Raw genomic sequence first — 119,879 nt, 5'->3', positions numbered from 1 at the left:
TATGACCTGGCTCCTTGTGTCATGTCCTCTACTGAAATCAATCCCTCCGTATTCAGACGCAGACTAGCTGCTATTTTTAGATTATTTTTTATTTCCCTCCCCCGCCAAATCCGAGACCGAGGAACATTTATCACAGACACTCCCCCCCCCCCACTCAGACTAACAGCCCTGTTGTCATGGCAACCACCTCCAGCCTAGTTATGCAGGGCTCAGCTCTGATGAGGTAATTGACTGGGAGCCTCATCTCATCTCCCCTCCTCTGGCTCCTGTGAGGGGGGAGAGGGCATCTGGGGCCAGCTGTAATGAAACCTGGAGCTCACAAACCGGGAGTCAGGATAGTACTGGGGGAGGGTGCTCTTCTCAATTTATTCATGCTTTGTATGATTGGAATAAAGGTGTTGCATCTCCCATTGTCCAGAAGGTACGCTGGAATGTTTCTAAATTCAGCCTGAGACTGAATCACTGCACAGAACACATCACATTCAGCTCTGATGGGCTGAATGGCTCATTTTAGTCATAAAATTCTCATTCTCATTTCTACAGTAACATTTCTACAGAATCTGGCTACATCATTTCATTTACTATCTACACCTGCTGAACGTGGGTAGAGGGCGTTCTTTTAGTGCCGTGACCACCTGCCTGGGAGGAGAGGTTAACACACACACACACACACACACACACACACACACACACACACACACACACACACACACACACACACACACACACACCTTGAGGTGGGAGTCCTGCCCCTGCCTGCAGAAGAGTGTGTGTCTGCCCAGGGGAGTGATGGGAGTGGGCTCTGGACACCCGCCTGCCCGCTGCCGTACTTTTAGAATCAGACCGGCGCCCAGACCCGATGGGGCAGTACCAGCGCCACCTCGGCCACTCTGGACTCTCCCCACCCTCTCGTCAACTCTTTTTCCCTTCCCCATTTCACCACCTTACTGAAAATTTTATTCTTTTTTCCCCCCCAACAGTCCCATCAAAAATGAGTCAGGTGACGCCCTCCCAGAAGCAAAGTTAGCCAGCCTGCCTGCCCCTCTCCAAGACAGCAGGTTGTCTGGTAATCCAGCACTTGATTGCCTGCAGCTGGGAACTTCTCAGCAATGTCACCTGCAGCGCATGATTTCCTTCTCATCTAAGAAACACTTCTTCTGGAGAACACGGCCTCTAATTGGAGGTACAAAATGAAGATCATCACAATGGAAGCAGAATGTTAAGTAGACTGGTTTCTGATACTCGTGCATGACAACATGAAAGCTTCGTGCTAAGATTTCCCCAATAAGGTTTCCGCTCCTGATTTCACCGTTGCTATTTGTGTCTCCTAGACATGCATTCCAAAGCAAACGACTATGCACCCTACATAGATGTGGCATAATCTAAAATTAAATGGAGGTACAAATGCAGACTTATAATGCATTATAAGTTATAATCATTAAAAGTCAAGGAGAACTATGAGCAAAGAAAAATGCCCCTGCCCTCACCCCCCCCCACACACACACAAGAGTCCAGGTACAGGAGTAACAACTTTTATTTCTTTTTAAAATGGAAAGAACCCCTCCCCCCTCAAAAAAAAAACCCAAAACAATTTAAAAAAAGTTGAAAGCCCCTCCCCCCCCCCAAAATGAATTCATGAATGTACATTTGATGAAGATAATTATTTTAAAGCATTCCCAAATTCAGGACCAAGAAGAAGAAAAAAAAACAACCAAAGAAGAGATTTGATCTCTTGGAAAACCGATTTAAAACAAAAATCTTCACTTCATTTTCCAACGCACAGAGTTACTGAAAAAGGGAAAAAGAAACACGCACACCCACGGGTCATAAAAATTTAAAGGTGCAAGCAAAGAATCACAGCACAGTAATATACAAGACCAGCCCTGGCTCACTGGAGTGCCTCACTGGAGCTAAGGTGCTTGATGGGACACTCCCTCTTCCTCCCTAGCTGTTCCTCCTGTTGCTGTTCCTGCCCAGCTCTGCGCTCCAGCTGCCCAGGCAGAGGGAGAGCCTGGAATGAGGGCCTGTCCCAGTCCCAGCACAGGAGGAAGTGAATGGGATGAGGGAGCGATTGAGGAACGGCAGTCTCTGCTTCAAGATCTGTCTAGAACAGCTGCTATCAGTAGGCGTGCCAGCTGCGCGTCCACACTCGGAACGCCCAACTGCACAACGTCATCCCCAGCGGAACCCCACCTACGACCCCCTCAGATCTCTCCTGGAGAAGGAAATACTAATGAACACATGCTTATGGTTTTTTTTTTGTGCATGTTTGTTTGCACACTTATTCCAGAGAAAAAGATGTGCACAGAAGATTATTAAATAAAGGCTTTATATTCCCTCTCGTTTGCATCTGTTCTCTAGCCTACTAGAGCGCGAATGCAAAAGAAGTTATTTAGAGAGTCCAAGCTGAATTAGTAGAAATACAAAGGGAAGACAATCAGCATCGCACATAACACTATAGTTCAGTAACCTCCTTCCAGGGAGGAATTTTACGGGAGGGTTCATTTGATTTGAGAGGGGGTGTAGGCACAGAAAGACGTTGCTCTGTTTCCTTCATCATCAGTGGGAGAATGATACAACAGAAAGACAATACTGTAATATTGTAAGGTACGAGGACAGTCCTTTCGTTAAAAATGCACCAAGCAATGGTGAACAAGGCAGTGCAGAAGGAAGGGATCTATTGCCATCTGCTGGTGAGAAACAGAGACACACCAAGCTCGTACAGTAGGACTGGGCTCCCCAACCCTGGTCCAAAAGAACCACTTCTGGATTTCCTTTCCATACGGAATACTGTCAGTGCACCAATGGGGATGTGCTCTCTACCTGGCATACCCAGGGCAGTGAATATACATCTGGGGTCCTCTATCCCAGTCCTGGAAGGACAGTGAGCCTGCCAGTGAGGCCAGACTGAAATCAACTCATTGTGGGCTAAGCTACACCAGTTTTATCACTTTCTCCCAGCTTTCTGGATCCTGCTGATTTAAAGACACTTTAGAAATCTTGCAGACAAATCGGATCTCTGGGACCAGGATTGGAGACCCCAGGACAAGTCACTCCAGCCCAGCTCCCAGTAATTCATTACATTATGCTCTAAACCTCCAATCGTGTTCCAGTAATACTGAATGCATATAACTATTTTTTTTTTATTTACTTGAGCTGAATATTTTCATATAGAAAACCATTCAGCAGACCTGTCTGTTATAAGAAGACGAGGTTTAAAACTAATAGCCCCTGGCTAAGAAACATATCTGTGGTACGACTCGGTAATATACAAAGAAAAAAGCAGATCCCAGCCTTGATTTTTGAATTGTTACTGTTCACGGGCTATTTGAGACAGATCAACGGTGGCAGATCGATTTTAAAGGAACAGATACGTCGCATGTATTTTCCACCCAATCGTCTTTCATTGCTGTTGCCTCTCCCCTACTATGTGTTTGAGCAGTATTCTCTGCTGCCACTTCTGCCTTAACAGCGGCTCTCGCTGAGCCCAGGCAACATACCACAGCTTCTGAAATCAAGATTCTGGGAGCTGCATGGAAAGAAATGAAAAGGGAACATATGACATCTGTCAGTGATGCACAGGCCAGAGTGCAGAGCACACCCACACTACCTTCTTGCTTCTGATCAGTACAATTTCCAGCCATTGCATTCCAGAGGTCATTTCAGAAGCCATTTTAAGGAAGCCTTTTTTTTTAAACCAAGAAGTCAAATTTGGATTTTAATAGTTTCTTTCTACAGACGGAAGATGACTAGATGACTGGGATACGGATATCAAATACTTAAGTTTCGAAGTTTGTTGAAGTGAATCGAGCAAAGGCTGGAGACCTTATCTCTACCAGCGGACTGGTTTTGTGGTGACCCCTTTGAAACCAGCAGATAGCCTCACGTGCACATACACACACATAGCGACTGCAGTGCACTCCAGAAATACTAGGACATCTCTGTGTAGAGAAGGAACAAAGAGGCAAAGAAGAAAGTCAAAGCTGCTGTAAAACACAATTTATACAGGAAGGTACGGCCATGAAAAACTGGGAGGGTTGTGCAGTGAGGCATCCTTAGAGCAGACACACCGCATACATCAAAACACTAACAATTCCCTTGCAGGTTTAAAGTGCCAGTATGACTGAAACTGTCTCTCCACCTCCGTGGGGTAAACTAAACATTCAAACGCTGCTTCACCTACTTTCGTGCAGGAAAGGACAACCCAGTTTAGATCCCAGGCCCTGCGGGTGTCTGGCCAGACACAGGGAGGCACTGCTGAGTGATCGGGCAAGGGCTCTGTTCAAAAGCCCCGGGCAGAAGCAGGCTGCCCCCCTTGGCACTGTACTGCTCCACAGCGTGTGATTCACAGCTCTACGGCTGGACCAGGGTGAAAGGCAAAGGGGTAGAGGAGCTGCTTATACTGTTCTGGTGGTGGGGGTAATAAAGTAAAGTCCAGGCTAGAGGCTCATCACACTGGGGATCATCCTGCTAGTTCTGTCGCATCTGGAAGTGCTGTAGCATCTCCATGACCTCCAGGCAAAAGTTCTCACCCTGCCCCACACACACACACATGCATGCATACTGTATACATTCTGTCTTTATCAGGGATTCTACAGTTGTATGGCACAAGCAATGGAAACAAAGCATATATGCAACAAGCACAAAGAACCTAGCAACAAGTTCATAGAGGAGATTCATCTGGCAATGCAAAGCACAACATTTTTTTTCCCCCAAGTGCTCTCCATTTACATTTTTTACAATGTACGCTGAAAAGGTCCTAGATTAACATCTGATATTGTGGACACTGAAAGCTTTATGGCACAACAGTGAGGTGTCGTAGCTAACCTCAGCCTTCACAGCCGATAGAAGCTGATATCTGGCCCCTGTGGTCCTTTAAGAAAAGTCTGGGCAGGACAGCTGGATCGATTAGATGCACATGAGCAACTGCTTACCTACAGGAGCGAGGTGGGGGGATGGCCTCCCCTCGGTTTTAACCCTTCTTCTGTCCCCAGTCTTGAAGTTTCTGGTTTGATCTGCTCTGACTGTCCAGCACCAGTGCTCAGGCTGTGCTGCAGGTGCGTTTTGTTTCCCAGGTCTTGTATTTTGTTTTAGACAGTCGTGTCAAACAGCCAACATCTGCTAGGCTGCAAACAAGAGGAGGTCATTCACCCCATCAAGCTCATTTTGTTCCGTTTCTCTGTTGAGACGTAATGGTTGTACTAGAAAAATACAGCACTTTAAACCCCACAGAAATACTCAGAGTAGCCTAGGGAGCTTAACCTGCTGGGGGGTTGGGAGGAAACCAGAGTACCCCGAGAAAAGGCCACACAGACCTGCTGGTCAAGCTGGGAGTGAACTCAGGACTATGAGGCTGTAATGCAGGGGTGTTGACCCCCCATTTAGCCACGTCAGTGGCTCAGCTCACTCGGGAATCGGCAGACCTCAGCAGGAAGAAGCCGTTTCAGCAGGGGACATCCCCCTGGAGCATCTTTTCAACAAGGAGCTCTAATAATTGATACGCTTATCAGCAGCAGTGACGTCCATTCAGTTTCCATGTGGTAAACTCTGAACTGTCATCCACAGTGAACCCAGAGAAAATGTCCTAGGAATTCTGGAATGCACTTTTTAAAGTCCGTTTTTTCCAGGTTTCTAGTACCATGGAGTTCCTCTGCAAAACCTTCAAAGTACAAAGAAACTCTTAATAAGACGATGAAGCAGTAGGGGGATCATCAAGTCGTAGAACGCAAACAACAGGTACACTTATACACATTTTGGGAAGAATAATACTTCAGAAACCAAAGAACACACCCCTGGCATGGTAGAAAGCAATCCGAAATAAAAAATAAACCTGAAAACCCGCACATCTGTGTAACACTGGATCCAATGGCGAGTGCCCGAAATGGGAGAGGTGTGACTCTGAGTTTCCATGTGGCTCAGGAGACTTTCAGAATCTGAGAGCACTCAGGACAGAGGCTGAGAAACACAGGTTAGCAACAAGGATTTCAAATATACGCCATAAAAAACCTCTTATCTAAATGGCTTTGGATTATAAAACAGATTCAGAGAGCGTTTTAACGCAAGCTTGCAAAACACACAGCCATACTTGTTCTAAATTATTATTTTTCTAGCACACAAAGCGCAGTCAAGCATACGGTAAAGAGCCCATTCTAAGTATTTAAAATGTGTTCACAGGCCTGCAAGGTTAAATGCATAAGCTGGCTTAAATTTCGACACCACTGGGAATTTTAAAAAATAAGATTTTAGAAATTAATAAATAAATATTTGTCTTTTGCCTTTTAAAAAAATGTATTTCAATATAATTCTCACAGATTTGATGATAACGCATCGAATTCAATCAGAAAAAATAAATTATTTAAACCTCTGGGAGGGGGGAGTGTTACAACCAAGTTATTGCGAATTAAGTGTGCTTTTTCTGTTCTTTTCTTCCAAATGTTTTTTAAATTAACGACATGCAAAAAACGATAAAAAGTACAGCCACCATTTTTAAAATGGCAGCTGAGTATACCCACATACACGCACACATCAACAGCACAACAAATTCCATCCACTTCTCAGCAATTCAATATTGGCTATATAAACAAGCTGGCTTGGAACACTGTCTAGCATGGAGTTCTGTAATCCTGCTCAGAGATACTGCACAAGGCCCTCTTGACAATACAAAAACCCTTCTCCCCTTCAAGCTGTTACTGATTGCCTATGAAGCTATACAATTCTGCACTCTGTGGGTTTCTGACACATTCCGATATATACTGTATATATTTTTAGCATTCAAAGAAGCAATTTTTAAAAATGACTATTTTATGCGATTAAAATCCTCAGTCCCTCGTACAAGAGGGATACAAAGAAGAGGGATGATGATGACAAATGCCACTATCATCGGCCGCAAACTCCAGATCTGATGACGCATTTCCATCAGATTTGACAAAGTCAGTGCTGCGTCAGCTATCGCTCTGGAACATCACCAAACAGAGGGACACCCACAGCCCTGGTGACTGTGAAACGCTTTCCCTACTTTTCTCAGCAAACGCATGGCCTTGTGGGCAGTCATATCGAGCAGGCTTCTTCTCCTATCCTACAGAGGAAAGCTCTCCTGTGACTCCATTCAAACTATTACTCATTTATTTGGCTTATGTTTTTATTCAAAGTGACTTACATTCTGTACCCATAGCTTTGCTGTGTATTTTGCTGAAAGAAGCCAGGTGAAGCATCTCGCTCAATGGTATAAGAGCACTGTCTCACCAGGGATACAGACCCACAACCTGCCAGTTACAAGTCCTAAACCCAGACCACTGCTGCACAGATGACTGCTGAGCACTATATCCTGTAACATTAACTCCTGTATTTCCTTGTTAGCAATCTTATACCAGTTGTCTGCTGTGCCACCTTTTGCAGCTCAATTTTTTAAGATTAGGGAATATTAAAGGATAAAACTGGATAGGTTGCAATACATTTTGAATGCCATTACTCCCTTATAAGCCACCTAAGATAACAGTTTACGAATAGGCAACCAATCAGTAAAGTGCGACTGTAAAAAAAAATAATATAAATTGACACTAGCCATTATTAAAAAAGAATTTTAAAAAATAGAGGGGTGCACAAAATTAATAAATTACTTGCAGAATATGAAAGATAATCCAAATGATATTATTATAGGCGGGTAGAGACGCACAATAATGTTCACATGAGAGCTACACACTGTTCTATCTTGATCTACAAATACATCGACTGATACTGCAACCCAGAATAAGCAGAATAAGTGCTTACCGCAGCCATACTAATTTCAGGTTTCCTGGATGGGAATTTAAACAGGAATCACAACAGAGAATAACTCAGAGCAAATGTCATGGATTTGCAATGAATGATAAACAAAGGCAGAAATCCCTCCTATTGATTAATCATTTGTTCTGTGTTACCAGCGGGGGCAGCAAGGCAATTCAGACTTGTGTTTAAATGGAAAAATAAAACATTGAGCTAATAACGAGATTGCAAGAGACACTCTGATGTAGGTCATCTGGAATCTTGCAGGAACGATTAAAAATTCAAATTTATCCTGCAAGACTCAATACATACGATGCAATTATCGAGAAGACAGGAAGCACTATTTAGAAAAACAAGAAACGTTTGGAAAACCCATAATTTCCATAACCCTGCAAAAGCCACAGACCAGTTTTGCTGAGAAAAATAGCCGACATTGACCATATGTACATACTGTAGCATTTTGTTACAGGAATGTTTGCCAGCATTTAAATTCTTTTCCTCTTCAATGTGGAATGATTTCTCCTTTCATGCTTTTCTTCAAGCTGGGACTGTGTAACAGATGGCCATGTGGTTAAATAATTTTAAGGTGATGCTTAAACATGAGAGGAATTAATCAAAAACTTAGAAATAAGGACGGTTTTCACACGACTCTGGGTCCTATAAGGTCTCAATCACTACTCCTTTTGAAGCGTTCAGGTTCAGTTAATGAACAGAATACACTGCAGAAAGGAGACTTGTGAAACAATCTTGCACACATACTGCACAATTCCAAAGTCTTTTAAAGGTAGGATTCAGAAAAAACACAGGGCAGTCTAGTATGCACCTCAGTCAGTTCTCAGAAATGTAACATTCAACAATCTGATAAAATACTCAGCTGCGATCTTGTTCTTATTAAGGCTGATTCTGTCGAAGTTGCTAGTGTACAAGACGCCTGTCTGTCTTTCATGACACAGTCTGAGGAGGAAGCAAGGGAAATTAAGCCAAATCGGTACCAGCTATACTGATCTGGATTACAGGAGAAGCATCTATATGGGACACAAAATAATTGGAATTTTTTGACACCGATAACGGCAACTAATCAGCATGCCTGCCACCACAAAGGCACATAAGAATGAGGGACTCTCTGGGGAGTCTGGCATCCTGAATGTCACCTTTGTTCATTTCACATTATCGTGCTTTCTGGAGACAAGACGCACCCTTTATGTTGAGAGCCTTTCCATGTCACTCCTCCTCGTAGAAAGCTCTACGTGTTGCTCCTGTCCTGTGTTTTGCAGAAACCATACCATGCAGTCACCAGTCAGCCTCTGCTTTTACAAATAGGGCCCTTTTTTATCCCGCAACAGAACTACAAAGCTTCTGCCCCAGTGCTAAAATTAGTGCAACACAAAAACAGCCAAGCTCAGCGTATAGCATACTCAGTGGCAGGTCTGGCCATCAGCACAGGACTTGAGGACACTTTGGTTTAGGCGAATCAACTAGCTGAGTGACTTTATGTCATTCCTTTAGAAGGAAAATATTTTCTCTTCCACTTGCGACATTGCTGCAAGTGTGTTTCCAAGTCCAAATGACTTTGGGAGTTGTACTACTGAACTCCAAGTATTTTATCTTCACTGTACCTGCTCTGCAGGAAGAGATGCACACCTATAGCCTGTGATGTAAATGCTCTTTGGATAGAAAGATAATGCGTTCTTCTTTTGTTTTGCTGTACCTTTCCTGTGCAACCACAGCTCACAACAAAAGACTTTTCTTAAGACTTTTTTCTTAAGCAAAACAAAAAGTTCTGTTCATAGGCCGACTCGCTTATTCCTGTGTGCCCGCTAATAGAAAAACCATCACAGTGCAATTTCAGTTGTGGATCAGAACCCAGAATTTTGGTTTCAGTCTACAGAACCTGCCAGAGGCTCATCTATATCTTGGTTTAGATCAAAACAAAAACACTAAAAAGCTAAAAGCTCCGGATTTTTTCCTTGGGCAGAGAAGATGTCAAGGGAAGTGGGTCAGATAAGGAACATTATGAAAGCACCTGGCCGCTGTGTGTCATACTTCATAGTTGTGGGTTGTTAACACTGGGGCACAAGCTGAATTAAGATAGTGTGTCTGTTTGCTCTGTTGGAATGTGTAGAACCTGCAGGAGATTTGGAGTTTCTTCATTGGCTGAGAGACAGAGAAGGGGGTGTGGCCTTGGGCTTCGGAGTAGGTGTGGCCTGGAGATTTCAGGGCACAGGGCGTGGCTTAGGTGAGGGTGATGTAAGCTGATGCCTTCTCCTTCAGTTGTCTCAGACACAGGTGGCAACTCCAGCTCCCTGTAAAGACAGCCGAGGCATTTATTTTATTTTGTTCTTCAGCAATGCTCAAGAAGAAGCACTCAACAGAATCTTCAGAATTTCGGAATTCAGATTTGTTTTTAACATCAACCCTAGATCTCCTTGTGTCACAATGCAGCAAAAGAAGGGTTGACCACACTACTACACAGGTTAAAGCGACTTATTCATGTTTAGATAACACAATCCTTGTGGATTAGGTTCTGGACTCAACTGTTGTCCCTTGAGCAAAGTACTTTGTCCAGATTGCTTCAGGCTAAACAGGTGTGTAAGGAACACCAGCATCACTAGGGGTAACCCTGTAATAAACTCAAACAGATGGTAGGGAAGCATCACTCTTCCAGTACACTCCATTATATAACTTTGATCCAACGGGTGCTTCAATTGCACAATTGACATTTAATTTAGTGATTGAACCCTTCTGCCAGTAATTGCTAACACTTAAGGATCAGCAGGAGCGAAGATCTGCAATGACAGAGCTACGGTTGATGAACTCTGGAGCACTCAGGGGAGAGTCATAAACTGCAAGTCCCCCTGACATGACAGAAAGCGAGATGCACTCCAGCCACCAGGCTCTTCACTATGCTTGCGTTACTTACCCTCTGGGGGTTCTGCCATGGGGGGGCTCAGACAGTACATGTGGTATCCTCTGTCACAGTCATCGCAGAACAGCAGCTGATCCTGCCCAGAGTGGAAGGTAGAGACAGGGAGATTCTGAGAGCTGCAGGTCGTGTCCTACCACTACCGGAGCGAGCTTCTTCAATATCAAATCACAGCATCTGCTATGTTTGGATTTATGCCAGCATTATGACATCTACCGTGTTTGGATGATGCTGGCATACTTAACACTGCCTTATACAAGTGACTGTATACCAGAGTTCAGATGGATCAAACTGATGCACACAATTTCAAACACCAAACTCAGATGTCTGGTTAAAACAGTGCAACTGAAACCTGAGACTACAACAGTGGAAGACTACAACTTTGGCCAAGACAACAGGTTCCTCAATAGCAAGTTTACACAAGACAGCTACTGTTACCAGCTCTGAGCTATAGCTATTGCGCTGTTCTAAATTGATAAACCACTTCCTTGATGCACAGGTCCTAAGATGACCATGTGATCTAGTGAGAAATAGATTGGCTTTCAGGAGGTGAAAACTGTGCTTAACGTATTGTGTGCTATTACTGAATCATCTCGTGCCCCACCTTGTGCTCTGGATGAGACATCAGAGTCCTGATAGCACTGACTGGCCAAAATATTAGCCTCTCCGAGTCAAAATAACTCACTTTCTTCGGGGGCAGACAGTGTGCAGCTGGGCTTGTGAAGCACGAAATTGATTTCCATCACCTTCTCTGGACAGAACAATAACCGGAGCTCAATCTCAGCTCAGTCTCATACCCCATTATCCTTAATACAAGCTCAGACGAAGGCAATCCTATTGCAGGAATGCGATGGGACAGGGCTTCAGATATTTCAAAAATCAGGAAAAGAACGCATCCATTAGAAAATGTTTGTTTCAAACCTCTGTGGAACAAGTGCTCGCTCTTTTCAGAGACCGCAACATGTTATTTAATGTCGGTTCTTAATATTTTAGCCACTCAGAATGTAACAGCGCAGCAGCAGCTCATGATGTCTAGTTTAAAGCAATATGCTAAATGAAAAAAGTGATTATAATGGCGCGCACAAAACAGATTCAGAATCTTTTTTCCTACTATGCTAAGCTCATATGCTAAATACCAATCTGAGCAGAGCCTTCGGAGCAGAAAGATGCTTCTCATTATGGTTGTTACTGCTACTCACGTCGTTCTCTGAGGTTCCACACAGGCTGCAGGACTTGCACTCAATGCACTGCCAGCGGTAGGTCCGCACAGCGGCAGTCATGTTCACTGTGAACTGCAGGCAGGAGGGGTGACCTGGCAGAGAGAGAGGCACGGTCACTACAGCTGGCAGGTCCCTGCTTGTTCAGACATGTGTTGCTCGTGTTTCTGGGGGACATTCAGCCCTGTCGCTCCCGAACGGCGCAGTGCTCCCCTGAGCTGGAGACTCGGGATGTACCTGGCAGTTTTTTAAAACACGTTTCAGAAACAGAATACAGTTTTCTAATGGATGCTTTATTTCCTGATCCTTGCATTCCATTTCTTTTATGCTTAGGTTTATTCTGCATTCATGGTCTTGATATACCCTTCCAATGTACAAACCTTCGGGATACTTTGCATGAAGACCATTGTAATTACTGTTACAATCTTGATTATTAATAACTGTGTTTTTTTAGTTTGCTAACAAATTTCACAATCCCCCATTTATTCATATTCCATGATTTTCCTAGACACTGACTAGCAATTAGGTATCACCATGCTTTCCCTCTGCTTGACTCCACTATAACAGCACCATTACACATAATGAAGCTTTACAGGCCTGTTCTGCACGAGGAGCAATCCCCGTGATCTTTCCGGGCCAGGTTCACAGCCCTCTTCCTCAAAAGGCGACAACATGTCAACCAGCACTAAAAGACGTCTTTCATCTTCGGGATTATTTGAGTTCCAGCTTGCTGCAGGGGGGCGTTGCGATTTTGCTGCTGCTGTTTCTGCCTGATCTGGTGCTTGTGGCTTGCGAAGCAGCTCAAAAGCAAATGGTGAGAGAGGGATCCAGGGGCCCTTGGCTGAAAGGCATTGATTCAGCACTGGGCCACGACACACATTCACACACTCCTCTTGGCCCCTTCAGGACCTGCTGCAGCTGAGCGTGGTCGTATATGCAAAGCATGCGATTAGAAACGTGGCGATTAAAGAAATTCAATCACAGGCCGCAACACCCAAATGAAGTGTCGTCTCCTGGCTTATTCCCCTGTACTGAACACCTACTGCCAGCAGAGTGTTTCAGTCACGGCAGGGTTAATATTGCTTGTCAACAGGCATGATCTTGAAAGTGTACCTCTGTAATTAGCCACCTGTCTTCTACTCCTTTTATATAACGTGTTTAGAAAGACAGCTTGTCAGAAGAAGAGTTAAAAGAGCACAATTAACAACATACACCAGAAAGATGCGAATGTTAACAGGAGCACAACCCATTTTAGGACAGAACTGTGGAGTTCTCACACAGCCATAAAGAGTTCCCTTAGGAGTGCCACAGGATCTGCGTCTTGATAATTTGTTACTATTCAGACTTAGCTGGTGCCTTTATTTCAGACTTTACTGATGGAGTTTATTTTTTTCCTAACAGGAAGAGTCTTTGTTACTTCAATTTTTAAATATTTATCAGTGTTGACTCCACACTCTCTGCTATATCCACGAGGACGTCTTGGAAGGATGTTATACATATCAGTCTAGAGTGAAACAGATATATAACCGACACACAGCATTTTGTTATATTGGGTTCTGGGAAAGTCTCCACCTAAGAAGTACAGCACAGGCAACTGAAGCTCCATCTGTCGATCCACCCGCAGAGCAGGGAGAGAACAAGTGGCCACATTGTGCTCTTCCCTGCACCTCCTGCCTGCCAGCCTCCCTGGGTCTGTGCCACACTCACCTGTAGGCCTTAAATCTGTCCTAAAACATGCTAAGCTGTATATTGAAACAAAATGTAAATGGCTTTGATTCCTTGCCTCTCATTTCTAGCCTGGCCTCAAATGTGGGAGGCGCGCAGGTGGGTGAGGGTGTGTGTGGTTGATGGGATGGGTTTAGGCTTACCTGATCGCCCACAGTCAGCACAGGAAATCAGATCCTCCGGGCAGCCTGTCTTCTTAGAGCCGCCCAAGCAGAAATCACAATAGCCGTTGGGAATGACTGATCCATCAGGGGCTTTCTTGGCTGGAAAAGAATTTCGGGCAACTCTGAACAATCAAGAAGAGGAACGAGATCTCGTGAAAGAGGGACTTTTCAAGGGACCAAATCATAGATTTAAGCCTCCTACTGACAATGGCAAAAAGGGAAGAAATCACCTTCTGTACTTGTGATGCAATTGCAGATCTTTCATTTCCCATTTGAGCTCTATGAATTGTCATTCTAACAGATTGCTGCTGCAACCCAAGCTCCCCACCCAAGGAGAAAGAAAGCCGTGTTACATAAAGTCATTGTGTTCTACCCCTTTGGACCTCTCGTGATAGTGCAGGGTGGATGTAATGAATTCCACTGGATATTCTCTATCAGTGTAGCTTACCTATGGGACATCACGACTAGCTTTTTGCATACAGCAGATTATGTCAACCTGGTCCTGGAGACCCTGAAGGGTTTTCTGTTTCATATTCCAGCTGAGTTCATAATTACTTAATTGGACCACTTGTTATCTTAAATCGTACAAGTTAACAGGTATTGGCTGCTTAGTTGGAAATTTAGAGACAAAAAAAATGTGCAGTACTGTTTCTCTCTAAGACCGGGGTTACACCTGCTATACGGGAATATGACTGTACTACCTGATTCACTTCAGAGACAGCTGGTATAAAAACAGAGTGCAAAACTGAACTCTTTGACCTAGGATCTTCCAAACAGTGGGGAGAGAGATAATATCAGATTATCTCCAGCCAGATTCAAAACCAGATCACAGGACAAGTAAATCCCTTCCCGTGTTGGTGTTTTGGTAAAAATAAGAACATGTAATAAAAGAGAATCCTGCACTAAAAAAATAGCAGCAACAGAATCAATCAATCAATCCCTATACCAATACCAACTTCACCCAGTCATCTTGCTGCAGGATCCTGGCACTTCTGCCTAGTTAACTGGCCATTTACTGACAAATGACATTAATTATATAATTAAATGATTGGATATAATTAAGGGCTGTAAAAAAGGCTGGTATTTGACTTGCCTTGTGCTTGGCTATATTAGTACAGATTGCAGAGTTGACAGGCAGGGTGATAATGACCGTGATGGTTTAGCTATTGTATTTATAAAGCAAAATGAATCTATCTCAGATCTTCTGGGATAAATGTCTCTATGTACACATGAAAGACTATATACAGAACAGCATGGATTTAGATTTTGGCATGTGCCCAGGAGTTGCATAGTTTTGAGCTGTTTGCCACATGTTGTGTAAATGTATTTAACTCTTCCCAGGGATGTAGCTGCTGCTCTTTTTATAATAATAATAATAATAATAATAATAATAATAATAATAATAATAATAATAATAATAATAATAATAGGCATTTCGCGGAATATTTCTTAGTGCTCCTGCAACACAATTTCTGATTGCATATCTGTCATTTTTTCTTTTTAGACATTTTTCATACAATGAGTCAGCAGCCAAGCTGAATGCAGAGGTCTTTTCAAATCCTGGTGCCAGGTGGCGAGGAGGGAAAGAATTAAGCACTACACCAATCATTCATATTGATCTATTAATGATTTTTTTTTTGTAAATGGTGCCACAGAGTTTCTAAATTATTTATGACGTATTAGCTAAGGATGACCCTGTACTCTAAGTGCTTAGCAAGCTATTAACACTGAGGTAAAATGAACTGCTTATTTACACGCAATTAATCACTAGCATAGGTCAGCTTCTACCAGGCTATTAACACTCTATTAATGAGTGACAGGTCATAGAGAATTTGTAATTGGAACGTGCCACCCCTAATCTGGAGTATTACCCTTCCAGTACACAGACTGGAAAGACAGATGGTTACCACACAGTTGAGGGGCCCTGTCACCTGTACAAATGTAGTTGAATGCTCTGGTTATCAGTACGAAACGCAAGCCTGGACTCCACACCTACCTGGAGAAACATCAGGTGGCATGCTTTCATATTCTGTTTCTCTGTTTCTCCCAGTTAAACATCGCATTTGCCATGCAGCTGCCAACATTACTGACCGTCATTGATGTCTGTGAAGTTGTTTACGCATAACAGCAATTATGTTTTACAGAGCACAGTGCAAAAGTGCCAGGAAACACAGGGAACTATGAAAGACACAGCAAAATCAAACTTCAGCTACAACGCAGTCACTTTGTGGTTGATCACACACACACACACACACACACACACACACACACACACACCTTACATGTGTCAAGACAGTAACCCATCAGAAAACGCCACACTAATCCGTGGATATCCTGCTGCTCAGTAATCTGGTCTGTAATTTGTCATGGTGCGACGCTGCTCTAATGTCAGTTTCTAATCCCCAACTTGCTTTGTGGATTGCTGTGGGGTGCGTCTGTGGGTGAGAGTAGCAGTTCTCCAGATGCCCAGTTGATAATCCCTTGAAAAACCGAGCAGCCTTCTCCTTTTGTCCAGGGGTTTCAAAATCAGTTCCCGGAAGACATCAAGGTCCTTCCACTTTCTATGCCTCTTTAACCTTCGCCTGATAACAGGGCTTCACATTTTTTCTATTTTCCAACTCAATCCCTCTCTTTTAATGGTAATTAACAGCTAGTGAGATCCCATATTATTAGAAACTATTTATCTCTGTGTTCATCTTTCTTTAATTATTAACCATAATGACTTTGAACATATTGTATTTTTGTGCTGTTGAGAAGACCAGTTGCACTGTTAATCGACTGGCAAATAGAAATGCACGGCCATATACAGACATGAAAGAATTCAAGGGTGAACTGGAGAACTGCAGGTATGAAATGCAGGTGGCTTCTGGGATTAAAGATCAGCATCACCTGAGAATTGAGGGACTGAAAAGATAGACCACTCAGCTGCTGAGATGTTCAGAATGAGGAAACTGTTGTTTTTGCTTATTCGGCTTGTTTAAATATTAGTGGGGCTTTAGGGTTTTTAAGTGGGAAAAATTGCTTTTGGTATCTTTAAAAGGACACTGCACGGCCAAAAATAAATGAAAAACAGAGAATTATATTTACTTCGAACATTCCACTTTCAGAATAGACCTTGAACACGTATAATATTCCAGTTACTATAGACTCATAGTAGAGAATCATTTAGACCCTTCTTATTTTTTCTTCTTCTTATTGAATAGTTTCATTATCACCATTACCACCACAGATACTGTACTTGACAAGGTTAAAACGTTAGAAGAAAGCATCATAAAAACATATTTTTTATTAATGTTTTTATAACGCACAACCTAGGCCAGAAACACTCCAAGGGTGTGAGCTACACAATCCAAAAGCTGTTTTGCTTTTCTCTTTGTCGTGTTTATTATGTTGAGTGCGAGACTTGCACTTGCATGTTTTCTATAAGCATCTAGCCTGCCCCAGTGTGCCATACAAGAGAGCAAACTACCTTGAGAAATCACTCCCTATTTCTTATTTTTTCAATTTAGTCTGATCCCAGTGAGTTGCTGTGCTTTCGTTTATCCCTCTGGGGATAAAGCGCACACACACACACATTTTTAATCAGAAGCTCAAGGTGGAGAATTGTGTTTTGCGTTAATCTTTTTCCGTGCTGGCAGCACAACTGCTCAGAGCAGTTGATCACTTTTCATGCAAACACTTCAATAATAAAAATAATTGAAAAAGAGTTCTGGAGAAATGCCAAATTCAGACTACGTTTGTTGCTGTATGCAGGGGGAAACCTGCCATTGTGAGCTCTGAATTACTCCATTTAGCTGTTTGCTTAGCTGTTCATGAGGGGGAATAAGAAAGGGTTTCAAGGTAGTAAAATATGGCCACTGTCCATAGAAAGGGAGATCAGGTAGTGGACCCTTGGCAATAACAGGTACAATGACACCCCCCTGTTCAATGCTACCCTTTATCCTCGTCTCCCTCTCCCCCTCTTTCCACACATCCAATTACTGGGAGAATCCAGAGCCGAAATTCCACACCTCACTGCTTCCTAAGCCATCGGTGTTTGCAAAAGAGGCACACTTCACTTATCTTTCCCCTGAACGAGACTCCTTTCCCCCACTTTTAAGTTAACAACTTAAAATTAATCCACAAAACGATACATTCCACCATGGGGGGGCGGGGGCAATGTCCTATGATGGTTAATTATTTTTTGCAATCACGAGATGTAGACGACACGACATTCAAAACCAGGCTCTGCGGACCCAACACCACAGAGGTGGCTGGCTATGGGAATGGCAAATTCCTGAAGCTATTGTTGGTAGGTCTTTCTCAGCACAATGAACTGCACATTGTTGGGGTAATGAGTGGTTTATCGCTGGAATCTGCACTAGGGCCACTGCTAGTTTTTATCAATGACCTTCATTCTCGTATAGTTAGCAAACTAATCAAACCGGCAGATTATCTCAAATTAGGACAATTTAGAAACACTAAAGAGCAGCAAATGAATTTCAACCACATTCAGACAAAATTGAAGACTGGGTGAACAGTCAGATGTTCAATGTAGACGTGTGCGGGGTTCTGCATGCAAGTTGTGAAAAAACTAAATATAACTGGGGCTGTTTATAAAATAAGGTGTTTATGCTGACACATTATTTACACCTTCGAGATGTGTAGAATCAATAGAAACTGCTAAAAAATGTTAAGATCTACAGATAAAAATGTAGAATTCATTTATGTTGAAATTCTACAATTCAGAAGTATAAGAGAAAGTAGTAATTTTCATATAGAATATTGTTTAGCTTTTAAGAGCAAAAAACATTGCTGCTCTCAAATCGGTCTAGAGTTGAGCAACCAGATACATTCTGGGACTTGAAGGAATTTCCTACTCTGACAGGCAGAAAGAATCAAACCTTTTCAGCCTTGATCTTAGTCTTCATGAATCCTTGCATTTGCTGTTCAGAGAGTAACCGTGCCGCCTTCGCTAAGCACTCGGCTAATCTTGAGAATTCAAGAGCTGACCCAAAAATTATACAAATCTGCTGCAATCCGGGTTTATGTTGTGACTGAAAAAGCAGTTCAAAGGCGACGTGACCTCCATATTAAAAATAGTAGCCATGGCACTGATTTCAAGCCGTGATATTCCTGCTCTTAAAAAGTGAATCCACATTTCAGACCTTCTTCAGGTTTGCTTTTAATTTTCTGTTTGCAGCAACATGTTATATTACAAAAAGTTCATCAGCAAAATCAGATACCCCAAACCCTAGTCACAGTTCACACTAGGGACTGAAATGTCTGTGGCAGGAGTTATTAGAGTCTCTGGTTGAAGATACAATGCAACAGCATAATTATATTTGTGCTCAATTGCTGGTTGTCATTGGACAAAAAAAAAAGCACTGAAAAAATATGTCTTTTCTTCATGCACTGCCTTTGTCACTTGAATACAGGCAGAAACACAGAACTCTAGTAGTTTTCAGAGTTCGGGACAACATAGTGAAAGGTCACGGGTTGAAAACCAAGGTGGGACATTAGCTTGTACTGTTCTGCAGGGTCCTTCATTCAAATTGCTCCAGGAAAATGCCCTGCTATATAAACTGGTCACCAGATACTCATTGTAAACGAGAACTTGGTTTTAATTGACTTACCTAATTCAAAGAAAGGGATGTTCTAAAACAAGCCATTCGCAACACGCTAATCTAAATGGTGTTGTTTTACCTCCACTTACATTTAGAGCATGTGTCTTTTGGACATATGGTTCATTTTAAACAAGGTCTAAGATAAGATCATTCATCTCCTTTTATGACAAACCCGAATTACAAAACTAATGATGATCATATGAAGATCAGCCCCAATTCCCCGAATTTATTAAGATGAGGTGCAATGAAAACCGTGTGATCCTGCATCCTGGAAATAATATGCATTGTTCCATAGTACGACCGTAACGAAAACTATTGTGCCACATAAAGATTCTGAACTTATGGGTGTCAGACCACAGCAGGGATTCTGCTACTCTTCAACTGAGCAGAACAGCAGACAGAAAAACCGCATGCCAGGTGCGGCTTGTATATGACAGGTTAAGGTTACTGCCCACAGAACATCCGAAGAGTTACAGATGAGAGCCAGCTCATTAGGTTTATGATGTATTGACATTCCTACTGCCACAGCTCGTAAAAAAACACTGGAAGAAACAATATTTTATATAGGACCCCCTTCAAAACCCACCATCTCAGAGCACAAAGGTAAGACCTAGAGCAGCACATCAGTCCTAACCTGCGTAGCTTTAGGGGAAACCCGAATGCTCGACGGAAACCCACACTATTGGGTAAATAATCCATCTGAACCCCAAAACTGACAGGCGCCTTAAGTTAGAATCTGACTCGGAGCCCAGTTCCTCGAAGTCAACGTGCCCCATTCAAACTCGTTGTGCATTTCTGAAACAAACTGCAAGGGTGAAACACTCACACCTACAATTTCGACTTTCAAGAAACATAAAATGAATCCACACCGCAGGATTTCAAAAAATGTCTTTCTGCTATTCAATTAATGAAATTTAAGATTTTTGTATGTAAACAACGCTAAGGATTTAATCTCATTTCAGCTGAAATGAATTTCACTGTGGTAGTATTGATAAGATTGTTCTTATACTGGAAAATTAAGATATGCAATCTAATGCTTTAATAAAACCAATTCCCCAAAAGTATGATTCAAACTGAGGTGTTAATTGATAAAATTTAATAATTACTTGGCCACTGTGGTACCATTTTTCTTCCATCATATTCTTGCTGTCTTCAACTGTATTCGATTGCATTTGGATATTTAAGTAGGACCGTCAGGTGCACACCCCCATTTGAATAAAAATCATCTGTTTTAGTGAGCAAACTGCCTGGTCATGTTTACTTCACTGATTCACCAGGATCTTTCAAATAACACTTTGGGAAGGATGGAGTCCACAACTTAGTCGCCATCTGGCCAGTGAGACGAGACAACTGACATCCTTCTCTTTTGCTATCGGAGAGACAAGCTCTTCAAAATGAGGTCCCCAAGCTGTCCAAAGTCCTGTCTGACGTTGCTCTATACAGAACCTCTTTTGCCTCAAATGAGAGACGCAGATGTGCAGCAATGCTACAATGTCTGCCCTTTACAATACATAAATAGCTAAAAAAAATACATTACTAAATGAGAAAGTGTCTGGCAGTCTGTCAAAGCAGTAGAGTGTGAAAATATCCACTCGGCAATTCTGTCACCTTACTGTTTAATGAGCAGAGAAAGGCGCAAACAGGAAAGATTTATAGCCGAGAGAGCTTTGCATAATAACTTTTGCAGGCTGCCTAACACCACCCCCCCTCTACCAATTTCACCCTATCCCCTTACCTTGGCAAATGCACAGCACACAGCCCTGAGTCCTGCTATGGATATTGCAGCTTCAGTCCACTGGGACACACACACAGAAACACAGACGTACAGTACAAAGGGAAGCCCATGATACACACACACTAACACAGACAGGAAAAAGCAGGCGAAAACTCCGTTAATCAGGCAAAAGCTGGCACAGGCAAAGAAAGACAAGAAACGTAGACATGCAGACAGAAATACATGTTCTTTCTCATCACACACACACATAGATGTAAATAATGTAGAAATACTTTGTTCTAAAAAGCTTCTCATTTGATCATCTTCCACCAGAAAACAGCATGCGTTCTCTCATTTGGGTAATCACCTGCATCTGCACGGGGTCGCACATTGTACCTCACAAAGAACACGTATTTCTAGAACCAAGGTCATCTCATTCTCCATGCAGTATGTACTGTAAAACTGCATTCTGAACTGTCGCTTGTTTCATCTGATAAACACTGATGCAAAAAAAATGACCTCAAGCACTGAGCCGTGTGTAATTAAATCTGGACATTACATTAAGCACGGCATGCAGGTGAAGAGCATATACTTCTACACTAATACTCTTAGGGATATAACAACTACAGCTTTGCTGTAACTTAAGTGAGTTCATTCCCCAAAAAGGTGCGTTTTCCTGCAAGTAGGATTCTTTGAGGCTTTACTCTTCAATAAGTGAAGGATTAGCACCCAAAGCAAACCAGTGTGTGATTTTGTTTATAACTTAAATGAGGTGGATTAAGCGGTTAAGCAAGAGGAGAGGAGTTACCCATGCCCATGCCCATGGCAGAGCATCTCACCTGCCTCTCGTTGGGATTAATGAAGGTCCAAATTGGTAAGTGATGACCAAACCTGTAAGTGATGAGTGACTCTACTACTAAGTAAAAATCAACACAAAATACTCCTAACCTGAAATGGTATGGGACAGCAACACTTAAGATGGTAAAAAAATGGTATAGGGCACCAACACTTAAACTGAGTTCAATATATTTGATTTTGACTCATCTATGACTTCCCTTGCTTAGTATATAATGAATTTTGAAGATTTGCAGGATACTAATCCCATATCAGAATAATTCTTTTGTTCACTGTCTTGTGAAAAGCATACGAGAAAAAACACATTAACATAGAAAGAAGAGTCTATTAAATAGGCATTATATCTGTGTATTTGCACAGGATTTTTGGCAGACCTGTGCTTTATTATAATGCCTAGAGTGGGGGGATGGAAGTCTGCAATCTGTAGATGGCAAAATGACTTTCTGAAGCTGATCCTCGCTGGGCTTGCTGTTTTTAATACCAAATATCAAATGGTACAGACAGGGATATCACTCATCTGGTCCTCTCACTGACTGGGTAATTGAAATGGTAAATCAAACAGTGATTTTTTTTAACTCATTCTCTTTGCCTCTCTCTCCTGCCTGTAATGAACACTCCCCCACACACACATACTTTTTTTTTCCCCCCAGCCCCACTCAATGTACACAACAACATATTCTTTAGGATAAAGATGGCTTGTTGTCATGGCAACGACATTGCTAGGCAACAGAGGTCCTGCTTTGTTGCCGAGCAGCAGCAGTGTACTTAGCAGTATCTTAGCATGCCTGGAAGAGGCCTTGTGTTGGTACATTGGAAATGAACCACCAGCAGGCACAGTCTGGGTATTTGTGAATTGGGGAGCGCCAGGAGAAAGAAATTCTTAAAAGGCTCAAAGGAGAATCTGATATCATCTGGGAATTTAATTTATCATGTGCCGTGCATGCCATTATGAATCTTCTGTGATTCTCTCTGCTGCTGTTTATTAGACCAGGGATGGACAACTCCTGCCCTCACAGGACAGAATCCTGCAGAGTTTACTTTTCTACCAGAAAATGATTAAGATCTAAAATAAAAACTGGAGATATTTCTTCCTATTAAAATCACCTGTGCAATCCATGGCTGGAATGAAAACGGAGAACAAAGACTGCATCTGCCCATCTGTGGTCCAGATCCTGGTCATGCAATCTGACCAGGAAAGCATTACTTTCTTGTTGAGATTCAGATTTCACAACCACATTTTCTGGAGGTATGTGCCTCAGCTGTCTGAAGGCACGTTAAGTGCCTGGTGTCTAAAAAGAAACTATTTCAATCAGTTCGTGTGCTCAGGGGATTGTAGGACAGCAAAACTCTCAGAATCCTAACTTTCTCACTCCACGATTTGTGACTGGACTTAAGCTATGTCTGCTGAGAGAATCCATTAGTCCTCATTTAAGAACTGACAGGTGCAAATGAAGCCGAGAAACATGGCTAGACAAAAAAAAGATCCTATTTTTTTGGTGTCTCAGGGAGATACCAGCACCGCCTAATGAAAATGCAGGATGCCTCATTCGCCACCTGGCTCTGCAGTTACAGGGTGCTTGACTAGGTCCCTTGAGGCTTTATGGGTTTTGCTTCAACCATCACCAGCATCAGAGATCAGGAGTCAAGGTGAAATCTTCCAAACTTAACAAATAATTTGTTTTAGCAGGCTGGCAGGAAGATCCCCTGCAGACCCCTAGCACTCTCAGTGTCAGATACAGTGCCCCCCTAGCCTCGATCTGTCACACACACTCACTGAGCTCCTGCTCTGATCAGGCCATTTCCCAAATTCCAAATTTCAGACATAGGTGGTGGTGCAGGGAGGTGGGACCACACTGACCTTGGCTCGGACCCCCGTCTCATTTTCAAAGGCGCTGCGCAAAGCCAGTTTTTGTGCATGCGTGTGTGCATGCATTTCACATCAGTGACCTCAAAAAAAGCAAATACCCCGGCCTCTGGCTCCTACCCATCCCCTCCCCCTCGACCTTAAAAAAAAAAAAAAATGCAATGAATTTTAATAAGCTGCTCGTTTTAACCACCAGCTATTCCAGAAGAAAATAATAATAAAAAAAAATACAATACAAAGCCATCCGCTAGAAAACTCATCTTCAGGCAAAATAATCTGTGTCATTTACCAAACAGATTGGAAAAAAAAATGAGAGAGAAAAGCACATTAGAATTCCATCAAGCTCTTCTGCAATCCGGTGCCCTGCAATCAGAGATGTCGAGCTGCAGAGAAAGTCTGTCTAGACACAAGGAAACAGGGAACACAGCTTTATACATTCAGCTGTCAGTCTTGCTTTTTTAATAACTTATGAATTATGTATAGCTGTGTGTGATTTTTTTTATTATTTGCAGCATGAAATATATTCAACTGCCTCCACTGTGTTTTCAAGCAGGCTGTCTGCGCTTTGGTGATCAGAACATTAACAGTGCAGGGATATTGCTTTTTTCTGAGGCTCTGTTCTCATTTCAGGAGGCAGGATGAGTTCTGTGACACCCTTTGCCTTCCAGAAAGTCTGAAGAGAGGAACAAGCAGATGCACCCAAGAGGGCCACCTGACTATTTCTTGCCCTTCTCCTTTATTTATTTTCCAGGGCTGGTGAAAGGAGAGACTGCATGCCATATCACAGTCACAAGCCGTACCATATAATATATGCATGAAGCAGGGGTATCTAACACAGAGGTTATTTTATTTTTTAATTTCTCCTTAAACTACAGTTTTCAAGGTGTGAATATCACATATGTTACACAGCATTCGAGTGACACTCAGCTGCTTCCCTTCCCCAGATTTTTAGATGCCTCTTCTGGATTGCTAATTTGCTCATTTGGCTGGGATAGCCAAGCAATAGTAAATCCCCACTCCAGCAAAAACAGCAGCAGGGAGTCACACAGAACGCACAGAATGGCACGAGCAATGGGCGAGCAGGACATGACAATAGATTCATCCTCCTTTGATTCCAGCTCCTGATCTTAAACTAGAGCCTCTTTGTTAGGGGTCCTGATGCCCCCTGATATCCGTACAGATACTCTGAGGAGGGCATCCCCACACTGAATAAAGAAAAATTCCAGCTAGGATCCTGTAGGATTTAGCACAAAAATCCCAGCAACTACCTTACGGGACTCAGAGTGGGAATTCCAGGGGAAGAGTCCTGAAGGAAAATAAAATATTTTATGTGATTTTTCTTCTGGATGGGGGGCAGAAGAAGGTCCTGGACACCATTCCCCCCTCACATGGTGAGCACAGTATGAAAGCCTTAATGCGACTCACTAATCGGTGCAACTGTCTACAACGAAGGCGTACGGATGGAGGACCTGTTGGCTGTTGCTTTACTCCAGATCTAAAAACCGAAAGGAAGCACACAATCCTTTCTCTGAAGCTGACCGATCTGCGTTGGACACAGTTACTATGTTGAAGAAGGGCTTGAGGGCAATTGCGCCGTTCTCAACCTGATCACTCTTCACTCTGTTACTAATGTTGGGGTCACTCTCACGAAAGATCAGGACACCTCAAATAAAGCTCAATCTTCAAGGATCACCGTCCAGCTGAGACGCTCAATTACCACCCGCTCCACGCCCAGGGAACAGGGTTAAAGAGGTCTAATTAAGAATGAAGACAATGACAAGCTCAGCTGGAACTCGCTCCCAGCTGACCCGCGTCGGGGTACGGCAATGTGGGAGCAGCAGGCGTGAGCAGGGACTGCGCACGGCGGGGCCCGGGGGACTCACGTTTGTGGTTGTTCTTGCGCTGGAAGGGCAGAGTGTGGCGCTCCGAGTCCTCCTCCCCTTCCTCGTCGGCCAGGTGCGTGTGGGTGTAGTGGTAGCTGAGCCCGGGGCGGTTCTTGTAGCGCTTGCCGCAGACTGCACGGGGGCGAGGGGAGAGAGCAGCGTCACTCAGGAGGCGGGCAGAAAGAAGGCAGCAGAGCGGCGCAGCACCTATCTGCCTAGACTGCTCCCCAGGCTCACTTATTTGGGTCACAGAAAAGGCGGCACGAGACTCAACACTGAGGTGAAAATTAGAGCTTGACTTTCCAGAGCGCTTGTATAGTGGTGTCGCTGCACTTCTCAGTCCTCTGTGCCAGGGGTGCCCAGGCCTGCTCCTAGAGGAGCACGTGTGTCCTGGCTTTCATTTCAGCCCAGGTTCAACTGAACTAAAGAGTGGCCTGATTGGAACACCTGCAACTGGGATTTCATTTTACTTCTGAAATACATTCTTTAAAAGGTAACATCAAACTAGAGCTGAAGACAGTCAAACAGTTCCTATTATGCCTATCATTAAGTCAAATAATACTTCAGTTTTGGAACTGGACAAAAACACAGAAGTTAAAACGTTCCACTTAGCCACTGAGTTTTATTTGTATAGCCTGCAATACTGTAGGTTTCACTTAAGTTATCTACAGTTTTTTAGGCTTATTTTGCAACAGCTACAATATAGGAGTAGAACCAAACAGAGGACATTAGTAGGACATTAGTTTTGTGAAGTCTCAGACAAAGGCAATCTGAAACCATTTTTCCATAGATCAGTCTGGATGCGTATGCTAACGTCACGTCTCAGGGCATCCCATGTTAATATGGATGTGCACCTTGCCTGCCATGTATTTGAATTATTTGCAGAGACAATTGGTAAACATCTTGCCCCCCGATGAACAGTTTTTAAAACATGCAGATACAAGAGTTGAAGCTCCTCTAAGGGCACGACACCCAGTCAGCACACAGACTTGCTGAGACTTACTGTCACACACGTAGGGCTTGTCCCTGTCCTCCAGTGAGGCAGGCTCTTGCCTTTTCCTCATTCCTCCAATTCCATAGGCCTGCAGAGGAGACACATGCAATTGGCTCAGGACAAGGGAACATGCACCGGGGAAGCACTGAAACCAAACAGCAGCAACACCCAGACCCCATCTTGGAGAGCGATGCTCTTGCAGGATTAATATGCAAACTGAAAAGCCTGCACCTCTACAACCTCAAAGCATCAAAGATCCACAGAGCATTAAAATGGGAGGGAATGTACCAACAGCACAGTTTCCCCTGGTCACCATGTTAGGTCTGGATCTCTGTTCCTGAGGGAAAAATGTTTAGAAGCCAGAAGCTGCCTGATTTCCTTCGAATTCCTCCTCCAGCCAGCTACCAGGCCCAAGATCATATAGCTCCTGAAATCTGACAAGATAAAGCTTCAAGATGGCAAAGCTGCTGGCAAATGCACTCCTAACAGAAACTTGTTCTTTACATTTTCTTCTTATGGGTGGAGACAAGCCTTCTATCTGATCCCTGACTGCAGATTTGACTTTGATTGTGATGTGGGGCTGCTTCTGCGCACTGTGAGCAGAGGTAATCGAGGTGGGAGAGCGCACTGCGCCGGTGTTGGGTCAGTTTCACACACTCGGGGCTGCACTGGCCGACGGCAGGGAGCTGGCATGACAGCGACTCTTACCCGGCCCTTGGTGCGGTTCTTGCGTTTGGGCACATCGTCCTCCAGCTCCTCCACCTCCAGCTCATGAGGAAAGTCTCCCACCAGCAGCTTCTGCACAAGCCCAGAGAGCACGGAGTCAAGAGGGGCCGTGGCCCTGACGGGCGGCCGTCCACGTTACGCTTGACACAGCTAACCTGCCTCCCCCTCCACCCCTTCCATATGTTGCACGAACTGACAATCTGGCACAGCCATGTAGCCCATCTGAGCGCCGTTCTTCTGCTCTCGCTTGAGGGGCACCAAAAAAAATAGACCTGGAGCTTTCAATCTGTAAACAGGAAGCAGAATCAGCCCAGCTGTACTGCAAACTGGAGCCCTTGCTGGCACCCGACACCAGGCTGCCGGGCAGCAGGGTGAGAACCAAACGACAGAAATGAACACCACCAGCGTACCTGGCAGCCCTGAGGATTACCCAGTGTCAGTGAGCCAGTCAGTAATAATAATTGATAATAATTACTCTTATAAAGCGCCTTTGTGGATACTCCACTCAAAACGCTTTACAGGTAATGGGGATCCCCTCCACCCCCACCAGTGTGTACCCCCACCTGGATGATGAGACGGCAGCCATAGTGCGCCAGAATGCTCACCACACATCAGCTCTCAGTGGAGAGGAGAGCAGAGTGATGAAGCCAGTTCAGAGAGGGGGATTATTAGGAGGCCATGATTGGTAAGGGCCAATGTGAAATTTGGCCAGGACGCCGGGGTTACACCCCTACTCTTTTCGAGAAATACCCTGGGATGTTTAATGACCACAGAGAGTCAGGACCTCGGTTTTACATCTCGTCTGAAGGACGGCGCTTTTTTACAGTATAGTGTCCCCGTCACTACACTGGGGCATTAGGACCCAAACAGACCGCAGGAAGAGCACCCCCTGCTGGCCTCACTAACACCTCTTCCAGCAGCAACCTTAGTTTTTCCCCAGGAGTCTCCCATCCAGGTACTGGCCAGGCTCACATCTGCTGAGCTTCACTGGGGTGCCAGTTGTGAGTTGCAGGGCGACATGATTGCTGGATGTAAGTCTCACAGCCTGGATCGGAGAGATCCGTAGACTGCAGACATGCACAGGTCTTCAGCCGTACAAGCCTCGTGTGTGACCCCAGGCCACCCCTTCAGAGTGCGTGTTAAAAGTAAAGCAGCAAAGCAATTTACATCTTATATACATCTCTCTATTCTATTTTCCAGAGATGCTCCAGTTTCAAATTTAACTTCAAGATATGCATCTTTGTATTTCTTTGTTGGAGACGGTGAGCATGCATGCCTTGGTTCTCAAGGAAAAAGTATTTGAGTGTGGTTTAATTGCAAGTAGTGCCATCACATTGAGGCATTCAAATAGAAAAACACATGATGCACCCTCTCAAAGCCTGCCACCTCGTGATTAACTACTGTATATATGAAATTATTTAAGATTTCTTAAACGTACAACTTTTGTTTTTATTTGGTTCCTCTAAATCTTTTTTTTTTAAAGCGCCAAACAACTGTCCTCAAACAGCATTGCTTTGGAAGCACATAAACATGATTATGAATTCTGGTTTGCTAAATAAAATCTGCTTAATTAATAAACCCAAGCATCGCTGAATTAATTAAAATTGGGAGAAGAGGAACTTGCAGACCATTCAGTCCTGCAGTGCTGATGGGAGAAGAGAAGTGTGTACTGGGGTGGGGGGGGGAGAAAACTGGAGAAAAAAGGAGGCAGGGAGGTGATGACAAGCCTGTTTTACAGCACAGCTGTGCACAGGATTCCCACTTCATTTATGTTCAACTGTATAAGTGAGATTTGAAAAAAGAAGGAAGATAAAGCCACCCGTCCATTATCAGTAAGCGGCTTATCCAGGGTGCAGTCACGGCAAACTGGCTGCTTATCCCAGAAGCACAGGGAGCAGGGCGGGACTGAGAGCACGCGTCTTCCCACCCCTCTAGTCAGGATGCCACTTCAGTGAAGGGCCACAGAAAAGGGCAATGCAGAAGAGACGAGGAATCCCAGCCAGTATGGCACTGGGAGCTAGGAGGACTGTGCAAACTCCACAAGCAGAGTTAACTGGGGGCGAGGTGGAATGAAACCACTTGAGTCTGGGGTTATGAGGTAGAGTGGTATACTTGCGATCTCTCTTAAGGGTTGAAAATCTCTATATAATGTTGGCTATCTCTGTCTTTGATCTCAGACAGCCTCTCTCTGTTTTTGAGCCAGAGTTTCCAGTTTTCTGTGCCCTCCCCCCCCACCTCTCTCTGGTTGTGTATTGCTGTGCTGGAGTGTCACAATGTTCGCCTGCCTTCTCTGTGAGTGTGGTGTGCCTGTTATGACGCACAGCCTCACTGTGTGCAGGAAGCATCGCTCCCTGCTGGCGTGTCAGTGTCGTCTCCATGTCGGCACAGCTCTGTCAACACAGCGGCCTTCTCTGCGAGCGCAGCGCGAGTGCTTTGCGTGCTGCGCCCTCGATATCAAGACAGCAGCGGCATCTGTCCACGTCTGACCTGGCACTCGCTCATGGTCTCCTCATCCTTGGTCTCTACTTTCTTGTCGAGAGTCTCAGCGCTCAGCAGCGATTCAAGGACTGGGCCCTCCGGCACTCCGCCTTCCTTTTTCAGAGACGCCTCACAATCTGAAGGGCATGGACAGGAGGTGTGAGTTTAGCACTTGTTCTTAAACCATTCTTTTGGCCAAACAGCTACAAACAGCTGTCCAGGTGTCAGGGGGCAGTAGTTTTCAATTTTCCATGAACTTTCTGTGGTCCCCTGTGTGGGACGCTAGGCATTGTAGGGTCCATTAAGATAAGATCACTTAATTGGCCATATACAATTTCTTGCATCGGGAATTTGTCTTTTCGCAGACCCCAGCTTGCTCTCCATGAGACACACAGACAGGGAGAGAAGCTGGGGGGTCAGAGCGCAGGGTTCAGCCATTTATACAGCGCCCCTGGAGCAGCTGGGGTGAAGGGCCTTGCTTAGGGGCCCAGTGGAGTAGGATACGAACCGGCAACCTTCCAGCCACAGGCGCAGATCCTGAGCCACAGAGCCACCTATACTACCGCCCTTATACTACTGAAGCTAAACCCTCGTTTAAAGGGTAAGAAACGAGATGCTGAAAACTACAGCATTACACACAATGGTTCATAGTAAAAAAATAAGCACCGGACGTGATTCTTAAAGAGCTGTGGCTGCCCGTGGTGGGGAGCGAAACACAGTACTGACTGGGACCTTGGCTTGAAGCCTCGAGGTGGAGCATTCAGAGCCCGACTTGTTTTTCTGGGGCGGGGGGCTCGCAGGTCTCTTACCCATCTTGAACTCGCAGGGCCTGAGCCGCGGGTCCTCCAGGATGTTCAGCCGCCTCTTCTTGCGCCAGCAGCGGGCCGGGTAAGTGTAGATTTGCCCGGGGGCCAGCCCTGCGCCAAAGAGCAAAGCGCCGTCAGCACGGAGATGGTCCCCCGACGTGCAAAAACGCGCGCGGGCAGACAGGGAGAGGCCAGCTGCAGGCCCGCTAAAAGAAAAAGACCCCCGGCTTATGTCAGGCACGCTTTTCTTAACCTTCGCTTCAGAAACGCAGAGCCTCAGGCCGCCTGGCGTGACGGAAAGGCACTTTCTAAAGGCCGGTGAGCTTCGGTGCTACAGGACGGCCGGCTGGAGCAAGGGGGGGGGGGGGCTAAGTGCGAGCCCGTCCTAAGGAGCAAGAAAAGCAGCAGCCGAGAGAGCGGTCACCTGGCCCCCGGTGGGTCTTCTCCATCCAAATGTAGCAGTTGCTCTGGGCGACGCCGGTCTGCGAATCGAGGAAAGGCAGTCTCATAGAGCGCTCCGCACAGAGTCGGGCATTGTAGCTGCGGCAGTGCTCGATGGCCTCGCGGTAAAACTCCTCTCCCAGGCTGGGGGCATAGGTCAGTCAGTTCAGTCAGCCCGGGCAGTTTATTGTCATGCGCACAAGTGCAACGCAAGGCGCGTGTGCATGTATGCTCCAATGCAAAGAATACAAAGACATTAAGGAAACACCAAAAACATCAACAGCAGCAGAAACAACAACAACAACAAGTTAAATGACATACATCTTAGAAAAAAAAACCCCAACACATCAGTGTGAGCCAGTGGTTGGGGTGGAGTTCAGTAATCTGACAGCTTGTGGGAAGAAACTGTCTTTGAACCTGGACGTACGTGCCTTTATGCTCCTATAATGCTCACCACCTGAGGGAAGGGGGGAGACAAATGAGAAACCAGGATGACTGGTATCCCTTGCAATATTCCCAGCCTCCCTGAGACAGCGAGTTGCACAAATGTCTGAAATAGAGGGGAGCTGTACTCCAGTGGTGGACTGGGCTGACCTGATCACCCTGCTGTAATGCCTTCCAGTCAGACAACGATCCGCTGCCAAACCACACTGTAGTACAACACGTGAGCACACTTGCAATAGCGCACCTGTAAAATGCGCTATTGGGAGCATGCTCACATGTGGTATTACAGTGTGGTTTGGCAGCAGCTCGGTGTCTGACCAGAAGGCATTAGGTGCACAGAGGCATAAGGAATGGTTATAAATGTAAACACATCCTCGGAGCCCTTTCCCCATCCAGTATCTTCAAGTCATGCACTTTCGCCAGGCACTGGATATCTCCCACATGGTCTTGTTTAGGGTCGGTCTGCACGGATAATTTGTGGACTGCAACGCAAGTGCAGCGTTTGCTCCTTCCTTCTTTGTTTCCGTCTGTCAAAAACCCTGCCTCTCGTCATAGCTGAAATGAATGACACTTATACGCAACGCGAGTCCCATACCAAACAAAGCACATCAGACACACTAAAGTTCTTCCTTCTGTCAAACCAAATCAAGGATGAGCTGCGGCAGAACAAGTACTTTATCTGCACCCTAACTGTTAGGCTCCGGAGAAGATTATGACCAGCGGTAAGATAATATTTGGGGGTTGCCATCCAAAACAGATGCTTAATTGTAAAGATAAGCTCAGCTCAGACCCTTGTAAGCTTTGTACACCCCAGGATAAAAAAATAACGCATGTCTGTGCTGCTGTGGCCTGCAGGACCTCTCCAATGAGGAACATAAAAGCAAATTGCAATGTGAAAGCCCAATAAGTGGCACTTTTATCATCAGATATTGAAAGGGAACCACAGGTCAGCCCTCTCACAGTTAAGATTATTAGCAGCAGTTCTATTGATTAAAAGCACCATTCAACATCAAGAAGGACTGTAGGGCTTTTACCTACAGAGGAATTACGGAGAGGAAAAACACCAGACGCCCCCAAACAGCCTCTCAGAGGCCCGGCTTGTGAATGAGAACCGGCAGACTGGACGGCAGTGGTCCCCTATTCCCAAGCAGGGCGAAGCACCACCCAATAGCCCAAATCTCTTTTTCCCTGATGCTGCCAGATTACAAGAGAGAAGACAAGATCTGTTTGTTTGCTTCTGCGAAGAACTTGGCTGCCCCCTGCCAAACGGCTAACGCTCACCTCATCACCGGCCAGCGCACGTCAACACGTGCCAACAAGGCCAAACCGCAGCTCGTTTCCGGGGATGCTGGGTTTTTTTTTTTTTATTTCATTCACAGGGATTTTCCAAAGGACACTTACCTGTTTTTAATCACCGTTCCACTGGATTGCCTGAAAAACACAAAGAGAGATACAGATGATTAACCCTATAGACATCTGCAGAGTGGCAGATATACGTAAAACCCAACCTCTCCTTTTAGATGAAATAAGTCACTGAAGAAGAGCTACCATTACCCACAGGGGTGGAAAAGTGCCCTCGGCAGACTAGTACACCTTCTCAGAACAGCATTAGCCAGCCTCTTTGTGTTAGATACAGGCTGGATATGCCTGCAAGAGCATCTGCAAGAGCATCGCGTCCACTTGCTCCCTTCTCCACCAATTGGTATTTTATAGATCGGGACCTGACATCACCATCCGGACAAATAACAAACAATAACGATAATCTACTGTTGAGTTTCTCAAGCTTGTGGCGACTCTACTGACAGCCCATGATTTTGCTTTGCTCTTCAGCTCCCCCCCCCACCCCCACCATAAGATATGGTGAAGGATGTCAAGTGAAGCAGTTCAGGTGGAGCCGGGACCGAGAACAGGAGCTACTACCTAACACAAAGCCTTGCGGGGATCTGGAACATGCTAACCAGCCAATCCGTCAAACAGCTCACTCACTGGGGCCCCGCATGGCTGGGTGCCATTTTCTGCAGCCAAACAAGCAAGATGGTCTTAACAGGCTCCTCCATTTCCTCCCCATTTTAACTTCGAATATTTCCTAGCAAAACCTGCCGCCGCTGTCTCCTTAAAACCCTCGTCCACTCACTGAGCACAGACGGCAGAACCCTAGAGAATCCCTTCCTGCTTTCATCAGAAGAAAAAAATATCAAATCATTAAAATTTAGCCGTTGTGGAATCAAAAGGATATATTTTTAATATTTAATCTTTTCCTCATGAAAATGTGGTGGGAAGCTTTTGATACAGGGCAAAGGATCTAAGTGGGGCAGCCTTAGGCAATCTGGTCAGTGTCACTCGTCTGGAACAAGCGTTAAACTAGTAAAAGAGTCTTGCGTGAAAAGGCACACGGGATCATCCAAGTACCTCACACACAAAGGATGGTCTTCAAGGGGTTTGGAGAACCTTGGCTTTGGAGTCAAAGCGTCTTTTTTTTCTGTCAGCAAATAATTGGTTTAGGAAGCTACTCCAAGGCTGTTGTGAGCAGATGTGAAAATTGTTGCCGTTGTGAGAGGCACATGACACAATAGCTACAGCACGCCACTGATGAAAGACAGGAGAAGAAGCCTGAGAGACTCGCTACCTTCATTTTCAAAAAGCTCTTTAAATTCAAAATCTGTCAGAGTGCTTAAAGTGCAAATACATTTTTAAAATGGAATGGGTGGGCTCATTTTGCATCTTGAGAGACATTTTTGAAGTCATTAGATTTTTTTTAATACTCTACACATGTCAACATGCTTACCTAAAGAGACAACAGCTTAGTTATGATTTAAAAAAAAAAGACTTCATAGGTCCCCAAAACCCCAGCGATGTCCAGTGATATCATGGCATCTGGACAACCAGAGCAGCCCTTCCACTATCAGTCTATGAAGAGGGATGCACCTCAGTAGCAGAATAACACTGCCATCAATTCCCCCAAACAGGCGGACACGCACACACACAAACTCCACACACGTACACCGATACAATCAGCTTTTGAAATATTATGTGTACGCAATGTATTAATACACTACAGCTTAAAAGCCACAGAGGTCCTGCAAGCTGGAGGAGGGGTCCAGGCTGAGAGACAGCACTCACAATGGAGAGCAGACAATCCCTAATCTCACCCCCTCCCCCACACGCACAGTGAACTGAGCCATGGGGATGTAGCGGGTCCCTCAGTGGTAAGTAAATAAATAATAGCGAGAAGGCAGGAAAATGGGCTACTTTCAAGTTTAGTTACATCTCCACGCTGACAGCTCCCATCACCAGTGTCCTTGAAAAGATTAAATAAATAAACAGGGGCCAGTGTTTGAGGTTGGGTGTGCAAGAGATCTGTGCGTTGGTGACAACATCTGTCCGATGAAGCTACTTGAATAATATGTCTGATATTATTCAGCACACTGGTTGTGTTTACAGGGACAAGACTCCCACCTCACAGTAGTGAGGTGAACTGCTCTCAGCGGTCAGTCCCAAGTGCTGGATACTTCAATCTTCTGAGATTTGCAAAGGCAGATGTATGAATCTGAAATATTACGCACTGTTTTTCTGCTTGAAGCCTACTTTTTATAAAACCTGAAACAGGCGTTAAAAACGCCGCTCTGCACGCCCAGCTCTGGCTCTCCCCACTTGACTCCCTGCTCTTTGTGCTTCTGCTCGGTGCTGTTATCCGTCATTATAAATACAGCAGCTTCATCAATAAAATCCCAGAAGTAAGACGGTAAGGCACCGTGGTGGGGTTGGCAGCTTGGCGTCACACTCTCTGATCCAAGCAGCAGCAGCACGCTGGACGATCGGTCACAATGACTGGTGTTCCCCATATATGCTTCTTCACAGTCAGATTTTCGTTAAGGCCATGCTTTTCAGGAAAGGATAATCTGAGCTGGTTCTCAACTGGTAGGCAGTAAAAGCATTCTTTTCCACTGCAGAATGCGTTTGATGATCTGGACTCAGACTTCATGAGTCTCGTCCTGAGACGCATCCCTGGCAGACTGTGACTGCTGGCTTGGTGCCAGCAGGAATGGGCGTTAGTCGGCCGGGTTCCCTCAGCTTCCAACAAAACAGCAAGAGCCGAGATTTCCAGGGTCCTACAGGCTCGCAGCTCTGTCCGCAAAGCCTGCACCTCGCCTCCAGCTGGCACTGAAGTCACCATAAAGCTCAGAGGTCTGCATGTGCTCATTCCTCTAGGTTGTAAGAGGGCCGAGATGTAAAAGTACAACTGGTGTTACTCCAAACCGAGTGAAAGATATTTTGTGATTCTAAATTCATGAAAACAATCTGAGCCAGGAGTGGGCAACCCTGGTCTTGAAGAGAGAAAATTGATGGAACACCTCTAAAATTCACAATTCTTAAAGATTTAAAGATATCTTACGAATCAATTATAATAACAAAGTTATTTAGTCGAAACTTTTATCTGAAGCCATCCACAGAGACTAAGGTGTAAATGATGCACTTCTATGTTCTGCTGAAGAGCCATGGACCTGGCCTGATGTTTCATCTGAATTAGCATGAGCTGGTCCTTAAGTAACCAACACACGAGGACACTGAGTGAGAGCCCACTGCACTTACAATAGGAGACAAAACAGCAGGGGGAATGAACTGCAAGCTGTTGATCTGACAACAAGCAGACAGGCAGGAGCAGCTATTAGCTTTTCTCTAAAATCGACTCCATTGCAATTGCTATTTCAATCTTGTTTACACAAGGGAAGTGTTGGACACTCGCTCAAAAAAATGGTGTTAAAGCTGGAAGTGCCCAGTCTGTTCCTTCTGAGCCACCCGGAAAAGCAAACCCACTTTCAGATACACTGAAGCAGAATGTGGGCCGTTGAGGACCACCTGGCTCCAGGCTGTCTTTCATTGAGGAGCACCTACGTAAATCTCCCGAAATCTTGCCAGGGCACTCTCATTGACCGCCATTAATAACTTTCTTGCTTTATCCTGGCTAAGGACAAGGCCTGGCGTGTCTGCGTGGGCTGGTTTGCTTTGCGCGTTAGGGTTCCTGAGGTAATGGCAATTGGCTACTTATCGCAGAAAAGCAGAAACACTCCAGTGAAGACTTCAGATCTGTGTATTTAAATATTTACATGCACGTTGTAGTCAGGGGAGCACAATTAGCATTATGCAAGACTTCACCACGTCACCTGTTGGTAAAGCACTGAATTGTAACACCTGTGTAATTCTGCTTTGTCTCACTACCTTGTAACTCCTCATTCACTCCAACGAAGGAGGAGCACCCCGAGCCCACCCAAACACGGTGCCCCCCCCCATCTCTCTTAATCTCTACCAGTGTCCTGTGTAATTATTTCCTTTTTTTACTATAGAAGGATATGCATTTTTCAGAGCCAATCTTTACATATCTATTGAAATCTAAGCTGAAGGGGAAAGCACAGTAAATCGGTCAAAAACTGGGCTTGATGAACGAGCCATACAGAGCCTGATAGCCAATTTCAGATTTTTTTACTCAAAGACACAAGATCTTGTGTCTAGCTGTTATCTTTTTCTGGGTAACTGTGGCACAGTGATACAGAGCATTTGTACATACAGCACTGTGACTTCATACTCACATACAGCACATTAATGTAGACTACATTTCGACAGATGGACCTGCAATCCTGGACGCTTTAAAAGAATGGGACACACGCCGCTTCAGTGCTGCGAACAATGATTCAATCTGCTGCAGATCTACCCGTACTGCTGGTCCAACACGTTGTGTGTCCATGCACACATTTCAACACTGCACGATTTCCACAGATCCAGAATTTTGATATTAGAAGTTACTGGCTCTCCTATCAAAATCTGTAGGATAAAATGAATTAGCAAGGCGCTGTCCAACAGTGCAGTACTTCCTGCAGATTTCAACAGAACACTGGAGTTCAGATAGGTGTAGATTTCTACACTGCGATGTAACCTAACATTATGCAGAGAGATGCATGACATTCCTGCAGATTTTGAAAGCAAATATAAACGCCAATAGATTCGTATGAAATCCTATACATTTCTTGCACATGCCTGCAGAGGAAAATTCAAAGTGCTGTATGTTGCTTCACAGATGACAGAACATTCTCACTGTAATAATCCCAATTGGATATTCTGACAGCTTCCATTGTGCCTTTTTTACCTGCCTTATAAAAGCTATAATTTGAATTGTTAAACTCCTCAAATAACATCATTGTTATTTCACAATGGTGATCCTCGGTTTAATCTTTTTCTACAGTAGGTGTATACAGTATAAGCCCAGTGAAAACGTGATTGCATTACTCTTATTCCAAGGATGGCGAGATCACCACACAATATTCGTTTTAAGACTAGTGCTAATGTCTGGAGACACACCTTGTTAAGCTTAACAAGCTACATGAATGGAGAAACAGCTGGGAGGACTAATTAGCATATTCCACTTAAAAGGGATGCTATTGAAATTCCAACGCACCTGTCGGAGCAGTGAAGTAATCAGTTGGCGTGACGCTTCTTTTCCCCTCCACACAGAGCGGAAAGAGTCTCAATGAAGCCAGTATCCCTATTAATCAACGTGTTTAGCTGAGCCAAGAGACACTTGATGGCAAGCCGTTTGGACAGGAGAAAGCAGGCTGCCTTAACAACACGACTCTAAACAGTGCCGCTCGATATCTGTGCACCTGCCCCATGACCCCCGCTACACACGAAATAATCCACGATCTGGATTGAGGAGGAACCTCGGGAACGTTTAGGAGACAACGCTGACTACTTTGTCCTGAGGCCTGGAGGGTTTTAGGAATCATCGTTGTCTCTTTTGCCCTGGGTGGGGCCCAGATTCAGCCACAGTGGGGTGTGCGTCCCGAGTGCCTGCCGTTCTCCCAGCCTGCCCCTGCCTGCTCCTGCGCGGATTGTCCACTGTGCGTTTCTGCCCCTCTCCCTCACTGCCCGCCTCAGTGCGGCAGTCCCCCTCGCTGCTGCAATCGGATATTTAGCTGAGCCCGTCTCCTACAATACAAAGATATTCTCCATCTTACTCGCCTGCGAAACGTGTGCAGGGCTCACCTCCAGAGACGGATTGCTCCTGCAACTGAGCCACGAATGACAGGCTTAATCAAACCAGATGGATCGTCCACATTATGAAATGACCAACACGCCACTTCAAAGGCCATCTTGTCTGCACAACGCACAGCAAAACTGGCACCACCTTAAATTAGCCAAATGGCAGCATATCACTCATTGAGCACCCTCATATGCAGAATGAAATCTTCCCTAAGACCTGCTAGGGAGCTACAGCAAACAGGTATGGTGGCACTTGATTTCTAATTACAAGGTGCCTGATTTGCAATCACATTTAGAACAGGAGGTGCTCCTTCTCCTGCTCTGAAAGCATTATTGTTTGTCATCTAGGCTGTAGTTCTTTGGCACATCATTTTGTATTGGTTGCATATTCTTTAATACATCTGCAGTGCGATTCTGCGCACAGAATATCACTCCACACATGCTAAAAAAAATTTCACTTCTGAAAAAAAATACTGTAAGCGGGACCGCAGAGGATAAGTCGAATTGAATTGAACTACACCTGCTACATATCTGAACGACTCTTCCACATTCCCTGGATACTTACAATATAGGCCAAAATTAAGGGGAAAAAAATGAAGCTTCAATTAATTACCATCACTTTGGTGCACCTATTTGGAATTGCTCAGTAGCAAAGAGGGGTCCTTTTCAAATGTAACATTTTTTTTAATCAGGCTGAAATGACTGACCATAATTTTCATAATCTCAAATATGAAATCATACCATGCCTGCACTTGTTCTTACCTAGGTTCAGCATGCTGCTGGAAGTGCCTGGGATCTGTCTGTACCCCAGCTAAGAGCTCACCTGATCCGTGTCTGTACCCCCACCTAGCCAGCTATGAGCTCACCAGATCCATGTCTGTACCCCCACCTAGCCAGCTCAGAGCTCACCTGTCTCATGTCTGTACCCCACCTAGCCAGCTCAGAGCTCAGCTCTGAGGATCCATGGATCCATGTTTGTACCCGGACCTACCCAGCTAAGAGCTCACCTGTCTCATGTCTGTACCCCCACCTAGCCAGCTAAGAGCTCACCTGATTCATGTATGTACCCCCACCTATCCAGCTAAGAGCTCACCTGATCCATGTCTGTACCCCCACCTAGCCAGCTATGAGCTCACCTGTCCCATATCTGTACCCCACCTAGCCAGCTCAGAGCTCAGCTCCGAGGATCCATGGATCCATGTCTGTACCACCACCTAACCAGCTAAGAGCTCACCTGTCTCATGTCTGTACCCCCACCTAGCCAGCTCAGAGCTCACCTGATCCATGTCTGTACCCAGACCTAGCCAGCTAAGAGCTCACCTGATCCATGTCTGTACCCCACCTAGCCAGTTCAGAGCTCACCTGATCCATGTCTGTACCCCACCTAGCCAGTTCAGAGCTCACCTGATCCATGTCTGTACCCCACCTAGCCAGCTCAGAGCTCACCTGTCCCATGTCTGTACCCCCACCTAGCCAGCTAAGAGCTCACCTGATCCATGTCTGTACCCCACCTAGCCAGCTAAAAACCTACCCGGCCCATCTGTACTCCCTGCACTGTCCTTAAAGAACCAGAGACAGACAGGTACATCCTCTGAGACTTCTGTTCATGGAATACATTCTCAGTATGCAAAACCACCCAGGTGGATGTGTTTTTTGTGGGGGGGAACTCATGAAATTCAGCGATCGTGGAAACCACACGGCAGATGTGGCACACAGAGCATGATATAAACTAAATCCACTGCAAGAACTGTGCAGTCAAAGTGCTTTCAGCAGTCTTGACAGAAGAATAAAGTGACATTAGGAGGAAGGCAGTCACGTCCTGCTTGCGGGGTGTAAAATCTGACAGACACACTCAGAATGATTAAAAAACTTTTCACACTTTTGATCAAGACATTAAAAAAGCATGATAACATTCCCCTATGCAGAGCTTTGGTCTTATTACTATTAACAACTATCTCTACTATAAAGGCTCCTGAAGAGGAGTATCACCGCTGTGCAGTAATCATCCTCCTAGCTCTAACCCTGCCTCAGCCCAGGAGCCACAGGGCCAGAGCTGTATGACATTCTGGCCTTTAGAGAAGCCCGATCCTGGCAGATACACCATCACCCCAGAACAGCTAACAGAGTGAAAGAGAGGACACCCCTCTGGACGGAGCTGGTCAGCCCTGGACCATGAGGGAGACAGTCCAGCAGATCTTGAGAAATCACCACCCGATGTGCACCAGACAGAAACGTTCAACTGGCCACAGAAAGAAAATAATCAGTTTGAATACTTAAATAAGAGCTCAACGGCATGAAAACGGAAAGGTCCTATGGCATTGGGAGGGAGGGACACAGCTAGACACAGCCAGGAAAGGATGGACAGACGAGCTGCTTGAGAGAAACGAGACGCTTAGTTGTGCTGGAAGCACCTGTCAGTCAGGGAGAGCTGGGGAAGGGAAGTATGGTTTCACTTGCAGGTCGCACACCAAGTGTTTCTTTCTCCCAGAACTGCCTTCCTTCTTCAAAACCGAGCAGAAACCTACAGGAAAAAGAAAAATCTAGAACGCAGCCAGCAGACGCTACCGAGCACTGCAGCACTGCATAAACCGCGCTGAGCGAATGGAATTATAGAGAATTCATTTATTTCAAATCACTGAAGCAAGACAGAATAACTATCAGATCCGTCAGCACACAGCGCCCTGTTATAAATGGAGTGGCTGAGGGAGAGAGGAGAGAGGAGGGGGGGGGAGGGATTAGATGAGGGGAGGGGGGGAATCTTGTGGAAAAGGTTAAGGAATACTCCGTGGGATTTGGGGGGGGCTCGTCTCAAGAGGCTGACAGTGAGGCCCCTCGAAGTGTTGGCAAACAGCGCAGCACAACATCTTGGAGAAACGGGGTCCGTTTAGGTCTCCCCCACGTTATTTGGGTCCGAGGGGCAGGGGGGAGAGGGGGGAGGGGGGCTGGAATTGTACGGGGGAAAGAAATGAATTAAAAAGAGAAGGCGGGCCATTTCAGAGAGGGAGATCTGCCCTGCCTGTTTCTAGGGCCACCTCTGTGCTCGCGTTCACCTGCTTCCCCTAGCCTTGCCCCAGGACAGGCTGCGTTTCTCAGGCTCAGCTCCCTCCACAGACCGCCGGTGGGGTGTCAGGCTGCATCGCCCCTGCTGTTTCACCGGGTGCACAGACACAGGACAGGTCTGTCCCCCCAGTCCCCACCCATGCGCAGGCTTGGGTCTGGAGTAAACCCCACTGACACTCCATCAGCAGCAGTAGCTCGGCTGCCTTTGGGGACACGAGGTGCCTCATTCACTGCCACCATTAAAACATCACGAGGCTGGGAGGATAGCAGCGTCCAGAAACAGGCAGCGGCCGTGTCATTTGCAGGCGATACCTTCAATGAGAACAGTCTCAGCGATCGGCAGAAAAGCCATTCTCAAGTTCACAGCGAGTGTGCCTCTACCCATCACCAAAGGCGCCCGACTCCAGCTCACACTGCCGGCCCTGAGGTGGGGTTGTCGTGAACCCCCGCTCGTGTGGGACCCACGAGGACAGCGAGGGTCCCCCACTGTCCCGGGCGTTGCGCTAGAGGGGGTCGCCCGGAGGGCATCGCCCTCCTCCTCGCACCCCTTCCCGGGCATCACGGAACAAGCAGAAGATCCGTAACGTAAAACGTTTTACAAGTTCAAACCTTAAATTAGACTAAATAAAATTAATAGACCCCCGCAACCCCAGTTTCGGAACTCTACTGCTCATCTACTGCATTTCGTACCTCGGAGCAGTTCAGTTGCTCCCTGTTTAAATGTGATTAGTCCGTGATCCTTTCAGAGACCGTCTTTAAAAAAAAACACACACATCCCAGGCATCTGCCCTTACAGTCAGTCTGCCCCCGCGCTCCGAGACGCTGAGAGGAGTTAAACTGAGTTCGGCAGGCAGGTAATATCCGTCTCCTGCGTGGGCTGAGACCAGACTTCCTTTGTTACAGGTAGACAGACGTTCGGAGCAAGCACGCCGTTAAAACCGCAGCAGAGCACGGCCAAACCCAATGGTAAGAAATAAGAACGGTCCACTCCTCCGGCAGGTAGCGGTGGGCAACAGCGAAGCCACCTATAGGCTAGTCTGCGCGCGGCTGAGCTGTGCTCTCGTGCTGCTCTGCACAAAGGATTCGGACATGAACTTGACGGGATTCTCTCTGTCTGCGCCAGCCGGCACGCTATCGCCCAGGCACATCTGATTAACACCAAAGGGGAGACGATCTGGCCTCGGCAGAAATTTTCAGCAACCATTTTCGCACAGGGTTTAATTGCACATACTGTATATATATATTAATAGCCCCCTGGAAAAAAAAAGACGCGCGCGCGCATACACACACACACACGAATAACTCAGCGCTGACATTATAAGGACTTTTGCTTCAATGAAGACCGACAGAGCAAGATCATTCCGTGTGCATTACAAACGAGGAGGAATTCGTTAGTAGCACAGGCTTGTGGCTAATGGGATGTCGTGGTGCTGTACCTGAATCTTGTTCCCAATACGGTTCATTTTGCACAGGTGCTTAAGTGAAATGAAAAATTTCACTTTTTCTCCCCCCACCCCGCCCGCAATCCCCTGTGTAGGAAACACAAACACCTGAAAGAACATGACATTTCACAGGCATGCAAGTCCTGAAATCATTATTAATATAAAACGTCCGGTCTACCGGTCTGCTCTGCTAACATTCCACCATAGACAGCATCTGTGCACACAAGCGCAAAAAGCAGGATCGCACTTCAGCACCGCGTTTTCAGCACAAAATCAAGATCACGCAAAAGGACGAACTGTCACTTTCCACCCTTATTTGCTCAGAATGAATTAAATCACCCTGCCTATGTTGCTGGCACTTTTCAGACGAAGAAATAAAATTGTCGAGTGTTTCCTCACGAAATAGAAGAACTGACAGCGACCGCCAGGTTTAGAAATACTGCCAAGAAACGACCATAGAAAATGTCTTTACTTACGATTTCAGTGGGGTTTGCACGACTGTGGCCATTTTGATATAGTATAATACAATGTAACACTGCAGATCCCGGTATTGTACATGTAATATACCAGCAATTTTCAATTTCATTCATTCTCTGGGGCTGCGGCTGGGGAAAGCGACCAATCACCGTGGCCTTGCTTCTAGGTCATCCATGGGAATTGTAGTTTTGCGTGTCACCGGCGTAAAAAGGCGAAAAGGGGGAAGCGGACTACGATCCCCACAGTGCATTGCTCTTAACAGTATAACGGTCCCGCCTTGGAAATGTACGGATTAAGCCAAAAATCTACTGTAATGTCACGGTTGGACCACAGAGCTGTCGGTCAAAACAGACCTCCCTTTCTTCCAGCCACAATAATAGGCAAAATCATTTTTTTTCCTTTTCGTTCTGGTGTATATTATTTGGACTGTGTTTCAGGGCGAGGTTTTCAGCAATGTCTGCAACTCCATTTTAAATACGATTTTCTCCCGATCCGCTTACAATTGATAGGGGTAATAAATCACATTTCCCCTAATATTCCACAATTCTCGCACCTTAAGGATTCACGAACTGTTGATACATTAACAAAGCTACAGGTAATTCTTTAAAGCAACACGCATATGGTTGTACCTTCGGGTCGCTCCAGCATTATTGACTAAATACGACATGACAAACTCTTGCCTGCTGCCTCCAGAAAGCGTTAATGATGAAAGCTGTAGATGACAAATTTCAGTAAGCACCTCCTAATTCAGTTAGAGAGCATTGTGCCCAACTCCTGTCCTCGAAGGCTGCTGTCCAGAAGGTCTGTAGTCCCTTTAAAACTCCTGCCTCTCAAGAAGAAGGGGTTTCATCTCTTCCAATTAAGCTAATAATGAGATCAATTAAGTAATTAAGAAAACCAGAATCCCTCTAGTCCTTTAGGACCACAATTACAGTACGTGCCACTGAGTCAGAGCCTTGAAAATTTGCAAGCTAAGTTATTAAATTATTTCACTTAGCTGATATGAAAGAAAAAAATATTTTTCTTTTTGCCTGTTCTATAAAATATATTTTGCACAGAATCACTCACTTTGAACGGATTGCTGAAAAGGTGTACCCCAGTGCCTGCTACACTAAATGTATTAAAAATTATCAAGTGGAGAGAGTCATTGAGGTAACAACTGCTGGGTCATCTTTTCTGAATAACCATAATTGCAGAGCATTTCAACACTAAAGGTACAGCTGACCCAACAACCATACCGCATGTCCATCATCTGTAGGATGCAACTGCGATCCAACTCATACAATATAGGTTTGAGAAGCACTACTGCATGGGAACTGTGCCCACAGTGCATGAAGCTCGACCGAGGGAAGCACACCCACCACAATAGCTGCAAAACGGGAAGACTCTGAAAGTGGAATGGGTCATGCAGATCACCCAAATTAAACAAGGGGAAGGTTTGAGTTTCTTCATCTTTTCAAGTGTCCAATCGCAAGGAAACTCACAAGTTATCTTCAGGAAAGTGAGATGATCCATTTCAGGCATAACGCAAACAGCCACGATCTTGAGCTTCATACTGTATGTCAGGCCTGTTAACTCATCTCGAGACAGTCTGGATAGGCATCAGCTGGGGTGGAGTTAAACCTAATTTTCACTGTAGCTTCATCGGTACAAGTTCAGCAAGAACCGGGAGCTTGTAAAACCCGAACCGGATCGCAGTGCTGTGCAATGAGTATCTCATCCATTTCCCCGTCATCCAGGACTGACTGGCCGACAGAGCTGGCCTGGCCTTGCTTAGCTTCTGACAAAACATGGCTCCAGGAAACAATCCCACCCAGCTAAAAAAACAGAATCTTGCAAAAGCACAATGAACCACAATGAGACGCACTATTTTTTTGTTATGGTGCTAGAATCTCACTCACCCCCCTGATGCTATGCTACTATTACGGAGCCAGGCAGTGACAAAGGCTATTTATAGAACACTCCTTACAAATATTTCATGAACATGATATGGAATAATTTTTCAGAGCAAAGCAGCTCTGTGGACCAGTGAAAGAAAGAGCAGGGCCTGCAGTAGTTGACGTTTTTTCACTGTGTTTCATTTTTAAAAACCTATTTTCTTAATAACAATAACTCTAATGTTATAAAATCAAACAGAAAGATGGAATGCTGTGCAGAAGATAGAGAAATTAGTTGGCAGTGCTGTGCATTCAGCAATACTTAACCAAATTAATTAACCCTCTTTCTTTTAGCTTAAAATAAGGATTTGCAAAATATTATACCCAGGCTATTCAACCTAAATAACTACTGGTTCTCAATAAGGCACGCTCAGAGAAATTCAACGACATCTGCATTCCCTGTTTGATTTGGCTGCTCATAATTAAGTTCAGAGCTGGTCTGGCACCCTGCTTTGAAATATCTTATCTTGATAGGAGCATTTTGAATATCGTATTCAAATACGGTTTTATGATAATTTTTTTCAAATTGAATTGACCAATTAAAAGAGGCGCTTGACAAAGGTTACTTTCATAGCTACAAGAATATTTCACAGAGGGAATGGAAATAACTCTGACGCTTATTGAGCATATGCTGAAAGAAGAACTGGCATTCGATAGTAAGATCCTCATGCTATCACAGTAGTGCAGGTTTCTGTGCATTGCAGAACTCCACTTAGCAAATGACGAGATTTGCAAAATCAGCATTTTAATTATTGTGATCTGAAGTGACGGTGCCCAGGAACATTTTTAATCATGTCTTGTTAAGTTGTCATGACTGGTCCTTTTTAGTGCTGCTTGGCAGGTCTCCCAAACCTTCACTGTTCAGTGGCAGTTTTTTAGAGGATACAGCAGGCTATCAGACAGACATGTTGGGATGCAGAGTGGCTCCAGGCTTCAGAGTTCTGGGTTCATTTTTGGCCTTGTGTGCCTGTGTGGGAGGAGTTTACATGCTCTTCCTGTGTTTGCATGCAGTGTTTGCCAATTACACCAATTTCCTCCCTAACAACACTAACACCAACACTAACTCGTTGCCTGACCTTAGAAGCTCACAGATGGTAAGCATGGCTGGGCCAGGACAGTACTGGAAATGGGAGACCTCTAAGGAAAAGCAGGCTGCTGCTGTAAGTGGACAGATATATATGTATTTATTTGTATGTATTTATTTTATTTTATTTTATATTTATTTTGTATTATTGTACGTATTCTAATTTTTCGTCTATTCTGATGTCTGTTTTTTTTGTTTTTTGTTTTGTTTGTCTTGGGCTGGACTGCTGTAACATCAATTTCCCTTCGGGATCAATAAAGTCTTATCTTATCTTATATATGGTGACTTTGGACACTGTAGGAGGCTTCGCTGTTTGGAAGAGATGTTAACCTGAATCATGAATTTTCCTGGAAAGTAAGGTGACACACAGCTTGAGAAAACACACTTGCCGCTACCCAATTCATGATTCAACGACAAACAACAAACCCCATCGACCGTGGTTAGTCACAGGATGGACAAACCTGTGCTTCAGAATTGTTACACAAGCAGCATACAGCTGTTAACGGGGCGGAGCTGTGGCTCTGTGCCTGTGGCTGGAAGGTTGCCGGTTCGTATCCCGTGGCCGGCAGAGGAATCCTACTCTGTTGGGCCCCTGAGCGAGGCCCCTCAACTCCCACTGCTCCAGGGGCGCCGTATAAATGGCTGACCCTGCGCTCTGACCCCCAGCTTCTCGCTCCCTGTCTGTGTGTCTCATGGAGAGCAAGCTGGGGTCTGCGAAAAGACACATTCCTAATGCAAGAAATTGTATAGGGCCAGTAAAGTGATCTTATCTTAATGGACCCTACAATGCCTAGCGTCCCACACAGAGGACCACAGAAAGTAAATGGAAAATTGAAAACTACTGCCCCCTGACACCTGGACAGCTGTTTGTAACAGCGACTCCCTCACCTCAGTGCTGTCTGTGCTGTGCTGTTGACATAGGTGTGTACAGTATGTATTGATTAATTCTACAGTTGTCATTTTTCGCTCTTGCTCTTCACTTAATGTATTGAAGCTAATTTCAGCCCTCAAAAAACAATAAGGGATAGTTATCGGCGCATTTCAGAAATGGAAAGCAAGCTAGAATATCCTTAAACCATACTGGCAACATAACTTAGGGTACACCTGCAAAAAATGTTCAGAAAAATAGTCACGACTGGATCAGGAAATGTTAAGCGGGAAGAAAAACGATATTAAAACCAAATAAACTTATTTTACCAATAATGCTTTAATAAGTTAAAGCATTTTCCCACGTGCTCGGAGGAAGCCAAATGCAATTAAGACACAAAAACTGAAATTATGCGATACTGATATATTTCATTCAGAAAACGCGCTAATTCTCCTCACACTAACAAAAAAGTAAAAAGGACCATTGACTTCTTTAGAAATTGTGGAGTCGGATAACAAGGTGAAATTCACCTGGGACAACAGAAGACACGTACCTGAAGCACTAGTTGAACTCAAGCAGGGATGAATTAGTCGAGGTATCGACCTATACTTTTCCAGAAATTCCAGAAACCTCTCTTCTTTTGCCAAGTGGACTTCGGGCACATTTTGTGCAAGCAGAGTTGGGTTAAAAATAACCGTTTCGGAGAATTGTTTTCACGCTCCCCTCCGCAATACCCGCAATCCCTCCGGCTCGCCACACGGTGGCGACACGGCCCTCCCCCACGCTGAGTTTGTTTCTGTTTGGTCACGCCGAGGGGGCATTGTGGGAAATAAGCATGGAAGCTGGGGTCGGAAGCTATTGTTGTTGTTGTTATTGTTGATGGTGTCGTTATCGCCGTCGAGTGAAACGGCGGCCGCGTCAGAGCCGGAGCAGAGAAGATGAAGTGACGGTCGGGAGCCATGTCGAACCTGCTGCTGGTAGACATGGACGAGATGTCGCTCGACGGCCGGCCGAGCAAGGCAGAGGAGAGCTCGCCAGGCGGCAGGAGTTTCCTCTTGGTGGACGACCGAGAAAATCTGCAGGTAAAAGTTCGACTCTGACCTGAACTGCAGAAATGAAACTAAAACCACGAACGTTTAAAAATGTAAAACTAGAAGACGACACCGACTGTCACAGGGGTGCCAGGCGTGCCTTTCCTGTCAGTTCTGGATGCGCCTGTAAAAAGTGTATTTCGGGTTTGTTCTGAGGTTCCCTAATGAACACGATCGTGGTAGGAGCATGAAGAGGGGGCTACAGAGCTCAGCACATCGCAACGACGTTTTTGTTTTTTGTTCTTGAAATGTCTCGTTTTCAGTAACGTTATGCTGAAAGAGCGCGGCGAAACCAGTGAAACCGTGATTGAGTTTTCGCAACGAAAATGACATTAGCATGTTTATATGTTCGCGTGTTAAACGCTGATGGGGGAAATTCCACTCTTTCACACACGTAATTTGGGGCTGACACCGCCTTTGTGTGACAGGAGCACGTCAGGAGGCTGACAGCGACTAAATGCGTCATGTCGTACGTACAGTTTAGGTCAAATAGCGCGTCCTGTAACACCTTGGAAGTCAGAATCCTCAGGGGGAAACAACTTTTAAGGTTTACATACAGTAGTGTAGAAAGATGTTACATTTCTGGTTCATAGTGTTCATTAACGATTACTTCCCCTCTCCAGCAAAGAACTGTAACATTTGTAATCGCCATTGATGTAAAATATGAATGGGTGATATGTCTGTGGAAATTTCACTAGTCACAATGAAAATGCATTATGAATACAAACTAAAATAAGTCCAGGGTTGACAAAAATAAGTTTACTCAAAAATGTCCAGTTAATTTCTAATAATCTGTTGCAGCTACAGTGCCACGCAGAGGTGTTTTAAATGACGTTGTTTATTAAATAAATGAAATAATAATAAAAAAAAGTGTTAGTTGTTCACTCAGGTTCCCTTTATCTAATATAAGATTTTGTCTAAAGATTTGAAAACATCCAGTGTGACAAATATGCAGTAACAGGAAATCGGGAATACTTTTTCCCGGCACTGTTTTACGCTAAATGATTCTGTCTTTTTGTTCTGAAAAGCCCAGCGTGTCAAACCCGGGGAGATTGTGTGGAAGTATGATTTGGGCCAGCTGGTGGTTGTGTGTCCAGTTTCTCCAGTATGGCGGGCTCCAGTAGTTTCTCCAGTATGGCCGGCTTTGTACCGCGGAGAGTTCAGCCAGTGTTTGTCTGGAGCACTGCAGCAGCTTGTCGATGGGAGGGCCACGCATGAGGCTCCACAGTCCAGGCTGAGCCTGATGGTATCGAAAAGGCAGCCCTTCAGGCCGTAAGCTCCCTGTCTTCTTCTCCCTCCCTCCCGCCAGGTCCACAGTGAGGCAGAGTTCCTGGACAAGCTGGGCTGCCAGGGGGTGCAGAGTGTCAAGGTGGTCTCCATCTTTGGCAACACGGGTGACGGCAAGTCCCACACGCTGAACCACGTCCTCTTCGGGGGGGAGGAGGTCTTCCGCACCTCGGCCCTGCAGGACTCCTGCACCGTGGGGGTGTGGGCGGCCTTCGACCCCCAGCTGGGGCTGGTGGCGCTGGACACCGAGGGGCTGCTGGGCGCCGCCGCCAACCAGAACCAGAGGATGCGGCTGCTGCTGAAGGTGCTGGCCGTGTCCGACGTGGTGGTGTACCGCACGCGGGCCGAGAGGCTGCACAACGACATGTTCCAGTTCCTGGGCAGCGCCTCGGGGGCCTACCTGCGCCACTTCGCCCGCGAGCTGCGCGCCCTGTCCAGCCGCTGCGGCCTGGAGGTGCCCCTGTCCAGCCTGGGCCCCGCCGTCGTCGTCTTCCAGGAGACCTCGCGCACCAAGCTCCTGGGCTGCGGTACGGGCCCCCAGGTCATCCCCCTGAGGGGGATTCGGCAGAAGTCGACTTTCTGTTCCCTGAAGGACTGCAGCGATCACATACGCCAGCCAGTCAGCTTACTCCCCATAGTGGCCCAGAATTGTCGATCTGTGTGTTTTAGTAGTTTTCAGTGGTCATAAATATTTTTTTGACGTTATGACAATTACAATTTTGACATTAGACTGTCGGGTCGTTAAACTGAGATCCCGATTATTTGATCGTTAAAAGAGCCCATCACACTTCCTATCAAAGTGAGGGTGTTGACTATTCTTTGTGTAAAGATGCCTGGGATTGAAAGTATGATGTGAAATGCAAGGAATAATGATGAAACCGATGTAATATCAGCAGTTGTCCTGTCATTCCTGTCGTTGCTGCAGAGAGTAGTGTCTCTGGGCAGGCGGACACACTGCTGCAGAAGAGGTTCCACGATCTGGGGCTGACGACAGAGGCCTTCAGCTCGGTGCAGTACGTGGGCACGCAGACCGTCTGCCCCCCAACGGACTATTCCGGCCTGCAGGACACCATCAGACAGCAAGTAAAAAACACAGCGACGCGTTCCCCGAGACACCCTGCCATAGTCTACAGTGCTTTGCAGGTGAGCGAGTTTCTCTTTTCATCTCCTTTCTGCATAGAGCTTCTTCAGTGTCACTTTTGGGATGTAGTGTGGCACATTTTAGAGTGAATGTTAGATACAGTTATAAAGTAGGAGAGAAGCGGCAGAGAAGTTAAGCTTTAAGATGACGTCTGCTGTTTTGATGAGTAACTTCATTGTCTAAATCAGACCTGGAGAGAATTTAAATTGACCCAATTAAGGCAATTACTGAGTTAACCAAGTAATTAAGAGTCAAGGTTGGATAGGGTCGATACAGAGGATCACAGTCCCAGGATCACACCAAAAAAACCAAACTAAATTCCTCCTGATCCCCTGCGTTCCTCCCTCACTTTCAGGCCCTGAGCGAGAGGTTCTGTGGAGAGATCTCTGATGACAAGATCAGCCTGTACTCTTTCTTCCCTGATGAGTACTTCACCTGCCCCTCACTCTGCCTCAGCTGCAGGTAAGGCAGGAGTTGGTCTGCGGGCTCAGTGCCAAAGCTGCATGGTTCTGCCAGCAGGAAGTCGTGCAGGCGTTGCCTCTCGAATAAGAAAGGGCAGGGACTAACTTTTAGAGCTTCATTGAGCCAGGAAGCTCCTGTAGATTCAGGGTCTGGACATCTGCCATTTCTTTTGTAACAGCAAGCGATCGACCTTGCTGGTACTCTGTGACCTCGAATGATTTTTGCCTTTGAAAAAGAAAAGTGGCTTGGCTAGAAGTAAGTACTGCCTAGTTTCCGCTCACCACGAAATAGGAACACGCGTGCTCCCTGTCCGCAGTGTGCGCTGCAAGAACGGCATGAACCACCTCAAAGACAGCATTCCGCACATGGCCGATGGGTTGTGCCAGTACGCCCACCAGTTCAACAACAAGGTCCTCATCTGTAAGGTAAACTCCCTTTGCAAGGCTCACAGCAGGGCCATTAGGTGACGCCGCCGTGTCAGTTGTGTGATATATCCCAGTTACGTGTCAAGCCCTGCGTCCCTTATCCCATCGGTCTGGGCAGTCTGTCCCAAGGTTTCATCAGCCTCTGTGCACCAGAATATTTCTGCGTCTGATGTCACTACATTTTCATTCACGATAGACCATGAAACTGCCACGCTTTCTAATCTGGAGGGACACGCTGGGGAAAAAACATACCTTTCAGTACAGCAGTACTTGATAGCATCTGTTGGGGGGAAAGAAATATTGTTACAGTTAACAAAATGAAACTGCTGTGTTGAATAGTACAGGGCTTATTCAGCCCTGGTGTAATGTACCAATCACGTCAAATTGCTGCATCTCATTTAATGAAAAGGATTGGTCTCTGAACCTTAAGGCTGGAGGAGTCACCCCTCCTTCTGAGATCTGAACTTGAACAATTGTATGTCATCTTTCTCAGAAATGCTATGAGGGTGGCAGGGAGGTGATTGTTATCCCCAAGACGTCGGCCTCCTCTGATAACCCCTGGATCGGTCTGGCGAAGTACGCCTGGTCAGGGTGAGTGGTCCAGTGCTCTTGGCCAGGACGACCTTGCAGCTGTTGCCAACACTGCGGTGACAGCAGCGCTGGTCTGGCGTGCGGCCCCCGGGGTGCACTGCTGACCCGCTTGGTGGTCCCTGTCCCCCTGCAGGTATGTCCTGGAGTGCGCCAGCTGCGGAATCATCTACCGCAGCCGACAGTACTGGATGGGGAACCAGGACCCAGAGAGCAGCGTGGTGCGGCCGGAGATCAAGCACGTTTGGCCGGGGGTAAGTCCTCCTCACCCATCCTCCTCACCCATCCTCCTCACCCATCCTCCTCTTTCACGTCATTACATGCAGGCTCGCACACGTCGGCAGGTTCATGACAGTCCTCCCCAGCACAGCAAACATACACTCAAGATATTTAGAAGAACTAGCACAGACAGCACTTTCTGTCAGTACAAAAACATGGCGATCGATCAATGGTACACACTAGAAAAAAAATGGAAAATAGTCCTTTATTCTTTTATTATATGCACAAGGCTATTTGGGGATCTCCAGGTTTTTTATCTCTAGCGATATTTCCTGTACCGGCCTGGCAGCAAACAAGGGATGCGGCCACACATCTCGGATATATCCCAGTGTCGGAGACGTTCTTCGTTTCAGATACTGTAGGCCCCGACTGGAGAAAAAGAGTGTTTCACACAGATGTCAGAGGAGTTGAAGTGTGCTGGAAAGCTGGCATGAACCTTCGTCAGTCTAGCATCGTCTAGGCAGCTGTGCTGCAATCTTTAAACGTTTTGGAGAGCTCTACAGAAAACCAAGCCCAGTCAGTAAGATCATTCTCACCCTTGACTCTCTCCCTCTTTGTGTCCAGAATGAGGTGTTCCTGGCAGACCACCAGAATGCAGCACAGCGTGTGCTGGATGGGGTGAACTTCGTCATCCAGTCCGTATCGGAGTACAGCACTGGGCCAACCAAGGCCGTCACAGCCTGGCTGACAGATCAGGTGGCTCCACCCTACTGGAGACCGAATGCAGAAATCACTGTGAGCTTTACCCTCATTTCTTCTCATAGAAATCAGTGGAAAGGAAAATGAAAAGGGTTCCACTCCCATGCGATAGCAGATATGTTTTCCACCTTTCATGGTCTTCTGTTGATCACAAAGAAATGCGCTTTGAATTACATCTGTTTGAATATTTACCTGGATGAAGGTAACAGCAGCTGTTGATTTATGTACAAGCTTCTGTAACTCAGGCAAGACTTGGTTTACAGTGAGAATATTGCCTCCATCCCTGAATCTGATGTACCATCCAAGGTTTTCTGAGCCCTTTTTTTTGTACGGCCCATTATTTCGGTTCTTTGCAACTCTTTTTTGTTCCTTCACACTTTGTTGCTTGCCATGCTGATGTGCTTCAGATACAGAACAGGGCTGTCCTCATTATCATTTAACATGCAGTGAAAGCATGGTAAAACCATACAGAAATCTCTCAAGAAACAGGGTGAATGTTTTTATTTCTCAGTGGTTATTCAGTAGTATTTTAGTTCAAAGAACAAATGTCCTTAAAGCACAGTCAGGTTTGCTTTACTGTGGCTTTAGTCTATAAAAGCCCACCGTGGAGCGGCGGCTCTGTGGCTCAGGATCTGCGCCTGTGGCTGGAAGGCTGCCGGTTCAAATCCCGCAGCCGGCAGAGCAATCCTACTCTGTTGGGGCCCTGAGCGAGGCCCTTCACCCCAGCTGCTCCAGGGGTGCCGTATAAATGGCCGACCCTGCTCTCTGACCCCCAGCTTCTCTCCCTGTCTGTGCGTCTCATGGAGAGCAAGCTAGGGTCTGCGAAAAGACAAATTGCTCATACAAGTAATTGTATATGGCCAATAAAGGGATCTTGATCTTCATAAGGGCCCTTCATTATCTGGGCTAGGAAACATGCAGTATCTCTTCCCTCGGTCGTGCAGGCGTGCCACAGCTGTAAGAAGGCCTTCGAGGAGGCGGAGAGGAAGCACCACTGCCGCTCCTGCGGGGAGGGCTTCTGCCAGAGCTGCTCCACACACGCCATGCCCGTGCCGGAGAGGGGCTGGGGGTCAGCACCCGTGCGGGTCTGCGACACCTGCTACGGCCAGGGAGGGAGCGCCGCCTCTGGCCAGGGTGAGGGCTGCCTCGTTCCTCGCGCCCGGGGCGGAGACGAGGACGGACTGCCTGTCTGTCTTCGCGTTTTGGTGGAGGGCCGATCCGAGGTACTGTGAATGGGGGAAGTGCATAGACCGGATGCAATGTTGGCTTCCTCTCTGTCTGTCTCGCAGGGTCTGAGGCAGAGCCCAGGGGTCTGATCGCTCGGCGGGTGACAGAGGTTGCCCAGAGCACGCTGAATCTCGTGACAACAGCAGTGGACTACCCATTAGGTAAAGCAGAGAGTTTGTTTCTCATCATTCACGCTGCCTTGCTGAGTGAGACAGGAAGACGAGCAGATTTCATCTGGAGAAAATGCATTTTGGGAGACCCTTGACTTTACATTTATAGTTAATCCGACTACATCCTCAGGAGTTAATCCGTTTCCAAATCTGCTTTTTTTAGGTTAATCTTTCCAAATCGCTCATAAATGCTAATGTGCAATACAAAAGGAGAAGTGACACCAATAGCAATATAGTCTTCTGTTCATTTTTCCATCAAAAATTCACGAGATGAAAGTGTAAAGACTTTGAACCATTTGACATTTGACAGTGTTTGTACGTGTCATATTTGCTTTTTATTGCTTTACCACTAAAAATCTAAAATGCGTCCCGAAAAGAGAGGCAGCAGAAATATAATTCCAAATAAAAACAGATCGGTTGCGCGACGGGCAGAAGAAATGTTTCACAGTCATCTCTTACCTGGCAGGTTTTGTGAAGAATGTTGCGCGGCCGGACTACTGGGTTCCTGACCATGAGATCGTCCAGTGCCACCAGTGCAGCAAGGCCTTCACGCCCAGCATGTCCAAGCACCACTGCAGGGCCTGCGGCCAGGGGGTGTGTAGCTCCTGCTCCGAACAGCGCCGCCCCGTGCCCTGGCGTGGGTGGGACCACCCTGTGCGGGTCTGTAACGCCTGCGCCGACAAGACAGGCAGCCGCTAGGCACGGGAAGTGGGGCAGCGTGGGAAGGAAGACCTTGACACTTTCCTTGAGACTTCTGTGGTGTCCTTTGCGAAGGACTGTAAATATTCCTGTCAGAGCTGAACCTGCAGCAGTAAGGTTCGGGTTGGGCTCCTGCAGTTTTCGGCGGGTAGGCACTGATTCCTGAGTGCTGTCAAACCTCCAGTGTAAGAAGACCACACAGCCTGGAATGCAGCCACATAGGACTGAGTCTCCCATGTGCAAATCAACAGCACAAGAAAGAATTTCAGCTTTGGGTGTCACTAGTTGGTCATTGCTTTGAAGTCTTCATCACGGCCTCAAGTACTGTACCTGTGGGCAGGCTGGCTGCTGGGCTCAGAGGTCAGGACAGAGCATTATGGGGGGAATTCTTGGAAACAAAAGTCTACTGTCGGTACAGGCAGCCTCTAGAAATAACAATTGTTTAAACTTATTTTCTTAGAAAACAACTTACCTTTGTCCCACTTGCTTTAGCCATATGCATTGTCTGAGAAAAACATCTCTGCTCCCAAAGCTCCGTCATCTAAAAATGAGGCTTCATTTATCCATTTATTTAAAGCAGAAAATACTGCAGTACTTGTGTATAACTACTAATATACACTATCCTGTTTTAAAGTGCAACTTTAAAACCAATATTAATATTAAAGCTAGAAAGATCTGTATCTGTTTTTTAAAAGAAGTCCAGAGAATAAAAATCAATATGCAAGGCTAAAGCAATACAAAATGTCAGTAATGTGTCATTGAGCATATAATCAAATTCCATTATCCTGTTAAGTCATGTTAATGATCATTTAAATACTATATAATGTGACCTGTATATGCAGGGGAAAATAATTCCTTCATAAACAACATCATTTTCAGAAGCTTCCTGTTCTGTCTCCTGTAATGCATTATGAGGGCAAGTCATTCTAAACCAGATCCAGTCAAATACAGAGAAGACCGTAGTCTCACCAACTTCATCTCACTTAGGGGTTTTATTCTCAGTGGTACTGCCACCAGACTGAGCCGAGCAAACTCTCCGAAGCTCAGCTGAAGAAGGCCAGGGTCCCTGCAGGCTGGTTGATTGCTGGTCAGCCAGGCCCCAGCCAGGGAGAAGGGAACTAAACTGAACACTGATGTTGAGAAGTCAGATTCCCATCTGAAGGAGAAGGACATGCTGCCGGTTCTTTGGTGACAGTTTATCAAATGTTGTAACAACAGCTTATCCAGTAGTGCCGCTACTCATAATTTAGACAAGTAGTGTCTCATTTTGTAAGAGACAACTGCTGGTCAGCTAACCCTCGTTTGCAATGAATGTTCAGGGTGTGTCAAAAGGACTGTTAATGGGATTGTTTGCTGTTAAAATCAGTGTTTTTTGTTACTCCGTTGCATTTGTTGCTTTTTCTCCGAAGTTATTATTTCCCATGGAGTTTAGAACATATTGGTGCTGCATTATGTGCTCGAAGAGACCCCCCCTGGGTGTTGTTCCACGGGGAAAGCATCTTATGTTTTCAAACACTCGGAAAATTCAAGATTGTGCATTTCTGATGTCTTAATCGGGCGGCTCCCTTAAATGACCTTCTCAAGTTATAACGATTGAAAATCTTGTTTAATGGATCTAGATAACGTCTTTTAGATGTTATCTACAATACAAACACCGTCACTGGGGAATATGGGCCGTGCTGCTGTTTGGTGCGATTCTGCAGCAGGGGTCTGGGTATTCAGGTTTATGGTTTCTGCTCCTCTTGGCAGAAAATGAGATGATATAATGGGTGACTGTATCTGCAATGCACAGAGTGTGGCATCAATGGAGTTAGAAGGCGGGTGTGTTAATCATTTGAATCCTCAGCATTGACCTTTTAACCAACAATAGAAAATCACTTGTGTCAAACAAAAAATAGCAAAAATGGTTACGAATGGGAGAATGTGGGTAGGATATTCTATCCCATATCGGTATTCCACATCTTTATCTTCACGTAGGTAGCATGAATCGTAATTGTTTCCTAGTCTGCTGGACATTCCTGTTTTTCATGCAGTTAATTTGGTATATAGTATATTTTGCACATAATTATGGACTACTCTAAAAGGGAAGAAACCATTTCAATATCACTTTTAATTTGTGTTTAATTTTGATGGAGTAATGTTAGAATGAGAAAGATGTATGCTGAATCTGTGCATTTTTCCATCTTTATATGCACTTTATTACAAAGTGAATACAGAGTGTGTTTTCCAGTTTAGGGAATATTAAACTTGTTTGTCTTCTGTATGGCTTTAGCTTAATGATAAAGCAAATGTTTTAAATATGATTTTGGCATTTGACAATCGTGTCTTTTAAGGAGATGTTCTGATTAAACACTTGGAAATCATGTGTGCCTTGCTTCTTTCTGTCTGGGTTTTACAAGGAAGATTAAAATCCTGAAACAGTACAGCCGCAGATCAGCCCGAGGTCACATCTAAAATCCTTCTTCGTGGCATTTAGCTATCTGCAACATCTCACTAATTAGACAGTAATAGCTTATGAAATCTGCTAGCCAATAAAACAGCTTTATTTGTATTGATTACACAGTCTGCTTTCTTAACTACCACAGTCTAGCTGACGTAAGTGCGCGGATGTAGTTTATATGAGCAGGGGCTCCCTCCCCAGTAATACAGGATAACTCGGAACCAGGATAAAACTGGTCGAGGTTGTATGCTGCACAGTCGTTGAGGCTGGGGCAGGAATTGCAGCTGCAGTAGATCCCACAATGGCTCATCTGAAGGCCAGTGCTGAGTCAGGTTAAAGGCAGTGAGAAAGTGACTCTTTGGCATGCGCCCTCTTGGAGTCTGGCAGCTGGCTGCATGCCTGTCTGACCGGGTGATGCCAGCAGACAGCAGATTCTGTTCCCACTGGCAGCACAGCCAGATCGGACACTTGGACACAGAGGAAGCTAATTGTCTTTGATTCCTGCAAGTTGGCATGGGGGGGTCTTGCAGTGAGATCAGATGGCTCCCACCTCTTATTTCAGGTCAGTCAGTGGCTGTTTGAGGGAAATAACTGGCACTTTAAGATCTGCGTTGTCATGAAATCATTATTGAATGAGGAACAATACAGGGGGGAAGTCATCTCGCTCTCTTTCCTATTCTGTTCAGCAGATTCTAAGCCACCAGAAGTCCCCTGAACTACGGACCGGCAGCAGCGCGTCAGGGAAGTGGATGACCCTCTGCGAAACTCTCGCAGCGCAGGGAGTGACACTGCAGCTTCTGAGCTGACCTGAAACAGTCAAGGTGATTAATCTCACCTGCATTCAGAGGCACCGGTCTGTGCTGGGCCTTCTCAGGCAGCAGCGCGTGAGGGAATCTAAATAAAAGTGACTATACGCGTAAAATTTCTAATTATTATTGACACAGTCGTTACTACTGTGTACTACTCCTTTTATAATAACATCCCAGTATTTTCAGTCCTTTCACATGAATATATGACATGTATATGGTAAGCAGACCATATTATTATATGATTGAGGTTTAATATGAATTACGCTTGAGGATCTCACACATGGTCCTGATACTCTTTTCTTTTGGGGTTTTACTCCAATTTATTTCTAAAAAATTAGGGACAATTGCTAAGACTATCTGGATTCTTGCTCACAGGGCCCGGAAAATCACAGGAGCAAAGATCCAGGCCTGAGGTCTCTAGAGCTCTTTAAAAAGCATCAACAGCTGGAGGTCTTTCCAACACAGTAATATAGCGCTTTTCTGGACACTCCACTCAAAGCACTTTACAGGTAGTGGGGACTGCCCTCCACTACCACCAATGTGCAGCATCCACCTCAATTAATTAGGTGAATCACCTAATCGATTATCTGGAGTTAGGTAATTAAGATCAAAGGTGAAATGAACAACCTGTCCACATTGTGGCCCTCTTGTACTGTAGTTGTGCAGCACTGGAATAGGCCAGTGTCCAGGACCTGAACTTGATCTTCCCATCTACATCTAATTTTTCCAACAGTACCAAAAATACTGGGGTTTTACTGTCGTTTGAAATTACCTTTCTTACTGGGTAAAAATAAGGTCCTTGCCGATTAAGCAAGGTTTGGTTTGTGATACATTATATATTGTACAGGACTTGAAGGCACCCGGGAACTGAATTCCACATCCACTCTAGTTACGAGCCGATGGAGTAATTTTCCTCGACGAAGCCCAAGATATGCAGTTGCGGAGAAAGGGCACTAGAGGGAGACATGGGGCGATTTTTAAAAATAGTTTTTCTCTTCGTAGGTGAATTAGTCCGCAGACATCAGCAGATTATGCTGGTTAGAAAAAACAACGCATTTGTTTCTTTTTAAAGAAAATATCAGAACACTGTGTTACCCAGGTTTCTTTAAATACATTTGTAGGTCAGAAGATTTCAGTTCTCTACTTTCTTATGATTTGTAGAGATAACCTTCTTCTCAAGAGAAAGAAACTCTATGAATTAAACCTGATGTATTCATTTAAAGTATAACAGCCCTTTTAGCTAAAATAAGTGTATTCAAATGAAAATTTTCAACCATGTAATTATTTAAGAAAGGGTATTAAAATTATTATTAAAACATTTAATTATCATCAAATAATAATTTGTTATTAAAACATTCGATAAGCTATTTCTAATAGCATTTGAACTTATTTTGATGGTTTGAATTTGAAAAGTACAATTCACCTTAATATTTAAGTTCAATATTTTATGAACTGTCCATTTCTGGTCATTTATCTTTCAAGTGTTTTTCATATTCTTATTATCTTTATTCATGGCAACAAAATTGAGGCTGTTAAATTGGCACAGTGGTAAACACTGCCTCTGCACAGCTGTGGGGTCCTGGGGTCAATTCCAAACTTGGGGTGTTATCTGTGTGGCATTCTTTCTTCTCCCCATATTCATGTGGTTTTCCTCCAGGTGGTCCAGCTTTCAACAAAGACATACAAGTAGTTTCATTGATGCCTAGGAAAAACTGGCCCTGGCATTAGTGTGTGTGTCGGCCTGTGTGTGCCTGTGATAGTGTACCCTGGCTTGCGCCCCTTGCATGCTGGGATAGGCTCCTGCTCCCCCACAACCCTGTACTGGATAACGCAGTTAAAGGATGGATGGAAGGGGTCCGAAACTGCAATGTGCTGAATGTTGCCTGAAATCGGAATTGCAGTCAGCCTGATTTAGTTTTACTTTGCACATGAAGGCTGAGGGACTAAAGTGTTTGTTCTCCTGCAATGAAACTATTTGAAAGGGAGCCCTTGCTTCAACCTACAGGCGCATAAACAGGTCAGAATATATCCTGACATGCACAGCCTTAAGCAGAATGAGAGGGTGTGACCCTCCCCAATGCTAATTTATCTTGGGATTACCCCTGGCAATTCGTCGGTATCCCTACGTAGTTGGGTGGACCAGAGCGACTTGAATCCATAATTTTTTCTATTGCACTGTATTGCTCCCTATTGAAATGTTTTCTCAGAGGATTTAGCCAGGACACTGCAGATAACATTTCTACTCCTGCTAACTCCTTCTGTCATAGGATATTTAATCACCAAGTAACCAGGTGCTCAGTTTAATAAATAAATAATTCCTTACACTTATATAGTGCTTTTCTGGACACTCCACTCAAAAGCGCTTTACAGGTAATGGGGATCCCCTCCAACACCACCAGTGTGCAGCCCCCACCTGGATGATGCGATGGTAGCCATAGTGCACCAGTACGCTCCCCACACACCAGCTCTCAGTGGGGAGTGATGAAGCCAGTTCATAAATGGGGATTATTAGGAGGCCATTTTTATAGGATAGTGTCCTCATCACTATACTGGGGTTTAACATCTTATCCAAAAGTTGGCACCTCTTAAAGCACACCGTAAAGGGGCATTGCTTTGGAAGTCCAGAGGGAAGAGAGCCAACTACTGGTCACACAGCACCAAGTACAGCAGTAAACCAGACTTCCTTACATCTCTCCCACCCAACTCATTGTTATACTGACCAGGTACCAACAATGATTTGGTGAGCAATTAATATCCTTTTATTCATTTTCATCACTGCGTACAAATTGCACTTGTTAGGGTTTTTCCAGGTTTGTCTTAACTGGATCTTAAAAAAGTTATTCAGGGGGAATTTAGGATATAGAAATACGACGTCAAAGTCAAATATATCACACCCCGACCCTGCAGTGCGAATACCCAACATTTGAGCAGGAACACTTCGACGAAACACTTATATTTCTTTTAAGATCAGCCAAAAGTAAACTGATATCCATCTCTTTGGCAAGCTCTGGAAAGTTAAGGTACAAAAAGGGTAGAGAAGGGGTCCCTCGTGTGGCGTGTCGGGGGAAACTCGGGTGCTGGTGGAATTTGGTATACATGGCGTTCCCTGCGGACATCTGCGCCATGCAAGACTGCTAATTAGAGGCGGCTGGATAATTAATAGATCCCTGACTAAAAGGCTCCCACCTTTCTCTTACTTGTCTGGGAGCAGAGTCTCAGGTGTGTAAGCCAATCGAAGGGCGGGGTGTTACAACATTTAAGATCTCCTCTCCCAATGCTATATCTCGACATTGTGATGATCTCGAATAAAAAACGAATAAACTCTCTCTTCACACTGTTGTCGAAGAGGAAATTATTACACACCAGTCATGAGCATTCTTTGCAAGGAGACTTGAACTGCCACGGTGTCTTGATCATCAGTGTGTTTCGGACATGCTGGGCTGCCTCTTGAACTCGTCTGGAGAAGCCAGATATTCAACCAGACAGTGTGTGTGGAGCTCAGCCATTTGTAGACTTGAAACTGTGCATACAGGTGTTAACAGCTGTTTTTGCCTTTGTGGTGTTTTACGGTTAACATGCATTCTGTGAAACAAGCATTATTTAATTACTATTAACTCAGCCCAGAGGTAATGTAATAACGGAAATAAAGAATGACGGTCACATCCCGAGAACATCGCCATTTCAAAACTCTCTGTTAAGACTGTTTTGCACATCTTGTGCATCACGTACAGTACAAGTGCAGGGTAAACAATAGACAGTTTATGATCTTACTCGTTTAAAAAAGTGCCAACAGACACCGTATCAATATTCCAGCTTGATCTCATAAACCACGTCAATTCACGAACTCAAATGTTTTTAAAAAGTTTTAACGCGTTTTATTTTTAATTATCAGACGCGAGCTCGGTGGACCGAATGTTAGTTTCGAGAACAGACAAATAAAATCCAGTTTGACCTCCTGTCTGCGCGGCATTTAAACGATCCGGATTAGAATAGGTTGGTTTTTTTTAACCAGTTAACTTCCTGACATAATTTCTACGTACTGTTCAACTCCTCGCACAAGGAGCTATTCGGACGTATTTGAATTACCCACTCGATCCCGTTTCCTTGACGACCGAAGAAGCTCATCTTGCAGGCCAGACGCTGGCTCTTCTGATCGTGTGTTATATGTAAAAAAACAATAACGGAAACAGTCCGCTGTTAAACTAGCTTGGCTTCTGCTGAATGGGTCTGTTTTCGGAGGGAGTGGTGTCACAAGAAGACACGAATGAAAGAGCCGTTGTTGTAGCTCGTTTCCGACTACATTTATAAACTACGAATTCAGTTTTTTTTTCCCTTACGGGGGAAGCGGGAAATGTAAAAAAAAAAATAATTAAACCGTATTTTTATGAATAAGGTCACTACCGGTAAAAGAAGATAACGGTTAGATTTCACATGTATACATTTAAAATAAAATTAAATGTGGGAGAGGTGGCGGGACACTGTTTTATACAGTACTAGCTACACACAGGCCTGCATACAGACTCTGCTGGTCGGTCTTTCCTGTTGACAACTTCCTTGAGGCCCTGAGGACACTGTTGTCAGAGTACAATGCTGAGGAAGTTCAGACAACGGGGGGTGTAAGACTTGATATCTGTTTTCACAGGTTCTCAACAGGATTGAGTTCTGGGGATTGTGCTGGCCAGGGAATGGCGATGGAAGTCGGTCCCTTTTCCTGTAGCCTGCCATGTATTGCCTACCAGCTCGAGGGAGTTTCTTTGTTTCATTGGAGGGGAGGGTATCTAATATTTTGGCCAGTGAGTGCAGAATGGACAAATAGTCTGGCGGTCGCTTACGTAGAGACAGAAACAGATGATCCAGCACAGACCAATACGCCAGGAAAAAAAAAATCATAACACCATTTTTAACATTATATTATTTATTTATCTTTGTACAATGTAATTATAATACAAATATGTAGGTTTAGATACAAAAATCTGTAAATAAAGATTAAAAATAAGCTTCAACTGGCTTGTTACCACTACACTACAGTTTACAATCAAGTTTATGAGGTAATTTAGTTTTTTCTTCTTCTTTAACATAATGACCTACAAATCCAGAGGTGGTGGTGGATTGGGGGAGGTTTTCAATATGACATTAAATACTTTCTCGATTCGCAAAAGAGGAAGGAACTAGGGGCAAAGACGGCTTGTATGAGTAAACCGTTTACACACCCAACACCCGGCTCTTTATACAACGTACCTTGTACTCAAACAGATTAAATTGGGCCTTGGTTCATGATGCAGGACCACAAACAGAGGACAGCCTTTCTTGTATTGTGAGAGCTACATAATTATGGGTCAGCCTTGCCAATACATATGATCCTGATGCAAAGACAAATTAAAGGTTATTATAAATAAACTCTGAGAAAAGTATATGCAATATTAGACCAGAGGTGGATCACTGTTGGTAACCAATAATCAGTGTCAGTGGGTAGGTTTGACTTGGCACTTACTGCCAGCAGATGGTAACACAATAACATGTAAACACTCTTGGTACTGCAACCATTATTTAAAGCCATCGTCTTTTTCTGCCCAATCCATGAAATTGGGGGGGAAAAAAATCAGAAGATCCTATATTTTCAGTAAAAAAAAACTTGGACGGAAACTTGGACATGCGTTTAGCGATCAGAAATACTGGGATTAAACGGGCGAGGGGAGATGGCGGGTACTGCCGGCAGCAAATGTGAAGTGTGAACCCAGTGACCCCAATTAGCTTTTCTGCTTCACCACTTGCAGAATCAGAGACGGAGTGTGAGCGTGTCCCACGATTGCCTGGTTACAACAGTCTAATTCTACAGCAATTGATTTTCCTCTGATGCGTGTATTCTGGCAATGTTTACTGAGGAAAAGAAGAGCAACATGCACTAAGCGTGGATTGGAGCATGTGTCCAGCACAACACCCGATGGAAATGGGACATGGGATTTGGCGTGACTGGAATGTGGAGAGGAATGTAAAACCCGTGCACGGTGTTAAATTAAATTAAATTGCACTACTTCAAAAAAAAATCTAAGGGGGAAAAATGAGAAATCGTTATTTCAAATGCATCGTGCACGTGGGTCTGTCGAGGGTTTTAATGGTAAAACGCAGTTTCCAGCCACACTATAACAGTCAAAGATGCCTTGCTTGACCCCCTTTGAACAGCAAAGGCTGTTGAGCTAGAATGTTGGTATTCATGGATGTTTCTCCAGCAGAAAAAAACAAAAACAGCTGGTGTGAAAAGTTCCCTTTTTCCATTTTTATTTTGGGGAAAATTATGAGGATCAGAAGGATCATCAAGTTCTCATTCAACCTCTAAACTTGCAGTTTTAGATCTTAAATGGACATTAATTGAGAAGAACTTTACCTGTAAAACCTGCAGAACCCTAGGTCTTAAGGATAGCCATAAGTCAACACTTAAAGATGTTATCCCCTACACAGCTTCAGTCCTGTGTGCTTGTGTATGCTTAGAAAACAAATCTGAAAATGCATTTACTGCCCAGCATACGTTCTTGGACTGTACAACCAAAAACATAACTGATCCCCTTCTCCACACTGTTCAGAACGTAGACTAGGCCATTTTAATCTCTTCCTTCACAAAATACAGATTGGAGTCAGTTTCAGTTTCATTGCAGCTCTGTTGGCTTTTGTTACATCCAGCACCTCTGCGCTCACCCGTGAATCTGCTTTATCGTTAAGAGAAAACGAAAGCATTCATTCCCATGTTTTTGACTCCCAATTCCTTTAACTGATAAAAGCAACACCAAGGTCATGTTTGTCTGGACCAACTGCTATCCCTGTCAGCCTCCTTCCCATTAGATTAGACATCCCAATCCTGTGCATACTTGGGGTCTCCAGTGCTGGTCATGGAGATCCCCAATCCAGAATGTTCCAGAGGTTACAGATGACATGTTCCTAAAGACCAGGAACACTGAGCAAGTAACTGGATAATATATGTCTAGTTAAGGGAGGTCTGGTCCTTAATGGTGAACTGTTCTTGTTTCTGCAATTTCCCGTGAAAAATACCGTCTTTAAATTGGTCCGAACCTTTGGAAATTTGAGGATTGCATTGATTCGTCCTGTCTACGCTCTCATGAAAGATCCCTGGCACCATTCGGAAGTATTGGTCCGGTGTCCTGGCTAACTTCCCATCGGGGCCTGAGCAAGCTGGCCTCCGTACGGTTCCCCCTTCATTCCAGCTGCCATGCAGGGGTGGAGGAAATGGGTCCCCTCCTGTCTGTGGAGCGGCTTGGGATCCTTTGGGATGAGAAGCGCTATATAGATGCATGGAATTATTAAGAAGCTATAAAACGTACAGGACTGGGGCTCGGGTTCTCAACCGATGGGGCGCACCACCCCCTAGGGGGGCATGTAAGTATCCAAAGGGGGATGCAGGAGCTTTTTATATACAGCTAATCCAAAATCCGTACCACATTTTTCAGACTATAAGGCAAAGTTTTTTACAGCACTTTATAAGCAGAAAAGTAAGATTCGCCTTCTAATCAAGCTTCCATGTGTCTCCGACGTGTATTTGCTGCTAAACAGTAAATTCTCTGAAGCAAAATTTGAGTTGGCAAAACCACAGACAAAGTCTGATCCATCAACAGTCATTTTATAATACAAAATGTTAATTAAACCTTTGAATTGCCTGAGACATCTATCAGTTGACTTGGGAGAAGCTTTGGTTGAAATACTTTCCTGTCTACATAAAGTTATATACATCCTTGCCCCATTTTCAGCCACCGATCTGCGCAAGGATGGATTTTCTGCACCTTCCATGATCAAAACTAGGCGCTCGACCGACTAGGTGGTGAAAGTGCATAATGCTCCTTCTTCCACAGAGCCAAGAATTTCAAAATCTCTAGTAAATATTTAGCATGAAAGCTCACTTTCATCATTTTTCAGGCAAATTCTTAAATGAACAGAAGTTGAAGTGTGAATTCGGTTCATACTGCCTTCAATCTGTTTGACTACTTTTAAAGTTAAAACTATTTTTTTTCATTGAAACGAGATTAAACGCACAAATAGCAATTAAAATTAAATTATTTTCTAAGAAAAGTTTAAATAAAATAAATAAATAAAAACAATAGGGGCCCTGTGGTTTTGTGTTAACAGAAATGAGGGCATTCTGTTTCAAAGGTTTAGAACGATTGGTTTAAGGGATTAAAATCTCTTCAGTCTGGAACAGAAGACTGAATGAAGATGTGGCCCGGGTACATAAAATCCTTAGATACTGATGGCTCAACTCGGGGGAGAATTTCACACTCAATAGTGGAACTAAGACACAGACTCACAGTTGAAAGCTAAAACATAAAATAGGGAACACTTCTTTACACAAAGAGTTGTTGATGCCTTAAACAGGCTTCCCAGCCAGGAGGTTCGGGCCTAAACTCTGAGCTCTGTGAAGGGACTCCTGGTCAAATTTTAATAGTCACTTAGCTAGAACACTACCAAAAAGAGGCCAGATATGTCCTTTTTAAACTTTTTTTTTTTTTTTACAGTGCTATAAACGTGTAAGCAGTATTTTTTATTATTATTTCATTCCCTCATAGCCTCTGTGGATATAGAAGTCCACCTCTTGGGGTGGGGATGTCCAATGTTGTCCCTGTCTGTCCCTGGGCCTCCCCACCTGCCACTGCAGCAGCTGCTCTCCGCCTCCTGTCCTGATCGGAACTACCCACACACCAATCCTCCTGCTCTCCTCTCGCTTTGTGTGCTTTTCACAAAAATAGGCAAAAGTGAGATTTGTTTGGAGTCAACCTCCACGTCCCCCTTCCACAAGCCTTCCTCTGTGTAATTGATGAACACATTCCCGTTTCTCTCTGGCCGTCCTTTAACCAGCGTGGTTCCTCATCTGTGCCGAGTTCTCTGTATGGAAGCCACCTCTTGCTCAGAGTCTTCCAGCTTCTCCTAAGAGATTTGGTCACCTTTTCACAATGCCCAATTTTTAAAGTGCCCTGAAGTACCTGTATGTCCTGTACCCATAGCCCGACAGCCTTGTTTAACTTGCATTTATATTTTTAACGTTATTATTATTATTTTTTGGTTTAAGCTGAATTTCAATTGTACCTTCCCTAAATGTCTTCTTCACCACAGTCCTTGTTAGCAGGACTTTTTTTAAACTCGTATCTTAATGCTCAGTTGTATAAGGCAACAAGCAAATTGTTTTTCTTTAGTGAAGAAAGTTAGCCTGTTAACAGCAGAGCTTCGCAACATGAACGCCGGTCCAGCGACCTGCGTGACGTTAAGGAAGGATTATTAGGGAAGTTAAGGGAGAAAGAGGGGCAGGTACACAGAGAGACTGTGATTGTGCAGAATGGAAAAGTGCTCTGAGAAACAGGAAACAATATGTGTGCACGTTTCTACTCCTCTCTCTTTCACTTCCTTACTTTTCAGCCTTCTCTAAACTTGCCAGAAACAGTCCAGCCTCACATTCCTCACTTTGCTCCAGGTAACAGTTTGAAATCCACACCCAACACCAGCGTGCCCCATCATCCACCACTTCAAAATACCATCCAAAGAACACATCTGAGCTCCCCGCTATACCAAGCAGACATTGCCCGAGTTAAGCCCCACCTTTCTACATTCAAAAGTTCACTAGATCTTCAAACTTTATGACAAGGATGTACAGTAGAGGATCTAGGGAGAATATGATGTAAAAGGCTAGGGGTTGGAACATGCTTGAGTTAAAAATAAAAAGTGTTTTGGGGACTGAAATGAAATCTTTGTAAAGTGTAAGAACATACAGTATGTGCAGTTAAAGCAGAAGAGATATCCAAGACGAAGAGAAGAGTCAAGGGTTTTAAAAAATGAAATCTACTACAGAGCTAGATTTTAAGGCTGAAAAATGGAACCCCATCGTGGGTCTCGCAGAGTCCAAGAGTGTTTTTTTCTTCTTCTGAGTCGATGTTTAGCTGTAATTGCCATCCACATTGGTCAATAATTAATTCCCAGAGATCCTTCTAATCAGTAACAATCAATTTAATGGCAGCGATACTGGTGTACTTTTGTAATGATTCAAGACTTTGTTCTTATTTAACTGGTATAAGTCGCAGGTTAATCTGTTTCTCCACTTGGCCTTTAGCTGAATCGCCTAAGAGCAGAGAGCAGGCCTTTTAAACCAGAAGAAGATGATAGTGGTTGTAACATTGTGGAGGCCGGTGAAACCATCGACCACATTTGGTTGCTTATAACTAAATGATCCAAGGATTTCATCCAGCCACTCTTTTGAAGGATACCATTCAACAGTATGGCTGGTAGGCTTGCCACCAGACAGCCACAACCCTTTGTGTACAGAAGCAACTTCTATTCTTAGCATTAAATCCAAATCTTAGCATTAAATATAATAGGGTCCCCTTAGTTCCCTATTATTTCCTCTGGCTCAGGTTTCACTTTTGATCTGATGAGTTTATTGGGTTGACATAGTTAACACTTCTGATTCAGGTCTACTCAATGTCACCACTGTTCAAGATTGAAAAGCTATATTTTTTTAACCCTGACATTCCTTCAGCCTGGTCATGTACCTTTCAGAAAAATATAGATACCAATGGCCTGCTCAGCACTCTCTCCCAATATTACCGGCAGAATCACTCATTACGCCGAGAGTAAACCCACACACATGGGGTGCATTTTGAGTAGGGTGTGTAACAGTTTTTCCTAGTATCTTTCTGATAAGAGCTATGTGCATTAATTTTTATGTTTCCTTAACCAACCATTAAATAAAGACTGTACAGAAATAAATAAACAGAAGGGTTGATTCCCTTTGAGAGTGCTAGTTAGCTATGATGTGCATGGTCCCAGGACACACAGGATGCATTTTGCTTAATTGGTATGCAGTATGTCCGTTACTTATTTTAATCCTAGTTGTACTACACTTTTCTTTTAAAAAGAATTACATGTCTTCTTCCCCCTACATTGTCAACTACTGACACTGCTGTATTATACTCACACAGGACCTGCAGGATATTTCCATAATAAAGTGTTTAAAGTGTTTTGACACCGAGATGATTTTACTGTCCAAGTCACTGGACTTGACAGCGCAATTGTTAATATCTTTTGTCACTCCTCTCGTGTGGTAGGCTGTCTAACATTTGGTACCAAGAACTAAACATTCAATTCAATTCATAGCGCAACCGTGCATGTGCAGAAGAGGGGATTGGCCCGTCTGAGTCCTTCTTGTGACCGCTGATGGGCTAAAATGCAATAACAGGGTGAGAAGCACCTGCAGTAATCTGAGCCTCAAGTCCTCATCGTTTTTGTCCATCGGTAAACTTGTTAGGCTCAGCACCATTACTTCCAGTGCTGCAGTCCTCACTAGAGACACACCACTCGCTTACAGTGCCTTTGGCACCGAAACCATTGATGCACACTAGTAAGATCACCAGCAGGGGAAAAGACAACAAAGACTAGTCACCTAAAACACTGGACTAAACAACCAGCTAAGTGCATACCATCACTGGCTGACATGGGATCTATCCAGGGATGAAAGACTACGGTGTACCATTCCAAATTCTAGTCCCCAGGACACCCGGATGGATCACAGTGCCTGAGGGCAATCCCTGAATTCAAAGGTGTAAACGTTTCAAGTGATATACAGCAAATGGATGTAAAGTTTTCCAACGAATTCGATCTGATGTCAAATAAATAGTACTTAAATAAAGGACCGAGCGCATCTGACTTCATTCTTTCCCTGCGAAATGTTTCACAAAACTGGCCTTTGGCAATGTTCTAAATAAAGGAAATCGGGGAAAATGCGGGAGACCAGGGCCTTCAGTTCTGTATTTTCCCATTTCAAACCAGGGATCCAGCTACTACCGCTCTGGGTTTGAGGCACACCCAGCAACTGGGCATTTACTGTATATTAAAACTTGCATGCTTTTTCTCGCCGAATACACTAACTTGTCCCCATTTATTAGTGTATGAAGTAGGCATATTTTATATCTTGCACACAACAATGTAAGATGGAGAAAATAGTGATCAGAAGCTCTTTGGAAACGGAAGCCACAAATTAAAAAAGCCATTTTAAAAAGCATCATACGTGCACGCAGGGCACTGCCTTGCTCACAAAGCAGGATGGATCCTGTTTTTCAGCCTTCGAGCCCACAAGGTCTGAAGGGCTAAGCTGAGCTAACAGGTCAAACTCTAACTGTACAGCAGATTGAACACCTGACTTTGTTTTACAAGCCACAGGTACTGCTACAAATTGTCAGCTGAGGCAGAAAAGCAAACTGATTTATTAACTAACACTTCTGCCAGCGCACGTTTACCCCAGATTTAACTAACTTACTCCAGATGACACAGCTTGCAGCCAGTGGCTGGTAAAACATGAAAAGCAATCAAAGCTGATGAACAGTGGGAATCTGGTCCGGTTGACCCGGCAAAGCTCTCTGTACATCCGATTCAGACTGCAGTCTAGAAAGAGGCAATTGTGTCCTGGCAAGGGCATGTAAATTGAGTGACATTTCCAATTATCGTACAGATAGGGAAGGTTAAATGCTCATTTTAAATAAAAAAAAACAGAAAATTTATCTAGTCCTCTTTCATGCACATACACACATACTTACAATGATACAATACTGAGGAGTCCTTCAGCTGATGGGCTTGTGTCACTCATTAGGACACTGAAGTACATCATTACAGATGATCTGAACTGCCTGTACATCTCTTGACCTGTAGGGGTCAGTGTGGATACTTCTTTTCAGGCTTATGGAACAGGTGAAACTCTGGTTGTGATGTTGAGCTCTAGATGCTGCATACACAGTTAATGAGGCCTGGGCTGCTTGGGTATTTGTATACAACTACCAGCATCTATGCGGAAGAAAATGAATCAGAACGTGGAGCTTGAGTTCATAAAACACAACAGGCACCCACTCCTTCGGACATTGCGGGACAGCTTGTCCTGGACAGAACAGCAGATGAAACAGAGGTTACACTCGCTGGGTTTTCGTCTGAGAGGAAAAAAAGAAACCGTGCAGGAAGGTGGATTTTCAGCGGCAGGAGAGGTGGACATGTTTTTGAGACCCCCTTTAAACCCGCACACATCAGAGCCCTGGGCCAGCCTGCACAGAACTTCACCCTGCGACGAAGAGTGCTCTCGGTGTCCCAGATAATCCTGCCGGGCATCCTCTTCTGCCAACCAATATGAGCTGCAATGCGTGAAGAAAAGAACGTCACACGTTTCGACTCATGTCTTCTTCAGCCTAAGAAGTCAAGATTTCCATCATCTTCCTCCTCTCCTTGACTTGCGAAGAAAGAGAAAGCAAAAGACACAAAGAAAGGTCAACTTTGGACCGTATGTTTTGGAATTAAGTGTTTATACTTTCATTTTTCTGCATTCTAAGAGAGGAGTTAAATGAGTATATTTCAGTTTGGCCATGGACTTGGAAAAACAAATATTGGAGGTTTAACAGCTCTGCACTGCTCATCCACTGAAACGAGAGACGAAAAGTATTGAGAAAACAACGAGGAACCATCATGTGTTTGCATGGAGAGGACAGGGCAGGCCGACGGAGGTGGGGACGGGGGGGGGCGTGATTCTTCCAGATAAGAGAGAGGAAAAAAAAAACTCATTCGGAAATAAAGAAGAGTGGTTCAGGTTTGATTGTGGCATGTCTGCGTTACAGTTAATACCCCAGGGCTCAGTTAAAGCTCGATCTCGAAAGTCTTCTGCAGGTCGTTGGAGAAGGGGTTGGGCGCCTTCTGCTGAGACTTGGACTCCAGCGCCGCCCACTGGGCCTCGAACCGCTCGGCCTCTTGGGCATCCCCAGGCGCCGTCAGCCGGGCGTCTGTTGGCCAGCCTGTGCCGTTGGCGGTGCCATTCTGGCTGCCAACGCTAGTGGAGATGGGCGCTTGCGGGGCGGGTGGGATGCCATTCATTGCCGCGGGGCTGGAGAACGGCGCCACCGCGAAGCCGGTGGCGGCAAAGCTGTGCCCGCCGACACCCCCGGCCTTGCCCGCTGTAGTCGCTCCCGAGCTGGCCGCGGTGCAGAAGACGTTGGCCACCATCTGGGAGGGGGTGATGCCCACCACCGGGACGCTGGCGCTGGGGTAGGTCATGCTGTTGGCCAGGGTGGGCATGTAAGCCGGCATGGGCATGAAGGCGGGCTGAAGGGGCGGGGGAGCGTACATGCCCACGGCGGCGGGCGTGGCGTCGAAGGCCATCGGGAAGGGCTGCATGGCAGTGGGCAGAGAGACAGGTGCCCCCGCCATGGTGGGCACCGCCTGCTGCTGCTGCTGCTGCTGCTGCTGCTGGGCTTTGACAGCCTTGGCCACTTCCTCCAGCCAGCGCTCCGCCTCCGAAGGGGTCCGCTTGTGCCCACCCTGGAAGGGGGGCGACGACTGGGCAGGGGCCTCACCCTGCGTCCACACCGTCGTCCCTGTAGGGATGAAAGAGGGGGGGGGGGAACATCAGATGTTTGCTGGTTTCTAGGAAACCCCTTAGTTACCAACAGGAGTGTTTCAAGAACTCTTTCACACCTGTCTCGCTGAAACGTTGTGCCTCTTTTCTTTTCCTTTCAGCGTGGAATAAACCCGGACCTGTCCGTTTGCAGCCTACGCATGCTGACACAGCTCCCTGCTCAAAACTCTTTCCGGGGTAGAACATGTTCGCACCCCAATTTTCCTGTCGTTTTCCAGCTTCCACAGCCTACAATGTGATCTGATTCTCTGATTTTTATGTACATACAGTACACACATAGCTCACACATACACCCCATTCATATGAACAATCATTTTGTTGTATATTATGGTTAAAAGAAAAGCTAAATGTACATAATAATAATAATAATTGCTTACAGTTATATAGCGCTTTTCTGGACACTCCACTCAAAGCGCTTTACAGGTAATGGGGTCCCCTCCACCACCACCAATGTGCAGCACCACCTGGATGATGCGACGGCAGCCATAGAGCACCAGTACTCTCCCCACACATCAGCTCTCAGTGGGGAGGAGAGCAGAGTAATGTAGCCAATTCATAGCCAAATAATAGGATTATTAGGAGGCCATGATTGGTAAGGGCCAATGGGATAATAATGCTGAGCATAATGCTCAATTTAAGGATAAGACAGCTGACTGGTAGAATTGATTCGAAAATGTAAGCAAAAAAAAAAGAATGGACTTCTTCTAACAAACCATGAAGAAAACGTCCTTGAGCATGACAGAAGAGCTGCTGACTGGAGTGCAGGATCAGCACAGCCTCTCAATCTGTAGTTACACACTCAGGGTTGTAACACACTATAAACTGGTATTGTCACCCTCTCCGTTTGCAGAAGCTGAAATGATCCAAGCGTGCACAGATCTGCAGGAGGTGTAGAAAGTTGAGCGTTGTCCTTCTCCGGCCTACCTTGAGCTGGGGCGGGCGGCGGGGGGACGGCGGGGGGGACGGCAGGGGCGGGGAGGCCGTTAGCCGTCGCCGTGGCAAAGGGGTCCTCCGAGGGCTTGGCGAAGGAGGTGTTGATCTGGCTGCACAGCGCGGTGATGCCATCGCCCTCCCCCGGCGGCACGGACGCGGCCGACTCCATCTCGGCCACTGCGGCAGAGAGGAAAAGCAGGGGCGCACAAGTTTAGCGGGACCCCCAGGGTTTGCGGACAGCTCTTCCTCTTTTTCAGTTGTTTTTCAGCAACCCGTTTTATGTCCCATATTTACAACCACCATGGGTTATGCAAGATTCCCAGACATCGCTCTGAATATAACCTGATTCTGGGGTACTCCTCAAATGTGATTGCAAATCTACAGCGTCCCAGCACAAAGGAGAGTCCTTGCTTTTGGAAAAATATCGACATCTCCGCAGCATTACAAGAGCAGTAGAGACATGTTTGGCTTCAGCTGACTCATTAGTATGACAGTGGCTTAGATGCTAGAAGCCTGCTGTGGATTTTATTTAAATGGCTTATTTTAAGAATCATACTATTACAAAACAAATACATGTCTTTTTTGTTCCTGATATCTTGATTATATCATTGCATCTTCTACTACTCACAATCTTGTAATGGTGTGCGCAGTCATTTATTTATTTAAGTGTGTCTGCATGTAGGTGAGCTAATTTATCAATGAACCTGTACAAGGGGTGCACAGATGTGTGTTATCCAGGTGCTCCTGAGGTACCTAAGTTACCTACAGTAAGTATTTACTGAGCAACACCGAAGACAATCAAAACCAGTCTGGGCTTGTTTGAGTTTGGGATTGCTTTCTTTTTGGTGTCTCCTGCCAGTGGACAGCAACAATGTATTCACCAAAGCTGCAACCACAGCGGGGCAGGGGGGACGAAGAAACACCAGAACCCCTGCCAATGTGAGCTTCCATGGCAACAGACATCAGCAGGAACTAAACCGTTTCTTTTGAAAAAAGACTGGCAACTTGTGATGGTGTGTGGAAACCTTTGTCCTAAGATTTGATGAAAAAAATCATATTATCCACTAAGGTCTCATTTGAATGAATGCATAATCAAGAAAGGTCCTTTTCTTGTTTGCAATCTTCTCATTATTCTTGTTCATGATTTTTTTCTGATGCGTTCACTGAGCCACCTTAACACCAGTTTCCTAATGCAGCTATGAGCTAACATGGAGTTACATGGCAGACACCAGCGCTCTCTCACAGTTCCTTTGGACTGGGGCTGCCTCCTCTGTGTGGAGTTTGCATGTTCTCCCCCTGCTTGCACCAGGTACCTGGTACCCCGTATCCCTGTGTGTGTTTTTGTGTCTGCCGAAAGATGGGCTGGCATAGTGTTGATCTGGCCTTCTGGGCTAGGACCCAGTGGGGAGTGACTTTCTGAAAATGGATGGATAGACAATACAGCTGTGGTGTGGTTTAACTCTAAAGCACACAAGCACACAAATGGAGGAAAATTCCCAGAAGGGTTTCTCAGAGATCTATTGGCTCAGCTGTGGGTGTGGTATCCCCTCCCCCTGATATGAGAAAGCACATTGAGCTGTTTTCTGTCACTGGAGCTCTGCTGGGGTGGCAGGAGTAAGAGTCGCCCGTTCTCTGCAGCGCTCGACTCAGACAGCTGATCAGAGGGCCTTGCTCAATAAAGCCATTGTGTCGTCTGAGCTTTGGGAAGCTCAGCGCGAACAGTAAAAGAATGGCTGCACTGCGCCGCCGGCGCTGTGATGTCCTGTTGGATGGATGGCAGCCAGGACGCTGCGCCCCGCTGTACAGCACCTGTCACAGACGCCTACCCCAAAACCGGCCACCGATGAGTCAGGCCAGATCTTGTGGGAGCCACTTATAAATGATAAGGTGCAAACACATGCAGCCACAATATTGAAAATCAAAATACTTGCCTTCTACAACACATTTCTGTGTGAACCCTCTCCACTCCACACAAGGTCAAGCGGCACTCTGTTTCCCCACAGGCTACTGGGTGTGGTGCACCATCCCGTTCTTGTACAATAACTTTAATGCTGTTTTTTTTTCTCAGGTCTAACACAACGAAGGAAAACTCTTTTTCAGACATAGCTGTAAGTTCACCATTTGGGAGAGGTAGGCAGTTCTAAAATCAAACCACCATGGCCCCCTGCTCCAGAGAATTTCCATAGAGCGAAGCAAAAAGAGATCCCATCCGTTTGAGTCCAGCCACCTAGCTGCTACACTGCACTCGCTACCACTGGGAAGGAATCAGAATTCTCGGATTCTCAGAAACGTATGTCAGAAAACAAAAAGCTGGGCAAAAGTTTGCCCCTTTATTTTTCAGGCGAGTGTATAACTCTCCATGGACAGCCATCTCTTCGTTTGTATTAAAAAGTGCTTAATATGAGTGTGTGTGTGCTCAGGAGTGTAGCAGGAGTGTGTGTGTGTGTGCTCAGGAGTGTAGCAGGAGTGTGTGTGTGTGCTCAGGAGTGTAGCAGGAGGAGTGTGTGTGTGCTCAGGAGTGTAGCAGGAGGAGTGTGTGTGTGCTCAGGAGTGTAGCAGGAGGAGTGTGTCTGTGCTCAGGAGTGTAGCAGGAGGGGTGTGTGTGTGCTCAAGAGTGTAGCAGGAGGAGTGTGTCTGTGCTCAGGAGTGTAGCAGGAGGAGTGTGTGTGTGCTCAGGAGTGTAGCAGGAGGGGTGTGTCTGTGCTCAGGAGTGTAGCAGGAGGAGTGTGTGTGTGCTCAGGAGTGTAGCAAGAGGAGCGTGTGTGCTCAGGAGTGTAGCAGGAGGAGTGTGTATGTGCTCAGGAGTGTAGCAGGAGGAGTGTGTGTGTGCTCAGGAGTGAAGCAGGAGGAGTGTGTGTGTGCTCAGGAGTGTAGCAGGAGGAGTGTGTCTGCGCTCAGGAGTGTAGCAGGAGGAGTGTGTGTGTGCTCAGGAGTGTAGCAAGAGGAGCGTGTGTGCTCAGGAGTGAAGCAGGAGGAGCGTGTGTGCTCAGGAGTGTAGCGGGAGGGTGTGTGTTTGTGCTCAGGAGTATAGCAGGAGGCTGTGTGTGCTCAGGAGTGTAGCAGGAGGAGTGCGAGTCCTCACCTGGGTTCTTGCTCTGGAAGTCTGTCTTGCGCTGCAGGGTGGAAGGCAGGTCGTTGAGGCGCAGAGAGAGCTGCCGCTTGAAGGGGGAGTTCTTCTGGCTCAGAGCGGGGAAGCCGCGGAAGGAGCCCTGGCGCACCAGCTGCTCGATGGGTGCGTGGCGGCGAGGGATGGCATGCTGTCCCCCGGGCTCAGCCTTCTCCACGGGGGAGGCGGCCCCCTCAGGTGGAGAGGCAGCTCCAGGAGGCACTGCGGCAGGGGCAGCCGAGGCAGCCTCCGCTGTGAACAACCAGAGAGGCACACAGACGATGAAATACTAATTGCATTTTTGGTTGCAGGACAATTTAGTCATCCTGATTATAGAACAACTAATATGTAAATATTAGAAGAATCAACCTATGATCTTAAACGAGCCTCATTCAGCTTGCCAGAAATATAGATATATAACTTGATGTGGATGATCCACTAGAAGGAGCCCAGTTTCAGAAAAGGAAGTACAGCAATGCCTTGCTTATTGCCGAGGATGGGGTCCACAGAAAGGTGGTATATAAAATAGTTTATTATTATATTATAATTATTTTGCTATTAGAACAAACAGCAGCAGGAGCACCTCTACAGCCTGCGCTGACTGCGGTGACAACTGTCCTGCATCTGCCATCACAGATATACACGTGCTCTTATACAGTTGAGTTTAGTGCGATTAAAAAACAGCCAATTCAAACAAGAGCTAATGGAAGCAACAGGAATGGCGGTATGAGAAATCTCTGCAAGATACCGCACTGCATTATTCCAATATAAGAGTGAGAAAGTGGAAGCTGATATTCTAAGCACAATAGTCACGAGAAAATGCCAATAATCCAACCAGGGCACAGGGCTGCAGCTGCTCCTCCCGGCCCACAGGGGGCAGTACCTTTCTTCTTGTCCTGCGGCTGCTTGGCGGCCTCCTCGCGCTCGGCCTGCTGGCCGGCGGAGGTGACCCGGAAGGAGCCCTCGCGGACGAAGGAGGTGCGGCTGGCGTCGAAGGAGGCCGTCACCCCGCACTCCTTCTCCCGCCGCTGCTTCCTCTCCAGGCAGGCGGCGAAGGCGCAGCCCACAGCGTGGCTCAGCCGCTCCCCCTGGTGGACAGCACAGGCACAGCCCCGCGTCAGTCTGCAGCCTCGGGCGCACGGAGGGCGCGCAGCGAGCCTCCTCTCTCACGCGTGTTTGGACCGCTCACGCCAAGGGGCCAGCTTGTCTACAGGCAATACTCCCTAGCTCCCCTTTTAGTCTGTCAATTCTGTGTTTATGTGACCAACATCTGCTCTTAAACATCAGCACTTCTTTAATGAATCTATGAATCTAATCTCTGAACTGGTTTCATCACTCTGCTCTCCTCCCCACTGATAGCTGATGTGTGGTGAGCGTTCTGGCGCACTATGGCTGCCATCGCATCATCCAGGTGGGGCTGCACATTGGTGGTTGTGGAGGGGATCCCCATTACCTGTAAAGCTCTTTGAGTGGAGTGTCCAGAAAAGCGCTATATAAGTGTAAGGAATTATTGTTATTATTTAAAATTGCATGCAATCAATTTATTTGCTGAGGCACTTTTAAAAACGAGACCAAAGCTTCAAAGAGCACCACTGGTTCTACTGCAAACTTAATGTGGATGCATACTGGTTGTAAAGCATGAGGAAGGCTTGTCACATTCACAGTTCTTCAAAACTAGCGGAAAACCGCATTAAAAGAAAAAAAAAATACTGGGGTAAATTTACCACCCACTATCCACGCCCTCTCTAAAATCTGAGGCGCCACTGTGGACCCCCGGCGGACCGGACCCCACTCACCGAATCCTTGAGGGCCATGAAACAGTGGCAGATCCAGCGGCGCGTGGTGCCGTCCCGGCAGATGTAGGAGAAGGCCTTGTCGTAGTTGCGGTCGGGCGCGCAGAAGGACACCTTCTCGATGGTCTGGTCGACGATGAGGTCCTGCAGCGAGAGAGCCTGCGGTGAGCCGAGCGAAGAGGCGGTGGCTCTGTGGCTAAGGACCTGCGCCTGTGGCTGGAAGGTTGCTGGTTCAAATCCCGCAGGCGGCAGAGGAATCCTACTCTGTTGGGCCCCTGAGCAAGGCCCTTAACCCCAGCTGCTCCAGGGGTGCTGTACAATGGCTGACCCTGTGCTCTGACCCCAAGCTTCTCTCCCTGTCTGTGTGTCTGTGTCTCATGGAGAGCAAGCTGGGGTCTGTGAAAAGACAAATTCCTAATGCAACAAATTGTATAGGGCCAATAAAGTGATGTTATGTTCAGTTTTTTTGTTGTTGATCCTATATCAACAGGCAAAGCATGTACTGCTTGTTTGAAATCAGGAGCATATCAACATCTCCAGCAAAACTGGATTCATGTTCACAAATCCTACTCGAACGATGGAGTGTGTCAGGGCTAAGCTTTATTTTTGTGTGGCTGTATACACAGGCCCTGTCGCACTCAGCAGGCCTGGGCACAATCTATTGACTATTGTGGGGATCTGGTCATGTCAATTCCACAATAACACTACCTTCTTCAACGTCTTGCAATGACACCATAGAACCCGCTGCATGAAGGGCTTGTTCCTCTGCAGGACAAGGGGTGCTTAAGCACAAAATGAAAAACCTTTTTTGAAACCACTTCATTAGAGTGGGTCGGCCCACTAATCCCACTGAAAAGCTCTATTTGTAAAACACAAGGAAGGGTCAGTTCAACGAGAGGGCTATCAGACATTCTAGTGCCCTTGCTTTTTAATCAGATAATCTGGCTGATGCTGTTTAAGGCAGAGGAATGAGGAATATTCCATTAACATACTGTACCAAAAAATGTGAATGTACGAAAACAGGGGAAGTGCAAGAGGGACAACTTTACACTAAGGGCAGTAGGGGTCTGGAACATACTGCCCAGTCACGTTGTTAAAAATGACACTCTTCCTTCAAGAAACGGCTGGATGAGATCTTCTGTGCAGACTCCTCCTGCCCACACAACAGCCTGGCTGGACTGAAGAGGCATCTTCTCATCGGCAACCTGTCTTGTGTTCTTTATTCATACAGGTCCCAGAGCTGTGGCTGTTTCATTTCCCAGACATTCCAAAGGGCTGAAGGGATTCCAGGGAGCAGAAAGGAGGAATACCCTTCACCGTGAAGCCTCTGCACAATCACAATACGGCTGTATCCTCCACGCTACAGTACGTGCAATTCCTCCGCCTTCCGTTCTTTTTGTTTTTGGGCCCATTTTGTCACGGCGTTCAGGCAGCGGGGGGGCGATCATGTCTGCAAGCCAACGCGAAGCCATGTGGGCCGAGATCCGCCCACAGTGCAATTGTTCCCTTCCTTCCCGTAAAAAAAGGACAGAATACCCCCTTTCATTAAACCCAATTACCTCATTAAAAGAGTCGTTAGAAGGCGCAGGCGGCGGAGGAGGATGGAGGCAGGCCGTGGGCGACAAGTGTCAGACCGCACACCGAGTGTGAAAAGGCTGCCTCTTCAGCAGGCTGCGCTCGGCCTAGCGAGAGGGGGAGCGCAGACGCTGCTGCGCCCTGCGAATATTCCGGGAAGGCCGATCCTGAGGTCGGCGAGGCAGGGAGCAGAGAGGAGGCGGGCGGGGGCAGGCTGCTGGAGACTGCTGATTCAGTTCTGGTAGCGACAGAACGGAGGTGGGGGGGGGCTGGAACAGCAACGTTTGTGTGTAACTGCACACAAAAAGCCTGCTTGTGTCTGAAAAGAAACTCCAATAATTGCCTCATTATGTCTGCCTGATGGGAGGCCCACGGGTCTGCTGAATGGCCGCGTTTTGAAATACCGGCGGACTTTTTTCTTCCTTTCCCATTGTCCAGAGTGAAGACTCAGCACTCCCGGCTCCCGGGTGGACCGCGCGGCTGAGCCGAGAAAGCCTCCCTCCGGATGGCGGGGAGGGGTCTGTGCAGCCCCAAGAAGGGGGATCAGCTGCTGAGGTCAGGGATCCAGGTTTTGGGGTTTGAGTTCTGCAGTGCTGCAGGAGCCGGTGACCAAGGCGGGGAGGCTGTCTGCTGCAGTGCGTTGTCCCGCCAGTGCTGTCCCATCCTCGCGCACGCCAGCTGCTTCCTTTCCAATTCATGAATAGAAATAAGTGCAGCTTCCACGCCCACCCCACTTTGCCACCTTATTTCTACCCACATTACAAAATAAACTGCGCAGGAACACACTTTCAGCGGGATACAGTCCGCAGGGGTTGGTTTCCCCTTGTCTGTGTGCAGACCGGCTCTGCGGTATTGATAAAAAAGGTGCCGACTTCATCCTTCACTGCGCCGGTCTGGGCCCAGCTGGGCTGGCATGGGCACCGTCTTACCTTTGTCTTGTCGTCCACCACTCTCAGGCCGTCAGCGGACACCCACAGCACCGCCTTCACCGATTTCTTCCCGCTCTGAAAGACAACGGCAGCACTGATGGCCTGCAGGTCCCCGCGCTCAGCATTCACAGCCTGCCCTGCTGTGTGCGGTCCTCTCACGGCCCCCACCCGGCGACAGCTGTCCGTGTACTGTGTTCGTGTTAGTGCTACCCCTCGAGCACACTGTGTGGCCGCTCCTGGATGACGTGCCTTTACTGGCCAGCTTCACCCAGTGCTGAATCCCCATCCACGGCCGAGACGACCCCCAAAAACCCTAATCCTTGCTGGAAAAGCAGGGACAGGGAAGAGGTGATGGCCTGAGGCTATCACCTCTGCTTATCTCCCTCTAGCAAAAACAAAACTCTCCGAATGACGCATAAATGAACACAGAAAATTAAAAGTAAACTTGAAAACAACAAAAACAGCATAGAGGTGTCGGACACCACCTCAACGGAGTTTTATTTTTTGCTTATTATGGAAAAACATATTGGGGTGCATAGCAAAAGAAAAGAGCAGTTGGAAAGGTTTGAGTCTGTGTGTGTGATCTCGCTGCTCCTGGTTATTCCACTGCAGTTGTTGCAGCCAGCCCTCAAAAGGGGGGGAATCACTATTACACTGGAGGAGAGGCAGGGAGACGTTTTTCTACTTACAACTTTGAGCTTCTTGACAGCCTCTTCACAGACATGCATGCCCCTGGACTCATCCACCTCGACGTGGCCCAGATACTGGAAGAGAGAGCAGGTGGAGTCAGAGGACAGTGATTCCTGCATAGGCCTCTCACTGTGAAGCAGAGATCACCAAGAGTTGGACTGTTCACCCAGTCACGAAGAACGGGAGCTGGGTTTAGACCAGAGGGAGACGGGTAAGTTTTACCCTGCTGGTCATGTGCTGCAGCAGCAGTGATCCCGCCTGGCATGTGAGGAACTGCAGGCTCAGGCATTTGGTGCCTTTGCTCGGCAGAGGAGCCAGTGGTGCGAAGCTCCCTTTGTGTGGTACTTGCACAAAAGAAGGAAAACGACTTAACCCACTGTAAAAAAAAAAACTGGTAGATCACTGTGCTTTTCTCTGTTCTGCCTGGGGGCTGTACACCACAATCCCTGGATCCTAACAAAGAATTCCATGAGATATTTTGGCTTTCAGGGCCTTCAGTGAGCTCAGGGCTCACCCACCCTGGAGAGTGCTGATATAGTTTCTCAGCCACCCTGAATGAGCCACGCAGACCACAACTTCACCAAAGTTCATGCGATAAAAACATCTGGAACTTCTTCAGTGTTAACTAGATGAACCGGTCAGCTGTCCAGTTTGGTACCATTTGTACAAAGCCCCGTGGAACAAAATCCCTTCTCTAATGCGATTAACTTACATTGAAGCCATCTAATTTTCTTAATGCTGTGAATGCAGTGAGAGGTTTGAATAATGCCCTGCTCAGGCAAGTCCTGGAGTTGAAAGTTAATCTGAGTGGCAGTTCTTTCAGTTTTACTGTATTTAATGCAGCTGTTACCATGGTGAGCCATAGTAAACCTTTAGAAGCCCCATCTCATTGCTTGGGCAGTCGGAAACTTTAACAGTGTGATGCAAAACACAGAGGAAAACGAACATCTGACAGCCGGCGCACATAATGGAAATCAGCAGACCTCTGCAGGTTTATTCCTAATGCTTTCTCAGTCCCAGCACCAGCACTGGTGCTGTTGGTCAGACACTGTGCTGCCTTTCCTGGTTTTCTAGACATGTAAATTCCCTAATGTCTGAGGTGGAGACCAAAATGGGATAATATCATTTTAAAAGGGACATTTCCATTGGCCTTACTATAAACATGGAAATAGGACTAAAATCTGCACTCTGACATCAGTAACTTGTTAACGTCTCCTCTTTGCAAAATGACAGGTGCTCACTATTCTTACAAAATCATTGCAGCTTTATTGTTAGACATGCTGCCTGTCCACCCCTCTCTGCAAGACCTCAAACACAGTCACACCTTCAAGCCTGTGTGCATAAAAATTGATGTCTGCTCACACACACATTTGTTAAAGACTCACCCCCGAGGACACACATTCACAGACAATCAACCCTTCTGGACTGCTTTAGGCGCAAGTTACAATCTGTGCAGTGACAACCACAGAAAAGTCTTTTATAATTGGAAAATAATATAATAGGAGAAAAGATGTCAGAAGCTCAAGAACACACACAATAAACACAAAACAAATGATAAAACTGGAATCAGAAGGATGTGAAGGTGAGACCCATGACCTGTTTCACTTTCATGATGTTAAGTAAGAGTTAATAAAGGACAAAGACTCTCTGACAGCTTTAAATGTGTGGAATTCAAATTCAGCTCAGGAACTGAAAAACCAAAAGTCACAGACTGAGAAAGCTGGACAGGTCAGGGAGTCTCATTCTACTGTGAAGAGAAGACCAACATAATCATAATTCCTTATACTTACATAGCACTTTTCTTGACACTCCACTCATAGAGCTTTACAGTCAATGGGGAATCCCACTATCACCACCAGTGTGCAGCCCCACCTGGGTGATGTGACAGCAGCCACAGTGCACCAGTACACTCCCCACACACCAGCTCTCGGTGGGGAGGAGGGCAGAGTGATGAAGCCAGTTCAGAGAGGGGGATTATTAGGAGGCCGTGATTGGTAAAGGTGTCAGGAGATGGTCTTACCCGCACAGAGAAGTTACATTTGCCCTTGCGCACGGCCTCCTCATCCGCTTGCCACTGGTGCGGCCGGCTGGCCTCGGGCACGTAGGAGGGCTTCTTTTTCCGCAGGCTCTGACGCAGCTTGTTCATCTCGGGGTCCCTGTCACTGAGGAGGGGAGAGAGAGAGAGAGAGACAACTGGTTCAGACAGCCAGGCAGCCAGCCCCCCCTGCCCCCCGAGAGAGAGACGTGCATTTATCTACGGTCTCAGCTCGATGGGTTGCCCTTCCCCTGTCCTCCTCCGTTTAGCCCCCGCATCGTCTGTCGCGCTTGTACTGATGTGGCGCGCGGACGGGGGGGGGGGTCGACACCGATGCGTCGACTGTGGTGTTTTTACACGTCACCAGCTGGCGGATCTCTGGGCGGACGCGACTCAACTCCTGCCTTTCCTCGCCCCCGAGCCAGCGTCATCGCAAGCGCTGAGTGTTCGAGAATTCGTGGCGCGTCACGCTCTCCCCGAATTCCAATTCTGCAGCACCCGTCTCGCAAATTCCCACTCCAGCTGGATTTTCCTTGGCCACTTTAAACCCCCTACTGCTGTCCCGCTTTCCCAATTGTACTCGTGGTGCCACGCCACCCCTGCCTGGACCACCCACAAGGCCATGCTACCCACCTCCAGCAGGAGACCATCTAACCCCCTGCTCAGGATATTCTTGCTTTAGAAAAAAAGCTTCGGTTTTTGGAACATCAGAATTGCTTTACTCATTTTATGCCTTAGTCTGGCTTTTAAGGTTTTACAGTATAACTTGTTATCACACAGGGTCGCTCTTTAAAAAGCGACGTCTTGAAAAGATGGGGCCAATAAAAAAGAGTAATCATAACAGATGCTGATGCTCTGCCAGCACTTTGCTCATGCCCAAGCCATCTCTACGGTGACAGGAAAGGGCTGAGAATGCCAGGCTCTCATCTGACGGCTCTCACAGTTTCCCCTCTTCCCATCCGCTCTCCAGAGTCCAGGCACGACAGCAGCTCTCCCTATTCCAGCGGGCAATGAAATCCAGCTGGAATCCAGATTGGAGTTCGGGACACCAAAGTGCAAAAGTGCCCCCCCCCTCCCACCCATCTCAATTTCCCCTGCCTCACACATTCCCCGATTAGCACCCTCCTTCTCCCTCCCCCCACCCCTCGTCTTGCAGAAAAGTGCCTCTCCAAATATCTTTGTTTCAGAACATCTGGAACACATTGAAGAGAAGTGTGTGTGTGTGAGAGAGAGAGTTGGGAGAGTGGAGCGAGCAGGTTTATGTCTGCTTTTTTTTCTGGCAGCAGAAAACTTCTGCAAGCTCTGCCTAGTTTCCTGCCAGCCCCATCTCAGACAGCAGCCGTCTGCGCACACTGCATCTACAGGACCTCTGCAGGCAGCGGCGGCAGTGAGGCAGCAGAGCCAGCCCTCGAGGTCAGCCGCCTTTCTCCCTCGCTATCTCCTTTCTTCATTCACCTCCTACTGTGGGCTTTCCACGTCAAAACGGAAATAGGTCACAGACAAGAGGAGGCCGTTTGACCCATTTTTCTTGTTGGGTTGTTGGCAGGTTATTGATCTACGGATCAATATTAATTAGCTGTTTTCCAAAGGTTGCCACGGAATGGCACGGCTCGGCGGCATGTTCCAGACACCCACCATCCTTTGTGTAAAGAAGTGCCTCCTGTCCTCAGCACAAGCAACCCTCCTTCGTATTGTCCAGTTGTGCCCTTGTATTCTTATATTGCTGCTAGGTGATTCACTGGGTTGACGTTATCAATAACTTTGGGGATTTCGAACGTTTGCCTCATCCCCTTGCTGCTCTCCTCTGGTCAAGAGATTAAGTACCACTGAAATAACTGCGCATGGCATTTCCATGACCAGCAATGATCCTGGACACTCTTCTTCGATCTCTTTCAGGGGCAGAAGAGTCCTTTCTATAGTGTGGTGGCCAGAATGAATAATAGTTTCTAACATTTCTACAACAACACATCGAGTTCTGTGCTGACCAGGCCCAGGCTTGCTGAACCTGAGATCTGACAACATCAGGCTGGTGCCACATAGAATTGTGCATAGTATTCCAAGACCGGGCAAACCAGTCAATCGTATAACTTTAACTTTACTTCCTCGGGATTTTTAAAGCTTTGGTTTCTTAGCCCTCGTGACCTTGTACTAGATAAAGAGGTTTAGAAAATAATGGATGGGTGGTTTCTTAGCTTCTTGTGGCCAATGCTGATGAATTTGAAATTCTTTTTCATACTGCAATTGGCTATGCCAGAGCTCATCATCAAACATGCTGGCTTAAAGCATCACTTGTGCTCTCTTCTGCATTATCACTGAGGGTCCTTGCTCAACGTGGAGAATGATTCTCAGTGTCCCTCATTCTCAGCTGGAGCGCTGAAGAGAGCTCTACTGATGTCCCCTTGTTGCTTGTAGGTATGAAGCCAAAACACCATAAACATCTCTAGATCTTTTCCAAACAGCACACTAGAGCAGCATGTTGGAAAAGGAACATAAGGATCCTGCACCAAGGCCATCCCCTCGAGCAACAGTTTTTCCACTACAAAGAGGGTGTGGGGAGGAAGTGTCAGTGCTTATTTTCCCTGTCTGCTGTGCAGCTAGAGAAGGATGAAACTGTACCTTTAAGGATCCGCCTGAAAGCAGCGCTAATTCCCTTCCTGGATGAGAGAGCCTTTTGCTGGAAATCAGGCAAGCTGTGAGTCACTCTGCCTTTACTGTAAATCTGCAGAGCAAGGATCAGAGAACAAGTATCTGTGTGTGTTTGTGAATTTTAACCTAAACACCCCTCTCTGGGCATGCGCTGCTGTGTGCGCTACGCGATATTGTGCTCGGGTAAGAGCGTGTGGGGGTGTCGGGGCCTGACGACCCCTCTCCCCCCCACCTCCCACTTACAGTACTATCCCTCCCAGCCTCACCCTTACTGCCCCCTCTTTCAGCCAAACCCCCCTTCCTCTCTCTCCTTTCCCTGCCAGCAGAGAGCTGCGTTTACTAACAGTTTTATTGCAGTTTCATCCTTTTTTTCTCCGCTTTCTCAGAGCACAAATAACCCCCCAGGCTTATTTACAACAAAGGCAGGAGAGAGGATCTGTGAAGGCAGCCGAAAGAAAGAAAGAAGGAAGAGAAAAGCACAGACAGCCAAAGGAACCGAGAGAATAAAAGGTAAATCTGAACTTGGAAAGCTTACAAAACTGGGTAAATTCACCTGGACTGAGTCTGCTGTGAGACATGTCAGATCTTCAGAGGACTAATCTTTTGTTACTAAACTGGGTCTTTCGAATGCTATAACATCTTTCTTCGCCCGATGCCTTTCAAACAGGGCCTTGTGTGCAGCACAGGAGTGCTTTGTTCAGATAAATGACATTCCTACTTTGCACTGTGGTTTAAATGCATTATTTTTTCATCTGTATTAAGTTTGAGAACAAATCTTGTTCGTAAAGGAAAGGGGAACTCCAGGTATGCCAACTGCGGAGATTAGTTCAATTAATTTGACTACTTTTTTGGTTAGCCCTCACTCTCTCGGAAGCCCTGTACAGACGGACAAAAAGCAACTGGCACAGACCAGCACAGACCCAAACCCTTCAAGCTCAATGCTGAGAAACGCCAGAAGCTGCAACACATCGTTCAAGGTAAACGATTCCCTCCCACAACCAAAATGTATATGACGTCTTAGGGTTCATACTAGATAGATAAGCTAATTTTGCCCAGTGGCCAAACTACAAGAAGATCCCGACACAGCACCGCGCCTTCTGATAAAACAGGTTCACGGGGCCAACAAGACTGGGTACAGGGATGAGCAGGCTGGTGCGCTAGTTCCTACATGTGCAGAGACCTATGTGCAGTAGCAGCTGTGTGGACACAGGCCATGGCTGAGGGACTTACTTTCAGTGCAGGCAGCAGAGGGAACGCTGACCGATTGAGAACTACCACAGAGACAGAGAACACAAGTATGGAAGTGCTTCCAAGCAGGATGGTTCATAAACTGGAAAATGATCTTAAAGATCAGACTTCAGCTGTTCGAATTTGTAACAAGACTCGCCTACAATATCTACCTGGTAAAGAGCTCTTTCACAGAACAGCGCCAGCCCTTGAGATTTGACTCCAGATGTTGATCTAAAAGAGTCAAGTCATATCTCTACTGCAGAATGCTTGTTTAAAAAACGTATTTTATGCCCCGTCGTGCTCAGTGTGTTTCACTGTTGCTGTTCACTGCGGGGGGCGCTGCCGAGGAGACACTGTGTCGCAGCTTACTCATCTGTATAAACACAAGCCCTTCCAGGAGAAATGTGCTGTGTTTGACTGGAGCACAGGGAGCCAGCGTGTGCGTGCTACTGTTTAGCACAGGAACGTGCGCTCTCAGAACAGCGAAGGCCTCTCTGTTTCGTTTGAAAATAAGGATCAGGCTGCTGTCTGGGGCTCCACGTGTTTGTGTGTATATACATTGCCAGGAACACCCTGACCCACTTCCTTTCACACAAACATTCTCCCACTGTGTCAGGCGCGTCCGACTGATAACACGGGACCCAGCCATGTTTTGCTTGGAAAAAATTAACATGGAAAGGCCAGCTATTTTTTCTGGGTGTTTTCAACTCTCAGGAACAGAGGGACCACAGGTAGCTAGGCACGCTGGAAAAGACCACAGCCAACACTGAAGTCGAGAGCACGTGGAAGGTCACAAATGAGAGAAGAGCGTTACCGTTTTTCTGTCTCGGCAGGATGCAAGCCACTGATGCAAGGCTGAATTCGATCCACCCTTCTCAAGCCCTATCTGGAGGAAGTCCAGGTGCCACCTTGGGCAACATGGACGAAGAGCCTGCTCCAGACTCTCTCCCCCTATAGGTTATCCAGTCGTAGTAGTAGGAGCCCAGACTCACTCAATCATTTGTGCAGCTCAATAATTCACAGTCACGGTAGGTTGTAGCCCACTAACCATCTGCAACCTCTTTGTATTGCTGCTAATTAGACCATTTCGGTCTTTTGGCCATAAGCAAACCAAACTTGCCCATGGAAATGTCAAGTTGGTCAGCTCAGCCTGCCTTTCTCCTTCCCAACTTCCTTGTTAGTCATGAATAAATTCACAACCCCAGCCCCTAACTGGATTTAAAATATAACAATGGCATTTTTTATCCAGTCTTAAACCAATTCCTCAATGCACTGCACTATATCCCATTATATATTCAACTGGCCCACATACTCCATTCCCTAGCATTCACCATGCCCTGTGAAGAGAGCATTCGGGAAACCACAGGAGAAGGTCACCTGAAGGTTACCGAACGACAACTCGCTCGATTAATGTGTAAGTGCATTACTGAAACTGGCATCTCATTCAGATTTTTCCTGGAAGATCCCAGGAAATCTGATTTAAATGCCTTGCTCTGTGACGATGTTCCCCCCATTTCCAGGCTGGATACATGCTTCCCTAGTGGGATCCATCCCTGAGCCTAAAGTACCTGACTGGGCGGACCCTGTCAGTACCTTTTAATCATTTTAATTCTCATGTCAAGAGCTTTTATTATAGCAGGACGTCTGACCCCAGAGCTGTTTTAAAGTCCTGCTGAGCAGCTGCTCCAAGTCTAGCATGTGGCACAAGAACCCAGATCCTCTGCGCTTTGGTAAAAAAAAAAACCTGCTGCTTTGCCAAAACCTGCTTGCAGTGGGCTGCAGACAGGGGCTGTAGACAACGCTCATCACAAATCACTGCCTGGTTTTAATCCTCCAAGAGACTGTCTGTCCCCGACGCCTGGCCTTTTTAACCACACTGATGGACACAGGGATCAAAAGGCTTCAATATCTGACACTCACACGGCTCCCTTGCAAGCCACATCAGATCAAGAAAGGCAGAGTCCTGCAGGGGTAATGTCAGCCTCCAAAAAAAGCTTTAAAGAGCACATAGATGGATTCCGATGCTCCAGACACAATGTTATACATCCAGCAGGCACAGAAAACACCAGGAAGTCACCAATATAAACGTATGTCAGCGCAGGTTGGCTTTTACAGTATATGGCAGAATTCTCTGGCCTTCCCTGGTCAGATCAATTCTCAGGTCTCTACCTAGTTGAAAACTGGAGTAACTGGTGCAACATGCAGCTCACTCCCTCACACTGTTACCACTCAGCTGCTCTGGGATGCGGATACTGCCAAATCCTGTTTAGCACACACCCACACTGCGTTCCAGCTGGTCTTGCTGTTCACAGAGGATCAGCATGTGACGCGACTGTAAGGTTCCCAGTACTGTAGCCAGTGAGTGTACATCACCACTAAATTTCCTTTAGCAGTTTGAACTAACAGCTGGGGCTGTTTTAGTCCTCCACATCCTGAGAAGTTTCCAGGCCTCGAACACTTCAGGCCCATGCGCTCATTATTGCCGTCTCAGCTTTGTTGTACCGCCTGACGTCACGAGTCCGAGTCTTCCTCCAAACCCTCGATGCACCGGGACCACAGAGATATTTATTTCTTCAGCAGCTGCAAAGTGATGTCAGGCATGCAGTGGCCTCAAAAACGCACTCCCGCCGAGGCCAAGCACAAGCGGTTGTGTCAAAACTTCGGCAGTGTCCTGAAACCGGAGCGCAGAGTAATTCGCGAGTCAGTCTCTGGACTCGGGATCGGAAGATGACGGGTTCGGATCCCAAGTACAGACGCTGCTGCCGAACGTCGGCCAAGGTAGCTTACCCAGACTGCTCCTGCAAACCCAGGCCACTAAAATTCACATCCAAACTTCTCTGTAAGTCACGTGATGAAAGGGTCTGCCAAACACATTAGGAACTGTTTTGAGGCACATTACATAAACAGTTTTAGCAACCTCAGCAATAAGCTTTAGATGTACAATGCTATGTTTTCACAAGCACAGACTTGACTTTTTCTCCTTATAGGGGTCATCTTCTGGCGAAGTTCTTCAGAATGGAAAAGCTTCTACACTTTCAGCTTTGAGATCATCAAAATAGAAAATCCTTGTGTTCATTAAGCCTGGTGAATAAACCATCAGCACGTTGTTTCAGGAGTTTCTGCTCTTCACTAGCAGAGACCCTGCAGCCTCGTACGTAGAAAACCATCTTCGTTAAGCTGTCACACGCATACTTCCATATTTCTACTAAAGGTATGCAACATCGCACTTTTTGGAAACTGCTATATCAGGGAAGATTTGTAGTATGATACTAACACAACCTTTAAACAAACCCCCTTCCCTTAAAACAAATAAATAACCCACCCCTTCAGAAAGGGAGGACTGAGACTTAATTTGCATTTCTTGCAAGCCTAAGTTCCAACGAGACACACTAAACTTACCGTTCAATTTAATTGCTAAGGTGCAAACCCAGCCAGTCACACTGCACTTTTCTACCAATCGCCACTATTTCCAGAGTTTTTCTGCTGAATGTGAACAACTAACTTCTCGTGTTTGCTGTCAGAGAACCCAACTCTAATAAAAAAACAGATGTTTTGGGGTATAAACAAGCCATAACTATGTCACTGGGCATGACATGACTTTCTCTTACAGTTCATACCTTTGCTCAATGGCTTCCCCCATGTTGCTCTCAATGTATCTTCCGAAAAAAAAATATTTGCGAATTGAAAGCCAGGAGTCCCTCAGGAAAACACCAGACCTGTGATAAATCCCGTAGTAAAGCAAAAAAAAAATCCCAGAGACGCTGCTCCTTCTCTGCAACCCTTTTAAAAACCTCAGCGATTCCGAGCACTTCTTCCACGTGTGGCTTTGTCAGCAGGCCCGCTCCCCGCCTCCTCCTCCGAGAATCAGTCCCGGCTGTCCGGGAATCTCCGGAGGTGCGGGAATTCTGCACGCCCCGAGGAGCAGCCGCGCCCGGCTGCCGCCCTGCACCCGGACCCCCGATTTCCCCGAGGCAGCACTCTGCAGCTTGGCCCTGTTGTGTAACTGTGGCGGATTAGGCCGGTGCTTCACAGTGAGCGTGTGGCTCTGTGTACCCTCGTTAAGCCTATTAACAGCATCGCTAGAGCACAGGATGACCCCCCCTGCAGGCCAGGGGCTTAAGTAAACAAGACCCAAGTTATGTAATGAATACTACAAGCCAATAAACAGCTCCTATTTCTCAATCAGATCTGAAAGCATCCCCCGGATAGAACTGCACCCCTAATCTCTCTAACAAGGAACCCCTTCCAAGGCCAGGCTGTGTTTCAGGCACCAGCAGTCGCTGTGGCTTATGCATGTTGTGTATCTCTTCCAATTCCACCTCTCTGCATTGTGAAATGGCAAGAGCTGACGCATATTAATTCCCACAGTTCATATCGGCCTTTCCACCTACAGCAAACTGCACTGAGTGTGCAACAGTGCAAGGGTGCAACAGAGAGATCCCCATTTCAACAGATTGTCAACAAAGAGGCAAGTGTTCCTGTACTTGACTGGATTACAAGGCCTTGTGAAAACCCGATAAGGACAGGAAAGTGTATTGGCTTCTGAAGTTCTATCTTGCTCTTCAAAGTGGATACCTACTGTAGCCTGCTGTCCTATACCCAGGTCCCATTCGTGTATTTTCAGCAGCTGCTCAATCCAGAACAGGGTCGCAGTGAGCCACAGCAGACTGTGGGTACGAGGCAGGACACCAGTCCAGTTCAGGATGGGACAAGTAACCTGCACAGGGAGGAGCACCTGGAGAAAACCCACCCAAACATGGGACCAAGTGCTAACGTCCACACTTCACGCTGAGGCACAGAGACACTCAGCCCATGTCTGTCTGTATATTTAGACTCCCTGCTACAGGCCGGTCTGTTTACCTCCAGCAGGGCTGCTGAAAATGGACTGACTTCCTGTTGTGCCTTTCCTTGCGCCTCCCTGCCCTGTTTTCCCAGAATTCTGGCCATTCAGCCCAAGCCAACGCACGTGGGGAAAAAGCCACGGTACAGAGTCACAGCGGCAGCACCAGCACACGCGCTGACGCAAACAGCCGCACCGCACACAGACATACCACGACGCAGACCTGGCCCCATGCACGTGCCCCCACAGACAACCCCGCCAGCCCAACTGTTTTCACCGGCGTGCCCGAGCGCGCCCTCTAAAGAGTCTCCCGACCGAGAGGGCGATTAAGCATTCTGTGGCTCCCATTCGCAGCACACTCCCTGCGTGTCTGTCTCAGGCTCTGCCTCCTACCCTCTCTCACACTCCCTCACTCCCCTCCGCTCCCTCCTGCTGTTTCTCCTCGTTCTCTCACACTGCTCCCCGTCCATCCTTCCATCTCGTCTTCGTTGCATCTCTCCCCTCGGCCCCTTCTCACTGTGTCTCTCTCCACGCCGGTCTGGCACAGAGGAACAGTACCGGGCTGTGCCGGACACGCAACCGTGCTTGAAACAGACTGCCTTCAGAGTGGGCCTCTGTAACGGCTCTGTCAGCTCAGGAGCCTGCTCGGACTGCAGGTTGGGGCCCCATGGCCCTGATGTCGCCGGTTCGAGCCCAGGCCATGTTACTCGACCTGGATTCTCCCCGCGGGGATGCAGAGCTGACCGAGCACTGCCAGGGTGTGTCCGACGCAGGGCCAGGAGCTCCCCGGCTTGCCTCGCAATAGCGGCCCCTGGGAGTGCCCGGGGGCCCCGCGGCCCCGCAGCCCCGCAGTGAGGTCTCGCTGGCGCTAACATCCCACGAGGCCCCGAGGTGGAGCTGCTGTCAAAGGCCGACTGGCCCCAGCAGGCCAGACAGGTCGCAGGAGCTATAAAACAAGTCCGACTGGACACAGGTCCCAACCCCCCGTGTGAACAGGTGCTTGTGCTGTCTCAGTCCCCTTGAGGAAAGTCTGTGCTTTCTTTCAAAATCAAGCCCCAGTATTTCACTTTCCTCTCCTGCCTGTGTGGGTATGTCTAATTCAGCACCTTGAGATGCTGTACCATCAAAGGCAACACATGAAAGAAAGGTTATTTTATTATTAAACCAGCACGCTGACCTCCTTTGTGTCTGTACTTTCCCACTTCCTCATCCTTGTCTCCGTTAAAAAACCCTGTTCAAAAGTCAAATCTCACAAGCACCTTTTCACTTTTACACGATGGCTTCCTCTTATCTGCAAGATAACTTTGTTTTCTAAAATCTCATCACTCTTGCTTAAACACCAGTCCTCAAGCAGTGCACACACATTAAAAATGCAGTAAGTTTTTTTGCACCACTTATTAATTTTCTAATACGAATGTTAAAATATGCATGCCCTGCTGCTTTGAAGTTTCTACATCATTTATTGATCAGTGATTTTCTCGTCAGGCCCTACTTACTGGAGGGACTTTGAAGGCTGGGGTATTGACAACAGACAAGCAACCTGGAAAAAAATATTACTGAATTTGATGACATCTTCATCAGAAACTGAGCTGGCCAAAAACACTGATATATCTCATACACGCCCCAAATAACACCCTAACACAGGAAATAGTGATATACTTCAAACAGGGTGAGCGCTCAATAGCTTTTTGTACTTACACATGATGCAGTTTAATGAGGCTCATTACAGAGTTCATAAGAGCACTCTGAAATGCACAAAAGGACAGTATAGTATTTGCATGGAACACTAAGTATGGTGATTGATTATGTGCTTCATGTTAGCATGGGCTGTCCAGCATCTTCCAAAGTCTTGACACATCAGTCTAGAACTTTCTGAAATTCTAATAGATGACCTGCAGATATTTCCTGCTGGATTAGCGCTTGCAGACACAAGAGCTGCGTTCCAGCCAACACTGCCGGTGTGCCTCTGGGGTGCCTGCTGAGAGTAAAGGCCCAGTTTGGCTCTATCACCTACAGAACTAGCAATGAGATACCAGGCAACTGCACAGGCAATGCTGATGCCCCACGATTTGGTGCACCAAGGGCTTTGGAAGTACTTTTGCTGTACTCTGCTTATCATAACTTCACATTTTGGGCGATGATGTCATGGAGACACTAGAAGCGAAGCTGTAAAACACAGGCTAGGATCGGAGATCAGCCCCCCCCCCCCCCCCCCATCCCGCAGCAGTGTGGAACCCCCAAACAGAGGAACCCCCAGTCCTGTCTGTGTGGCTCGACTCTGCCCTGGCCTTCCTCAAACACGGCCGCAAGCCTCTGGCACTTCCTCAGGCGTCCCTCACCGTGCGTTCGCAGAGATGGCAGAGAAGGGAAGGCCTGTGGTTAGCTCATCAAACATTACTCTCACACTGCACGAGATACTTCCACTGCGGGGCTGGTTTTGGCAGGCAACCTCACGCGCTGTTAACTGGCTGCGAGCAGCTGGGGCACCGTTTTCTCTCCCCGCCTTGTACCGTGTCTCTGCATGCAAAACGACGAAAGTAACTAAATAGTGAACAGCAATCTCATCCACTCCAAATTCACCTGAGGAAGCAGATGAATTTATACTGCATGTTCTTGATCTGCCAATGCACAATACCTTAACAGAAGGGAACAAGCACAAAACAGGCAGCAACTCGGAATGGATTATAAACACTGCATGAAGGCTTGAGGTTTGTAAAATCTGAACTGGTTCAAACTTCTCCGACAGCCCCGGACAAAAATACGTCACTCTTCTGCTGTGTGAATTGTGTCACTGGCTTGATTGACTTCATTGTGGAAGCCAAAACTCAGACAGAGCCACACTAATCAATTGCTGGCTGGCCCAGTTCAGAGGCTCTGTCTCTCAAACCCAGGCAGTGCAGACTTCGTGCTCTGTGGGTGTGCACACAGAGATACAGACACATGAGACGGTACCTTGGTAAGTTTTAAAAACATATTACTTCACAAAATCAGCAAACAACCTTACTTAAAACACAGGATTCCAATTACTTTTGACTAGAACTGTAGTCAAGAACTGTAACTGTGCACCTTATTTGAATTCTGCGTTCTGGCTTTTAAACCTGCTTGCTTTTTTACCGATTCCCAGTATATATGATAACAGCCTGAACCGGATTCAACATTAATCACTGAAGCATAGTCTGTCAATGTACCACATATATGATCATGTATAACACCTCAAGAAAAAAAAGAGTCAATCATTTAGCTTTCAAACAGACCAAGTTTACAACGCCATGCCTTATATATTACCTTGTAAATATCCTTTACAAGCCAATATTCTTTGGTAGTTGTTTCTGCGCAGACGATTTTATTTTTGCCATTCATCCAAGCAAGAATCCCATCCAGAGAAGCTCCTCCAGGATTAATGCCTGGGAGTGATGGGTGTGTTGAGATTAGTGTTGCAATATGGGCTTCCGAGCATCACATGACATGAATTCCCCCCAGCCACAACACCAGCACATAATCACAAATGATGATAGTTCCTTACAGTTATATAGTGCCTTTCATTCCAAAGGGTGTTAAAATGCTTACTCCCTTTATCCAGCACCACAGCAGTCCCACTACAGTGCAGATCAGGGGAAGAAAGTCCTGTGAAATTCATGTCGACCTTTACTCTTATGAACAGTGCCATGGCATCTTTAATTAGCAGGCAGTTGGGACCTTGACTTAATGTCTCATTAGCAAGGCAGTACCTCCTGCAGCACAGTGTCGTGGTACTAATAGTGAGCACTGCTTTGAAAGTTCAGGAGAAAGAGCACCACTAACTAGTCAACAAACACCACTTACAGAAGCAGTCTAGTCTTTGCATTTCTCCCAGTATTCTCCCAGTATTGACCAGACCAAGCTTTCCTTAGTTTCTGATCCTACCAGGCTACGAGGCAGTAACGCTGCAGCCAAACCACCAGGAAGAAAAATAGTTTCCCAGACATGCCCGGAATGCCAAAAAATAATGTCTAGGAACAAGGAATATAGCAAACGCTAAAAACATTCCTGAAACATACAGTAGATTTAAGCTGTAGATGCAATCAACTTACTCGCTCACAGAACAAGAGTCACAGTGCCTCACGCTCGTTCCACTCCACTGAGCAATCCAGCGGGGGAGCGGGACCACTGAGCTCCGCGTGTCCTGGATCGCCGCAGCCTTCGGGATATGCCTCAGCCATGCAGAGCGGCTCACTCTCCCAGCTGACCCTGCAGGCCATGACACTGCCTCTGTCTCTGTCACACACCGGAGTCGCCCTTATTCCTGGGCCGCTCTCCCTCTGGTCACACTCACGCTAACTCAAAATGATCAGCACTTGCCAAACAGCACAGCCTAAGGGAACCCCAGTAACAGCCATCCTGCGTGAGACATGATGCCTGCAAGGTCGCAAGGTCGCAGAACTGACGGCTTGGACAGTGCCTGCTAAGAATCAGATTAAGAAAAAAAATACTTCTTACAGAACAACAGGAGTATCGGTGGCTCTGTGGCTGGAAGGTTGCCGGTTCAAATCCCGCAGCCGGCAGAGGAATCTGGCTCCTTAACCCCAACTGCTCCAGGGGCGCTGTACAATAGCTGACCCTGTGCTCTGATCCCAAGCTTCTCTCCCTGTCTGTGTGTCTCATGGAGAGCGAGCTGGGGTCTGTGAAAAGACACATTCCTAATGCAAGAAATTGCATAGGGCTAATAAAGTGATGTTATGTTGTTATGTTAATGTTAAAGAAATCGAGGTGCAAATCAAGCTCCCCAATCGGCACCCTCAGCTGAAATACTCGGAGGCAATGAACTTGAACAACGGAGAACTTATTCTCAATTCTACATGTTCCTGGACCTTCTGCATTCGACACTCAGAACCGAAGGGCGGTGCAACACGAGGCTGCCAGCACAGTGAGTGTGCTGTGCTGTGCTGTGCCTGACCACTCACTGCCAGCAGCCCACACGTGTGAAAAAACAGCGTGGCTAAGTTGAACAGAGACGTCGAGCACATTCAAATTAGCACCATAGTTAAGGAAAGGGGATCCATACATTTAACATATTTGATGTGTAACATATGTGAGGGTTGCTGAAGTGTGGAATAAGATTCTCAACCTCAAGGTGAAATTGATTACTTTTATGAACAGTGCCACGGCATCTTTAATTAGCAAGCTGTCAGGACCTTGACTTCACATCCCATTAGAAGGGCAGTACCTTCTGCAGTGCAGTGTCCCTGGTCCCGGTACTGGGGCATTGCTTTCAATTCTGGATCAGAGGCAAGTGCACCACTTACAGAAGCAGTCTAGATTTGTGCTTCAGTCTAGATTATCATTGAAGCCGATACCCTGGCTTCTTTCGGCACACTCTCCTCCTTTTTCATTTATTTTTTAGAGCAAGTAAGAGGGGAAATCCTAAAAGTAGTATAGGATGGACATAAATAGCAGATAAGCTATGGATATGGAGATAGAGGAAGACTGAAATGAGGGTCTATCATTAGTTATGATACAGATGACAGAACCCATTAGTTCCGAAACCCATCTGTGAGTTCAGCTGAACAAAGCCTCAAACTCCCAGGAATCACCTCATTGACAATACCATCCTGTGCTGTGAGGCCTCCAGCTCAGAGCTTTTTGCTTGGCTTTTAGGGGTCCACTGAACGGAGGGGGAGGCATGTCTCTTGTTGTTGTTTCTGCCAAGTTCCAGGATGGAATCGGCAAGGCAGAGGCTTGGTCATGCAAAAAGACTTCTTGCTTCCTGCCATCACTGGAGCTGATCCGCCTCCACGGCTGCCTAGCAACCGGCTCCCATAGCAACCGCTGCCAAGGATATAGTTGGGAGAGCAGCAGTGGTGGACGAGTGAGGTGAAGGGGGGGTGGATGCAAGCTGTGCACTGTAAAAAGTGCTTCACTGGCACATTGGATCACAGGAGTAGATCAGACCTACATTTTCTTGGTGATTCTTACATGCAACGTTCAGCCTTTGTACTCCATTTGATTGCACTCTCCTGTTTAAACGTTCGGTTTCTAAAAACTGAAGCTTCTGACAGGACTGGAAGTGCCTGGATCACAGGTGTATTCCCTCGTCGTTTGGCACATAGAGACTTTTGAAGTGAGCAGCTTTTGCAAATAGGGTGCCCATAAAGAACATGATGCAGATGCCGATTCCCAGGGATCCATCAGAAAATACTGCTGGGACTTAGGGATGTCAGAGATCTGGGCAAAACATGTGGACCAAATAGACATCTCTTAGTGTCTCTTAACCTTAAACCTTAATAATGAGCTTGTCGTTGATACTATCACTGTTGCCAATCCAGATTTGCCTCATAATCACCCTAGATTCCAATTGTCGCCTCAATATCATATTTAAAAAGACAAACAGATTGTAAGCAGTGATTTTCCCCTATTCTCTGGTCTGCTACAGCCAATGTCTGGTCACGCTGACAAGATCCTGTACTGTCTGTAGAGGGGGGATAAAAGACACAAACAGACACAAAGGTGCACCCCTTCTTTTCACTTCGATTTAACCCACGGAGAAGTGAAATTACTCATTTCATTTACTGGATAATGATAAAGGTTCAACAACCTGCGGATTTAAAATGGGACTCAAGATCAAAGTTACACATTTTGTAAATCAAGAGGATTTGCACTATTTGCTGGAGCCTTGCGTGTGAGGACGAACTGCACAAAGAAAAAGCGCAGTAAACACGAAAGACTGCGAAAAGGCTCTGGTGAGACACCATGTCCGGGGTTTAACTGCTAAACCAGATGTACAATCAGTTTAGAAGCAGCGCTGTGTTTACTTTTTGGAGAAAAAAAAATACACCCACGCTGCTCCAGAGGACCGCCCTTCTAGCAATCCTGTTGCCTGGAAGGAATCACAGCCGCTGATGGTGAGGTTCCATGACTGCTCTCCCCTTGGATACAGGCAGGGTATCCAACAAGCTTTCCTGCGAGCTTTCTTCAGCAAATGCACAGCTTTTAGACAGCAGTGTGGGGCAGGCGTGAGGTCTCTAGACTTGTAATCAGATGGCTGCGGCTTCAAATTCTGCACTGGGGCCCAGACGTAGTTCTCCTATTTCTGGCACTTCACTGTTTCAGTAAAATATCCAGCTGTTTAAATGCATGCAAATGTCAGTCACGTCGGACAAAAGCGTCAACCCATTTAATTTTAGGCCTAGTTTACTTAGAAGTTGGGAGAGCAGACTCTGGACAATGAAGGCTGTTTAAAAATCACAAGAGATACTGCATTTCTACTGCTGTGGTCCCCCTCCTGACATCTGTCCCTCCCTGTGGATGTCTCATGTTGGCGCGGGTTCAAGTTGGAGGCAGGGGGCGGCGCCAACAGAAAAGCACAGAATCGGCTTTTGGAAAAGCACAGCATCAAGCTGGTACTGTGCTGCACCGCCGCAGGTGAACAGAAGAGACTAGCTTGACTGGAAAATGGTAAGAGACTGGCTCTCCCTTCTGGGTTCGTCTTTATTTTCACATTTTGAAGCTAGTGGAAACAAATGAAACCTGCTTAAGTGCTCCTCTGCACCCGGGGCTTAAACCCAAATATTTGTCATGTTACAGATGGCTCTAGCTTTGTCATGCTAATTGTAGACAGTTGTTGGAGGTGGAACAAGGGTGAATGGAAGTGAAAATAATAATAATAATAAGAAGAAGAATACAGGTGGGTAGCTGCATCAGCATGCGTAGGCTGCAAAGGAACAAGTAATAGAAGGCTCTTCTTCCTGAAGAAGGCTCCATGGCCGAAACGTTGTGTTCTCTTTCTTCTTTTTTTTCAGCATGGAATAAAACTATTACTTGTTCCTTTGCATAATAATACACTTACACAGCACTTTTCTGCACACTCCACTCAAAGAGCTTTACAGTCAACGGGGAATCCCACTATCACCACCAATGTGTAGCCCCATCTGGATGATGCGACAGCAGCCACAGTGCACCAGTACGCTCCCCACACACCAGCTCTCAGTGAGGAGGAGAGCAGAGTGATGAAGCCAGTTCAAAGATAAGATAAGATCACTTTATTGGCCATATACAATTTCTTGTATTAGGAATTTGTCTTTTCGCAGACCCCAACTTGCTTTCCATGAGACACATGGACAGGAAGAGAAGCTTGGGTTCAGAGCGCAGGGTCAACCATTTATACAGCACCCCTGGAGCAGCTGGGGTTAAGGGCCTTGCTCAGGGGCCCAATGGAGTAGGATTCCTCTGCCGGCCACAGGATTTTAACTGGCAACCTTCCAGCCAAAGGCGCGGATCCTCAACCACAGAGCCAGTGCTCCGCCCCCGATGGGCGATTAAGATGGGGATTATTAGGATTATTAACCCCAGCCGATCTGGCACAAATCGACCTGTGCCCAAGAGCTGCAGATCTGCTATGACAAGGGCAGCAGCATCCTCTAGGAAGAGGAGGAGACACGGGGTGCAGCCCCCTTTCCTCACATGCTACCGGTGGTCACTAGCTGAGTTTCCGACCTGTCCCAGCAGGAGACCGTGGCTCAGAATCCCTGGGTGGCATCGGATAAATGGCTGAGCAGTGCCAGGAATCAGGCGGGGGTCTCTGTCATGTCACACCAGCGTCCGACACAGACTGGGCAACTGTGAGGACAGGCAGGAGCCAGCAGGAGCGGAGTGGCTGTCTTCCATTTGTTCCTGGAAGACTGGTCGGGCTTCAGGACCACCTGTGTCTTCTGCTCTTCCACCAGCTGAGCTCTCCTTTACTTGATCTGACCCTTAACCACACCCACCATTGGCTAAGAGGGACATTTAGAATCCTTTTTAGCTCAGAAAACAAAAACGTTAGTCTTTTTTTTGGGTATCTTGGAATCCCAAAAAGTAAAATAACAGATGAGCTCTAATAACCAATAATATTCAATGCTTCAGTAATTCAATTAATCAATTAAATGGGATACTAGACTCACAAAGAGGAAGGACTGAGAAGCATCTGAGAAAGAGACAAAGAGAAACCATTTTTGATTTCTGATCATTTTGATCATTTTTGACGCAATAGATTTTGGCCCAATTCAGATTCGCTGTACTTCATTCCTAGAAACGTACCGAAGATGTTTGGCACACACAGTTAAGACACTTTAAAAATGACTACTGTTCTTCCAAACATTCACATGTCCCTTTTGCAGAAAAGAAAAATCAGTTTTCTGTTTTATCATGGGGAAAATAACTGTGGATTCATTCCAATCCGCCTATATGTCCCCGTTCAAAATCTGGACAAAAGGCACTGGCTATTATTTTACTAATTTTAGTCAACACAGGGGATGCAAAATATCTTTTTGGCATACGCAGACACGTACCAGACGGAGAAAGTGCCGCGCCCCCCTTTATAGAAGCGAGATCTTTTAACGTTTTCAAACTTTTTTTTAATCAGGAAAACAAAAGGACATAAAGGCCAAGCGTGTCCAGAGACGAAAAGGGGGAGGAGGTGTTGGGAAGGTGCTGGGGGGGCGGGGGGAGACGTGGGAGATGAAGAGGATTAGAGTAACAAATCACAGATGGCAGTCGCATCACGCATTCGCACCCCCCCCAGCCCGCAAATAATTAATAGAAACGACCCCGGTTTCCTTTGTGACCAGCGTGAGCCTGTCAAACACGAGCGTGTGTCGCACACAATAACAGCCCCACGCCGGCCTCCTCCCTCGCCCCCGAGTGTGAATAGCCAGGCACGAGCGACTTGTCACAATCGGAACAATGGGAGAAGGGGGGGTGGGGGGCAGCAGCCGGTCGCTTCGATCCCCACCCTCTGATGTTCCGAGGCCAGCCTCTTGGGTGTACTCCGGCCCCAGGCTTCCTTTGAACGGGTAGGCCTCGGAGCCGGATTGTCAGCGTTTAGCCACGCTCCGGTGTGACTGATTGGGCTATTGTCCCAGGAAGGGGGCTGGGGTGTGCAATGGGGAAGGGGGGTGGGGGGGGGGGGTTGGTTTTAATCAGGGGAAAGAGGAAAGTCAAACTTTGGAACAGCTGGGCTGGGTCTGGGGGTGGTGGGGGCTGTGTGTGTGACACAAAAGCAGAAAAAAACAGACGAAGGCCAGGCCGGCTACCTTTCCAAAGACATCCCTGGGCTTGACAGGGGCCTTTTGTAGAGGCAGCTGGCGAGAGAGGAGTTAACACCAGCTGTGCTCCCAGCCACGCCCCCCCACCCGACTCCTTACCAAACAAACCCAGCTGCGGGCAGGAGAGAAAGAAGCCAGTGCAGATCTGGGAGAGGGGTTGACTTGAGGGGGGCAGCTGCTTGAGGAAAGGCCTTCCCCCATGTGTCTTCCCACCCCCCCCAGCCGAAAACCGACTGTTTCTTCAGCTGCTGCCAGCTCTGAATCCTGGGCGTCCCCCCGCCCTCGACAACAGAGCACAGAACCAGGACACAAAGGCCGGGTCTCCACTTTCTGTCCTAGATTAATTTTTTGGGGGAACTGCAGTCGTGTTTGTACAGTTTTCTTCCCCCACCGCGTCCCGCAAACAGGATCCAGCCACCTCGTTTTGTGCTTGGTGTTGTGTCACTGGTGGACTACCTTGAGGGCAACTTTTCAATACGGCAGGGCTCGGACAGCACACGGGAAAGTGACCCAATATGAAAATTCACCTAGAAATGAAATGATCATTTGAACACTTTTCCGTCTCTGCGTAGAAATTCCCACCTCAGATAAGAAACATTATGAAAAAAACAGGTTTGATGGAGGCTTGGGTCTTGAATCCTGATGACAACAGCACAGCCTCAGACTCCTGGGAGCCCGCGTTACACAATGCTTTGGCTGGGCTCCGGCTCCGGATCGGGGAGGTTTTGTGAAAAACATGCTGAGGGATATTTGGCTGAGAGAACCCCTGACAAAAGGCCATTGCAAAATGAGAAACTCCGTTGCAGGAAAAAAAAAAAGAAAATTAAAAAAGGCAATACTCTGTTTGCGGAGGTATCTCGGACCTTCCCTGATGGTTTCAGCTCTTATTGCTTTCCCAAGTTATTGTGTGGGATCTTTGCGTTCTTCCATTGTCTCCGTGTAGATCAGATTGCACTGATCTTATTAACTAAGCCGTAACAAATACACCTCCATTAAAACCAGCCCTGCACAGTGGGATGTTTTCTCACGGTTATTCCCCAATTCTACAGAACAAATCTCATCCCCTCACACAACTGTCCGTACCCTGTCCCACTGATAAGATTGGTCAACATATTAGACACTGCTGTGTTTGTGCCTGGACCGTTCTGGGCCGAGTCCTGCATTAGTTTTAGTCTCTCTCTGTCAGATCTCCTTATTTTGAAAATGCTGGGACTCTGGAACTCCAAGATCCACTAAAAGCCATACAGAAACCAAGAGGGGGAAGACTTTTGCATCTCTACCTCACTGAATCACTGAATCCTATCAGTCTATTACTTTCATTACATAAATAGAAAACATGCACGGACACTAAACTCGCATTGAAAAGATTGTTTAATCTTACAGACATGAAGGAGCAGGGGGAACCATGACAGGCTCAGCTGTCTGAAACCAACTAAAATACATTTGCTTAATAAATCACTGTTGTGTTCTGAAGACAGTACAGCTGTACTCCCACAGAGCACAAAAATGAGTCCCATAGTCCAAGGATCGTGGTTTCTAACCAGATACACAGGGTGTCTTCATCTTGAGCAGTGATTAAATATCAGACTGACAGTCTGATCGCGCTGAGCACTGCCTTCACCTCTCCCAGACCAGAGAGACGCAGAGGTAAGCAAAGCTGATTAGAAACCTTTTGGATGTTTCCAAAATGTGGGCATAAAACACACAAAGCAAACAAATTACGAAACATTGAAATACCCTACTGCTGGTCTGCTCTTCACTTCAGCATTGAGCAAAAACCACCCTCCTTAATCTAATGCACATCATTGTTACACTCCACATTTACTGCATTCTCTGGCTCACAGTTTCTTCTGATTGCAGCTGAACACTTCTATCCCATTTTACTTGTGGTAGTAAATTGTATTTCTGAACATCATTCATTGTAATTTGCCTCCATCATATCCTGTGTTCTGTCAATGTCTGTCCTGCGCGCTTTTCCCCCCCCAGTGACGGTCTCTGCTCTTGCATGATGTGACATTTGGAGTTCTGCGAGGTCTGATGGAAACGGCTCTCTCCCTGCCTTTTCTTCTTTTAACATTCTGAGCCTGGTCTGTTAGGGGCCCCGAATTAAAGTACCAGTCAAATGGGATCAACGAGGTAATCGCCTCCGAGGGCTGGGTTTCATCGGCCCGGCGAGAGGGAGGGTCCGCGGAGCAGGGCGCTGGACAATAGCAGCCAGGAGCACCGCGGAGGCACGGGGGAGGGGCGGGGCGCGCCCAGAGACAGCCTGTGCCAATCAGCAGACACGGGGGTTCACGATCCCCGTCAGTCAATGCATGTTCCTAGCAGCTGGTGTCTGGTCACTTGGTCTGGTAACGTCATCCACCCCCACACACACACACACACTTTTCAGCGGTGGGTGTCTGCTGTGCTGGAAGAGTCAGGCGGCCAGAGCCAGACCCCTCCCCGAGGAGATGAGCGAACCTCGAGCAGCCGGGAGCACCCAGCCCTCCCACCCTCCTCCTCCTCCTCCTCCTGCTGCTGCTGCTCTCTGTCTGGCCTCAGATTTTTTTCCCCCCATCTACTTATTCCTTTTCGAGAGAGGTAACAGCAATCACCCTGGTGAGAAACAATGACTTCCTTTTCAAAACTGTAGCCTGCACTTGCTGTTCATTTTTCATGTATTCCTACATGCTTCTGCCTTTCTCCTGCTTCTGAAAGCACCCTCCTCGACAGCTTGTACCACTTCCTCCCACACATGACCCCTGGAGGCCTGCGGATCAATGGATGTCTAGCCAACTCCCTCATTTGAACCTGGACGCCATTCATGAGCTCCTGGAAAATAGGGCTGTTCAGCCCGCACTCCACAATCAGTTTTTTAAATCTCGGAGCTGCTCTCCAAGGTGAGCACTTTCTTTAAGAGGCTGATACTTAGCCAGGCTGCACTTTGGCACAGGATCCTCAGATCTATTGCTTTGCTGGGTATGGAGACACCCTGCTCGTCTGGTGCAGAGATAAGTAAATCTGACTGTATGTACTAGAATACGTGAAGCGGACTTTTATCTGATTTCTCCGTTAATGGGGGCAAATCTGGCATTCAGCACAAAAGAAAATACACTGTAATTAGGAATCCAGTTACAGATTTCAAGAAATCCTTAAATGAACTTCTAGCACATACAGAGAATTAGCAGGAAAAGTCTTCCACAGCTTTTTTTATACCCAGAGAAAAATCTGTTGCCTGTGGCTGAAGGCACACCAAGTGTAAAACGTTTCTGAAATTGAACATCATTTCACACGGGTCGAGGGCAAGCACAATAAAAGCCACATGCTGGGGTTGTGGAAGAGACTAGAGTTTTACTCGGACTTGGCCAGCGACACACATCTCAAGTAGGGGATTTTCTGAAGCCAAGCACTGACTGCTGAAAACAGCGAAAGGATTCCAGTCTAAGGCAAGCAGATCAATTAAATTTCTGACAAACCTAAGTAATTAGCAGACAAGTTATACTCCAGGGCCTGGAGTAAAAAGCACTGAACAAAGAGGGAAGAATTCCAGATAAACAGCAGCACAAAGCCAGCCAGTCAGCAGCTTTCAATTCACCATGAGTGCACTGGCAATTAAGCAGGTCACCAACAGGAAGTCCTCCTAATTCAGAATTCCATGCTCTCGCTAAAAGTTCTGGCTGAACAGCTAAAAGGGTGGACTGCAGAGCAGAGCAGCATCTTTGCACTGGGAATAGAAGTCTCCTATACATTACAGAGATGAATCTTCACATTTTCACAGCCTGTTAAGCACTTTTATCTCGTATCTTTTAAGCTGCCTAATGGAGTGTGAACTGGCTATTTTCCCCTTGTTGGAACGAAAAAAATACTCAGTTACAATTATATGGCAATTAGAGAATACTGAGCCACAGGACCCCAAGGGAAAGGGCTGGGGGCTCCAGGACACAACACTGTGGGGACAAAAACAAATTTAGCCCCTGGCCTGAAAGGACTGTCCCGGCCTTTGGGATAAAAACATACTGCTGTGTTCCTGCACAAACCTCAGCTATATGATTGAGTCTAAGTTTTAAAGGAGAAGGAGGTTTAATATTCAATTAATTTTAAACAGAAATCCTACATCTTTCACCGTGTTTCTTTTCTGAAATCAGAGGTCTACTGCATAAAGACTTTTTCATTATGGAAATGGAAATTTAGTCTATTCAGGGAACATCAACACAGAGCCTTTGCGAAGAACCCTCAGGTGTCTTGAAATTACAGCGCTCTCCTGATGTTCCAGTGCACCAATTTGCAGTTCCTTTTAAATCCTGCAGCTGAAGTGCAGTCACTCAGCTCAGTAATGTCCACAAAAGCATGGCACAGTCTTTTATAATCATACTTCTGCTTCTGAGCCACATTTTCTGTATGCATTCACCTCGTCACAAAATGTAGAATTGGTCATTATTATTAATTAGTCCAGCACATCTACTTAAGACGGTGTACAGTGCTCAGCGAAAGTATTTACCCCCTTCTGTCCCTAGTTGATTTTTTTTTCATTACAAATGAGATAAACACACCTTTGAAGTAAATATTTTTAAATAAAACTTGAATGTTCAAATTGAAGACTTTTAATATCAAGTTAAAACAAGTTAATATCAGCAAAAACTGCAAAAAAACGTAAAATATTTAGATTGCACAAACATTCACTCCCCTGAGTCAATATTTAGTGGAAGACCCTTCAGCGCCAACTACAAACAGGAGTCCTTCCGGATTAATAATGAAATACATATTTATGTTATTAATAAAACATGGGATACTACTCGCAATGAGCCGCACCACGAAGCAGAGCAGCGCAAGGTGTAAGCAGTCCCCTGCCGAGATTAACAGCAGTCCTTGGTGCATCACCAGGAAGCTCAGACACTGAACCATCTGGGGGTCGGCAGGAGGATATGAGACAGGCAGCCTGGTGGGGTTCTGGCAGCGGGGACCTGTGCACCCCAAGAAAGTGATGGAGATCATAGGGTTGAGATCACAGTCTCCATGGCAATTCTACCCCCACCCCATCTCACCAATGGTAAAACACCCAAGCAAAAAACAAAAAAAAGGAGATTAATAGCTCATGAACTGTGAACCAAACTGGTTGACTGACTGACAGAAAGACTGAGGAATGGGAACTGGATCAGGCAACACTGTCGGGGTGGCAAAAGGCACTTTGATCTTACTTTGGTTTGACCAGCTCCAGCTTAGAGTACAAGCTGCGATGATTACGGTGATCAACTGAACTGAAGCTGAGCTGAAATAATAGCTCTCTGCGATCTGCCAGGCAGATTGTCGGCAAAGTGAGGAGGGGCAGAGGTAGAGTGGGCCGCTCCACTGCCTCACAACTGCAGAGTTCTGGGTTTATGGATTGGGAAGCCTCCCTGCGTTTTTGTCAGGTGCTGCAGTTTCTTCCCACCTCCCAGAGACACACAGTTTAGGAAAGGCGGGATTCTCTAAATTCCTTTCCAGGGATTCAGGATTGTGTCAAAGAGATTTGCATGCTTGGGAAGAGAGGGGGTGGCACCTGTTCTTCTGTATTTGCTGTGGGACTACAGAGAAACAGACCCAAACACACAAGGTTCTGAACAGTCTCCTTTCACTTGTGGCCGTTCCGATACTCCAGAGCTGGAACCTATGGCATCAGTGCCAGGCTAGTCATGTTACATCACAGCAGGCAGCAAGAGAGTCAATTTTGTGTTTAATAATAGAACAGATCTGTGCATTGGGGACGATACAGCCTCTGCCCCCTGCAGGCTGTGTCCAAGTCTTCTACTGACACGCCACACACTTATCTTGTGTGGACACCAGCTCTTTTTGCAAGGCCTGCAGTTTTAAGGCCATATCTGAAAAGTTCTCTCCTAATATTCCGGTAAAAGGTAATTAGCGTTGCTCAAGTCTCTGAAGCCCTGACTTCCACTTCATGCACAATCCTACAATATTTGAAATCCATAAATGGGATGACAGGTGTAGCACATGCTGGGGAGCCCCTGTCCAGTCTGTCTCAAACCCCAAACCACTTGCTTCTAAAGACACTTGTGCTATTGTTATTGATTAAGTGATCAGAATATTTGTGTAACTCAATGAAATCTGGGCCTTAAAAGCTGAACGATATTGAGATTGTTTGTTCCAGGCGAGCTCTGAACTACTAACTTGACCAAATCATTGTGTTAATTGAACAGCAAACGGGGAGTCACTGCTTACCTATTGAGCCTGCAGGGCTGGGGCTCTCACAGGCCAAGGCTGGAGACTGCTGGTGGACGTTAAGCGGCACCATTTTGGCCAGGGAACTAAAGGACAACTTACGACAGTCACAAGTGCTTCTGTCTTTGACATATGTAAATGTGCTGTGCTGAAATACTCGCGCTTGCCTTTATTTTATTGAGATTTGACAGCTGGAATGCTTACAACTGGTATGTTTTAGTGCACTGAACAGGCTTCTACATATCCAGAGGTCTGGGTTTGGTGTGCTAATTTGTAATTGCCTATGTACAAAAGACTACAAAACACTACCTTAATATGAAAAGGTAGAGCTGCTACCGTCATGATAGCTGTTTGCGCTGTTCGACATGTGCTGGGCGCCTCGCTCCCATGCCCTCTGCTTGACGTCATGCAGCATCTGACCCTTGTTAATGCGCCTGTTTTTAATCCTGGCTCCAAGGAACAGTGCCCAGCTCCACCCTCCTCTTCTTCAGTTTTGAAAACCTTTTTATCTCTTGTTTGTACTGTTCAGACAGAAATGTGCACCCAGGCGAAGATCTTACCTTGTTATTAGATGTCCCACAAAGCAGAGATCACACAACTGCCCACGCTCATGTTACCAGTTTGCAGTTTTTCTATCACAAGGAGCACAAAGGAATCCAAGCTGAAGCAGAAACCCAGGAGCCCTTGTAGAGAATAAACACAGCGATTTCCTCCTGCTCTTGTTCCGTTACAAGCAGTACATCTGGCTATAAAAAGAGGTACTTAACCCCCCCGAACCTCCATCCTCCTTATTCAACCTCAACTGCATCTCCTGGGGCCCACTCTGTCACAACTGCACTACCTCGCCACATCGGTCCAGCAGCTGGAGCCTCGCATCAGCCCCAGCAGCCGAGCTCCGAGGACGGAGCCCGGGAAGGATTCGCTGCTCCGTGTCCATGGCAAGACCAGGTGTGTCAGTCATGCCAGCTTCGCCGCAGCTGTCGTTATTGTCGACAATGAGCCCAACCAGCCCAGAAGCATCTCACGTGAATGCAGCAGCTAAACCTGGGCTGGGGGGGGGTGCCGAGAACTGCAGCAGGGGGCTGGTATGGCTCTCTGGTAGACCCATCTGCTAGCCCCCTGGGGAAAGTGAATATGCACACATGCAACTCTCATACTGTGCTTCGTACTACACAAAGAGCTCATTTGCTCGAATGTGAGATACAAGTCAATCCAACATCAGATCAGAAGCTTTCTGCCAGTTTTGTTACCACCCCAGCTGCAGAGTCTCGTGTGCCAACGCTAGCCAGGAGTACCATCCTTTGTTTGCCAGTGGTCAGTCCACAGTGTCACGCAGTCTCTCTCAGGGCTTTTGCTCCACCCTTCCTTCTTTTGTCAACGCCTTTGAGACGATTTCACTACGCTGTTCTGCACTCTGCTCTGATCGTGGCTCACTACATCGAGCTCTTGAAGGGAGGTGCACCGTGCCAGGCAGTGAGTCCTGTGCTCCTAGAGAGGGGTGCAGGGTGTTGCAGTCCGACGAGGGCCTGGACAGATGCTGAGAATGGAGGGGAGATGAGAGGAGGAGAGCCCTGCAGTTATCAAAGGGAAATTTTAATCAGGAAAAGGGCATGTTTCCCTTTTCCGGATCAATCACACAGCCCAGTACTATGTCATGTCAAGATACGGTACCCATGTTTTCCACGTGTGAGCAAGCATGGTAAGCAAGACACTGAACACGTGGAGATTTAATCTATCCCTTTCACGGAAGCACAGGCAACATTGTCTTAAGAGCACCTTTAATGTGATTAACTTGAGCTAAGCAGCATCTCCAGGAGAATATTAACTCCGGTTTAATCACACCCTCGCGATGAGACTGAGAAGGCATGGAGCCGACCACAGAAGAAGAGCGTCCTGGGGGCTTGGCGGGGGGGGTGGCAAATTGAATAAAGCCCACGTCGTTCTGGGAGCATTGAGCTACTTTTAATTAAAAATAGACCCATTTTCCCAGCTTCTTTCAGCTTGGCTGAGCTGAGAGAATTCTGTCAATAGCCCCAACTGCCTCCTGGGCTGTGGGGTTTATGAGAGGGCATCTCTCCACTCCTGGACAACTGCGGGGTCTTTATCTGCGCTCCTAAAGGGTCTTTTTGTTGGCATGTTTTCAAGAGACTTCAAATATCATTATTGCATTTCATAACTGTCATAGAAGCTGCGGGAATGCTTCTCTAAGTCCACTCTTTGTGAAAGTGGCTCATTGGCATGGCATTCCTTTTTGAGAAGAGAAACTGTACCAAATCTTCATGTACGGATACTGCTCTGGTCTCCTACTGACATCAGACAAATGCTTATTGAGCAAAGTGATAAAGTGCTTCCTCTTGGTAATAAGTGATGGCTACTGCATACACTCATCTCTTACTGATGGGATTTTGCAAAGTTTTGTCTGATACCAGCTCAAGGCGAAACCGGATAATGTTGGGCAGCTGTCACTAAGAAGGTTCAGGAAGTAGTGGACGTGCCTGCAGCCTAACTGTGCATTTTTAAAAGGCTTTCCCCGTTGGACTTGGAATACAGCAATCCAGAGAGTACTGGATCCTGAAACAAAAGTATTCGGAACAGGTACTGTATGTCACTGGCTAACACATAAGGAGCAGAGATGTGGAATGGTCCATTCTTTCTTATTACGAACCTGTCTGATTCGAACTCACTCACTCACTGGTTAAGCCTTGGGATTATGGATCCTATGCTTCAGAGGTACAATGAAGACCCCAGTCAGAGCCACTCATCATTTGAACAGTTCTGGTTCCAGCATGCCCAAACCCGAGACCTACTGTATAGACTAACTCCGTTTCAACGGATTTAACTGTCCATGTCCTTGTGACGTCATTTATGAGCATTAATGGGCACAGGCAGCGGAGATTTCTAAATTTAAAAAAAGCATGTAACTTTAGAGTAACTTTGGAAAATTATCTTTAGCACATACCAGTTCATTGCACTTACTTTACTTTCCAGCACTCAGATTAAAAGAGAGGTGGAGGGAGGGGTTTGTGGTTCCCTGCAGAGGCCCTGAGACTACATTATTAAATTGTTATTTAAATTATGTGAACAGGAGCGGGTGATCACACATCCATTTCTTAATGTCTTCCCAATTCTTGATTCATCCTCAGTGATACATTTTCAATCTAAAACCACATAAAGCATCAGACTCAGCAAAACTCCAATTCTTCAATACAAGTTACTTCTCCAGCGGGATTAGCTATTCTGTTTTCTTGAGCATGTTTACTGTCACATTTTTACAACGTTTTTTTGCAACTTCAGAATTTATCAGAGTCTGGCAAGAAATATTAACGTCCAGCTAATTAGGGAATTAGACGGATGAAATAGCTGAAAAGGCTCGTCTGTGAGCAAAAGCCAGGAAACAGTGTTTTTTCTCTCTAGGAAGAGTCAGGATAATCGCTGGAGCACATCACCAAAGGCACTCCATCTCAGAGCTTTCATCATAAAAGCAGATTTGTTGTGTGGCTGTGAGTCAGGGGGCCATTTCACAGGATGCCATTCCTGTGTGTTCTAGTTCCCAAAGCAAACAGTGCTGGGAATGCAGAGGGATGGATGGGCCTGAGTGTCAGGTGTCTACAAACAGTCTCTGCAAGGTGTGTGGCTTGCCACATCGCCCTCCCACGGGGGCCCACATCACTCTGGCTGCTTACCTCTCCAGTACTGCAGGGAGCAACACTGCGATTACTATTTTCAACAGCCCATACGCCGTATACATACAAGTGCGTGCAGGCAGGCGTGGGAGGGCATGCATATTCACCCGCAACAAGGTTACCTGTGAAATGTACTTCAAGCACATGTGCAGTCCCTGTAAAAACCCACATCTGAAGACATGCGTGCATCTGTCCCCCTTCACTGAATTGCTCCACATGCATGCACACATGCTGCACAACACACAGATGACACCTGCCACAGGCCTCTGAGCATTGCCCTGTTAAGGATTTATTCCCCTGTCTGGGAGCGTGCAGTGTCTAACACCTCTCCATGAATGGCAGGCTTAATACTGCCTTTCCCCTTTTATAGCTACTGCAAAAAAGGCTCTGGCAGGGGGGAAGAGCTTACCCCTTACACAGACACACTTCAGAAACGGCTCTCAATGCTCCCCCCCACAGCGTCCACAGCCCTCTCAGTAGGAGTCCTCCTGCCTGACTCAAACACAGAGGGACAGCTATGAAATCGAGGCAGGCTGTCCGAGGCCTGGTTAAGCGCGCACCAGCGAAGACGGGAGAGCTAATCTGTTTAGTTCCATCCTTTCAGCGGATAAAAATAAACCCTGCCAAGAGAAACTGGAGCCAGCAAAGCCCCACGTCCATCTGCGATCAGCAAACAGGCCAGGGGACCAGTGCTCTGCGGATGGACAGCGAGGCCTGCAGGGTTTTTGAATTTGAACGCACCTGCGATCCTAGCTTGTCTAGCCCAACTAAGGTTTTGGCTCAATACGACCAATTTACCCCTTTTCTCCAGGCCCGAAGCAAGGGATCAGACCCACACAACCTCTAGAGGAACCTGCTGCTCTGAAAAAGAATCTCCCACCTGCAGCCCCCACTCTGACTCAATTCCTTACCCTGCATCTGTGCCCATCTTTCTCCACCCCACCCGGCCCCAGAGAGCTCACTGCAACCCCAGCTCACCAACCCGTCCGCAGGCCGAGAGGCACTTCCAGTCCCCGCTGCATCTGCAGCAAGACCCCGCTCTGGAGTGGCAGGGGGTACGCGCTGTAACTGGCCTGCAGGGCAAGAGGGCAGCCAAGCCCCGTGAATCACCCTCTCCTCCAGGAAGTGAGCACGCCTGACCCAGCCGGAGCCGCCGCTCAGGGAGAGAGCGCACGTCAGACTGCGCTCAGGAACGTGCAGCCTTGCAACGCCAGTGCTACAAACCGGATGGCAGAGCTATGGACACCCTAAGAGAAAGACTTCGCTTTTGTACGAGCATCCGGGCAGACCTGGGTTGAACACATGCCTCTCAACTTTAAATGTTACACCGAGTCCTCCTGGGGACACGTGAAACTCTCGTGAGTAGACATTTCAAAAAGGGTGGAGCTGACAGAAGCTTAATTCCAATCTAAATTGCATAGCAAAAAGTTTCATAACTCTGCACTTCTCCATGATAGTTTCTCAGCTGGGTTCTCCTTTGCATCCCTTGTGTGTGTCGTGTGTGTGTGTAAGGGAGGGGGGGCAACTTCCTTGCACTTCATCAGAATGCACACTTGTCAGAGCCCATTGCTATTTCTCCAACCTGCACACCAGCACTGACTTGTGCAGGAATGCAGCCCACACTGACAACATCACAAGCAAACATGAATGAAGCACTTTCTGTCAGCAGGCACGATGAGCCCGGCTGATCGCGCTGCAGGCACTGCGTCAGCGGCGAACTAGGCAGCAACACAGCTGCTGGAGAGTAAAGTTCGCACTACAGTGACATCAGGGCCGAGCGCTTCTGAATCCACATTACACTGCCTCTAGAATGTATCAGGGAGATTATTGATTGTGTGGGTTGAGGGATTAATCCGCGCAATTTCATGTTCCACCAGTTTCATATCCTGTAACAAGGACACCATGTCTGCCGGCTGTTGTTTCCGTTAAGATGGTTACTGCTGAGGCTAATTAACTTTGTCTGCGCAGCAACAAGAAGAAATCATGTTGAACCAGGAACACGGTCACATGGGAGCAGAAGGGCAGAAGGAAGACGACAAGTGAGAAGAGGCCGATCTTTCTTGAAGGAAACGAGGGTGTTGGCTTCGACCAAGAGGCAGGGCTGCTTGTTCCAGACACCCACCACCCTTTGTGCACGAGAGGGCCACCTGTTCCCACTCTTAAACAGCCTTCCACAGGGTTCTCACTTTCGCTTGTGTTTCACGGCCCTTATTACTAGCCCACCCACAAATCCCAGACCTGCCCCTTGGGAGCGCACCCAGTTTAAAGGAGGAACCCCTTGGGGAAAATCGAAAAAGGTCAAATGCAAATGACCTTTTTTTCCATGTCACCATGGTGACTGCAGTATTACTGGCACACATGGCTTGCACTACACTCCTTTGTATGACTTCCATCATCATCATCCACCTCCTTTATTAAGCCATCTCTCTCTCTCACAACCGTGACTTCTCCCTCCTGTGAATAAAGCCTTCTTCAGGGAAGGAAACACACAGTGAGGACTCGGACAATGGAGACCCCCGGTATATTTGACAGGAGGACACAGTGTCTACACTGCCCGATTCCCCCATGAAAACTAAAAGCCAGCCAGGTGAAAGCTAATTCTCATCAGAGTCCGGCTAAACTCTTCTCCCCGATCCCATCTCTGTGTCCGACTTACACTTCAGTTTTCACGGTCCCTGTGGTCACTTTATTTTACTGGACTGGCGTGTTAGGATATCGATTGGTGTTGGTTATTTTTTTGCTTTCTGTTTACATTTAATCTAACCCTATCGGCACTGTAAGAACCTCTGGGCAAGGACGAGGGTGTCTGCTCAGCACAGAATAAAAGAGCTTGTCCTGAAACCTCCTTTGGTTCCTTCAGCGCTTCCCGCCTGAAGCCTCTTTCCCCGTTTACCTCGCTTCTGTCCTCACCTGGGCGCCCCCGCGCCCCTTTCCAACCCCTCCTTCCCCACCCTCTTCCCACTTCTTTAAAACAAAAAGAAACGGGGGTCCGTGGCGGAACTGAGGACCACCCCTCCGACTCTCGCCGGCAGCGGAGAGGAAGAGAACCCGTTTTCGCACACGGGGAGCCGCAGGTGTCTGGGGGACAGGCTTCCCAGATCCCGAATTCCCCCCCCCCAAGCGAAAAAACGCCCAGGCCCGGGCTTGACAGACTCCGGAGAAAGCCCAGGGGCAGGACGTCTCCCACGTTCTCCCCTCGCTGGGGGGACCGGAGGGGGCAGGTTTCTTCCGGCAGGACCAGGCTCGGGCCAGAGGCCTGCAGACCCTCTCCCTGCGGCCTGTCTGTCTTGCCTTCACCACCACCCCCCTCCACACACACACATTTCAGCTTTCAGCAGCTGTGCTTATTTATTTCCTAGCACAGCCCGGGGAAGGAAGTTCTTCAAAGCAGGAGTGCTCTTACCAGGCTTTATTGTCTGAGGGGAGAAGAGAGGTGGGGGCCGAATCCAGCTCACACAGATCGCACACAAACACACTGAATGAACGTTCCCAGGAAGCCCGCGCTAAGACCAAACAAACTGCACCAGATTGAACAAGAGGATGTAGGTGTAAATGTCCACCTGTTTTTTTTTTTTTAATTTCCACCTTCCCTGTTTCAGGAAACCTAAACAATCCCGCACTGATGACACGCCGGGTTATTGAAGTGCAAGTGCTGTACGCGAGAACGCCTGCAGTCAGCACAGGGCACAAACAAAACGTAATGAAACGTAAACTTCGAAAGATTTCCACCGTATCTACGCAAGGCGACCTGTGAACTATCCGAGAGCCATGCTTCTGAGAAAGGAAGGGAAAAAAACGCAGGCTTTTAACTCCACCGCACCACATCTGGGGGAAAAAAAACACACACACGCATCTAGATCTTGGTATTTTTTTGGGAAACCATGAGGATAAATCAGCTTTAGGAAAAAACGCGTGTTGTCCAGACCCAGGCATTCAAGCAGGCGTCGACTGTTCATGCTATGCAGTAACCATACGCCGCTGGAAATATGTTTGGAATATTTTTCCTGACACAGACGGGGGTAGCGCCTAGCGATGCCTTAAAAAAAAAAAAACCCAAAACTTTCGTGTCTGGGTACCGTGCCCGCTCCGACGCCCCACTCCCGGGTGCAGGATGCTGCCCTGTGCGCCGGTGGTGACCTATATTTCCCCACGGAGGGCGGTCTCCATGGTTTCCGAAATGACCGATTCTCTACGGCCTAGCTCGGTCCCCCGAGCTGTCAATACCGCGGCACGGCACGGCACGGCACGGCACACCGTTACCCTGAGCAAGATGCTCGCCTGATATAAAGAGAGAGATTTCAGGGCGAAGCTGCAGCGATCAAAACCTCGGACGTCGGCACGTCTCGTTAGCCACGGAGTTTAATGATACGCTATTCAGAAATCAGACAGCGGAATTGTACACTGCCAGAGTATAAAATGTCGATATGCACTGTATGGGTTTTTTGGGGGGGGTATTTGCGTACGTAGAAAGGCTCTTTTATTGGATCAGAACAGAGAACATGACGGATCAAAGAACTTCAGAAACCTTGGTAAGGGATACATTGAAGTTACAATCTTTAATCCCCAATGTTTTAAAAAAAACATTTGTTTATTTCTGGAAAGATGAGGGTTAATATATATAGTCATTTTAAACACGAAAAGCTTCCAAGACACATTTCTGTTCCATTTTTTTTCCACCGCTCCTCGGTGGCAGCAATTTAATTGTGCACACGTACAAATGTTGTACAGTTTGTCTCCATATGGCCGCTGTTCTCCGCTCAACCAACCGAGATCCGGCGCTACACGAGTTACGGAGACATCCTCCTCTCCCGACCCCATCTCACACCAGTCCATGAACACGCCTGGTAAAAACACAGTATTTCTCAGACGCTTCGCACAATCTTATCTCGGGAACCAATTCATTCCAACCCGATCCGATACGGCAAAGACAGTCTCCGCAAATGCGAAGAAAAATGTTGTTGCCCACCCCCGATTACCTCCTCTCACAAAACAACGCGTAACCCCAAAATCCAATGCAATCTCTTGAACAAAATATCAACTCACCGTCAAAAACCAGCAGCTGTCCGAGGTCCGTAGCGCCTTTTTTTTTGTTGTTTGCAATCCCAAAACGGCGTAAATTGGGCAAAATGGATGTTACTGCTTTTGGCGAGGGGGGAGGTGGGGAGGGGAGGGAGGAAGAAAGAAAAGTAGCAGACAATAATTAATAACCAGTCCTGAAGCGGGTCGCCTATTTTAGCACGCCAAGTAATGAAGGGAGGAGAGAGGGGGGAAAAAAAAAACCTCGGCGACTCTACAGCAATCCGTGGCGCTTTTGTTGTTGTCTGCCCAGTCTCTGGCGTCCAGATTTTGTTCCACTCTGGGCTCCACCCGCGAGCCCAGCCTCAGCGCGAGCCCATTGGCACAGACCGCCGCCACATGCAAATCGAGCCCCATTGATGCTGAATGCGCTCCGGAGGTGCCCGGGGGGGGGGGGGGCGTTAACCCGTGTGTGGACGGAACCCGTCTCCGTGGTGGCCGTGGACGTCAAGTGCAAAGCGTGTGTCCAGGCTTTCCCCCCCGGACTCAAAATGACAGCTGCCTTTCGAGAGCGGAGACTAACCTGGAGAAACGTCAGAGTTCCCCCCTCCCCCGAAATATGGTTATTTCTCTGGATTCTCAATGCTTTACAGTGCGAAACATTTCCCTACTATTATACTTTTCAATGGCTTGTTAGCTAGACAGTGTACAATAATTGTACCAAGCTCTAAATTGGTTTCTCCTCGGGCTTTGTTTTGCCTCGAAAAGACTTACACTTCATCCGACTCTGCGCTGTACCTGCTAAATTTTCATATTTGTGCCTGGCTCACGTGAGAAAAGTTTCAAGCAGAGGACGAGATGCAACGTATCCAGTGAGCACGACGAATGCACTTCTCTTGAAGTCGCGGAAATATCCTGTGCCTCATGATACCCCTCGCTTTCCCCTAACAGCCAGCGTGCAATAGAAACGCGTCCCGATTCAACTGTTAACACGTTTACTCCCTCCAAAGCGCCGCAGGGGCGAGAAACGCGAACGCCGGAGCTCAGCCCGTATCAGCTCGGGAGCCCGGCCGGCTGGGCCTCTTCTCAAACGCGACCTGAGAGACGGGCTGTGAGGGTGTACAGCGGACCTGTCTGGGGGAAGGCACTGGGGTCGACGACAGAACAGGTCGTCAGTACGCTAGGGTCAAAGAAAACATCGTAGGAGCAATACTGCATCTATAACGCTATAGTGGTTTAAAGACTAAAAACACACAGCGTTCCTTCTGCGGCTGGCAGGGCGCCCTCCAGTGCGTGTTTTTTTCCTTCATACGATGACCGTGAAGAACGTGCAAACCTGTCCTCGATTTTCTTCGAGTTTGTCCCTCAACACTATCACACCCAGCAAAACAATGCCACGCTGTCCAAAAAATGACCCACTGCTGGAGCAGAGATGACTACAACTGGAGACCACTCATATCCTCCGTCTCCGACGTCCCCCAGCGCCTCCCACACAGAGCTTCTCCTCTAATCCACACGCCTGTCAGCCATCACCCTCTCCGAGCACAGGCAGCCAGGCAGGCGACTGACCCGACTGACAAAGGCACACATGCATGGGAACCCCCATGTGCACCCAACCCCAAAGGGTAATTCTCCTTCCCAAAAGATCTTAAGAATGACTTCACTGACACCCCTCACCCAGACCTCCGGAAGGGCTCAGCAAGGAGACCAGTGGGCCCTTGTCAGCTGCACAACCAGCAGCCCCAAGGCACAGAACGGGCCCAGGAAGTGGAGAGTCTCGGTGAAGGACTTGACTACTGTATAACTGGCGTGGGCCAGTGTGGCACCACCCCACTGCGCTTCCCAGAAATCACAGGTGCCAGGGACTCCCAGCAGGACTCAAACTGGCAAACCCCAGAGCT

The 119,879-nt window shown here is 46.6% G+C and overlaps 3 protein-coding genes across 8 annotated transcripts; 1 reads left to right on the top strand and 2 right to left on the bottom strand.

The window, feature by feature from the left end:
• Positions 1-1,524: 1,524 nt before the first annotated feature.
• Positions 1,525-48,277, bottom strand: dpf1 (double PHD fingers 1). 4 transcript variants are annotated; one of them, XM_069186359.1, is made up of 12 exons: positions 48,055-48,277; positions 33,003-33,032; positions 31,141-31,301; positions 30,720-30,827; positions 29,920-30,047; positions 27,415-27,504; positions 26,716-26,794; positions 25,713-25,844; positions 13,770-13,889; positions 11,884-11,996; positions 10,682-10,763; positions 1,525-10,064 (listed from the first exon to the last, which is right to left on the bottom strand). In XM_069186359.1, exons 3-12 carry the CDS (start codon positions 31,223-31,225, stop codon positions 9,994-9,996), a joined length of 1,008 nt encoding a protein of 335 aa, XP_069042460.1. In that variant the 5' UTR covers positions 31,226-31,301; positions 33,003-33,032; positions 48,055-48,277; the 3' UTR covers positions 1,525-9,993. The 4 variants fall into 4 exon arrangements, with proteins under 4 accessions (XP_069042460.1, XP_069042461.1, XP_069042459.1 ...); XM_069186360.1 differs by having other exon boundaries at positions 31,141-31,198; XM_069186358.1 differs by lacking the exon at positions 48,055-48,277 and adding an exon at positions 43,612-43,743.
• A 50-nt stretch (positions 48,278-48,327) lies between these two features.
• On the top strand, positions 48,328-57,932 carry LOC102690661 (zinc finger FYVE domain-containing protein 1). The gene is made up of 11 exons (XM_006627631.3): positions 48,328-48,583; positions 49,902-50,406; positions 50,805-51,022; positions 51,376-51,482; positions 51,799-51,907; positions 52,401-52,498; positions 52,632-52,749; positions 53,339-53,509; positions 54,418-54,607; positions 54,763-54,861; positions 55,337-57,932. The coding sequence occupies exons 1-11, from the start codon at positions 48,461-48,463 to the stop codon at positions 55,567-55,569; spliced, it is 1,971 nt and encodes a 656-aa protein (XP_006627694.2). The 5' UTR covers positions 48,328-48,460; the 3' UTR covers positions 55,570-57,932.
• Positions 57,933-63,715: 5,783 nt separating this feature from the next.
• Positions 63,716-118,405, bottom strand: numbl (NUMB like endocytic adaptor protein). Of its 3 annotated transcripts, XM_069186355.1 has the most exons (10): positions 118,006-118,405; positions 95,366-95,543; positions 84,296-84,437; positions 82,275-82,349; positions 81,586-81,660; positions 79,085-79,225; positions 78,172-78,376; positions 77,265-77,540; positions 74,174-74,359; positions 63,716-73,208 (listed from the first exon to the last, which is right to left on the bottom strand). In XM_069186355.1, exons 2-10 carry the CDS (start codon positions 95,419-95,421, stop codon positions 72,475-72,477), a joined length of 1,890 nt encoding a protein of 629 aa, XP_069042456.1. In that variant the 5' UTR covers positions 95,422-95,543; positions 118,006-118,405; the 3' UTR covers positions 63,716-72,474. The 3 variants fall into 3 exon arrangements, with proteins under 3 accessions (XP_069042456.1, XP_069042458.1, XP_069042457.1); XM_069186357.1 differs by lacking the exon at positions 95,366-95,543; XM_069186356.1 differs by lacking the exons at positions 95,366-95,543; positions 118,006-118,405 and adding an exon at positions 91,804-92,201.
• Positions 118,406-119,879: the final 1,474 nt, after the last annotated feature.

Source organism: Lepisosteus oculatus, chromosome 3, assembly GCF_040954835.1.
Source record: "Lepisosteus oculatus isolate fLepOcu1 chromosome 3, fLepOcu1.hap2, whole genome shotgun sequence".
Taxonomy (NCBI): Eukaryota; Metazoa; Chordata; class Actinopteri; order Semionotiformes; family Lepisosteidae; genus Lepisosteus; species Lepisosteus oculatus.
The sequence above is the reverse complement of the archived record's forward strand: the minus strand, read 5'-3'. Positions and strand labels throughout refer to the sequence as shown.

Bases quoted from the DNA above. Each gene is read 5' to 3' on its own strand.
- dpf1 (XM_069186358.1), bottom strand. From the start codon at position 43,721: ATGAAATTGAAAATTGCTGGTATATTACATGTACAATACCGGGATCTG. The intron at 31,302-33,002 runs GTAAGTGTCCTT...CTATGCCCCCAG, and splicing joins GGAACGGTGATTAAAAACAG to CCTGGGAGAGGAGTTTTACC. The intron at 13,890-25,712 runs GTGAGTCCCCCG...ATTCTTTTCCAG, and splicing joins GCGCAAGAACAACCACAAAC to CCAAGAAAGCCCCTGATGGA.
- LOC102690661 (XM_006627631.3), top strand. From the start codon at position 48,461: ATGTCGAACCTGCTGCTGGTAGACATGGACGAGATGTCGCTCGACGGC. The intron at 51,908-52,400 runs GTAAACTCCCTT...CATCTTTCTCAG, and splicing joins ACAAGGTCCTCATCTGTAAG to AAATGCTATGAGGGTGGCAG. The intron at 54,608-54,762 runs GTGAGGGCTGCC...TCTGTCTCGCAG, and splicing joins GAGCGCCGCCTCTGGCCAGG to GGTCTGAGGCAGAGCCCAGG.
- numbl (XM_069186355.1), bottom strand. From the start codon at position 95,421: ATGTTTGATGAGCTAACCACAGGCCTTCCCTTCTCTGCCATCTCTGCG. The intron at 82,350-84,295 runs GTAAGACCATCT...TCTCTCTTCCAG, and splicing joins AATGTAACTTCTCTGTGCGG to TATCTGGGCCACGTCGAGGT. The intron at 74,360-77,264 runs GTGAGGACTCGC...TCTCTGCCGCAG, and splicing joins CTTCCAGAGCAAGAACCCAG to TGGCCGAGATGGAGTCGGCC.